This window comes from Staurois parvus, unplaced genomic scaffold, assembly GCF_062004578.1.
Source record: "Staurois parvus isolate SC_StPar_1 unplaced genomic scaffold, SC_StPar_1.0 ptg000818l, whole genome shotgun sequence".
NCBI lineage: Eukaryota > Metazoa > Chordata > Amphibia > Anura > Ranidae > Staurois > Staurois parvus.
In genome coordinates, this window is record NW_028318614.1 from 1207753 (window position 1) to 1329648 (window position 121896).

General features: G+C 41.9%; 2 protein-coding genes across 3 annotated transcripts in view; both read left to right on the plus strand.

The window, feature by feature from the left end:
* The window catches only part of LGR4 (leucine rich repeat containing G protein-coupled receptor 4), a 153522-nt gene extending 149733 nt beyond the window's left edge, over window positions 1–3789 (plus strand). The window contains exon 18 of the mRNA XM_089654959.1: window positions 1963–3789. Within this exon, the coding sequence (XP_089511085.1) occupies window positions 1963–3239 (1277 nt within the window). The 3' untranslated portion in view covers window positions 3240–3789. The remainder of the gene's footprint in view (window positions 1–1962) is intronic.
* A 37305-nt stretch (window positions 3790–41094) lies between these two features.
* CCDC34 (coiled-coil domain containing 34) lies at window positions 41095–102155 on the plus strand. 2 transcript variants are annotated; one of them, XM_089654961.1, is made up of 7 exons: window positions 41095–41266; window positions 47446–47675; window positions 48285–48423; window positions 52320–52427; window positions 78823–78981; window positions 80867–81008; window positions 98178–102155. In XM_089654961.1, exons 2-7 carry the CDS (start codon window positions 47464–47466, stop codon window positions 98393–98395), a joined length of 978 nt encoding a protein of 325 aa, XP_089511087.1. In that variant the 5' UTR covers window positions 41095–41266; window positions 47446–47463; the 3' UTR covers window positions 98396–102155. The 2 variants fall into 2 exon arrangements, with proteins under 2 accessions (XP_089511087.1, XP_089511086.1); XM_089654960.1 differs by having other exon boundaries at window positions 41095–41255.
* Window positions 102156–121896: the final 19741 nt, after the last annotated feature.

Genomic DNA, 121896 nt, shown 5'->3' on the forward strand with positions numbered 1-121896 from the left:
TTCAGGGCAAAAAAAAAGCAAATAATTACCCTATTTTTTTGTAAAATATAAAAGATGAGGTTGCACTGAGTAAATAGATACCCAACTTGTCAAGCCTTACATTTGCGTGCACTTGTGAAATGGCGACAAACTTCAGTACCCTATATTTTCTTTTAAAGCCCCTACAGGTCATCAGTATAGTGTTACGGAGGAGGTCTGGTGCTAAAGTAGTTGCTCTCATTCTGGCATGCGTGGCGATATGCAACATGTGCATCGCAATCGACTTTTCCATGCGTGTGCTTTTAAGTTTGTATTTGGGTGTAAGGGGCCTTGATTTTTTTTTTTTTTTTTTTGGGGGGGGGGGGGGGCGATGTTATGTGCTTGGGTGTAACTTTCATTTTTTTTACAATAAAAAAAAATATATATTTTTACTTAATTTTTTTTTTTCATCACATAGTGTCCCCTATGTGCAGGGGCAGACTGACCATTCAAGCACTCGGACACTGCCCGAGTGCCCGGGGTCAGTAGGGGGCCCCATGAAATGCCCCTGGTACCTTTTTTTTATAGGCTTTTTTGGGTGTGCTTTGAATGTGGGCAAGGACACAGGGGCCCCATGATCCCCTATTGCCCCGAGGGCCCCATGAGTTGTCAGTCCGCCCCTGCCTATGTGATGATTGTTTGATGATGACAGGTTCCCTTTATTGAGACATCCAAGGTGTAAAAGATCCTGGATGTCTCCCCTGTGCTCCCCTGAATGTAATGTAGTGTACGTCGCACTGCATTACATTCTTTCCTGGCCTCAATTGCTGGGAATCTCTCAACTGGGACCCGGAAGTGACATCATAACATCACTTCCAGGTCAGGACAAGAAGGGGAGAGGGAGTGGATGTATCCGCTCTCCTCCCTCTCCTATAGCCGGCGGCGGTGAGCCAGTCCCAGGCCCGCAGATGGGCAAACGGAGCCTGTGAGACAGTGGACGGGGGGAGGGAGATTCACACGGGGGGGCAGAGAGGTTGGCACTGTGTGGAAGGACTTGGGCGGCAGCGCTGCCCCCCTAATGCTTCCACCTGGCAGGTGAGCCCTGCTGCTTGCCCGCAACAGGGCTGAAGGTAAAAAAAACTACCTGCCTGAACTACATGTCCTGGGCATCGGGTGATAGGAATTCAACATCCCTGCTTTGGGAATCTAGCTTTGACTCATCACCACCACCTGTGCCTCACTGTTGATCCATCAGTGTAATTGCAGCTCGACCAGGGGCGGACTGACCTTTCGAGCACTCAGGCATTGCCTGAGGTCAGTAGGGTTTTTTTGGGAGTGCTTTGAATGTGGGCAAGGACATGGGCCCCATGATCCCCTATTGCTCGGGGGCCCCATGAGTTGTCCGCCCCTGAGCTCGACTGAGTGAGATATAGGAAGGGTTGTACCAGATCTTGACTCTGGGAAATGAAGTCAAAATTTGCATAATTGAGCATGCAGGAGTCCAGCCTTCTGATCAGAAAGCTCTAGAACATATTTGCAAATTAGCCATAGACATTCAGACATGGCTTAGGCTGGCAATGACCAATGGCCCCTCTGTAAGTACATGATTTGATTTGGTCGTTACCTGACAGTCCTTTTTAATTTTCAGCTTATGTACTTTTCTAGTTTTATAGAGGATAAGTGCAATTTTAAATCTTTGTCCCTCGACTCCATTGTCCAGGTTATTCAAGTAAATTTGCACATATAAACTTTTCAGCTGTTGCTTTTCTCCTGCTGTTCTTGGACAGCTTAGATTTAGTGATGCTGAAATTACAGAATGGAACAGTCTTTCCAGTGATGAGGTACACAGGTTTCAAGCAGTCAGTGCAAGCACTGAGAGATGTAAACTTTCACTGAATCAGATAAAAACCTGTTTATTCACATCTAGGCTTTGCCTGCTATGTGGATATAACTTTATGCTTATTACTAGTTTATTATATTAAAACTTTTTTTTTTTTTTTTCAGGTGCTTTCAAACCTTGTGAGTACCTGCTTGGCAGCTGGATGATACGGCTCACAGTGTGGTTTATCTTCCTTTTAGCCCTGATCTTCAACATTATTGTCATTGTGACCATGTTTGTTTCCTGCTCTTCACTGACATCCTCAAAACTCTTCATTGGTCTCATCTCTGTCTCAAATCTCTTCATGGGCATTTATACTGGCATTTTGACAGTACTGGACACGGTCTCTTGGGGACATTTTGCAGAGTTTGGCATCTGGTGGGAAACTGGCAGTGGATGCAAAGTGGCTGGGTTCCTAGCAATTTTCTCTTCAGAGAGTGCCATTTTTTTCTTGACCTTGGCAGCCATCGAACGGAGTTTGTCTGCAAAGGATATAATTAAGAAGGAAAAGAGCCAGCATTTAAGGAAATTTCAGATTGCATCAATTCTTGCTCTGTTTCTTGCCATAGCAGCTGGATGCTTGCCATTATTTCATGTCGGAGAGTTTTCTTCCTCTCCTCTCTGCTTGCCTTTCCCGACAGGAGAAACACCCTCCTTGGGCTTTACGGTTACCTTGGTTCTTCTCAACTCCCTGGCTTTTTTGGTCATGGTTATCACCTACACTAAACTGTACTGCACATTGGACAAGGAAGACCTCTCAGAAAGTGCTGAATCCAGTATGATCAAACATGTGGCCTGGCTGATCTTCACCAACTGCATCTTCTTTTGTCCCGTTGCTTTCTTCTCCTTTGCACCACTGATTACAGCGATTTCCATCACTCCAGAAATCATGAAATCTGTGACTTTGATATTTTTTCCTTTGCCAGCTTGCCTCAATCCAGTACTGTATGTGTTTTTCAACCCCAAGTTCAAAGAAGACTGGAAGCTTTTGAAGTGGCACTTGACAAAGCGAAGTGGCTCTGTTGCAGTTGCAACCAATGCGCAGAGGGGATGCGTGACTCAAGATTTTTATTATGACTTTGGAATGTATTCTCACCTACAAGGTAACTTTGCAGTTTGTGATTACTGTGAGACTGTTCTATTAAAGAATCCACTTCCTTGCAAACACTTGATAAAGTCTCACAGTTGTCCAACGTTAGCAGTTGTGCCTTGCCATCGATCAGAAAACTACTGGTCAGACTTTGGTACTCAGTCAGCCCATTCAGATTGTGCAGACGAGGAAGATTCTTTTGTGTCGGACAGTTCTGATCAGGTCCAGGCCTGTGGTCGTGCCTGCTTTTATCAGAGCCGTGGATTTCCCTTAGTTCGTTATGCATATAATATACCGAGAATGAAAGACTGAGACTAAACTGCTAAACTTATTTCTGAAGGACTGTAGCAGTGGCCATAGAGCACAAATCATTAAGGACCCAACAGCAAAGGGAGCACTTTTGCAAGCACGTCGCTTAGAAGAAGGGAAGTGGACAAGGGCTTCAGGACTCGGACAAAACCCATTGTTGTCTTTGAAGCAACATGTGCTGAGTCGAAAAACTCTAATGTACACAGTAATGCCTCTGAGGAAGTCAAAAGACTTTTCAAAAAATAATGTGTAAACCAAAATTTTACCTGAAATGTTTGTGTTCTAATCTATGTAATGTTGTATTTGTTTTCTTTTTTATATTGTGTTATGTCTGTTTTTGACTTTTTTTAAATGTTGTATAGTTCTCACATACTACCATGTAGGTATTTGAGGGAATGCCATTTGAAGAAGGTCTTGTGCTCTTAAGTGTTCCGCAATGTTCTTATCCCCAAATTGAATCCTTATGTGGTTTGCAGTTCTTGGATCTCACGTGGTTTGCAGATCTTGTATTTCATGTGCACAGTTGTCCATAATATATTTTTTTAATGGAAAAGTGTACTTGGTACATACTTACAACATGTATCTGTAACCAAAACTTTTATTTTTTTTAATTTGGACAGAGTGGGGAAGGATTAGAACCCAAGATTTCCCCTCATTTTGTTGTTCTGAAGACCCTTTTAACAGTCAGGAAGTGAGGGAAAACTTGCAACGGTGTTCAAGCATTCCCCTAATTATTGGAAAAATATGTACTTCTGTTGGAAAGTTTCCTTCACTTTCTGTCTTGGGTTGTCCCTCTGGATAGTGAGTAAGAAGAAATCTCTCTAAAAGAGCTCCACATAATAGAAAAGCCTAACAGGGGTTTTAATTTTTCCCCACTGTAGCTAAACCTAAAAAAAACTTTAAAAAAAAAAAAAAACTATTGATACACTGTAGACCCCTTTCGCATCAGTTTTTCAGTCGGAACTGATTGGATGGTCCATGCATCCATGGACCTACTGGTGTCTATGGACAGATTCCCTGCTGAGCAAATCAAATTCTGCCCTTTGTGAAAGTGGCCCTAACTAGCTTCCAGGTTGTCTAGGAGGCAGGACAAGCTGTCTGTTGTTATGATGCAGATCTTGGACACAAAAGTGCCCTGAAATTCTGGTGCAAGTCTAGACTTTCTAAAAGTGGTAACTTGCACAGGCCTTAGCACATTGCCCCCCTACCCCTCATTTGATAGCACACCTAACGTACCCAGAAGTACATTGTTGTGAGGTTTTTTTTTTTTTGTTTTTTGTAATGCCAAGGAGAAAATGGGAGAGGAATGTGGTCATGGCAACAGTAGGCACCTTGGAATTGATGATGCACAACTGGGCAGTTATTTAAGTGAATCCATTCTAAGAAATGAATTAGTTCAAAGCTATTAATCAACTGATTTTTATTTTCATTTATTTCAGATAAAGTTTGGAAAGGTTTTAACTTCTGTGGGCTTCCATTGCTGTCTTAGTCCCTTCTGGGGGAAATTACTATAATTCCAGTGACAGACATTAACTAGACCGAGAGAAAATTTCTTCAAAGGGGACACAGACTACAGTTAAAATCTGGGTGTGCTGAAAAAGTACCAAAAATCAAACACAGAGTCTAGATTCAAATTTATTCAGACTCATAAAAATCAACATGTTTTCAGAATACCAATGTTCCCATACAAATTGTCAAAATTATGGACACTTTGAATATTTTAAAAATTTGATTGACATGAATTTAGGTGTACAAAGGAAACTAAGTGCTGATGAGTATTGTCATCTGCATTCACCATAAAGTTCAGTCAGTAGTATGGTGGATGCTTTTCACACAGTGCCTTGGAGTCACTAAATACAGGAGTGCTCAGATAGGTCGGAATGGTGCGTAACCATTAGAAGTACTAGTCTACAGTGACTCATGTACCTAGTGTGCATAATAATTCCAGATAACTTGTTGGGTCTCATTTGGTGTGCAATACTGTGATCCTAAGTAGGGCATTCTTGGCCTTGCTGTGAAAGACAAGTGTGACAGTTAATGGTTTACCAGATTGCTGCTGAATTTGGTACTCTACAGAAGGAGCTAGTTTATATCAAACTACTCATTCATGTGCCCTTTTCCAAGTCTCAGCTGTAATACAGTATGACTGTTGTAGCAAAGTTCATGGTTTTCTTTGGGGGGGGTTTGGTGAAAACTATTTTTTCTAATGAACACCAAGTATGGGCCAATAGGACAAAGATTCCAGGTTTGATCATTTTTAAATGTATACAATAAATCAATATACGGTATCCCCTTCAGATAATATATTACAAAATTCCACAATGCATGTAAATCTTTCACCCCAAAAAGTGTAATGAGCTAATAAGCTGATATGCTTATAACCAAACCAAAACAGTGAAAAATACCCAATATAAAATATCCAAGTCCTGATATCTGAAAATGTCCTTCAAAGTAAATAAAGTCACTCACAAATAAAAAAAAAAATCATACATAAGTTCAAAGAAAGCGTCCATATTGGAGGCTGTTTTTCAACATGGACGCTTTCTTTGAACTTCTGTATGATTTTTATTTTTGAGTGACTTTATTTACTTTGAAGGACATTTTCAGATATCAGGACTTGGATATTTCGGATTGGGTATTTTTCACTGTTTTGGTTTGGTTATAAGCATATCTACTTATTAGCTCATTACACTTTTTGGGGTGAAAGATTTACATGCATTGTGGAATTTTGTAATATTTTATCTGAAGGGGATACCGTATATTGATTTATTGTATACATTTAAAAATTATCAAACCTGGAATCTTTGTCCTATTGGCCCATACTGTTGGTTTACTTGCTAAAGGATTTGTCTTTCTGTCCATCCAATTCTTAGATTTGAAGAGCACTACCACATCACAGGTAAGGTAGGAGACCTGTTTTTTTTCCCACCTACCATTAAGTAACCCTTATAAGTCCTCTCCCCATCCACCCCCAGCCTAGGACAGAAGAAGCTGCAGACTGATGAGCTTAACTTTCTGCCACTCTGCTGTCTGCTCATATCTGCATGCTCCTTGAACTTCAGCACACCTGATTGGCTCCTTGTGGTGCTTCAGCTTCACCCCATACACCCCCAGTATGAGCTCTGCTGTACAGGAACTACAAGAGGCTAATTCCAAGTCAAATTTGGGTATTTGCTTTGCTTGCATTTAGAAACTTACATTTTAGGCTGTATAATTGATGCAGAACCTCATGAATGTGTGTTAAATATTTGCCTGGAGTTGAGCTTTAAATAAGGTACATTTGTTCAGGCTAGATGACAGAAAATATTGGCAGTGGTGGCGTAGTCGGTTATTGCTTTTCTGGTTACAGTTTTCCAATCGGGCTAATTTAATTGGGTTCTTGATGTATCTAATAGCAGCAAATAATGTGATTGGTTTTATATTCTAAATTTCAGTACATAAGCTACAACAATCTCCAGGTTAAGAGGTACATTTTTGCATTTTTAAGAAAATGTCCACTGTATGTATATTTCTAAAGTCCAAGTTGGCTTTATCATGCTTTTTTGTATCTATTGGTACTATACATAGAATAGACTGCCATGCACCATGGCTTTTTGTGGAAGACTAAGCAAAAAGATTGTGCATTTCACCACAGTTCTAGGACTCCTCTCAGCAGCCTCTGCAACTCCCTTCTTTTCTTTAGTTTTTGGTGCTAGAATTATCCACAAATGGCTTTATTAAGGTTTCTTTCACACGGACTTTCCAATCTGGTCCACCTGTCAATTTTTCAGACAGACCTGATCGGACGCTCCCTGCTGGTGTATGAGCAGGCAGATGCAAGAGGACTCGTGTCCATTTACAAAATACTTATAAAGATGTTGGGAACTTTTTAGACTAGCAGGTGTAGTCAGATGAAGGAAAGTTTTAAACAAGCTCAATAGTTCTGGTGAGGCGGCTCCCACACAGTAAGGCTTCTCTCGATGGGCACCCAACAGTAGCTCAAACCATAGAAAGAAGTAAAGGCGCGCCAAACCAAAATTGGATAAAAGTCCAAGGTAATTTGAATTGTTATACAAAAATATTCAAACATTTAGGTGGCAATATCAGTTCCCCTTCATCAGGGCTCAAAACAAGATAAAATCTGGATGGACTCTGATGGAGTCCATTGCTGCTCAGCAACTGCTGTCCTTTTGTTCCTCCATGAGGAAAGTTCATTACAGGTTCTTACATAGATCTGTGAAGTCATCCTGTGTTGAGCCTTGATGAAGTGAGAGTGGTGTTGCCCCTGAAACATCTTGGTTGGTTTTTTATGACTTTTTTTGTCAACAATTTTACCCAATTTTGGTCAGGCACTTTCTATATTTCTGTGGTTTGTCTTCATTAACGTCCTCCAAGCTCAGAGTCTGCCCAGGTCTGGAAAAAAATTCTTGAGTTTTAACGTGACAGATCTGTGGTAGCCTAATGTAAATGGACATTTACTAAGTCAATTTACAAACAGCAGCCCATAGATCCCACAAGGGTCCACCACAGTCAGCTGTCAAAATTTAGATAAAAAACTGAACATTACGCCCCAAAACCTGACATCCATCCTGTTCAGCTTCAGATCAGTATTGGAAGCTGCTCATTGATCCCTGCTGAACAGAGCAGAGCAGCATCATGTGAAAGGACCCGAACTCATAAAGGAAATCCAGAAATGGTTGTACTTGAGTGACTTACACAATTATATATTTGTGTAATTTCCTCTTCTTTTGCTGTATGCACAACACTGAGTGAAAATGCCCAGGTAAACCATAAAAATGAAGGTTCCTTGTATGGGCTGCTTTAGTTATCCAATATAATGAAGAATACCGATCTGCAAACAGTACACTATTGCAGCTAATCAGAACAGTTAGGAGATTTCTGATTGGTTGATGTGGGGGTTAATTCACTTGGTAAACCAGTATTGTACCTTGTGCTACCTTGCTAAAGGCCTGTGCTTTGATTCTGGCTTTCTTGAAATGGGCATCTCTCATTTGTGACAGATCGTCACAATACTACTGCAGTCACCATACTACTGAATCTGTTATGACTTACCTGGGTAACATTCAGTTTCTGCACATGGTGGAACCAACTTTCCCTTTCTCCCTAGAAGAGGGGGTTGATTTTTAGAGATCGCAATATCTGCATCCAATCAGATGCAGTCACTGTTCAGGCAGTCTGACAGCTGCAGAAGCAGCAGCAGTCAGAATACAATAGCTGGCGGGGAGATTCCTCCATTCATGTTTTAGTGTGGATGAAGAAATCTATTGGGTTTCTCTTGCTCCACTCGCATGTATGGCTAGCTTTTTAGTATCGTTCTTTGTCTGGTGACTCCCTATACAGCTTCCATTGAGCATCAATTGACAAAGTTTGCAAACTTTTATAAAAATTCCCAGTAATCAGTATTGAGAATAACTAACTTACTGTGACAGTTTAATAGTCCATATTTTGATGGTATTCATTATCTTGTCACACAATTTATTTAATTTTTTCATTTATTTTAAAAGTTTGTTTTAAAGAAACCCTAAAGATCAGTTAATGACTTGTGTATTTGATATTAAAAATCTGCAAACAAAACATCAGTACCTTATTTTGATCACAGATTTGATTATTTAATTTAATAACAGAATGGAATAAACTGATAGGTCTACCCTGTAACTAATAATTATGAGCACTTAACGTCAGGAATCAATTTTCAGTCTTGGCTTTTAACTTTTTTTTTTTAAGCTTTAAATCAGCCTATTTAACTTAACTTGCAGACAAAAACATAATTCATTAGACAATGGTCCTTTTTATCTTTCTTTCCTTTTGAATTATGGGTAGTTATTTGTATTGTATTGTCATCTGTCTTTGGAATTGTTAAATGTTGTTGATCATTGTTTTCACAAAAAAGCACAATTTGTTGAATCTGATTCCTTGCCACCATGACTTTGTTGTTCTCTAGAGACATTCCAGTCTTGACAGTGAAGCTAGATTGAAGTTTTACAAATTAAGCTGTATATAGTGAGCATATTTTTGTACCTTTGTACTGTAAATTATTTGATAGAGCACAAGGATGGGATGTATAGCTTCAGTTTTATTTTGTCAATTAAAGCTACCTCCTAAAACTGTATTGGCTGCCAGTAGCAGAATAAATTGGTTTATATACTTTTTTTTTCTTGCATTGTACATAAGCTCTTTTGTACATAGATGCTGTAATAAAGAAAAGTTGTATATTAATCGAGGTAAGGGGTTTATGTTCTGTAAGTTGTGTTTTTTTTTTTTTTTTCTTATTTTTGTTTTTTTTTTTGGTTTTCATGCAAAGATTTTAACAAGTAAAGAATTTTTTTCCATTGTGAGTTTTTCTTTAGCACGGGGTAAGTCACCTAAGGAGAGTCTTAAATCTTTTTTCAACTGCCGTCTCTTATAACTCATTTTAACAAAGGAGTTTGGCATTTGAATAATACAGTGTAAATCTAGGTACACACTATAAGAAAATCTGAAAAAAAACATTCCATACGAGGAATGATCAGCTGATATCTAATTGTATAGTGATTTTGACAGCTGATTCAGGCAAAAAAAAAACAGAGGTGCAAGCTAGAATTTTTTTTTATCATACGTGAGCATAATGGTCCCTTTTTGCTTAGTGTAAAGTAATCGTATGGAAATAATCAAATAGAAAAAAAAAATTGTGCATGGTCAGAAGTAAAGAATGAGCTGGAAGAAGGTGGCAACGAATATAGAAATCATTCACAAGATAGAATAATTGCCTTTGTCTGAGTATTTTCATACAAGTTAATACCATGGTCGGGTAGATCATGATTTTCACTTTTGTTGAAAATTGGACGATTTTTCATTACATTTTATTTTAATGTGAACCCCACTTAAGAAGTGCTGTGCTAATGGATGTCACCTGTTTTTAAGTGGCCCTAACATCAAATACATATAACATCCTGCTACAAAAGAAAAAAAAATGGGTAATGTTCAAGGATCACACAGCAGCCATTTGAGACCAAATGCCTAGGAACTTGGTTATATCATTTCCGATGTAGAATTGGTTTATTCTCATGATCAACAGATTGCATGACTAAATGCCTAGGTGTATTTGGCTTCTCAAATGGCAGCTATGGGGTTCTAAAGTGGTAATGCTGCCAAAAAGTAAGTATTGTGATCTACTGATACCTTTACTACCTTTTAAGTGAGGTGTAGCATGGTGGGCAGATTGGAAGGGGTATATATTTGATCTTAATTTAACTGCATTGGAATTGAGTACCTGGGTACTTGACTCTCCAAAGGTCAAACTTGAGCTGGTTTTCTTTATTGTACATCATGGGACGCAGAGTAGGCTATAAACATGACTATCTGGGTTTTGTGCCACCTATAGGTGAATGGACACTGGAAGTCCCTCAGGTTTTTTGCCAGTGTCTTGATGGTGATGGTCACTGAAGTTCAGCTCTCTGTAAGAGTACTAATGGTCTCAAAAAGGTTCTTATAAGGAATCAAGGGATTGCATAATCCGATCCATTCGGATGGTTGGTTGCTAAAATGGATGGTACCCGACCCTGTTGAGAAAATGGAAAATGCAAGGATTGCCTTTAATGCGGCCTTACATGCTGGATCCTCCATAAGGGAACCCTGCGCAGTTATCTAACCAAGGCATTTCAGGCAGGGTGCTATACCAGTCCAAGGCAGGGACCCCAAGAAAAGAAAGGGGGACTGAGTCCTTGAGGGTCTTTTATGACAAGAGCCTGCCGTGATGGGTGAAGATTGGAGCTTTTCTGTGCACAAAATCCCGTGGTGAGGTTGGTGAGTTTGTTCCCTCTTCTTTTTTTCTTGAATTCAGTCCTCTGTAGGTTAAGTTTAATTTCCATCAAATGGTGGGGCATCCTTATGTTCATAACGCATTACTCAGTCCATATCAGTATAGATATCAAGCATGATATTTTTCCCCATTGAGATCTGATATGTTTTCAAAGTGTTCCTTTAATTTTTCTGAGGTGTGTGTGTATATATGTGTATGTGTGTGTATATAATATATATACATATACACAGTTGTGTTCAAAATAATAGCAGTCAGACATCACTAACCTGATCAATCACTGTTTTTGGTAGAAATGATATTTCTACATGGCAAATAATTTACTAGCAGGTGTAGTAGAGTAATAGAAATCCAACAGACCCAACATTCATGACATGTATGCTGCTGATTCTGTGTAATTGAATCACTAATTGAAAGGGGCATATTCAAAATAATAGCAGTGTGGAGTTCTATTAGTGAGGTCATTCATCCTTTGAAAAACAGGTGGCAAATATTGGAAGGAAGGCAGCAAAGGTTGTACATGCTGGTTACAGTGCATTTCTCTCTGAAATTCTGAGGAAAATGGGTCATTCCAGACATTGTTCAGAAGAACAGCGTACCTTGATTAAAAAGTTGATTGGAGAGGGGAAAACCATATAAAGAAGTGCAGAAAATGATAGGCTGCTCAGTTAAAATGATCGCAAATGCTTTAAAATGGCAACCAAAACCTGAAAGACGTGGAAGAAAGCGAAAAACTACCTATCGAATGGATCGAAAAATAGCCAAAATGGCAAGGACTCAGCCAACAATCGGCTCCAGGAAGATCAAAGAAGGTCTAAAGTTCCCTGTGAGTACTGTTACAATTAGAAGACGCCTATGTGAAGCCAAGCTATCTGCAAGAAGCCCCCGCAAAGTCCCACTGTTGAAAAAAAAGACGTGCTGAAGAGGTTACAATTTGTCAAAGAGCACATTGACTGGCCTAAAGAGAAATGGCGCAACATTTTGTGGACTGATGAAAGTAAGAATGTTCTTTTTGGGTCTAGTGGCCGGAGACAGTTTGTCAGACGACCACAAACACTGAATTCAAGCCACAGTACACTGTGAAGACAGTGAAGCATGGTTGGCAAGCATCATGATATGGGGATGTTTCTCATACTACGGTGTTGGGCCTATTTATCGCATACCAGGGATCATGGATCAGTTTGAATACATCAGAATACTTGGAGGTCATGCTGCCTTATGCTGAAGAGGAAATGCCCTTGAAATGGGTGTTCCAACATGACAACGACCCCAAACACACCAGTAAGCGTGCAACATCTTGGTTCCAAACCAACAAGATTGACGTTATGGAGTGGCCAGCCCAATCCCCAAATCTTAATCCAATAGAAAACTTGTGGGGTGACATCAAAAATGCAGTTTCTGAGGCAAGACCAAGAAATAGAGAAGAACTGTGGAATGTAGTCCAATCATCCTGGGCTGGAATACCTGTTCACAGGTGCCAGAAGTTGGTTGACTCCATGCAACACAGATGTACAGCAGTTCTCAGAAACAGTGCTTATACAACTAAATATTCATTAAGTGATTCAAAGGAAAGCAAAATCTTCAAACATTTTTCAGTTTATATTGTGAATGTTTGAGTTTGTAAAGAAGAATACAAACACTGCTATTTTTTTGAACAGTCTAATCCCTTTTCTTCATTTTTTTTTTTTTGAGGAACACAAATTTGATATATTTTTGTTCATGGTTTGATTTGGAATAGAATGTGTAGTGTTCCCAATGCATTTGTGTGTATGGAAATAAAAGTTATTAGAAGGCTTTTGAGCTTTTTTCACTTTTTTTCCAACACACTGCCATTATTTTGAACACAACTGTGTGTGTATGTATGTGGGTATGTAAAATATATATATATATATATATATATATTTTATACAGGATTTCTATAGCGCCAACAGTTTGTGCAGCGCTTTACAATATAAGGGAGACAGTACAATTACAATACATTTCAGTACAGAAGGAATAGGAGGGCCCTGCTTGTGGAGCTTACAATCTAAAGGAAGGGGGATATATATTACAGTCACTAATTCCTGTTCTCAAGGAGATTACAGTCTAAGGTATCTAACTCATACATATACTAGGGCCAATTTATGAAGGTGAAAATTAACCTACTAACATGTCTTTGGTGTGTGGAAGGAAACTGGAATATCTGGAGGAAAACCATACAGGCAGAAGACAAACATGCAAACTCCAGGCAGGTAGTGCCATGGTTTGGATTTGAATTGTTGACCTTACTGCTGCCAGATGGAAGTGCCAACTAATGAACCACTGTGCTGCCTTTATTAAATAAGCAGTTTAAATGCTATACCTTTTTTAAACATTTTAGATTTTCTCATGCTCAACCTTACTTAATATGGAACTAATGGAAAAAAATATTTACCTTCGTTCCAACAGTCCAACGCCTGTGAAGTCCTTCACCAGCGCTGGCATTTTTTTTTCCCTGGCCTCTTCCTGGTGCCAGTGTTTGGCCTCCTTGATTGGCTGGAGCGGGATGGCAGTAATCTCAGCACACAAGCAGGCTGCCAGAGTGTAACCTGGGCTGTGCATGCTCAGCTTATTTTATATTCTGTATGGGATTGTGAGTAGGTAGCGAAGTGTATTTTATTGAAAAAGAGACATTGCATGTCTCTTTTGCAATAAGAACCCTTTGGGTGTGCCTAATCATAGCCTAACTGCATGAAGTGCACTGCTAGTTTTCAAGAGGTTTCTAAGGGTACTGTGGAGTTCTTAAGTTTAGGATAGTATGTGCTCAATGAAGAATGCCCAGTATGCAGACTGCTAGTGTTCTGGGCATTCATCCCTGAGCACATACTGCCCTAAAAATGAATACCACTAGGTGCATTATTCAGCCACAGCAGTTGTCAGCTCTCCTATAATGGGACAGGCTTTTAGCAGTGAGGCTGAATGGTGCACATGTGACTTCTGCCCACACTTAAATGCCAGAGCTTCATGCATTGAAATTAAAGTAGTTCTAAAGGCAAAAGATTTTTTTTTTACAATACCCAAAAAGTGCTGTGCAAACAAAATATATTAATAAACATTTGTGATTCATAAATATCTCATAATGCCATCAACAATATACAACAAATGATGAGTTGGTGGTATCTAAATGTGCAAATTAATATATTAATACAATGCTCACAGCCCACTGTGCTGTTGAATATAAATCTTCCTGTGCTCCAAATCAGTGTAATGTCCACTCATCAAACACAAACGTGCTTCCAATGTCCACTTGCTGTTACACCTCTGTTGCCCCTTACCTCCACTCATTGACCAACTGTTAGATTTGGTAAAAAAAAAAAAAGCCTTCCCACTAATACGAGTAATGTTTTTCACAGCCTCCTGTCAGCAGTTTTATGTCTTACATACATGCCAGTGAGATGTGGGAAAGAATAAGAAACCTCTCATTGTGCAGCAACCTCGGATACTCACTTTATTTGCAAAAGTAAATCTTCTCACAAGATGTGCACAGGAGTAAACGCTTATTTAAAACCATCCACATTGCCCCCTTAAGGCGAATCATCCATCCACATAACAGCGAATAAAATGGCCGACCCGTTATTTCCGGCATAATGACGTCATGCAACCACGCCTCTGTCAAGTTTCGTCATGAACAGTGTGACATTCTAGGATGTGTGCCTTGAGGCATTGTCATGTTGGAAGGTAAACCTTCTTCCCATTGACAACTTTCTGGCATAGGGCATCAGATTTTCCTCAAGAATTTGATGATGTCTTGCCCCATCCATTTTTCCTTCTATCCTGACAAGTGCTCCAGTCCCTGCTGCAGAGAACCCCCCCCCCCCCATAGCAGGATATTACCACTTCCAAGTTTTACTGTAGCAATGGTGTTTTTTCGATGGTGAGCTGTATTGGATTTTCACCAGACATATTGTTTTGTGCTGAGGCCAAATCATTCAATTTTAGTATCATCTGACCATAACACATTTTTCATGTGTCTTCAGAGTCTTCTAACTGCATTTTGGCAAAGTTCAGTTGTGACTGCATGTGGCCTTTCTTGAGTAGATTTTTTCTTGCAGCCCTCCCATGCAAGACATATTTGTGGAGAATTTGTGCTACTGTTGTCACATGTACACAATGACCACTCTTTGTCATCAATTCCTGCAACTGCCTCAGAGTTGCTGTAGACCTCTTGGTAGCCTCTCTGACCAATTTATTCCTGGCTTTTTCATCTAGTTTAGAGCGATTGTCCTGATCCAGGGAGGGCCTATGTTGTACCAAATACACCCCCACTTCTTAATAATAGACTTGACGGTGCTTCTAGCCATTGATAAAGTCTATGGATTTTTTTTTGTATCCATCTCCTGACTTGTGTCTGTCCACAACTTTATCCCGGAGATCTTTTGACAGTGCCTTGTCAGCCATAGTTGATTGCTTGCTTCAGTTGCATTGACAGAGTAATCAAAATGACCACAGCTGATCACAGATGAAAATCAAATGGCTTTGTGTGCCATTGAGAAGGTGATTAGTTACACCTGATTGAGTTTTCAAGTCATTTTTAGAAAGGGGGGTGATCCTTTTTTCCAACTCAGTAATTCTGTTTTTGAGTTTTAAAAAAAAAATTTTTCTGACATGTTTGTATTATATCTTTCATGTGTATGTTATAAGTTGCAGTTGAGTAAATACAGCTGGATAAAATGGTGTCTTCATTTCAGGGTGCAAAGCAACAAAATGTCATTTTAAAGGGGGTTATCCTTTTCTATACACAAGTCAGTAGCATAAATAAACCCTCCCTATTTTCAGCTTTTGCCATTCATAAATTAATTGTGCTACATGGGAAACCCCCTGTTTGAGAACAGGCGCATTAAATGTTTATAATTTAATTAGGGGTTGTCTAACTATTTTATGTAGAAGATAATTCATTCTTTTATAGAAGATGTTAAATCTGCTCTGATTTACCACCAGCTGTATTTTCTGAAGAACACATGCCAGAGTACACCACCCTCTGGATACTGCCAAAAAAAATGTTGCAACATGCTCTGAGATGCTTTGCTACTGGAGTTGCAATATTCCTAAAGTTACATTTGTCTCTTTGAATGTTCTGTGAACATCAAGGCCAGCTGATGCATGAAAAGGCTGCAGAGCACCCAAGGCATACGACCCTTATCATACAGGGGCTGCAAAGGCCAAGCAAACCAAGTTAGACCTTTTAACCAACCAATTGCTAAAGCTCTAAAAGTATTTCTTTCAATATTTGACAGATGCTGAAATATATTATTATCTTATTGTAGACTTGGTTTGTCTTATAGTCTTCAGACCAGCTCAGCTGGCACCTCTCAATTTGAAGGAATAGTGGCTTGAGTGCACACAATTTCCACATCAAAAAAAACTATGCAGTCTTAAATGAAGCAATCCTGCAATTCTTCAGTCAATATCCCTAGGTCAGGATTACGGGCCAATGTCAATTTAAAACATTTGGAATGGTGATACAAAAACCTAAAGTGAACTTGTGTCAAACCCAAAATGCTTAATCCACAAAACATACACATCAGATTAAAGCAGTTTTTGAAGTCCAAAACTGACCTTTCCGTCTCTCCAACCCCTTCGAATCCCACCCTTTATTCTTACCTAGGCCAAAATAACATGCCCAGAACCTCCTGGGGTATGCATGTCACATATTCCAGGAGGTATCAACTCCAATTCATGAAAAACGTAGGGGCCAAGCCTGGCCTGGCAGCACATCATTGGGAGCCAGCTACCCAAATCCAAAAGATACTGTCTTCTCCTTCCAATGACATCACGGACAAAGATGGCAGCACTAAGCCCTGAGCGTTGGTGTCGAACAAGCTTAATGCAGCAGGAAAATCCTTGATCCACTGGGTGCATAGGTATCTGAACTGAGGATAAGCCAACATCAGGTAAGTAGGCATCAAGTTCCTTTTCAAAGATACTTATTTTAAAAAATGTGGCAGTTCTTGTCTACCTCCATAAAGATTTGATGCCATATGGCATATCACTATGCCAGGTTGCTCTGCTTGCTTTTGTATTTTATTACAACCCGAAGCAGTGTTTTTTAACCCACATATACATAGGTTGTGAACAAGACTAGGTTCATCCTTCCATAGGGCGTGCAGTGACAACATGGCGCCACTTGAATCAATTTATGAATTAGAAAGTAGTACTGGAGGGAGAGCCAAGAGCTGGAGAGTTGTCGGGACGGGTCACAGGAGGAGTCAGATCATCACACTGGACTGGAGAGGTGAATAGGATGAAACCAGAGACACCAAGCCAGGGAAAAGTGTCTGACTGAGCCTACCCTGCACAGTGCACCTGCGAGGTCCCCCCTTATATCAGTAACTCCCCCTTACTTTTTGTGTATTCACTCTGCAGAAGGTGGTCTGTGGTCACCAGAGTCCTCCACCCACATCAGAGTTCCCAGCGTTCCCCCTTAATTCAGTTTCCTCAGAGTTCCCACTTTACATCAGAGTCTTACAGTGCAAGGGGGGAACTCTACGGACCCTTATGTAAAGGGGAACTCTGATGTAAGTGGGAACTTCGATTTAAAGGGGAACGATGTAACCAGAGACCACCTTACATCAGAGTTCCCACTTAACATCAGAGTCTTACAGTGCAAGGGGGAGCTCTACAGACCCTTATGTAAAGGGGAACTCTGATGTAAAGGGCAATGCTTCAGACCCTGATGTAAGTGGGAACTCCTATTTAAAGGGGAATGCTGTGACCAGAGACCACCTTACATCAGAGTCTGCAGCATTTCCCCTTACATCATGATCCACAGTGTTCCCCTTTACATCAGGGTCAGCACTGTAAGGGGGAATCATACAGACTCTGATATAAGAGGGAACTCTGTGGACTCTTGTGTTAGGAGTGGGGGGTAGTAATAGGCTTTATGTTCAAGTCGAACGTAAGTTCGACACGAACATCGGCTGTTCGTGTGTTCGGCGAACACACAAATGGTAATAGCTTAAATATACTGTAGATATTTACACTAAAAATTTTGTCTAATTTTTGAAGTGTCAGTCAAAAAATTGGGTTATATCAGTAAAATATGTTTTATACCAGTAAAAAAAAATGGTTCTGTCAGTAAATTTTGTGTCATGTCAGTAAATTTCACTTTGGGAGGTTGGAAACTGTGGACTCATTACATCTTCTGAGGAAGCCATAAATAAGATCCATACCATGTTTTATGACTATCAAATCACAATTTTATTCTGTGTTGGACTCTAAAATATGGTCATCTGGCAATATATAATAGAACATACAGGTATAATCCTGTAGTCAGAAATAGTTAGAAAACCTGCATTAAATCACTGGTCTCCCCTCTGCATTTTTAAAATCACTTGATTTGTGTGCGATTTCTAAAGACCTTATTGCAACTTGTGAAGATTTTCAATGATTTCTTGTGATTTGCTTTGTGATTCCCATTATATTCTATGTATGTGAAATTGCAATAAACTGCAGAAAAAGTAATGCAAGAACTACTTTAGAAATCGTACTGCAACAAATCGCACATGTTAAGACACAGATATTCACATTCATTAGATGTGATTTCAGGTGCGCTTTCAATTCGCAAATCGCACCTCAAATTGCACTGGTATGACTGGCACTTATGGAATGTCAGGTGAAATATACTGAAATAATAAATATATTGAAATAATAGTAATCAAAGCAAGCGTCTTTTTAAAGCAGAGTTGACACATAAGTTGTTGCAGCAAACATCTATATGCAGCCAATGCTGAAACATTACCTGTTATGTATGCAGCATAGGTAGTATTTTTTATCAAGTGACTCATGGATTAAAATATACCTGCCACCCATGCTGCTTAGATGACACATGGATTGTTGTAACATATGTAAAACATCATGAATATTGCAGCGTCTCTGCTGCAATATTCCATGTGCCACCTACACACAGTGGGTGGCAGATGGATTTTTGCAACATAGGTTTTGTCTTATGGTAAAGAGTGTGTTTTCAGCCATTTGTTGGTTGTGTCATAGTTACATAGTTAGTCTGGCTGAAAAAAGAAAAAAGTTCATCCAGTTCAACCATTAAAAAAAAAGTTATAATCCTATACCCACAGTTGATCCAGAGGAAGGCAAAAAAAAACAGCAAAGCATGATCCAATTTGCTCCTGCAGGGAAAAAAATTCCCTACAGATCCCCCGAGAGGCAATCGGATATTCCCTGGATCAACTTTACCTAAAAATGTTAGTATCCAGTTATATTCTGTGTATCTAGGAAAGAATCCAGGCCTTTTTTTTTTTTTTTTTAAAGCAATCCACTGAGCTGGCCAGAACTAACTGATGAGGGAGTCTATTCCACATTATCCCAGCTCTCACTGTGAAGAAACCTTTCCGTGTTTGCAGATTAAATTAGTGCCCCCTTGTCCTCTGTGATGACCTCAGGGTGAATAGCTCTACACCGAGTTCACTATATGAACCACTGATGTATTTATACATGTTGTTCATATTCCCCCTTAATCTCCTCTTCTCGAGAGAATAAATTCAGTTCCTCTAATCTTTCCTTATAGCTGATCTCCTCCATGTCTCTTATGAGTTTGGTTGCCCTTCTCGGTACTTTCTCCAGTTCCCCAATGTTCTTTTTGTGAATTGGTGCCCAAAACTGAACTGCATATTCCAGATGAGGTATTAACTGTCATTACTACACTGATTATGATCCTGTGGACATATTTATGGTTGTCAGTACATTAAATCTATTGTTTTGCTTGTAACTGTGTTAAGTTGGTTATAATATTGCAGATGCTGGAAAATTAGGATGTTGTCCTGGAGGAGAGACAATTAGAATTTATCCACCCTAGTAGCCATTAGCACATATAGAAAGCCCCAATGGAGGAGGAGGGAGGGAACTGTTTTGTAGCTTCTCTACCTTCCAAGTCCCACTCCCGGCCTCTGACTTGTCTTGCCACAACCCCTTTACCCATCACCGCATTTGACTTTGCCCAGGCAGGAGAAGCAACATTTGCCCAGTACAGATGTCAGGAATGCACTTTTATTTTTGCCTCCATATCATTGAGCCAGAACTATTTGTAGGACCATACTGCAAACAAACTACCTAATCCACTGCAGTCCTGTCAATAGTAAGCCCCATATTTGTCTGCAGTTCACTGATGCTAGGCTATTGCCTTTATTTCAGTGTGGCATGCTGAGCATGCCAGTATTACCTCCCACCCCTGACCCTGCTGCAACCTTGGGCTCACCAACACTGAAACGTTGGCAGGTATGTGTCTAATATGATATAATATGCTGTTGTAGCTTGAAATAATGTGTTAGAGGATTATAATAAAATGTACTGTACTATAGGGACATTGTATATTGTGTAGGTCTGTCACCATCAAACAATGCCCCCCAAAACAACAATATATTTGTGTCTACTCACAGTAATCCACAACCAGTGGAGGGTTACATTCACTGCTGTGAGATGGGCCCCATCTTCATTCTTCAGGTGGGCCCCATTGTCCCAGTCCAGATCTGTATGTTATTCTTTATTTTCAGGACAACCTGTGACCCACAGGGAACATCAGCATCATACATTGTTTTGTTCCCCATCACTTGTGTGTTATCAGCCATGGTGACCCTGGCTTTGTTCCATCATGTCAATAGGTAATTTTTTTATACACATCTTAACAATGGCTCCAGAGCAGGTGCCTGTGCTAGTAATTAAACTCTGTTGACTATGAACACCAAAGAAAATGAAAACCTCTACTAACTACACTGTGCTAGAGAAATAAAACCTCTACTTTGTTTAGGCTTGTGTAACATCTGTTAGGCCCCTTTGAGACGGGGCAGATCTCTCCACTGAACCACACTGAGCAGGAGGCAGGGGCGGACTGACAACTCATGGGGCCCCTGGGCAATAGGGGATCATGGGGACCTTGTGTCCTTGCCCAAACTCAAAAAAGCCTATGAATAAGGTACCAGGGGCATCTCATGGGGCCCCCTACTGACCCCGGGCCCTCAGGCAGTGACTGAGTTTCCAAATGGTCAGTCCGACCCTGGCAGGAGGATGACAGGTCCATATCCGCTACGCAGAGCGGACCCAGACATGCTGTTTTCTATGGGGTGGCCACATGAAAACGGACAGGAGGTCAGTTTCCATCCAACTGTCATCGGATCTGCCGGACGGATGGGGAATGGATCCCATCTGTGACACGTGAAAGGTCCCAGAAGACTACAGGAACATTTACAAAGCACAGCGCTTCTCGCGCATGCGCAGTGAGCACCCGGCTGTGAAGCCGCAAGCTGTTACAGCCGGATGTCCACACTGAAGATTTCAGTGTGGGGAGCACAGGGTGGCCAGTGATGTGGGGGGGACACTGCAGGATCCATGGACAGGTAAGTGTCTTTTGTAGCTGCTGACTTTTATTTATTTTTTTTTTTCACTAGAACTCTGCTTTACGATTAGCATTTTATGAAAAATGTTCTGATCCCCTTACGAATTTGCTGTCTTTGCAGCACTCTTCTTCTCATAAGCAGCAGAATGGCGAATGTCCCATTAATTTTTATACTTGCAATATGAAATAATTATATCCACCTCAAATAAGATCTTACAGTACATATATATGCAAAAGTAGGTATCCAATGCAAATTCTTTCTGCCTGACAGAATCTTCTTAATTCCAGAGAGATACTGCCACATCCTTGTGTGCCAAAGCTCACTACATTCTTTCTTTCCAGTTATCAGTCATCTCCCTGCATTTGGAACTTGGCTACCGTGTTGCTGTCGATGATGTCTCTGATCACAGATGTTTTGAAAACTATTATTCTAACCATACAGATCAGAGACATACATAGAATTTCCGAATAACCTAACCAAAGGGAGCATTCAGTGACCATCACAGTAGAAAGAGAAGAAAAGGTAACAAAGTAGCACAATGGATTGCAACGTTGACCGAATGATAGTCTTGGTCAATTTGCAACAGTTTGTGCTGTCGTTCCCATTGCCGTGCTGGAGGGCAACAGGAAGAAAAAAGGGTATTCCCTTGGAAAGCACTTTTGCATCAACCCATTCAAAATATTACCCATCGGGAGTGTACCTTTTATCATTCACATTTTTATTGCTACAAAACAGACAACGCTTCAACGTTGCTATGGGGGCACTGGTGCATGCTTATTCCCGCCCCCCCCCCCCCCACTGGCTGTGATTGACAGCAGTAGGAGTCAATGGCTCCTACTGCTCTGTCTGAGCCAATGAGGAAATACAGACCCAGGACAGCTAAGGGTCCCATGCACATTGCTGGATTGAGAGAAGGCTCAGGTAAGCATAGGAAGGAAAGCAGCACACAGAAGGTTTTTTACCTTCAGCATTTACAACCATATATACGGGTATTTCTATAGCACCATCAATTTAAACAGCGCTTTACATATAGTTACATAGTTAGTCTGGCTGAAAAAAGACAAAACTCCATTCTGTTCAACCATTAAAAAAAAAAAAAAAAAGTTATCCTATACCCACAGTTGATCCAGAGGAAGGCAAAAAAAAACCCAGCAAAGCATCATCCAATTTGCTCCTGCTGGGAAAAAAAAATTCCTTCCTGATCCCCCGAGAGGCAATCGCATATTCCCTGGATCAACTATACCAGGGGTCTGCAACCTTTAAGACATAAAGAGCCACTTGGACCCGTTTCCGAGAGGGAAAAAAAGACTGGGAGCCGCAAAACCATTGCAACATTTAAAACAAATCCGACACTGCATATATTGCAAAAAGCGCTCTGGTCATGAAGGGGGTTTAAGGGCCCAGTAAGCAAAGGGTTAATCAGGGCCACAGTGTATCGTCATAATCACAATCATAGCCTTAGGTCAGTGGTGGGCAACCTTTTTTTTCGACTGAGCCAAATCTCGCCAAAACCACGATTGAAATTTATTTTGAGAGAAACATTTTTAAAACTGAAAATACATCCCCCATATAGTAATTCATCCCCCATAGTAATTCATCCCCCCTATAGTAATTCATCCCCCATATAGTAATTCATCCCCCCTATAGTAATTCATCCCCCCTATAGTAATTCATCCCCCATAGTAATTCATTCCCCATATTGTGTGAATTCACTTACCTTTGCTCCGCGCGTTCCTCTCGCTGGGTTCCCACGCCGTTCTGGTCTTCAGGGCGGACTGTGAGAGGAGAGGAGTTCGTCACGCTGCCCCGCCTACATCCGGGCTGCCCCGCCTACATCCTGACAGCCAATGTTTGCCAGCGGGCGCCCGGCACACAGAAGATCTGCATTAAAAGAGCCGCGGCTTGCCGACCCTATTGCCTGTCACCTGGTGGGCAGTGTGCTCCGGAGCCGCAGGAAAGGTGAAAAAGAGCCGCATGCGGCTCCGGAGCCGCGGGTTGCCGACACCCGAACTATACCTATAAATGTTAGTATCCAGTTATATTGTGTGTATCCAAGAAAAAAATCCAGGCCGTTTTTAAAGCAATCCACTGAGCTGGCCAGAACCAGCTTTTGAGGGAGTCTATTCCACATATTCACAGCTCTCTCCTTTCCGTGTTTGGAGATTAAATTTCTTTTCCTCCAGACATAATGAGTGCCCCCTTGTCCTCTGTGATGACCTCAGGGTGAATAACTACACCGAGTTCACTATATGAACCACTGATGTATTTATACATGTTGATCATATCCCCCCTTAATCTCCTCTTCTCAAGAGAGAATAAATTCAGTTCCTCTAATCTTTCCTCATAGCTGAGCTCCTCCATGCCTCGTATCAGTTTGGTTGCCCTTCTCTGTGCTTTCTCGAGTTCCACAATGTTCATTTTGTGAATTGGTACCCAAAACTGAACTGCATATTCCAGATGAGGTCTTACTAATGATTTGTAGCCGGGTAATATGATATCTCTCTCTCTGGAGTCTATACCTCTTTTAATACAAGAGAAGATTTTGCTCGCTTTATATATATATATTGTACATTTGCATCAGTCCATGTCATCAAGGAGCTTACAATCTTAAGGTCTCTAACTCATATTCATTCAGATACTAGGGCCTATTTAGGCAGGATCCAATTACTCTACCAGCATGTCTTTGGAGTATGGGAGGAAACCCACAGATGGAGAACATGCAAACTCAACACAAGTTTTGTCATGGTTGGGATGTGAACCAGTGACCCTAGTGCTTCTAGACGGAAGCACTAACTGCTTAGCTACTGTGCTGCACAATGATTTTTGCAAAGCTTACACTGATCCTTGACAATACCCATGACAAATTTCTACGCACCTGGCAGCCTTGGTTAGATCATTTTGCACCTTCCCAGTCAATTCCGTACTATCTAGAGCTGTGATCAGAACGTCGATAACCTCACTACAGTTCACAAGAGCCTCTCGGCTTCCCCTTCTACTTCCCATTCCTGGCTTCCCTCTTCATTCCCTTCCCTCTTTTTCACCATCTATTTCTTTCTCTTCTGCTTTTCTTTTCCTTTATTTTTTTTACTCTCTCTCCAGCCATACCCACAATGAGTTGCCCCTCCCCGTCTCCCCCCAGATAGGTACCCTGGTTGTTAGAGAAATGTGCGAATGAGCCTATGTATATCCTACGGTATAGTGCTACAAAGGGTATTGCAGTTAATTGCCGATACTTTTAGATGCTTGGCATGAGATAATGGCAGACAGCTGAGCCCACTTACACTATTGTTGCAGTCCACATTCACTTCAACAGCCCATATAGCCCAACTCCAGGCCTTGAACTTTGTGACCCATCCTCAAGAACCCTACTTTCAACCCAGCAGCTTGGCAGCCTAGTGACCGAATACACAGCAGAGTATTCTGCAAGACGGAGGTGGAAATGCTGCTCTGGTGACTCACCTTTTTATGTCCTGGATCATAAGATGATGGAAGCCAAAAAGACTAGAAGTCCATTGCAGAATACAGTGAGGGTGACAGATGAACTGAAAATACAATGTTGGTGAAAGTTGTATTCCAAACAAAGTGTGACCTACAGTTGAAATCCATCAAGTTGGTCTTCAGTGTCCATTGTGGGACCAAAAGTGCAGTTAGACCAAACATATTACTATGTGAGGTCACACTGCTGGAGGTGAGCAGACATCTGGTGGTGGTATCTTGCACTCTTGTGTTTGAAGCTCTTGGTGATTGCAGAAGGAAGGAAGCACCATAAAGAAGAATTTTTTTACTTTTTTATTTCAAATATTTATTTAATTTTTTTAAACAAATTTGGATTCAGGTTATGTTTGCTTGTAGCACTTCACTGGTTCACTATATATACAGAAGATGTTATCTTTATCAGATATCTTCAGGTTAGCCATCTAAGTCCTGTTTCTCTTTAGGTCTTCTCCTGGAGGGGATGGTTCTGGATGATGCAGAGAGATATGCTAAATTCGTGCGTCTGCCCCCTCTCTTCCAGGCCATCTACAAAATGAAGTTGGGGCTGTGTGCTTTGTAAATGGCCTGGAGGAGAGGGCTGGAGACATGAATGCAGTGCTGGGGTCTATGAGACCTACATTGTTTACATCTAAGCGTCCCAGAAGTACAGCAGGAGCCAAAGTAATCCCGGCATGTAAACAAGATTTGCTGGATGTAGAAGAAAGTCTGCATGATGAGGGATTGCTTTTGAGGCCATGGAATGTTTAACTGCTGGTAAGGTTGTTGTGCCCGAGGGCTTTAACTCCAGGTTTCCCCCTGTATTTATTCCCCTTAAAGCCCAACTCCAGGAATTAGAAAAAAAAATCTACAATCCAGTGGGGTGTTTTGTAATCCAGTGGAGTCCCCTGCACTGCAAGGGTTAAAGATGAACTCCAGGTATGATCTTAATTGCATTGTTACCTTGGATCAGCTTGGGCCAATAGAAGTATACTTATTTCATACCAGATAGCTTGCTGTGACAGCTATCAGTTACTGTAGTAGTCACTGCCAGTGGCGTTGGTGTATGGTTGGTGTCACACGTTGCGATAACACTTGGTGACACCCCCTCCGACAATCCCCGCAGGATGGATCGGATCTGCGGATTGAGCATAATGGATCGGAGTCCGATCCATTATCCTCCCCAATCTGCAGATCCGATCCATCCTGCGGGGATCGTTGGCTTGCAACCTATATGGGGTTAACTGATCTATCCATGAGCTCCACAAAAAGGTAAATTTTAAAGCAAGCCCCCTCTCTCTCCCCTCTCTCTCTCTCCCCTCTCTCTCTCTCTTTGCCCTCTCTCCCCCCCCGCCACTCTCTCTCTCCCCTACCTACTACATGAAGCTGCAGTGCCGTCACCAGGGTCCGGGGATTACACACTAACCTGCTGCATACTCTGCCCAACTTCAGCACCCGTGGCAGGGATGTGCACCTGCCCTTCTGCTGAAACTCTGAGGAGGAGAGGTGTCTGAAGTGCCTGCCTCACTGTCTGTCCCCTCAATGCTTGCTTATTTCATAAGCGGCACATACAGGGCAGGACTGAGCCTCTCATGGGGCCCTGTAGTGACCCCTGGCCCGAATGGTCAGTCCACCCCTGGTGGAGCGGGTCCGGTGTCACCCCCTGGAAAAGGTGTCACCCGGTGCGGCGCGCATCCCCCACACCTGCCTAGGGACACCCCTGGTCACTGCTATTACAGTGGGAGCCTCAATCTTACAGGTCCTGTGCCAAGCGGTGTCCCCGCTGCACACTGAACACAGGAGGGCTATTTGTTCAACATTGCCACCATACACGGAATTCCTTGTAATTTTAAGACATTCTCTGATTGGACGAGATAGACTGGAGATCATGACGTTATCACCCTGCCTTATCCAAAAAAAAGGGTTGTAATTGGCAGCAGTGTCAACCAATCAACCACTAGTGGTCTGTAGGCAGTGGACACAAAGGACCGGGATTGTAAAGATCACTGTCAACTTATCCAATGGTCCATCATATGCATACCTACATTGGTCCAAACTAGAGCAATGTAAGTATGCAGTAAAGATCGTACCTGGAGTTCAGCTTTAAAGTCTCATTATATCTAAGGGGTATAGGAACAGGCAGGATGACTTACCTATTCCCTGATCCAGCCAGATCTTGCCATTTTCTCCTCAAAGCTTTGGTCTCTGGACCAGGGGCGGACTGACCATTTGAAAACTCGGCACTGCCCGAGGGCCCGGGGTCAGTAGGAGGTCCCATGAGATGCCCCTGGTACCTTTTTCATAGGCTTTTTTGAGTTTGGGCAAGGACACAGGGGCCCCATGATCCCCTAATGCCCGGGGGCCCATGAGTTGTCAGTCCGTCCCTGCTCTGGACGGTCCCTCGGTGTCATCACATACAATGCAGGATTATTAACCCTGTATTGTACAAGATGGGGGCGAACGTGTGACCATGGCAGGAGCGCCTTAGAGAGGAGGCTTTAGGGGATTGGTCACACCACTGAAGAGACCACCTGCTGGAGCGTAGAATAAGGTATTTCTCCCTTTTGTCATTCTGCCACCCCTAGACATAGTAAGCATTTAACCCTTTTAGTGATTGGCACTGCCAGAGAAGATTTTTTCAAATTCTTGGAGTTTAGCTTATCCACTTGCCCTCCAGAGGATTTACCCCTTTTCCTGACCAGGCCATTTTTTGTGATACGGCGCTGCATTACTTTAACTGACAATTGCGTGGTCATGCAACACTGCACCCAAATAAAATTTTACGTACTTTTTTTCCCCACAAACAGAGATTTCTTTCTGTGGTATTTGATTGCCTGTGCATTTTTTATTTTTCGCGCTATAAAAAAAAAGATCGACAATTTTGAGAAAAAAAATATATTTTTTACTTTTTGCTATTAAACATATCCAGTAAAAAATTTAAAAAATCAAACTTCGTCATAAATTTAGGCCAAAAGAGCACAGGGGTCACTGCTGGCAAGGCAGAAGACAGGGGGCACTGCTGGCAGGGCAAAAGACAGGGGTCACTGCTGGCAGGGCAGAAGACAGGGGTCACTGCTGGCAGGGCAGAGGACAGGGGCACTACTGGCAGGGCAGACAGGGGTCACTGTTGACAGGGCAGAGGACAACGGTTACTGCTGGCAGGGCAGAAGACAGGGGTCACTGCTGGCAGGGCAGAAGACAGGGGCTACTGCTGGCAAGGCAGAAGACAGGGGCACTGCACACAGCCTGGATATAGCAGAGGTCTTGCTCCCCACACAATGCGTAACTGAGATCAGTATAATGTCAGTCAAGGACAATATAGTGTCAGGCTAGGGCAGTATAATGTCAAACTAGAGCTGGAAAGTATCAGATTAGGATGGTATTGTGTCAATTTAGGGCAATATAGTGGCAGGTTAGTGCAGCACAGTGGCAGGTTAGGGCAGTACAGTGGCAGGTTAGGGCAGTATAGTGGCCGTTTAGGGTACAGTAGTATAGTGGCAGGTTAGGGTAGTATAGTGGCAGGTTAGGGCAGCACAGTGGCAGGTTAGGTTGGCTAGGGGGGGGGGGGACCCACATGGAAGAAAACTATATTTGAAATATATTTTAAAAATATTCTTCCAAAATATATTGACATATATTTGAAATACTCCAATTTTGGCCATATTCAATATATTTCAATATATATATACTCTGTATGTTGAAATGTGTTTTTATTACAAAATATATGAAAAATATTTTTAAAAATACATCTTCAGATATACTGTATGTCTTTAAAAATACATATCTACATTTTTGGAATGCATTTACAAATATATGTAAAAGCATATGTTAAAATGACTTTTTTATATGTTAAAAAAATCTGAAGAATATATTTAAATAAATATATATTTTTAAAAATATTTTTTTTAAATATATTCTTCAGATTTTTTTTTTAACATATAAAAAAGATATCTTAACATATGTTTAATAAAAAATAAAGTAGATGTTGTACTCAAAAACAACAATAAAGTCAAGGCACATCATAAAAGAACAGCTGGGTCAACACCGCGCTGAAGTAACAGTCCGCAATAGGGAGTGTAGACATCCAATACTGACGCGTTTTGAGGAAGCTCTAGGGAAGAGGCAAGTCCTCGAAACGCGTTAGCCTATTGATGTCTACACTCCCTATTGTGGACTGTTACTCAGCGCGGTGTTGACCCAGCTGTTCTTTTATGATGTGCCTTGACTTTATTGTTGTTTGCGAGTACAACATATACTTTATTTCTTATTAAACATTTTTTATGGTAATGCACTAGGCCTGTGCGCCCTCTCTTTGTTCTTTCCTCATTCAGTATATTTGGATTTCCCCAGTCTATTGAGGGCAGCAAGGTGTGCATGTTCCAGGACATTCTTGATGTGGTTGTAGCCTGCATCGAGTCCATCCCCATGCGCAGGAGCATTTGTGTTTGCTGGTTCATCTTAACATATATTTTTACATCTATTTGTAAATGCATTCCAGAAATGTAGATTTGTATTATTAAAGACATACAGTATATTAGAAAATGTATTTTTAAAAATATTTTTCATATTTTTTTTAATAAAAACACATTTCAGCATACAGTGCATATATATATTTTGAAATATATTGAATATGGCCAAAATTGTAGTATAGTGGCAAAATTGTAGTGGCAAAATTGTAGTATTTCAAATATATGTCAATATATTTGGGAAGAATATTTTTAAAAGAATTTCAAATATATTTTCCTTCCATATGGTGGAGGGGGGGGGGGGGAACAACTAAAATCTGGGGGGGGGGGGGGGGCGGCGGCGCATAGCCCACCCCAGCACCCCTCTAAATCGGGCCATGGTCTGAAGTATTGATACTGAATGCTAACAGTACTGCACCAAGATCTTGTTGAAAATGAATGGTCCAGGCACAGCTGGATACGTTGTACCTAAAATTAAGTTCTAGATCTCTCATTTGTACTTTAATTTCTGGATCTAATACAAACACCTCCCGCACTACCGGTGAGACACCGCAGGAATTGCATTACACACCCAAAGAGATTTGAAGCATTCGAACATCGGCGCCAGTGTGATTTAGTATACATTGTTTGCTTTATTAATAAATAAATATAACAATGTTTGACAGATGAACTAATTGTCTTAAGACAGTTTAGTAAAGCCAGTCTTGTGAGAACACTACTTAAAAGATTATCAGTTTTAATGAGAAGCATAACAGGGGCTTAGGTATGATTCCATTGACTTATCCCAGGAAAACCTTTAAAAGTTAAGTCTAATTTCCCCTTGGCTGTTGGGGAAATCGTAATATGCCGCGCATCACCTGGGTTTTATAGCCTTCCGCGGTGATAAAAAAAATGAAATTCTTGCTATATGCTGAAAGGAAATCTGTCATCCCACCACTGCATAATATCTACAGCCTCAGGCACTGGATGTATTTGCTGTTACATATTTGGTTTAAAATATATCTAAAGCCAAAACTTTTTTCAGTTTTAGATTCAGTATGGAATGGTTAAAACCCTTGTCATGGTTTTTTTTTTCCTGTCCCATTGGGTAGATTTCTCTTCACTTCCTGTAATGGCGACAGGGCAGGAAATAAGAGAAAAATCACTATGGTTGTCGGGAGAATGTGCCCCCATTTACAAATTCCCCCTCTATTCCTGTTCATTTAGTATCTTCCAATTGCATTGCTGTCGGTGACAACGGTCATCACAACAAAATGAGAGAAGTTCTCCTATTAGGTTGCCAACTATTCTGTTTCAAATGTCACTTTATACATTGACTCCTTAGACCCAGTCTGTCTGGACAGTATGGTCACCTGCTGACTTGGCACAATCCACAGCCAGCTTAACTCTTCAAAAAGACACACAATTTGAATCCAACACAATTTTACTTCATCTAACTGCAATACAGAGGATGTTTTGTCATCTTTTGAAGTGTATAGCCAAGTACACGCAATGAGAAAATTGGACGAAAAATACCGCTTTCTGAGTGATCGTCCAATAATCTGATTGTTAGTACAGAGCTTACAAAAGCCGACAATGACAGTTCACCCACAATTATGTGAAGTAACAGGCAACAAAATGTTTCTGGTACAATAACAGAACGAACAATTTCTTTTTTTATGTGAGTATATCCTGCGCAGAGGACTGATCAATTAGACTGGCTGCTGCTAGCAAAATCACAAATGTGTACCAGTGAACAAATGTGTGAGTGCAAACATAAAAATTGATGCGCTGCCTCTCCCAAAAATTACTTTAAATAATAAAATAAAATAAATGAATGAACTCCCTACTACACAAAGGGTCCCCACAAATGTGCTATAATGCCCCGTGGGCTGGCAATGATTTCCCTCCTCCCCATGAAACTGTGTATACAGTGAAATTGTATAAAACAATATATATATTATTATTATTATTATTATACAGTATGTATATAGCGCCAAAAGGTTTGCTCAGCGCTGTACATTATAATGGGGGACAGTACATGAGACAATACAGTAACAAAACAATACACGAGGGGTTCGAGGGCCCTGCTCTTTCGAGCTTACAATCTAGGATTATATATATATATATATATATATATATATATATTAAAGTCCCAATAATTGTGAAAACATAAAGGTTCCAAAGAAACCCCCATCCGCATCCGGTGTGATACTCCTACTACTCGACCTTTCCTTGGCTTTTGACACGGTTGACCACCCCCTCCTCCTCAAAAAACTACACTCTTTCGGCCTTAGCAACTCTGCTCTCTCCTGGTTCTCCTCCTACCTATTGCAGCGCTCCTTCAGTGTTACCTATAACGCTGCCACCTCCTCTTCACTCCCTCTCTCTGTTGGGGTCCCTCAAGGTTCTGTCCTTGGACCTCTTCTCCATCTACACCTCCTCTTTTGGTCACTTGATAAACTCCCACGGCTTCAACTACCATCTCTATGCTGATGACACACAAATCTATCTGTCTACCCCTCACCTCACCCCTTCAGTCTCCACCCGCATCGCTAGCCTACTAAGCGACATATCGGCTTGGATGTCACTTCACTTCCTCAAACTCAACCTCTCCAAAACTGAGCTCCTAGTATCCTCCCGCCACCCCCACTGACTTCACCATAAATATCGCTAACACCATCCTTAGTCCATCCCCTCACACCAGGGTACTAGGTGTAATCCTAGACTCCTATCTGTCCTTCCAGCCCCAGATCCAATCGCTGACAAAATCATGTAGACTTCACCTTCGCAACATCTCCAAGATACACCCGTTCCTAACACCGGAAACCACTAAGCAACTTATTCACTCCCTTGTCATATCTCGCCTCGACTATTGTAACTCCCTCCTCATTGGCCTACCTCATCGTAAACTATCCCCCCTCCAGTCTATCATGAACGCTGCTGCCAGACTCATCCACCTCACTAACCGTTCCGTATCCGCCACCCTCTCTGCCAATCCCTCCACTGGCTTCCGATTGCCCAACGGATAAAATTCAAAACTCTGACAATGACATATAAAGCCATCCACAACACTGCCCCAACTTACATCACCGATCTTATCTCTAAATATCACCCAAACCGTACACTCCACTCCTCGCAAGACCTCCTACTCTCTAGCTCCCTTATCTCCTCCTCCCATGCTCGTCTCCAAGACTTTTCCAGGGCGTCACCCATCCTCTGGAACTCCCTACCCCAATCTATCAGATTATCACCTACTCTACTTGCCTTTCGGCGATCACTGAAAACCTTTCTCTTCAGGGAAGCCAATCCCACCCTCTGCTAGTTCTGGAATCCTCTAATCTTCCAACCACTCCATCCCCCACAGTGGCTACCTACTGTACCATTCACCCCACCCTCCTAGATTGTAAACTCCAAGGAGCAGGGCCCTCAAATCCCTCTTGTATCGAACTGTATTGTCTCCCACTATAATGTAAAGCGCTGAGCAAACCGTTGGCGCTATATAAGTCCTGTATAATAATAATAATAAGTGATACAGTAGTAAATCTTCTTCTCCATAACAATTCTCTGTGCTAGTGCTCCCCCTCCAGAGCCAAAACTCACCACAGATAACTGAGCACCTGGAATGGTATGTCAAATATCTCATGAGATGTTGCAGTGCTCTCCTGCAGGAAAGTTGGCTGTCTGTGTGGTCTTGACCCCTCTATATGCTGATGACAGGCTCCATAGTGGAAACACCTCTAGATCAATCATTTGTGACAAAACTCCTCCAGAACCTCCACAGTACTCCTCCACCACCATAAATACATCAAAGGGAAACTTCCATAGCGTAACACCATATTAATTAGGTAAAAACACTTAAATTTTAATCTCATTAATTATTTAAAGTAGTTTTTGGGAGAGGCAGTGCAGCAATTTTTATGATTTCTTTTTTTAATCAGTACAGTATGTATCCGTAAAAAAATTGAGTGACCAAGACCGTGCATGCTTGAAAACGAAAGAATACATTACAATACAATACAATACATCGCTTCTGAAGTTGTATTCTCTCTTATGAGAATTTTCGTACCTTTAGTAAACTATAAATTTTCAATATGAGACTAGCATGCAAAAAAAAAAAAAAGGCAGATCATTTGTCCGATGTTTTCATGATGTATATGAGGTTTGAGAATACAGCGGCCTTCCTGAGCCCTCTATCTGTAAATAACTAACACTGACTGAGGGAACATGGAAGAAATTGGAAGGGTCTAACTAGGACTACACTAACTAGAACTAAGCAGGAGGGAAGGACAGAGGAAAATACCATAATCACATTGGTAAACAAATTGCTGTAGCCCAAAACCCCCACTAGATGTCAGTATGCTACATGAAAAAATGATAACCTCATGCAGTTCAATACAAGACATATACAGCACTTTGCCCTCTGAGGAACAGAATACGTTCGTAACATTGAATTGAGACTTTTTCTTTAACCACCTCCCGCCCGCCACGCAAGGTGGTTCTCTCGTTCTGGGAGGACGTTATATGACGTCCTCCTATTCTCACTGCGCATGTGCGGCTCAGGGAGCGTGCAGCGCGGCGATCGGCAGTGAGCTGTGTCCCTCGGACACAGTGGATCACTGATCACGGAAAGAGCTTGGCTCGGTCATGTGATCAGCTGTGTCCAATCACAGCTGATTACATGTAAACAGGGAAATGTCGGTTATCAGCATTTCTCTCCTCTCGAGCTGTCACACTGACAGCTCGAGAGGAGAGGAGAGCCGGTAATCCGCATTCCGCGGAAGGGACATGTACACTGATCATCAGGGCACTGATGATCAGTGTGCCCTGATGATCACTGTAGCCCCAGCAGTGCCACCTGTCAGTTTCCATCAGTGCCTTATGTCAGTGCTCATCAGTGCCTCGTGCCAGTGCCACATATCAGTGCCTACCAGTGCACATCAATGCCACATATCAGTGCCCATCTGAGCTGCCTTTCAGTGTCACCCATCAGTGCCACCTATCAGTGCCTGTCAGTGCCTCCTATCAGTGCCAGTCAATGCTGCCTAACAGTGCCATATATCAGTGCCATGTATCAGTGCTGCCTTTCAGTGCCCATCAGTGATGCCTGTTAATGCCCATCAGTGTAACCTACCAGTGACTCATCATCAGCGCCCAATAGTGCCACCTATCAGTGTCCGTCAGTGCAGCCTCATTAGCGCACATCAGAGGAAAAAAATCACTTGAGAAGTAAAATATATAAACAGTGCAGCGCTATAATTGCCCTATCCACATCCTAAAATAGAAAATGGCACAAGTGCTGTGAGTCTTCCCAGTAATATAAGTCCGTCTTGCAATGTGAGACACACACACACAAAAAATCATGCAGGTGCTCCCAGCTTCAAACGTGAATCCACAATGACCATGGGTGTACTAGCTTGTGTGGATCCTCACTAGGTATATCCTGAGGAAGTCACGTGCTATTAACCGTGACGTAACGCGTAGATACGCCAGTGGGAGGAGCCTAACGGACCGCGCGGTGACGTCATTCCCGGCGTCGGCGCCATCTTGGTCCACCTTTTTTCCTAGTGAGGATCCACACAAGCTAGTACACCCATGGTGTGGTGTAAATGCCTATGTCTAACCACGCAAATGTGAGTAATATTATCAGTGTGGCATCATTAAAGGTGTTGCAGTTTTACACTATGTGGATCTCTTTCTTTGTCTTATGTGGGGTGTTTATGGAGTAAGAGCGTATTAATTATCTGGAGGCACCTAGTGGAAATCAGTACCCACCAGAGGAGGAAGTACCACCACCATTGCTGAAGAGACCCCCAAGGTGTTGTGGGAGGATCACCTAGGAGGCAATTGTCTGGCTCATTGGTCCTGTGGGGCCTGGGCAGGAAGGTGAGGGGGCACCCCTGTCATTGTGGATTCACGTTTGAAGCTGGGAGCACCTGCATGATTTTTTTTGTGTGTGTGTGTCTCACATTGCAAGACGGACTTATATTACTGGGAAGACTCACAGCACTTGTGCCATTTTCTATTTTAGGCTGTGGATAGGGCAATTATAGCGCTGCACTGTTTATATATTTTACTTCTCAATTGTGTTTGGTGCCAGGGTTGTGTCACCTTAGTGCTGGCAGCTTAATATCATTTGTGTATTGATAATAGCGCAGGAGTTATATTTATTTACAAAAAAATCACTTATTTACAAAATTTTATAACAAAAACTAAGAAAAAACTTTTTTTTTCAAAATTTTCTGTGTTTTTTGGTTTGTTTAAGAAAAAATAAAAAAACCAGAGTTGATTAAATACCACCAAAAAAAGCTCTATCTGTCACCAAAAAATTATAAAAATTTCAGATGGGTACAGTGTTGCATGACCGCGCAATTGTCATTCAAAGTGTGACAGCACTGAAAGCTGGAAATTGGCCTGGGCAGGAAGGGGGTATAAGTGCCCTGTAGGCTAGTGGTTAATATGCATTTGTTGTATAGACTTGTTTTACATAAAATACTCATCCATTCTATGTGAAGTCTATGAAGGGACCATTGGGACTTAACCATGTCCCGTCCGGCCCATGTACATAAACGGTTGGATGGGAGCAGTGCAGGAGCGGGTCGCCGTTCATAAATGGCGCCCGCATTTACAGCCTGTGCGTGCTCCCTGGGACACAGCGGAACACCAATCGCCGTATGGGACCTCTGTGTGAGGTCCCAATCAGTGATCACATGAATAGTAGTAAGCAAGATGTCACTTTCTGACATCATTGCTTACCACTAGTGAAATCTGTGAATGCTCACAGAGATCACATGGTTCATGGCTATTCACAACAGCCTTGTACCATGTGACAAGCTGTGACCAATCACGGCTCTCACAGTATTACTCAATGGCTGCAAGAATGCAGTGTAAAAAACAGTGTAAAAAAAAAAAAATCTTCATCACTCCCCACAAGTAGTACAGTGTCACCATGGTGACACTACTGCTAGGGTGACAGTATGTTAAAAAAACATAAATAATAATATAAAAAATAAAATAAAAATGTAAATTTTTTTTTAAATTATAATTTTTGGTTAAAAGTATGTTAAAAAAAACAAAAACATAAATAATGTATACAGTGCGTTACATATTGTTGCATTCACATCAGTCCCCGCCGTTAGGGCCACTTCACACTACAAAAATGCACTCCAGATGCACTCCAGATACGTTATTGCTTACAGTTCACACCACACTCCCACACTCCGTTCTGGTGCAGTTTTGATGCAGTTTGCTATGCTCCAGTATGGTTCTGTGCAGAAAAATGCAGCATGTTCTACTTTTTTTTTCTGCACTAGAAACTGACTGGAACTCTCTGCACTGGTGTGAACTAGGGCCATTGGAATACAGATGCAAGAAAAAGTATGTGAACCTCTTGGGATTACGTGGAGTCCTGAGGGCTAGTTCACACTAGATGCAGCCCAGTGCATTTTTGTTTCTGCATCAAAAATGCATGCACAGTGTTTTCCATGTACAGTTGGAAGAAAAAGTATGTGAACCCCTTGGGATTATGTGGAGTTTTGCATGAATTGGGCATAAAATGTGCTCTGAACGTCATCTAAGTCACAACAATAGAAGAACCACAGTCTGCTGAACATAATACTACACAAACATGAAGCTCCGCAGAGGATGGGTGATGCAACAGGACAATGACCCAAAGCATACAAGTAATTCAACAAAACAATGGCTGCAACAGCACAGAATACGCCTTCTGGAGTGGCCCAGTCAGAGTCCTGACCTCAACCCAATTGAAATGCTGTGGCATGACCTTAAGAGAGCGATTCACACCAGACATCCCAAGAATATTGCTACACTGAAACAGTTTTGTGAAGAGGAGTGGTCCAAAATTACTCCAGATCGTTGTGCAGGTCTGATCTGCAACTACAGGAAACATTTGGTTGAGGTTATTGCTGCCAAAGGAGGGTCAACCAGTTATTAAGTCCAAAGGTTCACATACTTTTTCCTCCCTGCACTGTGAATGTTTACATGTTATGTGCAATTAAACCATGGCAACATCTAATGTTTGTGTAGTATTATGTTCAGCAGACTGTGTTCTTCTATTGTGGTGACTTAGATGACGTTCAGAGCACATTTGATGCCCAATTCATGCAAAACTCCACGTAATCCCAAGGGGTTCACATACTTTTTCTTGCAACTGTACATGGAAAACACTGTGCATGCATTTTTGATGCAGAAACAAAAATGCACTGGGCTGAATCTAGTGTGAACTAGCCCACACTATAGAAACGTAGTCCAGATGCGTTCCGGATATGTTTCCACATGCAAGTTTTTGATGCATTTGTGGCACATTCCGGTGCGTTTTTAATGCATTCCAGTTCATTTTCCCCCTCTTTTTCTTCAATTTAAATAGGGACATGTGCATTCCAGTGCGTTTTTGATGTGTTTTACCGTGTACCAGTACAGTTCTGTGCAGAAAAAATGCAGGCTGTTCTACTTTTTTTTTCCTGCACCCCAGATCAGGGGCAAACTGACAACTCATGGAGCCCCCGTACAATAGGGGATCATGGGCGCCCTGTGTCCTTCCCAAACTCAAAAAAGCCTATGAAAAAGGTACCAGGGGCATCTCATGGGGCCCCCTACTGACCCCGGGCCCTCGGGCAGTGCCGAGTTTCCAAATGGTCAGTCCGCCCCTGGCACAGATGCATTCTGGATGCGTTTTTGCTTACAGTTCATACCACACGCAGTTCCGGTGCAGTTTTGTTGCAGTTTGCTATGCGCCAGTATTGTTCTGTGCAGAAAAAATGCAGCATGTTCTACTTTTTTTGCTGCAGCGGAAACTGACTGGAACTGACTGCACTGGTGTGAACTAGGGCCATTGGAATACATGGAAAACACTGCGCATGCATTTTTGATGAAAAATTCACTGGACTGCACCTAGTGTGAACTAGCCCTCAGGGCCAGTTCACACTGTAGAAATGCAGTCCAGATGCACTCTGGATGCGTTTCCACATGATGCATTTTTGGCGCGTTCTGGTGCGTTTTTAATGCGTTTATGACGTGTTCTGGTCATTCCAGTTCATTTTTTCATATATTATAATTATTGCATTTTGAGCTTATACTGATATACTGTACACCTAAACAAAATATTGCAAATAGTTGTTAAAATGGATAAAATCTATTGATTTTGGGGTATAATTTCAGTTAATATATATATTAGACATGTGTGATTCCTTTCACTACGAATTGAAATTCAGACCAAATTTTCGTTATTCAAAGATTTGGATGAATCCGAATTTCGGAATCAAAATGGTAAAAAATTTCAACGAATCCAAAATAAATTATAACAAAACAAATGACTCAAATTTCAAAATGAATTCAATCTCGAAATGGAAACTTATTGTATTAAATGCAGTAAGGTATAAAAGTGAAATAAGATGATTCTGACTTTATAGAATATAAAATAATAGACTAGAATGTCAAAGAATAGAATTGAGCAGAGTGGAATATAAAAGAATAGAATATAATATAAAAGAATAGAATAGAAATGGATAGAATATAAAGGAATAGAGCAGATCAGAATAAAATGAAATAGAAAATAAGAATATAAAAGAATAGAGTAGCGTAGAAAACAATAGAATGAATATAGCCGTCCTCTGAAATCCAAATTTTGAATCGATTTGAAAATAATGAATATATGAAAGGAATCCAAATATACAAAATAAATTCTAGAAACAAACAAATTACTCTAACATAACGAACGTGATGAAACAAAAGTATTAACTTATCTGAAACAAAATGGAAAAAATGTATTTTTTTATTTAAAAAATGTAGTTATTTCATATAGCGTTTATTTTATGATACATCCTAATTTTTTTTTTTTAATTATCAAAATGTAAGTTACTGAAACATGTTTGAAGGAAATCATAATAATCAAGAAGGTTGCTTGGCTGCAGCCACTGTGCATGATGACATCACATGTCACGTCAGTCTCCACCTATGAGTGTGACTGATTCACTGGTTGCTAGAATGCTGGCAGGTGACCACCTGTGCCATAACAACCAACAAAACTTTGTGGCCAGCTGCCAGCATCCAAGCAACCAGTAAACCAGCAGCCAAAGGCGCTGTGCCACCACTAGGAAGGCAAGGGGAGGGAAAAAGTTATAGCTTTAGATATACTTGTAGGGCCGGTTGACACCATAGGTGTGACTGGTTGCTAGGATGCTGGCAGGTGACCGCCTGCACCATAACAACCAACAAAATTTTGTGGCCAGCATCCAAGCAACTTGTAAACCAGCAGCCAAAGATGCTGTGCCACCACTAGGAAGTCAGGGAGAGGAAAAAATAGTTATAGCTTTAGATATACTTGTAGGGCCGGTTGACACCATAGGTGTGACTGGTTGCTAGGATGCTGGCAGGTGACCGCCTGTGCCATAACAACCAACAAAACTTTGTGGCCAGCATCCAAGCAACTTGTAAACCAGCAGCCAAAGATGCTGTGCCACCACTAGGAAGTCAGGGAGAGGAAAAAATAGTTATAGCTTTAAATATACTTGCAGGGCCGGTTCACACCATGGGTAAGACTGGTTCACTGGTTGCTAGAATGCTGGCAAGTGACCGCCTGCGCCATAACAACCAACAAAACTTTGTGGCCAGCATCCAAGCAACCTGTAAACCAGCAGCCAAAGACGCTGTGCCACCACTAGGAAGTCAGGGAGAGGAAAAAATAGTTATAGCTTTAGATATGACTTGCAGGGCCGCTTCACAACATGCCCGGAGCTAAATCACACAGGAGCATGCTGTGCATTCCTATGGGATTCATATGCAGCTCTGTGCGGTGCGATTTCAAGCCCGTTCATTTTGAATGGGCTAAAATTGCACACCAACAGTAGTGCGCACCAGTGGTGTCCCGAGGCAGGTGCAGGGGTGTGGTCCGCACCGGGTGACATCAGACCCGCTCCACAAAAAGGTAAGTTATAAAGCAAGCCGACAAGAGTGTAATATAAAAAATAGAAGCCGAAGATCGCTGCAGGTTCGAATGGATCTGCGGATTGAGCATAATGGATCGGAGTCCGATCCATTATGCTCCATCCACAGATCCGATCCATTCTGCGGGGATCGTCAGAGGGGGTGTCACCAAGTGTTACCGCACCGGGTGACACCAACCCTAGGGACGCCTCTGGTGCACACTACTTTTAAAAGCTTACTGTAATCGGATCGCATGGTACAAAAGTACCATGCGATCCGGTGTGGGCAAGCACATTGCATTGGTGACCTGCATTTGGAGTGTGGTTACATTTTTATTGACACCCTCTGCAGATCTTTTTGTGTTTTGAGCGTTGAATCGCACAGGAGTGCACAGCGTGTTCCTCTGCGATTCAGATGTGGCCATGGTGTGAACTGGTCCTTAAGCAGTTTGATCTGCAATGATTATGACACCATTTGACGGCTAGGCAGGTTGGTGGAGAGCAACTGTGCCACTTATTCATCGCAGGCCTTGAAAGTGACTTGTAGGGGAACCGTTACATCGGAGAGTTTAGTTCTTGACTTGAATTATACAAATGAAGGAAAAGAACACATTTCCAGGGACCGATGTGAAAGAACCGTCCCTTGTAAACCAGCGACAGCAGCGTGCTCTATAGCCGTTACGTGGAGCAGAGTACAGGCGGGGATCGGGGAGGGCGGATCCCACCCAGTCTCCGCCCAGCCTCATACACGTCTCTGTAGAGCCGTTGACAGCTGCGGCCACAACTTCCTAGGAAGCTGCAGAATCGAAGCGTCACGCGTTGCCAGGGAGACGAATCAGGACCGTTCCTGGTCTCTGTTGGCAACGCCGGGCGGGGCTACAACAACCCCAGGAAACGTGTTCTGTGATTGGTTTGGCTTCGCACTGGGCGACGGGATTGCTCTCCGGCGCCGCCATCTTGAACGCTGGCTGCTGTCGGTTTTGTGAGGTGAAAGCTTCGTTGTCTCGGTAAATCCCGGGTAGGCAGACACGTGTGTGATCCAGGCTGGGCGGGGATTGTGTTGTTTGCATGTTTATTATTCTCTGGTAGATGTAGTGCGGTTTTCTGTACCATGTGAGGCCTGGCAAGACTCTGCAGGTAGACATTATTCACTCTGTGTGAAGATACAATGTTCCAATGATAAAGTCTGTGGAGTGTGTCACTGTTCTATCATTGGGCAGAGGAGGCTTGTCTCTTCTGTGCTTATATGCTAATGTCCTTGTCACTTCCAGACACACACTGGGTCAGTTTGTATGGATGGGAACCCCTGTCAGTTTGTGTTGATGGGAACCCCTGTCAGTTTGTGTTGATGGGAACCCCTGTGTGTATGTATTGATGGGAACCCCTGTGTGTATGTATTGATGGGAACCCCTGTGTGTATGTATTGATGGGAACCCCTGTGTGTATGTATTGATGGGAACCCCTGTGTGTATGTATTGATGGGAACCCCCGTGTGTATGTATTGATGGGAACCCCCGTCTGTATGTGTTGATGGGAACCCCCGTCTGTATGTGTTGATGGGAACCCCCGTCTGTATGTGTTAATGGGAACCCCCGTCTGTATGTATTGATAGGAGCCCCCGTCTGTTTGTATTGATGGGAACCCCCGTCTGTTTGTATTGATGGGAACCCCCGTCTGTTTGTATTGATGGGAACCCCCGTCTGTATGTATTGATGGGAACCCCCGTCTGTATGTATTGATGGGAACCCCCGTCTGTATGTATTGATGGGAACCCCCGTCTGTTTGTATTGATGGGAACCCCCGTCTGTTTGTATTGATGGGAACCCCCGTCTGTTTGTATTGATGGGAACCCCCGTCTGTATGTATTGATGGGAACCCCCGTCTGTATGTATTGATGGGAACCCCCGTCTGTATGTATTGCTGCCTGTGCCCCCCATTAGTCTAGGTTCACACCTAAGGCCTCATGTACACTGCACTCCTAAACTGACGTTTTAATGAATTTTATTGCACACAAACACTATATAATGCCTATGTTTTTGTTAAAATATAAAAGATGATATTATGCCGAGTAAATTGATGCCCAACATGTGACGCCTTAAAATTGTGTATGCCAGTGGAACCGCACCAAACTATGGTACCGAAAAATAAGTAGGCTACGCTTTAAAAACCTTTTACAGGTTACACTGGAGTTTCTGGAGCTAAAATGATTGCTCTTGCTCGGACATTCGCGATGATACCTCACAAGTGTGGTGCAGTTACTGTTTGCATATACATGCGGGACTTATTTGTAGCAATGGGGGGGAGGGGGTGTTGTACATTTTAAAAAATTACTCTGTCAAAAAAATTAAAGGAACACTTTTTTTAATCGTAGTATAGCATCAAGTCAGTTAAACTCCTGGGATGTTGATCTGATCAGTTAAGTAGCAGAGGGGGTTGTTAATCAGTTTCAGCTGCTTTGGTGTTAATGAAATTAACAACAGGTGCACTAGATGGGCAACAATGAGACAACCCCCAAAACAGGAATGGTTTTACAGGTGGAGGCCACTGACATATTTTTCCCTACTCATCTTCTCTGACTGTTTTTCACTAGTTTTGCATTTGGCTAGGGTCAGTGTCTCTACTGGTAGCATGAGGCGATACCTGGACCCTACAGAGGTTGCACAGGCAGTCCAACTCCTCCAGGATGGCACATCAATACATGCCATTGCCAGAAGGTTTGCTGTGTCTCCCAGCACAGTTCTAAGAGCATGGAGGAGATTCCAGGAGACCGGCAGTTACTCTAGGAGAGCTGGACAGAGCTGTAGAAGGTTCTTAATCCATCAGCAGGACCGGTATCTGCTCCTTTGTGCAAGGAGGAACAGGATGAGTACTGCCAGAGCCCTACAAAATTACCTCTAGAAGGCCACTGGTGTGAATGTCTCTGACCAATCAGAAACAGACTTCATGAGGGTGCCTGAGAGCCCGATGTCCTCTAGTGGGCCCTCTGCTCACTGCCCGGCACCATAGCGCTCGATTGGCATTTGCAATTGAACACCAGAATTGCCCTGTGCTTTTCACAGATGAGAGCAGTTTCACCCTGAGCACATGTGACAGATGTGAAAGGATCTGGAGAAGCCATGGAGAACCTTATGCTGCCTGTAACATCATTCAGCATGACTGTTTTGGTGGTGGTCTGGGGAGGCATATCCATGGAGGGACACACAGACCTCTACAGGCTAGACAATAGCACCCTGACTGCCATTAGGTATCAGGATGAAATCCTTGGACCCATTGTCAGACCCTACACTGATGCAGTGGGTCCTGGGTTCCTCCTGGTGCAGGACAATGCCCGGCTCGTGTGGTGAGAGTATGCAGGCAGTTCCTGGAGGATGAAGGAATTGATATCATTGAATGGCCCCCACGCTCGCCTGACCTAAATCCAATAGAACACCTCTGGAATATCATGTTTTGGTCCATTCAACACTGCCAGGTTGGAGGAGCATTATGAGCATGGCCCGATGTTGTCAGGCATGCATACACGCACGTGGGGGCCATACAAACTACTGAGTACCATTTTGAGTTGCTGCAATGAAATTTCAGTAAAATGGACTAGCCTGCTGTATCATGTTTTCACTTTGATTTTCAGGGTGACTTTGAATTTAGTCCTCTGTAGGTTGATCATTTTTATTTTCATCAAACGATGGAGAATTCTTAAAGTTTCTAACACATTACCCAGTCCATATCAGTATAGATATCCAGCGTGATATTTTTCCCCATTGAGATCTGATGTGTTTTCAAAATGTTACTTTCATTTTTTTGAGCAGTGTATTTATTTTATTTTTAAAAAAAAAGTTTCATTCCTAATCTGAATTTTTTATCTGATCAACTCTATTGCTTTCACAAAGGATGAACAACATCTCTTGTAAAAGCATGGGCCATGACAGGTCCTCTTTATGATCTGATGGGCTGCTTACCTGGCCACTAACAGCCAGATAAATAAAGAGTCGAAACCAGAAGTGACAAAATCTTTGTCGCTTCTGCTTTCTTGGGTCACAGAGAGTATTCTGACATCAGAGAGTCCATCTGCAAGCATACAATGTATTGGATGGGACTGGGAGGATTCCTCCATCCACATTGTTTGCATGGATGGAGGAATATGTTGTTTGTTTTGTTTTGCGTAGCCCACTGGCTGAAAAAAAAAAAAAATACAAGCCAACTTTATAGTGTATGGTTAACTTGTAATCTGATTCAACAACTGCCTTAAGACCTACTATCAACTATGCAGACAAAGGGACCATCTGATTGGATACAAAATGAATGGATTATTTACTTGAGTCCTAATATAACATAGTTTTGGTAAACCCAATTAGGCTGTATACTGTGTGGCCAGCTTTGGATTTACCACATGTGCTAGGTGGGCATACCTAAACAGTCCGTTCAGTTTTTGTATTCAAGACAGGCCCTTGCATTAGGTAGTTGATGGTAGCTCTAAAGGAGATGGTGCAATCAGATTGTCTACAGTATGGTCAGCAATGATGAGCTCAGCTGGGTCTGGACTTGGACTCCTGGCCGAAGATGTCTGAGCTCATCCTTATGCAGGCCATAGATGGGTCGAAAATTGGCAGATTTTTCGGCCGAAAAAAGAAAATCAGCCGATTTTTGCACCGTTAATGGGTTAATTGGTCGGCTGGTTTTCTGGATTTTGGCACTTTTTTTTAATCAGAAAAGTTTAAAAAAATCGGCCGATTTTCACGGCAATGATGGGCAAATTGGCCGATCTTTTTACCGATAAAAAATCTGCGCATGAGCCATGACCTGGAAGAAAAAGAGGAATTCCAGTCCACTATTATATTTGTAGCAGATATAAGAATCGCCACAGAAAATGCAAAATAAATCAAATAATAAGCAGCACCTCTAACCAAAAAAGGTAAAATGGTGTACAAATAAAAAGTGCGCTAATTATTCACAAAACATGCAAGGATAAATAATAAAAATAAATGAATTCATAAATATAAACATAAGTCCAGCCACCATAACAGTGATAGTCCAATATCAACTTAATGTCAATCTTGAAAACAAACACCCATGTGTAAATCCGACACCAGATGAAATGAATACACTCACCAGAGCTATATGCTGATTAAATTATAAACCAGCATGATAGAATTTTGCTCTGGGAGCGATGATCTGCAGGATATCCCAGTAGAGGAACAGCAACCAATAGTGATCCAATCGGCACATATGGAACAGCTAGGCAGCACATATGGAACAGCTAAGCAGCAAATGGTCTTCCAATAACATGGGCAAAGCTCGAGGAATAAGAAGAGATATGATGGTGCAGTAAGTTTAAAACCAGTAAAATTTTATTAATAAAGTATTGCACTCACAAAGAAGGTGTCTAGCCGACACCAGCAATGACAGCCTCTAAAATGCCATATCCACAAGGGAAAAACCAAGGGACAAACCTCCTGCACTGCGATCAACACAGCCGACAGCTGGGAGGAACGTTCCAACGTCACGTCCACTAGGCCAGGCCCAACGCGTTTCGTCACTTGACGTCTTCAATATTTGACATGAAAAAGTATTGTGGTTGTAACAATGTATCTATTTGTATCCGAATAAAAACATCTGTATCCGAAATGGATACAAATAGATACAATGTTGCAACCGCTATACCTTTTCATGTCAAATATAATAGCGGAGCTCTCTGCAGGGACAGGAGTAATTAAATGCTGGCTATAGACGGGCCGAAAATCAGCCAATTTTTTTTACCCTTGGTGGTAACGTCTGCCTATTGAACGACCAATTTTTCATTTTTTTTTTTTTTTAAACGGCCGGTTTTTGACCCATCTATGGCCTGCATTAATGGTCAGTAGAGATCAGCTTGGTTGTCCTCCGAACTTCAAAGTCACACTTGTTTTGCTCAACTGTGGGCTGAATATTTCCCCACCCCACAGCTCATGTAAACAAATGGGTGGGATGCTGGTGATGTCAGTGTCCTTATATGGACACATGCCAATATTTTGTTAACCCCTTCACACCTAAGGCTAAAACAAATCTTAACGCCTAAGCACAATTTTGCAACTTTGACATGTGTTAGCAAAAGCATACATATCATCAAAACTACTTTGTACATCCAGGTAGAATATACCTTGTTTTTGTTTTCAGGACAAATTGGGCTTTCATTTGGTGGTAAATGGTAATAGATATCTCCTGATTTTTTTATTTTATTTTTTTTATTATTATTACCAAAGTAAAACTGTCCCAAAATAGTAAAAAAAAAACTTTTTTTTTAAATTTAGCTGTATATTTCATGCTACTACCATAACCTACCACCAAAAAACAACCCAAAATAATTTTTCCTGCTCCTGACGATCGAAACTATACTATGTGTGTATGTTAGTTGTTGTTTGTACCCATAGTACAGCCCAGAAACCAGAGTGTGCAAGTTGCTTTTCTTTTTTGTTCTGCCACTAACTGACACTAATTTAAAAATTAACACCAGATCCAAACTAAAGCAGAAGAGTTCTGCATCCAAAAAAGAATAATATTTGCCAGTGATAAGGATGGATAAGCTTTCATTAAACAGTTTTTTGCTTCAGGGTTTACCTACACTTCAAAGTGATATTAAAGGCTACACTGTGCAATGATATTGCATAGAAATGTCGCTTTCCTCTTCTAGCAGTCCCCCACCGGCGCTGTCAGCTTCTCTCTCCTCCGGATGCCTCCTATAGTAAGCCGGGTGCTAATAGTATAATATATACTCCATTCTGAGCTGGGCTGGATAGACACACACAGAACCAGCAAGCCATGCTCCCGCTCCCTCCTCACAGGCGTTTTATTGGCAGCAGCAGGAACCTATGGCTCCGTTGTCCTCAGTTTCTACCATGAAAGCAGGAAGTGAGGGGAGCGGAGCTGGAGAGAACGCTTGAGCAATGACATGGAGCCAGGTAAGTGTCAAGGGATGGGGGGGGAGAAGGTAGGACAGGTAGTGGGGCATTTTTTGCCTCAAAGCAGATAATGCATTAAGGTAAAAAAAAATATTTAGACTATAGCATCACTAAGTAGGTGTAGCTCTCTGTAGAAGTAATGTGGCAGATTGATAGAATTTCATTCTGCCCACTATTGGGAGTTTAACATGCCTACTCTAGACAGTGCCTCCTTCTTTCGGTGTGTGCATATGTATTTCATAATCTGTCTTCTGCCATTTTCTTTCAGGAAGCTGAGCATTCAGACATGTCTTCAAGTAGCAGTGGTTCCCGATCTGCAGAGAGACGTCGTTCTCATTCCACCCCTCAAAAGCACCCCAAAACAGAATCCTTCACTGGGCGCTCAAAGAGCTGTGATGTTGGCAATACAGAAGATTCCCCATATTCTTTATCTCCCATCTACCATGATACCTTTGAAAGCGAGAACAAAGACTGTGAATCTGAAACAAAGTGCTCTAGGTAATGCTTCCAATTTAAAGGAGAACCTTGGACACATGCAAATATTTACATACTTATAATCAGAAAAAAAATCTGCAAAAAAATCTTTTAATTAACTTAGCATTCACTGAACTCTGTAGCTGTAGACAGTGTAGAGTAATTAATCCTCAAAATTCACAGCAAAAATACTATCAAGCCACCCTCTCACCAATGCGTCATCCCACACTGCACACTGGGGATCCATCTGCCGGCCCTTATGTCACTACAGGAAGTGTTAAATGTGACGTTTCTATATTATGTGCCTAGTCTTTGAGGAACTGGTAGTAGGGCCGGTTAAAAAAAAAACTTTTCCTTTTTTTTTTTTTTTTCGGAGGTTACACCTTTTTGACATATTTTAACTCAACAACAGAATCGCATTTAGTTCCATTTCAGCAAATCCATACACTCTTGGAAGATGGGAGAAGTAAGCTGCTGAAGGAGCAACTTACACAACCATAGTGCTTCTACTGTTAAATTTGAGGATGAATTGCTCCACAGTGTCTGCAGCTACTGAAGTCAGTGAAGGATTGTTTTAAAGCTTTTTTGATTGTTCATAGCCTACTTTGTTTTTGTTTTGTTTTTTATATACAGTGATCTGAACATGAATAAAGGAAAGAGCACCTCAGTAATTGAACAGTCTCTAGCAAATATGCACCTCTCTCCTTGGGAGACGTGGTTGCTAAACAAAGAAAAACAATGTCGTATTGAGCTGCAGAAAAAAGTGTCTGAGGTAAGTTTTTTTAAAGTTTGTTATGGCAAAAAATAAAATGTTATACGTGCGTTGTGTTACACATATAGTTCCTATTACATGTAGCCTGTAAAGTTTATTTATTTTTATTGCCCATGTCTTTGCTAAATACTGGTGATCCTTCCATTTCCACTTGGTTGCTGTTTCAGGACTCATTCACACCAGTGTGCAGAGACATCAGTTTTTCTGAATGCATTCTGCAAGGGCACAACAAAATCAATTGCTCTCTTTTTCTGTTCACACCACAACACTAGTATCATGTGTAGTTTTTTTCTGCACAGGAATATGCAATGTGTATAAAACGTATTGAAGTGTGCTTAAAACTGATGTAGACTGATCTTTCTGCAAGTGAAATCTGCACATATCTATCAGTTTTTATGCATGTATGGTGTGAATAAGCCCTTAAAGTGGTGGGTAAACCCTTACTTATACCCAGTGAAGATACCAACCTCAGGTGATACACAGAGATGAATCAAATCCTCCAACATGAGTTGTACCTGTTTATCTGCAGCCATGTTTCCCCTATATCCATTCAAAGTGCATAATTTACACGGGATTTCTCAGCTCTGAAAAGCAGAGGTGGGGAGCTGAAGTTACATCAGTGAAGAAAGCTCTGAGAGCTGATTGGGGAGAAGGGACACACCCCCCTTCACACAGCAAACCGGAACAGAGCTGAGGCTGTCAACCATCTTGTTGTCAGGAAGACTTATCAGAAGTGATTCATGCTGATGGCAGAGGAACGAGGCAGCGGACAGAAATGACACTTAGTGCTCCGGATTAAGAAGGAACACACTATAGAGGGATATGCTTTTATTCATATTTCAAGTCTGAGGTTTACAACCACTTGAAACGGATCACACTGCACACAGAAGAAGATCCTCCCTAGAGTAGGAATATCGATTTCTCTTCTTCTGACTTGTGAGCTACAGGATGCCATGCCTTAAGTCTTGTAGTCAGAATTCGCTGCCTTTGTTCAGCCCTTCACACTTTGAAAGGTGCTCTGTCTGTGGAGCAGCTTAGGGAGCTCCTGGTATGATGTCGGTGAAAGCTGCTGAGCCCCTTCTTCAGGCTTTGCCCCTAGCCATGCGAGCTAGAAACCTTGTAATTTCAAAAGCTCTGGGAGTAGTCATTGGACCAGTTGGTGGTGAACTGGTTGTCCCCAGAAATTCCAAGCAGATTTTTGCTGTTGTCTCGTCGCTCTCTGTCAACTATATGGTTGGTGGGTGTGGGTGTTTTTTTTAAATAGGAAAGGGTTTCTGGGACATAAAAGGGGCTCATTCTTTTAAACAAGCGAGAGTATTTTGAATGAGGCAGGACGGAGAGTGGATCACTCCTAGTCGGCTAAGTGTTGTTACTGCATGGCAATAAAATAGAGTAAGGGACGTGGAGCAGTGGGACTAAGAAATGCCATAAAACTTTTTAAAATATTTAATGTGCTATCAAAGGTTTTTTTTTTTTTTGCTCCAAAAAAAGAGGTCATATTTACCTGTTCTGTGCAACAGTATTGCACAGGGTGGTCCTGTACCTCCTTTTTTGGCAGTCCCCTACCGGCGCTGTCCACCCCTCCCTTTTCTGGGTGCCCCTCAGCTGGCGCAGCACTAGGGTGACCCCTGTGCAGGCATGCTTCCGAGCCAGGCTGTCCATAGACACCCACAGTGTCGGTAAGCCACGCCCCTGCTCCCTCCTCACAGGAGTTGGACTGACATCAGTAGGAGCTTATAAATCTCACTGCCCTCAATGTTTCCTGTGAGCTCAGAAAAGAAGAGGAGTTGTGCTGGAGCGGTGAGATGAGTCATGTAAGTATTTAGGGATGGGGAGGAGAACAGGTAGGGGGGGGGGTTTGTTAATGCAGAGAATGCATGAAGGTAAAAAAATATTTAGGCTTTAAAATTATTTAAAGGGTGGAGCTGTGGAGGAAAGGTAGTGATGGGAGCATCCAGATTAGTTTTAGTACAGTGCCTTGAAAAATTATTCATACCCCTTGGAATTTTCCACATTTTGTCATGTTACAACCAAAAACATAAATGTATTTTATTGGGATTTTACGTGATAGACCAACACAAAGAGGCACATAATTGTGAAGCGGAAGGAAAATGATAAATGGTTTTCAACATTTTTTACAAATAAATATCTAAAAATTGTGGCGTGCATTTGTATTCAGCCCCCCTGAGTCAATACTGAGTCAAGACTTACAGCTGCAAGTCTTTTTGGGGATGTCTCTACCAGCTTTGGACATTTAGAGAGTGAAATTTTTGCCCATTCTTCTTGTTAAATTAGCTCAAGCTCTGTGAGATTGGATGGAGAGTGTCTGTGAACAGCAGTTGTAAAGTCTTGCCACAGATTCTCAATTGGATTTAGGTCTGGACTTTGATTGGGCCTTTCTAACACATGAATATGCTTTGATCTCAACCATTCCATGGTAGCTCTGGCTGTATGTTTAGGGTCGTTGTCCTGCTGGAAGGTGAACCTCTGCCCCAGTCTCAAGTTCTTTTGAAGACTCCCAACAGGTTTTCTTCTAAGATTGCCCTGTATTTGGCTCCATCCAGCTTCCCTGTCTCTGCTGAAGAAAAGCATCCCCACAACATGATGCTGCCACCACCAAGTTTCACAGTGGGAATGGTGTGTTCAGGGTGATGTGTAGTGTTCGTTTTCCACCACACATAGCGTTTTGCTTTTAGGCCAAGAAGTTACATTTTGGTCTCATCTGACCAGATCACCTTCTTTCACATGTTTGTTGTGTCCCCTTCATGGCTTCTTATAAATTGCAAACAGGACTTCTTATGGCTTTCTTTCAACAATGGCTTTCTTCTTGCGACTATTCCATAAAGGCCAGATTTGTGGAGTGCATGACTAATAGTTGTCCTGAGGACAGATTGTCCCACCTGAGCTGTGGATCTCTGCAGCTCCTCCAGAGTTACCATGGGCCTCTTGGCTGCTTCTCTGATTAATGCTCTTCTTGCCCTGCCTGTCAGTTTAGGTGGACGGCCATGTCTTGGTAGGTTTGCAGTTTGCAGTCTTTCCATTGTCGGATGATGGATTGGACAGTGTTCCGTGAGATGTTCAAAGCTTGGGATATTTTTGGGCTATAACCCTGCTTTAAAATTCTCCACGGCTTTATCCCTGACCTATCTGATGTGTTCCTTGGCCTTCATGATGCTGTTCATTCACTAATGTTCTCTATGGAATCTCTGAGGGTTTCGCAGAACAGCTGTATTTATACTGAGATTAAATTACACACAGGTGGACTCTATTTACTAATTAGGTGACTTCTGAAGGCAATTGGCTCCGCTAGATTTTAGTTGAGAGTATCAGAGTAAAGGGGGCTTAATACAAATGCACGCCACACTTTTCAGATATTTGTAAAAAATTTTGAAAACCATTTATCATTTTCCTTCCACTTCACATTTATGTGCCACTTTGTGTTGGTCTATCACATAAAATCCCCAAAAAATACATTTATGTTTTTGATTTTAACATGAAAAAATGTGGAAAATTTCAAGGGGTATGAATACGTTTTCAAAGCACTGTAGATTGGTGCAACCCACTACTAAGATGGGTAGTTTACACCAGGATGTATACTGAATCTGGAAATGAGAGGAATGGGGATGAGAGGTCAGGCTCATTTTATTAAATAGGACCAGTATATTAGAAAAAAAGATGAATTGCACTGCAGATCCTTGAAACTCACACAGATGGGATATCACCTGATTATATTGTTGGCACAGTGTTTCCTTAAGATTGCATTTGTTCTTCATTTGTTTGTTATTTTTCCAATTTCTTCCCCTTTTTTGTATATTCAGCGTCTGCACTAAATACTTTACCATATAACAAACGTCTCAGTTTTAGGCCTCATTAATTATGTCTGCCTTTTTTCCCAGGAGATGAAACAAGAAGAGGAAAAGAGAAAAGCTCATGAGAAAAAAGAACTGCAAAAACGACTGGCAGAAGAACAGCACAAGGAATGGGTGCGGAGAAAACAAGAGCAGGTAAAATTCTAGATCTTAGCCTTGCAATTTGCTGTCTGTTCTGTTAATGTGTAAGTGCCCAAGATTACCAGGCCTGGCATCATGACTACTTAGATATGTGGGGTTTTTTTTGTTTTTATGTTTATGCCCCTAATCCACCATGGCAACCTCTGCTGCTTTCCTGGTGACCCCAGTTGCTTGAAACTTGATTTAAAGTGGAACTTCACTCTGTCAATCAACGACTAATTTTATTCATTACACTGCTATCATTAGTAAATAGGAAAGTATATCATATTAACTTGTCTTAAACTTTTTGTTTTTTACGTTTACATTTCTTCAGTGACTTCCTGGTTTTCATACCTAGGCAAATTATGTCATACACCCCAGCAGTCTTCAGGAGGGGAGGGAGGGGTCTCAGCTCAGCCTATGCCTGAGCTACGGGCTGATGGATTCCAGGAAGTAAATGATACATGAATCATCTTCCCTTATTCAAGCTGGCCATAGCCAGAAATGCCAGAGGGTGTTTTTCCAAATGATTTCTCAGCAAAATAAAGCATGGAGACATGGATGGATAGGGGAATTTGCTTTGAATATTAAAAATGAATTAAATGGCATTTTTAGTTAGTGGTGCTAAAAATCCCCCCACAAAGCCTTTGTATTCTGACAGCCAGCATCTGTCCAATCGTTTTGGGGATCCCCATGCCTAAGCTCCGTGGGCGGAGTGAAATGTGTTGGAGGTGTGGCCTGGTTGAAGCCCAGGCTGAGGCTGTCATACACCTTCTTATGGGATTTTGCAGAGATGGGCGACTTCCAGGACTTATCCCTTTTCCATTAGATGTCTACAGCTGGGGTGAGCTCTGTCCTTGTCTGCACTCCAAGCGGTTGCTGCCAAAGGGGACCCAGTGGAACCTTGAGCGGCACTTGTCAATTTAATTTGAGTCGCAGTTATTTTGCTTTCATTTTGTTAGAGACACAGACACTTCCCATTCAGAGCAAAGTGACAGTTTTTACCAGTAATGGGACAATCCGTGCTCAGGGCAAAGATGGCAAATGGCGCTTGAAGGTGAGAGGACTGATTGGCATCTATGTCAAAGGGATGAAAGAAGGGGGGAGCTGGGCTCTGTGGGATGCATGCAACTAAAAGGCTCTGTGGGAGGAAGGGGGGGGGGGGGGGGCTGAAAGATTGCTAAAGGCTTGTTGAGGGAGCAATATGTCACCTCCCCACTTTAACCATAAAATGTTGACTCATTGCAAAAGTAACTTACCAGGAGTTGATAGTAGTGGACAGAGCTTTGTGAAGGAGCAGAGAGTTTATTAAGATGCAGTCAGTACAAGAGGTAAGGCAAAGTGTTCAGCTCAAGGAGCTGGGGAATCCAGGCATTGTGCAGTGGGAGAATGACAGTCACTCCTGTCAGTAAGGCAAGAAGAGCGGCTGAAGCTCCCAGAACCCCCCCCTCTACATATTAACATTACGCCCAGGGCAGGTGCCCCTTCTAATACCCACCATCCAATTAGGTGTACTTGCCAGTCCATGTTCTTTTACTGCATCACTGTTCTGTTGGATCCTTTGCTCTTAGGCCTTGGTCGATCTAATTATAATTTGCCAGTGACAGGATTGTTAGAAAATACAAGAGGACACATGCTTGCTTTGTATATGGCACTTCATTGCCAGCTTTGGCAGCAAGGCTTCACTCCCTCTCTGTCAAAAATGTAAAACCTGAGTTCTCAGTGAAAAAGGGCCACTTTGCTCCCCCAGCTGGCGAAGCAGTGACAGTTTTTGCCAGCAGCAGGATCGCCAGTGTGACATGGCCTAAATGATATGGAGCAACATGTGATTTCCCCATGAATAGCCAATTACCAGCTGTAAAACTGAGGCTTAACCAGAATGGACCTTTTCTACAGGGTGTTGGCTAAATAGAGGATTAGTAAATTATACCTTGCTACAGGGTTATCAGGAGACAATGTCTCTTTACCTTTCACAAGAAATATAAAAATAGACTTTGGTTGCTGTTGGAAACGTAGGACTTTTTTAAATAAATAAATGAGATAGTAGAAGACTGGATCTCATTCCAGTTTGATATAGATGTTGGATTGTGTTATAACATGTGAGATACCGTATTTTTCGCTCCATAAGACGCACTTTTTTCCCCCCAAAAAAGGGGGGAAAATGTCAGTGCGTTTTATGGAGCGAATATGGAGCGGCCAGTCCGGAATTTCCACCGCCGCCGTGTCAGAATACCCGGGCCGGCCGCTCAGCTCTGCAGCGGGACCTTATGGAGATGACTGCTGACCTGTGGGGAGGTGGGGAGCGGGTACCTGAATTTGACAGGTACCCGCTCTTACTTCCGCAGAGTTGTTCTTTGATCTTACCTGTTCCTCTATCCAGCCGCGCGCTGTCTTCCCGGCTTCTGTAGTGTGGGCGCTGGGCTTGACAGCCGGGTGCCAAGTGTGCATGCGCAAGAAGCGGTGCTTTTTGTGAATGGTAAGGCGGTACCTGGGACACATGACAGATCCCAGAAGCCGCCGGACCAATCACAAAGCGCAAGTGCTTCTCGCTCATGCGCACTGGGCCCCAGCTTTCATGCCGAGCGCCTACACTACAGAAGCCGGGAAGACCGCGTGCGGCTGGATAGAGGAACAGGTAAGATCAAAGAACAACTCCGCGGAAGTAAGAGCGGGTACCTGTCAAATTCAGGTACCCGCTCCCGCCCCCCCCTCTCCCCAAAGATCAGCAGTCATCTCCTGTGCTGTCCGCAGTCTCTGGTCATCCCTGTGCTGTCTGCAGTCTATGGTCATCTCCTGTACTATGTCTGCAGTCCATTAGTTCAGAATTTTTTTTCTCCTGTTTTCTGCCTCTAAAACCTAGGTGCGTCTTATGGAGCGAAAAATACGGTATATATACAGTATATATACACTATATTGCTAAAACTATTGGGACACCCCTTCAAATCATTGGATTCAGGTGCTCCAATCACCTCCATGGTCACAGTTGTGTAAAATCAAGCACCTGGGCATGCAGACTGCTTCTACAAACATTTGTGAAAGAATGGGTCACTTTCAGGAGCTCAGTGAATTCCAGGGTGGTACAGTGATAGGTTGCCACCTGTGCAATAAGTCCATCCGTGAAATTTCCTTGCTACTAAATATTCCACGGTCAACTGTTAGTGGTATTATAACAAAGTGGAAGCAACTGGGAACAACAGCAACTCAGCCACCAAGTGGTAGGCCACATAAAACGAGAGCGGGGTCAGCACATGCTGAAGCGCACAGTGCGCAGAAGTCACCAACTGTCTGCAGAGTCAATAGCTAAAGACCTCCAAACTTCATGTGGCCTTCAGGTTAGCACAACAACAGTGCATAGAGAGCTTCATGGAATGGGTGTCCATGGCCGAGCAGCTGCATCCAAGCCTTACATCACCAAGTGCAATGCAAAGCGTCGGATGCAGTAGTGTAAAGCACACTGCCACTGGACTCTAGAGCACTGGAGACGTGTTCTCTGGAGTGGGAACAGTACTTGCCTGACTGCATTGTGCCAAGTGTAAAGTTTGGTGGAGGAGGGATTATGGTGTGGGGTTGTTCTTCAGGGGTTGGGCTTGGCCCCTTAGTTCCAGTGAAGGGAACTCTTAAGGCGTCAGCATACCAAGACATTATGGACAATTTCATGCTCCCAACTTTGTGGGAAGTGTGTGTATGGTTATTTTTCATTTTTACATATTTAGGTTTAAGGTATTAGAACTTCACCCTCTCAGTTGAGGCATCAACAGCAAGGCTCCTACTTTCCATTCATCATACATCTGCATCAGAGGCTGGCATCAGCTCTGAGGAAAGGGATTCGTCTCAGAAACGCGTCAACAATTTGACCGCACTGACAGTGAGAACACCTTGCCTGCCGTTGTGGCCATTGTCATTTTTCTATGCTTTTTAGATACATGCTTCGTCTGTATGTTTTTATTATTCTTTCACTCCTACAATAAACCTTGGATAATGCACTAGGTGTGTGCGCCACCTGTTTTCTCTCTACCCTCTCCGTCAACACTGACTATTTTTATTCCTTATGCTGCTATCTTTGGTAAATGGATAGAAAAGTATATCCTATTTACTTGTTTTATTTTTATTTTTTTTACATTTCTTCAGTTACTTTCTGGCTTCCATACCTAGGCAAATGAAATCATGCATCCCAGCAATCTTTAAGAGACAAAGGAGGGGTTTTCTGAGCTAAGTACACCCTCCTGCCTGCATGACTGAGCTAGAACAATTCCAGGAAGTAAATGCTACATTAATCTTCTACCCTTACTCAAGATGGCCAAGGTAGAAATGCTAGGAGGTGTTTTTTAACATGATTTCCCAGCAAAATAAAATATGGAGGCATGGATGGATGAGGGAGTTTGCTTTGAATATTTACCACTTCAATACTTGGGCACTTTCACCCCCTTCCTGCCCAGGCCAATTTTCAGCTTTTAATGATGTTGCACTTTGAATGACAATTGCTCAGTCATGCAACACTATACCCAAACTAAATGGTTATCAGTTTTTTGACACAAATAGAACTTTCTGTTGGTGGTATTTAATCATCACTGGGTTTTTTATTTTTTGCTAAACAAACAAGAAAAGACAGAACATTTTGAAAAAAAAACTTTTTTCTTCATTTCTGTTATATAATTTTGCAGATAAGTAATTTTTCTTTTTCATGATATACACTGATGAGGCTGCACTAATGAAGTGGCACTGATGGGTACTGATGAAGTGGCACTGATGAGGCTGCACTGATGGGCACTGAAGTGGTACTGATGAAGTGGCACTGATGAGGCTGCACTGATGGGCACGGATGAAGTGGCACTGATAGGTGTAAGCCGTGTACCGGGGTGGGCTCCCCAGGATACAGTGAAGTCACGAACGAGGAAAGCAACCCCAACACCAGCTTTTGTCACAACAGAATTTTACTTAGATGTGGCAAATAAACAAAACCACAAATGCTGGAATAAACAATAAATTTACATACACCCAGCCCAAAGGCTGAGACCCTTGTGCTGCACGGCGCCTTCTGATGAATGAAGGTAGAAAGTGAAGTAATTTACCTACTGGCGGGCACAACTAAGCTGCCACACCTTACCTGTTATGACCCTAAAAGAACAAGAATCCGTGTATGGTATGGGCTAGCCTGCGGTGCAGCACAACAGCTTACAATCTTACACAAATCTACAGTATTCCCCCTCCCATAACTGGTCCTGTAGCATGTGCCTGAGTATTCCTTCTGAGCAAAACGCCAGTCTAGCTTGAGTTTGTAGGATTTTATCAGCTCTCCAATGTGAAATGTCACTTTAAGTTGTGGAGTCCTTCCAATGATCAGTAACAACACTTGTGGCCTGACACAGAGACCCTAACTAACTATAGGCCTGGTCTCAGTCTCTGGAGGCGCCAGCACTGAAATGAGGTGCGTGCACGATCTTCCCGACCCGAGTCTGCCTTGCATCCACTGGTGACTCAGAACAGATGTCTCTCCAACAAGCATGCGATCTCATCAGCCTTCCTGGCAGTGATCTTCCTTTCTCTGAACAGGATCAGCGTCTTTAACACCATCAGCTTCACTCAACTGAATTTCTGATTATGAAGGGCTGTCCTTACATCTGGATGGCATCGGATTCTTAGATCACACAGCCCCCCTTCTCTCTCTCAAGCATGGCTGCCCTGCTCTCCTTTTCCTGTTCACTCTCCAAGTGTAAAAACCCCACCCCTTCATGAATATAGAAATCTCTATGCAGTCTGAGGCTGTGTTAGAAAAAACAGTGACATCTTGTGGCTAAACTGCAGAATGTCAGTCAGAACGTTTTCAATTTCCTTCAATCAGTGTTCAATGAAAGCTGTTTTCCCCATCTCACACGGGTACTTATGAAGTGGCACTGATGAGGCTGCTCTGATGGGCACTGATATGCTGCACTGATTATTACACTGATTATTTAGTGTAAATGCCCCAATCACAGGAGAGCTGGGTATCTGCTTTCCTTTCGCTGAGGAAAGGAAATGCTGATAATCGACATTTGTTTACCTTGCGATCAGCTGTGTCCAATCACAGCTGATCACATGTAAAGAGCCAATGTTATTGGCTCTTTATCCTGATCGGTGATGCGCTGTGTCTGAGGGAACCAGTTAAAAATGAATTACAGAGCATTTTTGGTTTGAGGTGCTCAGGTACAGTGAAAATAACAAACATGTTATGCTTACCTGCTCTGTGCAGTGGTTTTGCACAGAGCAGCCCCAATCCTCCTCCTCTGGGATGCCCTGCTGACTCTCCTAGCCCCTCCCTTCTATCGAGTTCTCCCAGAGCAAGCAGCTTGCTATGGGGCACTCAAACAGGCTCACTCCCGAGCCGCTGTTCTGCATGTCCCCCGCCCCTCTTTAGCTCACTGGCTGTGATTGACAGCAGTGGGAGCCAGTGGCTCCCGCTGCTGTCTCAGCCAATGAGGGGGGAGAGTCCCCAGAAAGCCTAGGCTCTCGTGCACATCTCTGGACTGCGATGGGGCTCAGGTAGGTATTGAGGGAGGCTGCTACACACAGAAGGTTTTTTTACCTTCATGCATTCTATGCATGAATATGGATACTGATAGCAGAAAGCACAATAGGGATCTAAGCCAAGGGGTTTGGAAAAAGAGCTTTACAGATAGCTGGCCATTACAGGCAGTCCCCAAGTTGTGGACATTCGAGTTACGTATGACTCGTACTTACGAATAGAGAAAGAAACAAGAAGTGAGAGGAAAATCTACCCCTAGGAAGAGAAATTCACTCCTGAAAGAGTCATGATGGGAAAAAGATATGTCTACTGATGGTTTATCACCAATCCTTGTTTCCATGACAAGCCAAAATTTTCAAAATCCAATTGTCACAGGCACAGAAAGTGAGGGGAAATGGTCTGAACAGGGACACAGACAGCAGAGCAAACATTGCAGGGGTATTAACCCTTACCTATGCTATCCAAAAAAAGTAAAAATTTTTTTTTTTTGGCTGGAGCTACCCTTAAAAAAATTTACCTGTTCCAAAGTACATAAAAATTCAACTTAAGAACAAACCTACAGACCCTATTGTGTTTGTACCCTGGGGATGTCCTGTAAGTGACTCTAGCTGGAGGTCTCTGAAATTCCTTTACTGGATCAAGTGCCTAGGCACATGGTCACATGACCAGCCAGTGCAAGAACCTGAAATAGAATTTCCTGGAGTACATATAGTAATACAGGGCTTTTTAGACTTTTTTTTTTGTGGTGTGCTTTTTTTTTTTTTTTGGCGGGGGGCAGGATGATCAGGATTGTTTGTGTGCAGTTGGTTATTATAGGTCTGCTTTGAAAATAATACTTGCTGTCCATCTAAGACAATCTACAGCAGCAGAACCTTAGATAGTTTAACTGCCGGATTTTTTAAATAATTATATGAATAGCATTTATCTCCCACGTTGTGAACTGTGATTTACGTGTTCAAACATAACCCTGGTATGTAAAGGTGTGACCACTTTTGTAAGTCAGGCCCAACCTGTCATGTGTTTGTGAAAACAATAGTATTGATGTGTGTGCCAGATGTAGGCTCAGAATAGTAATTGAGTTATGCATTAACTCCAGCCATTGTTACATTTTACCATGTACATGATGAACGGTAAATCACTGGAATGATTTATAAAAATGCTTGCATCGTAAACCGTTTGGGTTGTGCCGTATTTTCTGATCATTCTTGGAAGTATTTGGAAAGAGATGTTATCGCTAAAATAAGGAGAAAACATATCTGATTTATTGAGGTGATAAATCTTCCTGTGATAGCCACTTGGGTTTATCCAAAATGAAAACAAATGTAGTTTTAGTTATATTTTACTATTTTATATTTACCTCTTAGGCCTTTTGCACACTTGAAAAACTAACAAACAAACCAGCGCTCAAATCTTCATGCAGACTAGAAGGAATTCAGAATGCCAAACGGGGAGGTGCAGCCCTTCAAAGATCGGGAAATCTGGATATTGATGAACAAAAGCAAAGAAAGGCGCACTCTCATCGTGCATTACCTTGGTACACCACGTGTTTATTCTGTAAACAAATACCGTATTTGCCGGCGTATAAGACGACTTTTTACCCCTTAAAAATCTTCTCAAAAGTCGGGGGTCGTCTTATACGCCGGTATAACATGACATGACACTTTTTAGGGGGGCGGCGCGGTGCCGCCGCCGCCCCCCCCCCCCTTCCCCTAACGGAAGGGACACTAAGTACAGGGGTGGGCAGGGGCTATTTCTTACCTGGTTCCGGTCCCACGACGATCCGGTCCAGGAAGCGCGGCTGCGCCTTCAGTTCGGCCACTGGAGTTCGCGCGGCTGCTCGGCTCCGCCTCCTCACCAGCGATTGGCCGCCAGAACTGTAGCTCAGGAAAGGCACACAGGCGGCCAATCACCGGCGAGAGGGTGGAGCCGAGCGGCCGCGCGAAAATCGAGTGCAGGACCAGCAGGTAAGTGGTCAGTGTAGAGGTGCTGCTGCAACCACATATGCTGGCTGCAGCAGCACCATACGAGAACAGAGTCAGCAAGTGTCAGTGGGAGGAATAGTGCCCCATCATTGGTGCATTGGTGTCACTGATACCAATGATGGGGCACTATTCCTCCCACTGATACCAATGATGGGGCACTATTCCTCCCGCTGATACCTATGATGGTTCACTATTCCCCCCACTGACACCAACGATGGGGCACTATTCCCCCCCCCCCCCCACTGACACCAACGATGGGGCACTATTCCCCCCCCCCCCACTGACACCAACGATGGGGCACTATTCCCCCCCCCCCACTGACACCAATGATGGGGCACTATTCCACCCCCCCCCACTGACACCAACGATGGGGCACTATTCCACCCCCCACTGACACCAACGATGGGGCACTATTCCACCCCCCACTGACACCAACGATGGGGCACTATTCCACCCCCCACTGACACCAACGATGGGGCACTATTCCACCCCCCACTGACACCAATGATGGGACACCATTCCTCCCACTGACACCAATGTTGGGACACTATTCCTCCTACTGACACCAATGATGGGGCACCATTCCCCCCACTGATACTAATGATGGGACACTATTCCCCCCACTGATACCAATGGTGGGGCACTATTCCCCCCACTGATACCGATGATGGGGCACTATTCCTCCCACTGGTGTGCACTGGAAGAGGGGTAGTCTTATACGGCGAGTATAGCCCAAACACTACATTTTAGCAGGAAAAGTAGGGGGGTCGTCTTATACGCCGGCAAATACGGTAGATGTATACTCACCATTGCAGACCACCTATTCTGCTTTTATTCTCCTTTGGTTTGTGAGTATATATCTATTTGACTTCACAATAAACACGTGGTATACCACGGTAATGCATGATGAGAGTGCGCCCTTCTTTGCTTTTGTTCATCATTATGCAAACTTGAGCTCAAAAACACCACCTGTTTTACAGGCGTTTTGACATTTTTTATTTTCCTTCCTCCAAACACCCCTTCACGTTGATCTATGTGTCCATACAGACATAGGTGTTTACAGGAGTTTAGAGGGAGGGGCATTTTAGGTTCAGAAAATAATCGCTTGTGCATTCGAGAGAAACTTTTGTCAGAGAAAGCACCTAAACGCAGGTAAATGTGTGTAAACGCGCCTAAGCGCTAGATGCGTTTAATGCTTGAGCATGTTTTCATTTCAGTGGCCAGACAAAATTATTATCCTGGTCAATGAAATAAACACCCAAGCACTTAACGCGTCTAAACGTGTTTGCAAAAATGCGGCTTAAGCGCATTTTTGAAGCTGCTTTTCTCCTGCCAGGAGAAAAGTGTTTACAAAAGCCCCAATGTGAATGAAACCTTAAGGGCAGCATATGGTAAGCACAATGAGGGTTATTTACTAACACTGGAGAGTGCAAAATCTGGTGCACCTCCACATAGAAACCAATCAGCTTTCAGGTTTTCTTGTCAAAGATTAATTGAACAAGCTGAAGTTAGAAGCATGATTGGCTACCATGCACTGCTACATCAGATTTTGCACTCTCCAGTTTTGGTAAATCTACCACAATGTAACAGAGCCAACCTATCACCAGTCTGACCTACAGTTTTGCTGTAACTAGCATGTGTTGTGAATAGGCCCAAATAGCATATTATTAGATTATCAGTTATAAGGGACACATTCCCATTACTCACTGTTAGCACAGAACCCTCAGCATTGTCTATCTGCAGGAGCAGTCCCTCTTACTAGAAAGTCCAACTTGTTCTTTAAATGGAGTGTCATGGAGATTCTGTGCCAATTTTTAGCGCTATCACACTTTGAATGACAATTGTGCGGTCATGCAACACTGTACCCATATGAATTTTTTAGCATTTTTTGAGACAGATAAAACTTTATTTTGGTGGTATTTATTCACCACTGGGATTTTTATTTTTTTGCTATATAAATTAAAAAGTCCAAACATTTTGAAAAAGTGTTTTTCTTATAACATTTTGCCAATAAATAATCTTTCTTCATAAATCTTAGCCAAAATTTATTCAGCTATCCTTTTAGTAAAAAAAAATAACCTAATTTAGTTTATAACCAAAAATTATAATTTTTCAAACATTTTTTTTTTATTTTTATTTTTTTTATATTATTATTATTTATGTTTTTTTGTTGTGTTTTTCTTTTAACATGCTGTCACCCTAGCAGTACAGTGTCACCATAGTGACACTGTACTACTTGTGGGGGTGATGAAGATTTTTTTATTTTGTTACACCCATAAAGGCTGTAAAAGCAATCATTTCTCCTTCTCTCTGGCTGCATTCTTGCAGCCATTGAGAAATACTGTGTGAGCTCTGATTTGGTCACAGCTTGTCACATGGTACAAGGCTGTTGTGAATAGCCTTGTACCATGTGACCTCTGTGATCATTCACAGATTTCACTAGTAGTAAGCAATGATGTCTGAAGTGACATCTTGCTTATTACTATTCAGGTGATCACTGATTGGCCAATCAGTGATCACATGATCGGGACCTCACACAGAGGGTCCCGTACAGCGATCGGTGTTCCTCTGTGTCCTCTGGACACAGCAGGCACCGGATCGTGGTGCCATGCGCTCCCAGGCAGCGCGCACAGGCTGTGAATGCGGGTGGACGTTTATAAACAGCCACCCGCTCCTGCACTGCTCCCGTCGTCTGGCTGTTTATGTACGTGGGCCACACTAGGAGTGGTTAAAGTGTTCACCTTTTCAGAAAAAAAAAAATGAAAAGGTGACCTAACACATTACACTAGCTGTGCTGGGATTTAAATGCTTTTGATTGGTCAGCGCCAATACATGCTGAATCCAAAATATGGCATATTGCAACTTACCAGTTCTTGGACGTGGTAGCTGCATTAGTTTTCTTTTGTAAAGCTAAGTAATTTTTCTGTAAGTACAGAAAAGTACATGTTCAACATGCCAGAATTTGTAGTGTCTTTGTAACTTGGTATGTACTGAACCGATTAGTCGTTTTTCCCAACTGTCTTCTGTGAACTACAGAATAATGCCTCCCGAGATGATAAAGGGGGGTGGCATAGTGGCTTAGTGGTTAGCACTTATGCTTTGCAGCAGTGGGTTCCTTATTGCGTTTACATGTTCTCTCTATGCTTGTCTGGATTCCTTTCGGGTACTCTGATTTATTCAAACACTCCAAAGACTTGTGTTGGTATGTTTATTCATTTATTACAGGTACTTCTATAGTGCTGTCAATTTAATCAGTGCTTTCCATATACTGTGTCTTATAAATTGACACCAGTCCCTGCTCTCAAGAAGCTTACAATCTTAGGCCCCTAACTTACATTCATACCTGCACATACTAGGGCCAATTTCGACAGGAGTCAATTAACCTACCATTGTGTCTTTGGAATGTGGGAGGAAACAGGAGTATCCAAAGGAAACAAGCACAGGGAGAACATGCAGATGGCGTGCAGGTAGTGCTCTAGCCCTAGTGTTAGTGTACAGATTGGCTTCTGGTGATTTGCCCCTTGCTGGTGGGTATTGCTTTCCTTGCACATGTTGCATGGATGGGTCTTTAGGCTAGCCTAGAGCAATTTTTATACTGCCTGAAAGGGCCACTTTGTGGTCATTTTTTATTTATTTTATGCATCTATTTATTGCATGAACACTTGCACTGCCCATGTAGGTTTGTTTTGTTACTCACAGAGGCAGAAGGTGCTGGTTTTTCAGGGCTTGTCCTGATGATCTGTAGCTTGCGGTCTTTTTTCCTCTCTCCATCAGGGTTTTTCTCTTTGGGAGAGGCCTCACCAAGTAACTGAAGGACTGACTTCGGCAGTTTCCTAAGGAACGGAGTCCACCTTGGTTTAAGCCTAGGTGGACTATAGAATACCAGCGCTCCTGGCCCCTCCTCTCGGCTTTCCATGAGGGCACCCTTGTGGGCTCGTTCGTGAGCTGCCCTGTCTGTGTCCATTGACACAGAGCAGGCTTCTCAGCTCTGCCCCCCGCTCCCATGTCACAGCATTTGACTGATAGCCAGTGGTTCCCACTGCTATCAAAATACCCAATGAGGAGGGAGACACCGCTAGAGCCACTGCTCTCGTGTACATCATGAGCTTGGGCTCAGGTAGCAAAAAGTGGGGGGGGGGGCGCGAGCTGCAGCTCACAAAGTTTTTCACCTTAATATATAGAATGCGTTAAGGTGAAAAAGCTTTAGAGTCCCTTTCATTTCAATGGGTGCCGTCTTAAAGTGGTTGTGAAGGTTCACTTTTATTTTTGTTTTTTTACCAACATGCATTCTATGCATGAAGGTAAAAAACCTGTGTGCAGCAGCCCCCCAGATACTTACCTGAGCCCTACCTCAATCCAGCGAGAGCCTTGGCTCTCTGGGGACTCTCCCTCCATATTGTCTGAGACAGCAGCGGGAGCCATTGGCTCCCACTCCTGTCAATCACAGCCAATGAGGCAATGAGGAGAGAGGGTGGGGAGACAGAGCCACTCTTCTGTGTGTGAATGGACATGCAGAGCAGCAGCTCGGAAGAAAGCCTGCTTGTGTGCCCCCATAGCAAGCTTCTTGCTCTGGGGGAACTTGGTTGGAGGGAGGGGCCAGAAGCGCCAGCGGGAGACCTGAGAAGAAGAGGATTGGGGCTGCTGTGTGCAAAACCACTGCACAGAGTAGGTAAGTATGTATGCACACACGTTTTGTTTTTGTTTTTTGTTTTTTAATTGCCTTTTAATATAACTTTAAGTCACAGTAACAAAAAACATTGTTCCTGCACTACTTTTCTGCATCTTCCTTGTGACATGACTGCTGTAGACTACAATGTTAAAATCACAAAACTCGCAAGGAAGTTGTTTCTTTGTGACTTTGGCTGCAACTTCAGAGGGGTTTGCAGGTTCAATAATGTGTGCCACACAGTGTATTGTTATGGTTTGCCAAAGTCGCAAGTAACATCAATGCAAAGTCAGATTGGAAGTCAGATGACTTTGTGGTCGCAGCAGTGTGATCCGAGCCTCAGACAAGACTCAACAGATATATACAGGTAATGAAGATAAGACGAGGATGTGTGTAGTCGAAATCAGGAGAGCAGCCTAGGGTGTCCACACTGCTCCTCCACAGATACAATGCAGTAGGTGTGCATCATCGCCCTAGGACAGGTAAGTGTGTTACTGGCCGGATCACCAGGTGAATAAAAAAAAGGAAAATAAAAGCCGGGAAAAAAATGTATGCAGCCACCACAGGCCTGATAAACTAAAATATAGTACAACTTTGTTTGAGTTTAAATACGCTTTAATTTTAATAAATGCATTTACTCAAGCCTTTTATGTTTCTAGTGATAAGCTAGTAGCAAAATATGAAAATCAAAAAAATCCAATACCCTAATTATGATGTAATTGTGCATTGTATATATACTCTGCAATTGCACAGCAAATTATGAGCTGCAAGCAAAAACTTGCTTGTGGTTGAAGTATTGTCAGAAGAAATTAAAAAGGCCATTGTAAGCTCGAAAGAGTAGGGCCCTCTTACCCCTTGTGTGCTGTTTGATGTTACTGTACTGTTTCATGTATTGTCCCCCCTCTATTGTACAGCGCTGAGCAAACCCTTTGGCGCTATATAAACTCGATAAATAAATAAATAAATAAATAAATGTTCAATCCACATAATGTACACAATCCGACTCCTACAAGTATACATAGATCATATGCGAACAATGAGCAATCAGATCCAACAAACAGCACAAGCAAATACTAACCCGTCTATGTTTTACAAATGACCTGTCGGAATGGAATTTCTGTCTGTTTTTTCCATGATTCAGCCATGCAGCTATTGAATCCAGCTTGTAAATATCTATCGCTTGGCTAGATTTATGTGCTGTCACTTTCTCATGAAAGTGTTGTAATTTCTGTTGACTGTTGCATACAGTTGATTTGCTGTAAATGATGGTTTGGCCAGTCTGTGTTAAGCACGTTTAAGACATTTCTGTAGACACATTATCCTTCAATAACAGACACACAAATGATATCATAGAGCTTTAATGCTGTCTCTGTACAAGGTTTATGGGTCCATGCGGAGGAAAAGGTAAATGCAGAGTAAGTTTTCTGCATACGATTTTGTATGCAAGAAATGTACAGTATATTCTACAATACAGGGATTAAAGCAGAGGGGAAAATGTATATGTATGTATGTATATACAGTTGTGTTCAAAATAATAGCAGTGTGTTGAAAAAAAGTGAATAAAGCTCAAAATCCTTCTAAAAGCTTTTATTTCCATACACACAAATGCATTGGGAACACTACACATTGTATTCCAAATCAAAACATGAAGAAAAATATATCAAATTTGTGTTGTTCCTCTAAAAAAAAATTGAAGAAAAGCGAATATTAGACTGTTCAAAAAAATAGCAGTGTTTGTATTCTTCTTTACAAACTCAAACATTCACTATATACACTGAAAAATGTTTGAAGATGTTGCTTTCCTTTGAATCACTTAATTAATATTTAGTTGTCATGTGAGATGGGGAAACAGCTCTCATTGTTTGAACACTGTGTGTAAGTAAATTAATGTTTTGACTGTGTCAGGGACCGCGGCTCCATGGTCCGCGATCGCGGCTCCGTCCCTCGCGCATGCGCAGTGGCGGCAGATCGTGCCGGGACACAGGCACTAGGTCCCGGCGAGCCGCGGCTGACAGGACACCGCGCATGCGCAGTAGGAGCCGCGGGCGCGCCTCAGGCGTCCAATGACAGCCGGGGGCGCGTCCTAGCCGGCCAATGACAGTGCAGGGCGCACTATTTAAAGATGCCCTGCACTGTCACAGATTGCCGCAAGGTCTTCCTGTGATCCTGAGTTCCTGCACCTATCTTGTGACCCTGATTGACCCTGACTATTCTGCCTGCTCCTGCGTTTGACCCGGATTGTCCTGACTACTCTGCCTGCTCCTGCGTTTGACCCGGATTGTCCTGACTATTCTGCCTGCTCCTGCGTTTGACCCGGATTGCCCTGACCATTCTACGGATTGACTTCCCTGCTGACCCTGCGTGTGACCCGACTACTCTCGCCTACCGATTCTGTACCCCGCTTACCCTCACGGACCCACGATCCGTTACTACCCTGCTGGGGCCGCCATCCTCTTCATATCTGGCTCTCCCGGTACCTGTCCCCAAAGGTCTCCTCAGCCACTGGCGGGCCTGCTCGGAGGTCGTGACCTGGCCCGGGACTGTTTCAAGTCCATCCCCACCATCAGGGGCTCTGGTGAAAGCACAGCCCGGGCTTAGACCCCACGCTCTGAGTAGGTCTGTCAGTTGGCAGCCTGAGGCACCACCTGGCGGATCATAACAGACTGACATTCTGCGGTTTAGCCACAAGATGTCACTGTTTTTCTAACACAGCCTCAGACTGCATAGATATTTGTATATTCATGAAGAGGTGGAATTTTCACACAGAGTTGGAGAGAACAGGAAGGAGAGAGAGAAGCCATGTTTTGGAGCATGGTGAATAAGGGGCCATGTGAGCTGAGAATCTGATGACATCCAGGTGCGAAAGCGTCCCTCAGTAACCAAAGATTGCTGCCAGGAATGCGGATGAGATTTCTGCCAGGAAGCTGATGAGATTGCTGCCAGGAAGGCTGATGAGAGCAGAGGAACTAAGCAACATATACGGCAAGACCGCATGCTTGTCTGAGAGACATTTGTTCTGTTCAGAATCACCAGCGGATACAAAGCAGACCCGGGTCGGTAAGATCGTGCACGCACCTCATTGCAGTGTTGGCGCCTTGAGACTGAGTACAGGCCTATAGTTAGTTAGGGTCGCTGTTTGTGTCAGGCCACAAGTGTTGTTACTGATTATTGGAAGGACTCCACAACTTAAAGTGACATTTCACATTGGAGTGCTGATAAAATCCTACAAACTCAAGCCAGACTGGCGTTTTGCTCAGAAGGAATAATCAGGCACGTGCTACAGGACCAGTTGTGGGAGGGGGAATACTGTAGATTTGTGTAAGATTGTAAGCTGTTGTGCTGCACCGCAGGCTAGCCCATACCATACACCCATACACTGATTCCTGCTCTTTTAGGGTAATAACAGGTAAGGTGTGGCAGCTTATTTGTGCCCGCCAGTAGGTAAATTACTTCACTTTCTACCTTCATCCATCAGAAGGCGCCGTGCTGTGCAGCGCAAGGGTCTCAGCCTTTGGGCTGGGTGTATGTAAATTTATTGTATGTTTCCAGCATTTGTGGTTGTGTTTATTTGCCACATCTAAGTAAAATTCTGTTGTGGCAAAAGCTGATGTTGGGGTTGCTTTCCTCGTTCGTGATCTCACTGTATCCTGAGGAGCCCATCCCGGTACACGGCTTACAGTATAACCACTATTTCTGAGAACTGCTGTACATCTGTGTTGCATGGAGTCAACCAACTTCTGGCACCTGTGAACAGGTATTCCAGCCCAGGATGATTGGACTACATTCCACAGTTCTTCTCTATTTCTTGGTTTTGCCTCAGAAACTGCATTTTTGATGTCACCCCACAAGTTGTCTATTGGATTAAGATCCGGGGATTGGGCTGGCCACTCCATAACGTCAATCTTGTTAGTCTGGAACCAAGATGTTGCACGTTTACTAGTGTGTTTGGGGTCGTTGTCTTGTTGGAACACCCATTTCAAGGGCATTTCCTCTTCAGCATAAGGCAGCATAACCTCTTCAAGTATTCTGATGTATTCATATTGATCCATAATCCTTGGTATGCAATAAATAGGCCCAACACCGTAGTATGAGAAACATCCCCATATCATGATGCTTGCACCACCATGCTTCACTGTCTTCACAGTGTACTGTGGCTTGAATTCAGTGTTTGGGGGTCGTCCGACAAACTGTCTCCGGCCACTAGACCCAAAAAGAACAATCTTACTTTCATCAGTCCACAAAATGTTGCGCCATTTCTCTTTAGGCCAGTCAATGTGCTCTTTGGCAAATTGTAACCTCTTCAGCACGTCTTTTTTTCAACAGTGGGACATTACGGGGGCTTCTTGCAGATAGCTTGGCTTCACATAGGCGTCTTCTAATTGTAACAGTACTCACAGGGAACTTTACACCTTCTTTGATCTTCCTGGAGCTGATTGTTGTCTGAGTCCTTGCCATTTTGGCTATTCTTCTATCCATTTGAATGGTAGTTTCTTTGCTTTCTTCTACTTTTCAGATTTTGGTTGCCATTTTGAAGCATTTGCGATCATTTTAGCTGAGCAGCCTATCATTTTCTGCACTTCTTTATATGTTTTCCCCTCTCCAATCAACTTTTTAATCAAGGTACGCTGTTCTTCTGAACAATGTCTGGAACAACCCATTTTCCTCAGAATTTCAGAGAGAAATGCACTGTAACCAGCATGTACAACATTTGCTGCCTTCCTGCCTTAAATAAGGGCAATAATTGCCACCTGTTTTTCAAAGAATGAATGACCTCACTAATAGAACTCCACACTGCTATTATTTTGAACATGCCCCTTTCAATTAGTGATTCAATTACACAGAATCAGCAGCATGCATGTCATGACTTTTGGGTCTGTTGAATTTCTATTACTCTACTACACCTGCTAGTAAATTATTTGCCATATAGAAATATAATTTCTACCAAAAACAGTGATTGATCAGGTTAGTGATGTCTGACTGCTATTATTTTAAACGTGTGTGTGTGTGTGTGTGTGTGTGTATCAGAGTATAGCATCAAGTCAGTTAAACTCCTGGGATATTGATCAGTTAGGTAGCAGAGGGGGTTGTTAATCAGTTTCAGCTGCTTTGGTGTTAATGAAATTAACAACAGGTACACTAGATGGGCAACAGTGAGACGAACCCCAAAACAAATGGTTTTACAGGTGGAGGCCACTGACATTTTTTTCCCTACTCATCTTTTCTGACTGTTTTTCACTAGTTTTGCATTTGGCTAGGGTCAATGTCACTACTGGTAGCATGAGGTGATACCTGGACCCTACAGAGGTTACACAGGCAGTCCAACTCCTCAAGGATGGCACATCAATACATGCCATTGCCAGAAGGTTTGCTGTGTCTCCCAGCACTGTCTCAAGAGCATGGAGGAGATTCCAGGAGACAGGCAGTTACTCTGTGAGAGCTGGACAGGGCCATAGAAGATCCTTAACCCATCAGCAGGACTGGTATCTGCTCCTTTGTGGAAGGAGGAACAGGATGAGCACTACCAGAGCCGTACAAAATGACCTCCAGCAAGACACTGGTGTGAATGTCTCTGACCAAACAATCAGAAACAGACTTCATGAGGGTGGCCTGAGGGGCCGATTTCCTCTAGTGGGCCCTGTGCTCACTGCCCAGCACCATAGAGCTCGATCGGCATTTGCCTTTGAACACCAGAATTGGCAGGTCTGCCACTGGTGCCCTGTGCTTTTCACAGATGAGAGCAGGTTCACCCTGAGCACATGTAACCTATGTCAAATAGTCTGCGGAAGCCGTGGAGAACGTTATGCTACCTGTAACATCAAGACAGCGCTCTTCCCAAAAATATCTCTTCTAATACAATACGCGTAGAGTGGGGCCCTGGTAGTGACGTCACCATACACGGAGGAGCGGTCTGCGTATACATAGACCTGTTTGTTTCATCTTCCATTGATGTTTTAAGTGTGAGATGCTAGTGTCGGCTGTGACACTTATCAATGTGAGTGGTTTTATATGAATTTGGATGAATAAAGATTTTGTATGGTTTTACGCTATGAGGATTCCTTCTTCTTTCTCCTCCATGTCTTACTCTGAATGTATGATGAATTAATTGTCATTGAGAGGTTTTCCATCAGCTGAAGTCCGTTGCTATAGAGTATTGTTCCCAGGGCACAAGCGATTTATAGCTGGTATATTTTTTGCCAGCATGGAGCTCTGGTGAGTGGATTCAATCTATTTGGTGGTAGATTTGTACTTGGGTTAAAATCATACAAGATAAAGAATTTTGAAGATTGGAGCACCTCACCATTGTTTTACTGATTATTTCACCTATTGTCTCACCAATTTATTGACTTTTTTTTCTTGTGGACACCATCTCAAAATATTTTTGCACTTTTGTTTATGGTTTGATGTCAGTCATTTTAAGATATGAATATGTTATGTTTTCCACACATTTCAGTTTTGGACACTTTCGCACACTTTTTTATTACAAGTTTTTTATATTTGTTTTTTAGCACTTTTGCATCATTAGAGATATTTTTTGGGTAGCGTGCTATATAGTGTCTTGGTTGTTTGCCATGGTTGGGTTTAATACATTTCTCTCCATTGGTTTTATGTTTGGTTCACAAATTGTTTCACAAATTTACTGATTTTTTTTTTTTTTAACATTTTCCCACACCTTTTTGTTATTAATATGTTTTTGATATTTTTGTTGATGTTAATAAGTCCAAGATATATTGATTATTATATGTTATGTTTTTGAATAGTTTTCCACACATTGTAGTTTTGGACACTTTCCCACACTTTTTTATTGTAAGTTTTTATAATTGTTTTTCAGCACTTTTGTAATATAAATTTTTGGGAAGAGCGCTGTCTTGATTTTCTTTGCTTTGGTTGTTTTCCCTGTTTGGGTTGATAGCGGCTCTCCTTTAACATATTCCTTATTTTATACATTTTTTTTTTTTTAGTTCCAGAGGCGCTGTTCCTATCTGTTTTTCATTTTACCTGTAACATCGTTCAGCATGACCATTTTGGTGGTGAGTCAGTGATTGTCTGGGGAGGCATATCCATGGAGGGACACTCAGACCTCTACATGCTAGACAATGGCACCCTGACTGTCATTAGGTATCGGATGAAATCCTTGGACCCATTGTCAGACCCTACACCGGTGCAGTGGGTCCTGGGTTCCTCCTGGTGCACAACAATGCCCAGCCTCATGTGGCTAGAGTATGCAGGCAGTTCCTGGAGGGTGAAGGAATTGATACCATTGAATGGCCCCCATGCTCGCCTGACAAATAAATGTAACCACTTTAGTCCAGTGCCATTTTAAAACATTGCTGGAACAGTGCTGCAAACATGTGCTTTTTAAACAGATGTTCATGTTTGTGTGTATACACTTGTTAAGCCTACTGTCGTCTTTCGCGTGGAAGTGATACGATTGGCTGTAAAGCTGCTCAATCACTTCCACAACCTCCACAATGTGCTGCAAAACCCTTGCCCTGTATACTAGGCTCCGCTGTCCCACCTGTGGGCCTGATATAGTCATGGCGGGTGTCACTGGCAAAGGCAGCTGCAACTTTACCAATAGATGTGAATCAACCTGTCCCCCCTTCTCCAGCCTGCCACCCTCCTTCATGAATGGGCAGGAAATGAAATGACATCGCTTTCTAGTCCAGCGCTGTCCTTCTCTGGGATTGGTAAACAAAAGTAAACAAGGGCGCACTCTCATCATGCATTACCGTGGTACACCACGTGTTTATTGTGTAAACAAATAGATTTATACTCACAAACCAAAGGAAAATAAAAAGCTAAATATGTTGTCCACAATGGCAGTCAATACAATGCTGTACCCTAATTAGGGATAAGCTGACGCGTTTCGGGAGACGAAACCCCTTCTTCAGAGCTAAAATGTATGCCTGCTGGTCCCATGCTTATATACCAAAGAATGCCAAAGTGGCAGGCACACACTTTAGCTCTGAAGAAGGGGGTTCGTCTCCCGAAACACGTCAGTTTATCCCTATATAGGGTATAGCATTGTATTGACTGCCATTGCAGACTACATATTCTGCTTTTTATTTTCCTTTGGTTTGTGAGTATACATCTATTTGTTTACACAATAAACATGTGGTGTACCACGGTAATGCACGATGAGAGTGCGCCCTTGTTTGCTTTTGTTTATCAGTATCCAGATTTCCCGATCTTTGAAGGGCTGCACCTCCTCAGTTGGCATTCTGAATTCCTTCTAGTCTGCATGAAGGTTTGAGCGCTGCTTTCGTTTGTCTCTGGGATTGGTGCCTGTGGTAGCAGCTGATGGAACACAATCTATGTTCCATCAGCTGCACTGGAGGTCATGGGAGACATCCAGGATCTAATAGCCCTCGGATGTCTCATAAAGAGAACCTGTCACTTATGTGCTTTCACACTAACCCCCTATATGATGGCAATAAAGTCAATAAAAAAGTGTTTTAAAGCAGAACTCCAGGCAAAAATGTTATTTCACCATGCAGTGGGACTAAGCCCCCACTGCATGGGTCAACTGCTTGTTTTTTCTAGGGGTGAGCACAAGGTTCATACTTTGCTGACCCACCGATCCTTCAGAAAACCGCTGTCCTGCAGGGTCCAACAGTGGACTGTTCCTGTCCATGGAGCGTGCTCATTTACTAGACCACTGGGGGAGCAGGAGACAAAAAGGCCAGTCTTGTATGGGGAGATTTGGTGGGCAAGGTAAGTATATCTCTGCTGTCCTCTTTCTCCCCCCCCCCCCCCCCCCCAGAACAAAATGAGCAGATAACCTGCGGAGTGCAGGTGCAGCCTCATTACACGGGCAAAAAAAATTTTGCCTGAAGTTCTGCTTTAAACATTTAAATTAACACGTTAAAAAAATAAAACAAACACACCGCATGCTTTGGGGCACCTACATATGAAAATGTCGATTGCCCTACACATTTTATGTATCACCACACATGCCAGAGTGAGAGCAATAATTCTAGCACCAAAGCTCCTGGGTAAATCTAACTCCAAATTGACATCCCTCAGCACAATGCCACACGTTACTGAAATGTTAATCTGCATACCACTTTGGAACAAGGAGCCTGCAGCATCACGGGCTCCTAGTTCCAAGACTGCATTGTCTCTGAAAGCACGGAGTTCATACTAAGTATGAGGAGCAATTTGGAGGAGGAAGAGCGAAACCTCCCCTTTTCTGCTTTAAATCATTTTAGGTGGGCAAATTTTGTTCTAGGGCCATTGCCAATTTAGCTGAGGTATACTGACGCTGCTGAATTTGGTCTGGGCTTCTTGGTTTGCCTTCTGGTGACAAAATGGTTAAACATCAAAACATAACTCTAGGTCAGCTTTTCTCAAACTTTGTATCCCAGAGGAACCCTAAATAACGTTTCATGTTCTGGGGAACCCCTGATAAAACCAAATCATCGTGGATCGGCGGGAAAAATGCCGCTTACGTTGGTGGTTTGTGGGAAGAATACTTGCTGGTATCATGCGGCTGGCTTTGCGAAGTGGAGCTGGTCCTGGAACTATGCAGGCACCATCAGATGGGAGGTCAATCAGTCAAGGCCCAAGTAAACCTAAGCAGCCCCTGGAGGAGCCCTAGGTTTCCATATAACTCTGGTTGAGAATAGCTGCTGTAGGTAGAAGCCAGTTAACTTACAAATTTGCTTTTAGAGGTAACAAACTCCAGCCAGATTGGGACCTGGTGGGAAGTGGTTCCAGGAAGTGTTTCAAGAGAACATGTCTAATTGCTGCACTGTGATGTTGGGCTTCTTACCAGGAAGCCTGGGTGTTCCTTTTATGTTGTATAGTATCATGGGAGCCATAGCTCACTGCCATTTGAAATCTTCACCTTTTTTGTCCTTGTGCAGTAATCCTAGGACTGAAAACTTCAGTATGCAGGATCCTTTACTAGAGCTGACTGTATGAGTAATGGTTGGGCATTGTTTTAAAAACCTGTTATTAAAGGATTATGACAGTTTTAATATGGAAATCCATCTTGGGAGCTCTGTTGCCTATAATTTTTTTTTTTTATAAAGTATGTGAAAGATTGTTTTATATGTCTTTTAGATTGCATATAAAATGTGCCAGGTGTTCCCACATAGCTTGATTTGAGGTATGAAGCAGGGAGACTACAGTGTGACAATAAAAGGGCTGCAATTATCTTGCCCTGGCAAGCAGCCAGTCTCCTATTGCAGCTATTAGTAAATGTGGCTCCAAGAAACTGGTGGGGCCATTTGCGAAGGGTATAATTAGCAAATCAGAAGCTTCAGTCTATGTCATGCATAGTTCTGGCTCGGCTGAAAATAAAACAGAACAAATAAAATAGGAAGCAAGGGATTACATAGAGACATGCAATAGCTGCTACGGATTCAGGATAAAGAAGTCAAATTGAACTAGGCTGAATGAATTGCCTTTTTTTTTTTTTTCCTTTTTATGTAATTTTGTATTTATTTTTCTTCACTTTTTCCGTCCGGGGGCAGAGGGGGAAGCGTAAAATAGCGTGCAGGGCATCCAAAGACAATTATTTAAATATGCCCTTTGGAACATGGATTGCACAGAGGAAAACCTAATTTCCTTTTTGCTGTTTTGAAAGAAATTCTTTTTTTCCTGTTTGAATTTTTCCTTTTGAAAAACATTTAGCATTGAGTTAACAAGGTTCATGCATGACCATTAAAGTAAATGTCTTTTTACCTTAGTGCATTAAGAGGTAAAAAAAAAACACTCCCACTACCTATCTTAGACTCACCGTCCCTAAACACTTGGCTCCATATTAATGTTTCAGCGCCATCTCCTTCTCCAGCACCATTCCTTCACTTCCTGCTTTCACAGGAGAAACTGAGGGCAGTTAAGCCATAGGCTCCTGCTGCCATCAGTCAACCTCTTGTGAGGGTGGGGAGACTTCAATCTTTTTATGTATTTTTTTTTTTCTACTTTCATGTATATTTGTATTTTTTTTAACTTGTGATTTTATTGATATCACATAGGGGACCAAAAGTCCCCTATGTGATGGCATATAAGTGACAGGTCCCCTTTGTAGGGGGAGGGGGGGGCAGTGTGTGCAAGGAGGGGCAGGAGAGGAACAGTGTATACACTGAGGTAGCAGTGTATACAGAGAGGCTCCCTCACTGGCTGCCACTATATGTCAGTACTGGTTTTTAAATGCAATTGCCGGCTTTTTTTTTTTTCTTCACCATAGCTCAGAGAATGAGCTGTCACTTTCCCTGGAGCTAAAGGAAACTTTTTCTTTTAGCTGGGGAAAGAAACTTTGTTTCTTTTAGCTTGGGGAAAGTGACCGCTGATTCTCTGAGGTATAGTGAAGAAAAGAAAAACCCCGGCAATTGCATTTAAAAACCAGCACTGACATACTGTATAGTGACAGCCAGTCACTGTATACACTGCTCCTCTCCTGCCTTTCTCCAGTTTAGAAATCCTTCTGTAACCAATGCCATCAGTATGTTTTGCAACAATAAGGTTGCGAAGGTCTTGAGAGAGCTTTTACCCCTCATGAGATGTTTCTTGTGTGACTCCTTGGTAAAGACACACCTTTTTATAGGCCATCAGTGGAGACTGAACCAGCTGATATTAATTTGAACTGACAAGGGGCTGGATTCCTTTCTAATTACGGATAGATTTCAGCTGGTATCATGGCCTTCCATGTCTTTTTGCACCTCCCTTTCTTCATGTGTTCAATACTCTTTCCCTGTGCCATTCCATTTTATTACACATAACTTAATTTCTGAACTTCTTTGTTTTGGTTTATTTGTATGTATGGATTGCATGGGTTGTTACCGATATGTGGTGAAAATTTCATGCCAATAGCATGTTTAGAAATGCACTATATTGCCAAAAGTATTGGAACACCCCTTCAAATCATTGGGATTCAGGTGTTCCAATCATCTCTATGGCCACAGGTGTATAAAATGAAGCCCCTAGGCATACAGACTGCTTCTACAAACATTTGTGAAAGAATAGGTCACTCTCAGGAGCTCAGTGAAGTGGTAGGCCCACGTAAAATGACAGAGCGGGGTCAGCGCATGCTGAATCGCACAGGTGCAGAAGTTGCCAACTGTCTGCAGAGTCAATAGTTAAAGGCCTCCAAACTTCATGTGGCCTTCAGATTAGCCCAACAACAGTGTGAAGAGAGCTTCATGGAATGGGTTTCCATGGCCGAGCAGCTGCATCCAAGCCTTACATCACCAAGTGCAATGCAAAGCTTCGGATGCAGTGGTGTAAAGCACGCCGCCACTGGACTCTAGAGCAGTGGAGACGTGTTCTATGGAGTGACGAATCACGCTTCTCTGTCTGTCAATCCGATGGATGTGTCTGTGTTTGGCATTTGCCAGGAGAACGGTACTTGCCTGACTGCATTGTGACAACTGTAAAGTTTCGCATAGGGGAATTATGGTGTGGGGTTGTTTTTCAGGGGTTGGGCTTGGCCACTTAGTTCCAGTGAAGGGAACTCTTAAGGCATCAGCATACCAAGACATTTTGGACAATTTCATGCTCCCAACTTTGTGGGAATAGTTTGGGGATGGCTCCTTCCTGTTCCAACATGACTGCACACTAGTGCACAAAGCAAGGTTTATAAAGTGTCCATTGAGTCCCAACCTCAACCCAATAGAACACCTTTGGGATGAATTAGAGCTGAGACTGTAAGCCAGGCCTTCTCGTCCGACATCAGTGCCTGACCTCACAAATGTGCTTCTGGAAGAATGGTCAAACATTCCCATAGACACCCTCCTAAACTTTGTGGACAGCCTTCCCAGAAGAGTTGAAGCTGTTAGAGCTGCAAAGGGTGGGCCAACTCAATATTGAACCCTACAGACTAAGACTGGGATGCCATTATAATTCATGTGCATGTAAAGGCAGGCGTCCCAATACTTTTGGCAATATAGTGTATATTTACTGAGAAAAATGGTGACGTGTTCAATACTTATTTTACCGCTGTATATGCTATAAGTTTGCTTTAGTTTACACTAGCTTCACCACAATCTCTGCGTTCTGTGTGCATTTCCATGTGTCTGCTTTCATCCAATTGTGATGCATATGTAATGTGTTCCAGTGAATTATTTTCCTTTTTTTCACTTGAAGAGTTTCTATGTAATAAAGAACATCTTGAAATTTTATTTGTCTATGCAGTCCCCTAAAAAATGTGAATTTTGTCCTCCTAAAAAAAAATGGCTGTGCTTGTCTTGACAAGGTCAGATTGGTCAAGCTGAGGACTTTGAAGCACCAATTATTTTTATTGCATATTCTGTGTAGGAAAGAAAGGAGAAGGAGGAAAAATTTCTGAAGGAAAAGCAGGAGAAAGAAGTGCAAGAGCAACGGAAAAGTTCTGTAACAGAGAGAAGTAAAGAGAAGTATCAAAAATGGTTGCATAAAAAGAAAGAAGAGGAACAGGAAAGAAAGCGAAAAGAAAAAGTATGTATTCAAACCCATTAAAGGCTAATTTCATCCTCCTCTCTCCGTGTGTGTGTGTGTGTGTGTGTGTGTGTGTGTGTATATTATATGTGTGTGTGTGTGTGTGTATATATATATATATATATATATATATGTGTGTGTGTGTGTGTGTGTATATATATATATATATATATATATATATATGTATGTATATATATATATGTGTGTGTGTGTATATTATATGTGTGTGTGTGTGTGTGTGTGTGTGTGTGTGTGTATATATGTGTATATATATATATGTGTGTGTGTGTATATATGTGTATATATATATATATATATATATATATATATATATATATATGTGTGTGTGTGTGTATGTGTGTATATATATATATATATATATATATATATATATATTATATTATATATGTGTGCATGTATGTATATATGTGTGTGTGTGTGTGTGTGTGTATGTATATAGTGTGTATAATAAAAAAAAAAAAAATATATATATATATACTATTTTTTACATTTATCTCAGTCTGTGAAAGCCTGTTTTCACAGACCTCAATACCTCAAGCTGAATACTTCTCATATCATGTCATTAGATATATTTAATTTCAAGTTTAATTTCAATATTTTAAAATAACGTGCAGTGATCCTGTCATGAAGGTCCTTGCTCAGGCCCTTCCTATTATAGAGTGACAATTCCCTGTCCCTGTCTCCTAGTTGTGATCCTGCATTTTCACCCAGCCACATGCCCTTCTATATAATTGCAAATGTCTATTTCAACACACATTATCTAAGCATAGTCCACCGTTTGTCACTATCATTAAATCTGTTCTGAGAAATGCCATGCAGCCATAACTGGTGTGCATGCGTGTAGACAAGAAGTGTCTGCAAAGAGGCTGCAGGAGATCAGCAGCATTGAGATGCAGCAATACCTTACAAGATAATGCCTGCTGATCCAGCCGTAGATCAGTACAATATATATATTCTGAAGGGGTTAAAGAACCCAAGGTACTTAAAAAATTTTTTCTTTGCCTACATACCCCGAAAGCTTGTCCTCAAAATTGTATGTTAGTGCAAATAAAAAAAGTATCACGGACAGTACTCAATTGTTTCTTTGCCTAAATAAAACCCATTTAGATGGTACTTCTTGGTAAACTTTTAACCGCTATTCTTTTTGAAATTGCTGTCATTTATTTTTCATGCTCTACGTTTTCTTACTTTTTCCATGCACCTGAATTTTTTTTTTCTATTTTAAGCTATATTTAGTATTTTTCTAAATAGATTCGCTAACAGTGGTTAGAGCTGAAAATAGTTTCTTGCTAAGCAGGTAGAGCTGTTCCATGAATGAAAGCCCTTGAGCACTAATTAAAATGTAATTTTCTTCTGTGGTGACTGAACGAACCCTTCCGGAAGACCCATACTATTTACACTTTAACCATTTTGTGGGCAAAGCACATTCTTGAAGCCCTGAATTACAATCCCTCCTGGAAAAGTAGAGGATATTAATAAGTTCCATAAATACATTTATGGAACATTTGTAAGATCACAAATAACAAACCTTGCTGAGGTAAAGAGCCCAGGGGAGACTGTAGAGCAGCCTATATTTTTTTAATGAACTGTGCCGTGATCGGACACAGGCCTGTCCTTGCAGTTTGCAGAGCACACTGCTTCCCACATTAAGAGGCCATTACAGATATTACATGGCACGTTCAATGGGCATTTTGCATTGCAGATGAAAGAGATGTAGAACCTCTCTGCATACCTTCTTTTTTTTTCTGAAGGAGGCGTCTAGCGTTCTGGTACCTGCTTCACAGCCTTTATGAAAAGGTGAATGAGGGCAGAGGTAATGAGGAGGTAATTGGGGTCTTATGTCTTTTTTTTTTTTTTTTTGCAGGAAGAAGCTGAGATACGTCTAACTGAACAGAGAGCTAAGAAAGAGAAGGCAGAGCAGATATTCAATGAATGGCTGGAACAGGCTAAAAACAAGCCACGGCCAACTTTAAACAGCTATGGCTATGTCAATGGGAAATTAACAGGTATGTTACTTGGGGAAATTGAAACCCAACTCTTGCCCCCTTCCAGCGCAGCTGAGCTGCAAGGGTTAAATACTTATTTTAGTGGTTGTAAACAGTGAGGTAACTGGCCTCAGGGGATACACAGAAACAAATCCTCTTGCATAAGTTGCACCTATTTATCTGGAGTCTCTATGTCTGTTCAAAGTGCAGAATTTATAAAGCTTGTGTGAGCTTTCACAAAACTGGGCAGGTAGCTGTAGTTACACACTTCAAAGTTCAGTGAGGATAGATTAAATGTATAAGGAGTGGGAAATAGAAAAAAAATTATTGTCCATTCCCTTTTGAATACGGTTTTACTGGTACCACACTCATAATGGAAAATATATTGAATAGAACTCTTACCAAGAAAAACTAGTGGGGCTTTAAAGGTACCAAACCACATAAATAAACATAAATTGTACAAAAATGTAATAACAGTTCATAAAATTGAACACCTTTTATTAGGTTAAAAAAGAACCACCAACAGGTGGAGCATGATCATCAAACATATATATGAAAAGTCAGAAATTACAATAGATGAGACCTGGCAACAGTAATTGTTACTGATGTCCTAGATGCAAAAAAGGTGTCACGGCATCAGCTATATAGAACCGACAGCTATAGCCTCAAGACATCAAGGTTGGGCTGTGGAGAATGATAGACATAATGGTACATGGCTAACAACTTGGAAACATGAAGTGGTACTTGGTTGGTATAGAATACCTAAACAGATAGTATCATAGATGTTAGTAAAGAAATGGTTTCCACTTTGGATCATGAATAGGCACTTAATTTCAAAATTTCAATACGTTTGGAAAACAAAACACAAATTCCTACAGGAAGCAAAGACAGAACTGAAGACATATAAATCAATATATAATCATACAAAATTATACAAAAACCAAAAATGAATAAAAGGTTTAACAGCAAATTACCAGTTGATGATACCAGCACATTCCCATATAGCTCCTGGGAATGACCAACGGTGTCATTGGCAGCTTATCTGAAAGACCGTAATTGCTCATTGCTAAAGGAACCCTTAGAAACTTCTGGAGGAACCCTTGGGTTCTGTGGAACCCTGCTATAGAGGGATATGGTTTGTTCATATTTCACGTCTGAGGTTTACAACCACTTTAAGGAGTAGAGTAAGAGGATGCATTACTCACCTGATTGCCCCTCTGGCCAGAGTTGTCCCCTTATCCACGAAGCTTCAATCTGTGGGCAGCCTCTTGGCATTAGCACATACAATGTAGGGCTATGAGCCATGTACTGTATGTAGTGGGGATAAACGTGATGGCGGCCAGGAGCAACTTAGAGAGGAGGTTGCAGACCAAGTTGCACCGCTGGGGGAAGCCTACTGGAGTGGAAATCAGGGGTTATAGGAAGAGACTGCATTACGTGTCTGGCTCCCTGCTCTAGAGCTCTACTCTTGCTTTGATCTGTGGGTGGTCCTTTGCCATATCACATAAAACTTTGGGCTTTTAACCCTGTATTGTACGTGGTGGGGCTAAGGATGTAGCGGCTGCTGAGAGGAGGTTGTGGGGGACCAGTTGCACTGCTGGAAGAAGCCTGCTGGAGTGTGGAAATCACTGGTTACAGAAAGAGGCTGCATTACTAACCTGACTCCATTTTCTCGCGCTGTCATCTTTTTCCTGAAGCTCTTGTCTGTGGGTGGGGTGGTCCCTCAGCATTATCACATACAATGTAGGGCAGGATTAGGCAACCCTAAAGAGGTGGAGATCTACCTGAACAACATGGAAGAAGTCAAGGATCACCGGGCACAGTGCCGCCTCCTCACCCCTGTCGTACAACCACATCACAATCACGTGTATTGCATGGCAACATATCGCCATTTCACCACCTGTCAAACACACTCAAATCACTTATCAGAGGAGCAGCAGTGCCTACTGCACTTGTGAATGAGCCCTTAGTTGTTTTTGGCAGCGGCACCCTTAGGGCTCGTTCACGCGTAAAGTTGAGGGGTGGTAAAACCTTGCAGTTGAGTAGCAGTTTTACCCCCCCCCCCCCCTCAAAGTCCCAAGGGGGTAATTCTTTCTTGAATTATATTATATACTGCAGGTGTAGCACTTCCGGAGCTTTGGTACGCTTTCTGAAAGCGTCTAAAGGAGTCTATGGCTAGGCGCAGCCAACCTGCAGGATTCAAGAAAGAATTATCCCCTTGAGACTTTAATGCAGCTGGCAAAACATCACACAAATATTTATAAAAAAAAATCATATATGCTTTATTGTACAAAAATACATTAAAAGATTCATTGCATATTAATCAATTGATAACTCTGATAAGCTGTTCTAATGATATAATCCCTTTAATGGGTCGAAGTAACACAACATTCCCCGAAAGTTCCATCACGTTTCAATCATTCAAATTTAAGATCTTCCTCGGGGCATGAAACAAAGGGGATCTCTAAATAAACACATTGAAAATTAATACAAAATCATTATAGTACCTTCAATACCAATTAAGTGATCTCCGTTTTCATGCTTACAGCACATCAATTGAACATTTAATACATGCCAGAGCAGTCCTAAAAACAATGGCGTTCAACACAGAATTGTATCTTGCGGCAGATAATGGTGTGGGCAGTCTGGTGGTACATCGGTGGCCCTATGGACATCTCAAATTATTGGCAGCAAGGAGAGCGCAGCCCACCCTCATATATATCATACCATCATGAAAAAACAAAATATTAGAAAAAAGGGGGCACGTTTAGAGTGACAAACCATTCTAAATCTATCTGCAAGCAGTATACTGACCATGCATGGGGTGAAACAGGGAAACCCAGATTGGCAGGAGAAGAGATGGTATAATCTCCAGTCAGTTATAAATGCCCTCAATCACTTCATCTATAATACAAGCCCATACAAAGCCTTATAAGTTTAATATATGGCCAGAGAAAGATAAATCTATATATAGGTACTAACCAGTACACTGTATTAATGGATACATAGTTAGTCTGGCTGAAAAAACACAAAAGTCCATCCAGTTCAACCATTAAAAAAAAGAAAAAAAAAATAAGTTAGAATCCTATACCCACAGTTGATCCAGAGGAAGGCAAAAAAACCCCAGCAAAGCATCATCCAATTTGCTCCTGCTGGGAAAAAAATTCCTTCCCGATCCCCCGAGAGGCAATCGGATATTCCCTGGATCAGCTTTACCTATAAATGTTAGTATCCAGTTAAATTCTGTGTATCTAGGAAAGAATCCAGGCCTTTTTAAAGCAATCCACTGAGCTGGCCAGAACTAACTCTTGAGGGAGTCTATTCCACATTTTCACAGCTCTCACTGTGAAGAAATCTTTCCGTGTTTGGAGATTACATTTCTTTTCCTCCAGATGTAAAGAGTGCCCCCTTGTCCTCTGTGATGACCTCAGGGTGAATAGCTCTACACCGAGATCACTATATGGACCACTGATGTATTTATACATGTTGATCATATCCCCCCTTAGTACATACCACTATTTCAGGAGGTGGGAAAAGCACAAATCAAAACCCCTGGGCAGAAGTAAAAAACTCCACTTAACATGGTAAGATTACATGCAAAAAAATAAGAGAAAATAGGTCACTAAGTCTTCCCTGTGCTAAACATTAAACAGCCATAATGTGCAACAACCTGCAAGAAAGCTACAGGTACACTGCACTGCACGGTGTGCGTAAATGGCAGTGCATCAGTGTGAAAGCAGTCCTTTACCATTATGCCCATTGTGTTGCGATGTGTGAACTTCTTTCCTGGTGCTGGCACCACCCAGGAGACCGGTAGCTGGGATAAGTAGTGGAGTGCAGTTGGTATTACTCCGCATGGGACAAGAACCAGCACTACAGAGGAGGCATCAGCTTATGCGGCTCTTGCACCCTGCTACAGCTCCAACTTTACAGGTAGTCCCTCTGCATTGCACTCTAATGCTCTGGGATGGCGGTTCAGCCAGATCAGACCGCGATTTACCAGTCACCTGGCCAGTTGGTAGGGCTGTCAACCTTGTATTGTAAGTAGTAAGGCCAAGCATTTGAGAACGGCCGAGAGCAGCTTAGAGAGGAGGTTGCACACCAGTCGTAACACTGGAGGAAGCCTGCTGGAGCAGGAATTCGGGGGTTACAGGATGAGGCTGCCTTCCTTGCCTTATTCCTTGCTCTGGCGCTGTCTTCTTCTCCCCAAAACTCTTGTCTGTAGGTTATACCTCAGCATGATCACATATAAGGATTGTTATCCCTGTATTGTACGTGATGACGAGCAGCTTGGAGAGGAGGATGCGGGGGACTGGTCACACAAGGATACCTGTCACGATGGGGAGTCAGGTAAGTAATATAGATTTTTCCAGGGACTCAACACAAACATCCAATGCAAGGGTGTCTTTATTGGTGTGCCCAGAGTTGGGTTACAATGGCTTAGTGGTTAGCACTTCTGCCTTGTGACACTGGGTCCTTGGTTCAAATCCTGGCGAGTACACTCTGTGCATTGAGTTTGCACGTTCTCCGTTGGCTTGCATGGGTTTCCTGAGTGATCTGGTTTCCTCCCACACTCCAAGGACGTGCTGGTAGGTTAGTTGGCTCCTATCTAAATTGGCCCTAGTATGTGTATGCATGCAAGACAGTGATCTTGGATTGTAATTTTCCTGAGTACAAAATGTAAATAATGTACATTATGTAAAGTGCTGTGTAAATTGCTGGCACTATATAATGTCTGTAATAAATAGAAGAAAATTGGTGCTCCTGAAGCAGGAAATATTTTGCACTTATAGCAACATCTGCAGGCAAAATCTGGTATTGCAGTTTGTCCACTAAGATGTAAGGGTGCTTTGTTGGCATGCAAGACAAGTCTCCAGAAGGGTTCCTCTGACGTTAAAATATTAAAAAAGAAAAAAAAAAGAAAAGACCACTCCACAGTTGTGTAGTTTTCATTAAGCATAATTTCTGGGCAAAATGTGAGAACAATTATATGTGCATGCCAGTAAACACTGCAACTGTGCTAAAGCAATACAATCTGCTTACTTTATCTTAATCTGAGTTCAACTCCACTACATCCACAAATCCAAAATGGTCCCTTAAACATCAGTAGAGAGGGCATTAGGAGTGTACTTCTGGAGTCTGTAGTTCCATTCTCTGATTCCTGCATCGCATCACATTTACATTTTTATTATACAGAAAAAAAATGAAATATCACATGTACTTAAGTATTCAGACCCTTTACTCAGTACTTTGTTGAAGCACCTTTGGCAGCAATTACATCCTCGAGTCTGTTTGGGTGTGATGTGACAAGCTTTACACACCTGGATTTGGGGATTTTCTGCCATTTCTTCTTTGCAAATCCTCTCAAGCTCAGCCAAATTGAATGGGGACCATCAGTGGACAACCATTTTTAGGTCTCTCCAGAGATGTTCAAAAGATTTCAAGTCAGGGCTCTGGCTGGGCCAATTTGAGACTTTCAGAGTTGTCCCTAAGGCTGGCCATAGACGAGCCGTTTATTGGCCGAATTGTCGGCTGATAAACAAAAAAATCGGTCATTGCTGCCACCAATGCTTACAAAAAATGCCCGTTTTTTGTGGATTTTCCAGCATGACCAATAAAAAGAAACGAGAAGATCCGCGAAAAACGGCTGACGGCATTGCCCCACTAACGGTGTGACTATCGGCCGATTTTTCGTTCGGGCGAAAATTCGGTCAATAATCGACCCGTCTATGGCCTGCATAAGCCATTCCTGTGTTGTCTTGGCTGTGTTCTTAGGATCGTTGTCATGTTGAAAGGTGAACCTTTGAGCCAGCCTGAGGTCCTAGGACTGTGGAACATGTTATCTCTGTATAACTGAGGATATCTCTGTACTTTGCTCCATTCAGCTTTTCAACCCTTACCAGTCTCCCAGTCCTTGCTGCTGAAAAACACCCCCACAGCATGTTGCTGCCACCACCATGCTTCACTGTTGGGATGGTATTGGGCTATTGATGAGCAGTGCCTGGTTTCCTCAAGACATAATGTTTAGAATTGAGACCAAATAGTTCAATCTTGGTTTCACCAGACCAGAGAATCTTGTTCCTCACAGTCAGAGTCCTTCAGGTGCTTTTTTTTTTACAAACTCCAAGCGGGTTTTCATATGTTTTGCACTTAGGAGAGGCTTCCATCTAGCCACTCTGCCATAAAGCCCACATCGTGCAGGACTGCAGTGATGGGTATCCTTCTGGAATTTTGTCTCATCTCCACACACAATCTCTGGAGCTCAGTCAGTGTGACCATCGGGTTCTTTGTCACGTCTCTTACTAGGGCCTTTCTCCTCCTGATTGCTTAGTTTGGCCAGATGAGCAGCTCTTGGAAGAGTCCTGGTTGTGCCAAACTTCTTCCATTTGAGAACTATGGAGGTCTCTGTGCTCTTGGCAACCTACAGTGCATCAGAACTTTTTTGTAGCCTTTCCCACATCTGTGTCTTACAATAATCCTGTCTCTGAGCTCTGCAGAATTCTTTTGACTTTATGGCTTTTGCTCTGATACAGGATGCATTGTCAGCTGTGAGACATTTTATAGAGAGGTGTGTTCCTGTCCAGATCATGTCCAATCAATTTAATTTACCACAGTTGGTCTCCAATCAAGGTGTAGAAACATCTCGGCAACAATCAAGAGACATGGGAGGCACCTGAGCTAAACTTTAAGTGTTGCAAAGGGTCCTAATACCTATGCCAATGTGATATGTCCGTTTTTCATAGATTTGCAAACATTTCTAAAATTCTGTTTTCCCTTTGTCATTATGGGGTACTGAGTGCAGATTAATGAGGGAAAAAAATGAATTGAAAAAACTGTAGTATCATGCTGCAACAAAACTAAATTGAAAAAAGTGAAGGGGGCCTGAATACGTTTATGAATGCATGTAATTCTCTTGTGACAGGTGTATATGAAGTAGCTGAATGCAAGTTGTACATATGGCTCTACATTAGGCTAGATCTGCACTATATTTCAGTGGTTCTGCATGCACAATTAGCATTTTGGTATTACTAAAAGGCAAAACTTTATTTCTTTCATTTTGTTTAGAGTTTTTCTTTTGCTATCTGTGACGCATTGTGGAGATATCCCATCTCTATCCTGTTCTAATATCGTCAAAAGTGGAAGTAAAAGAAAAACCCAAATTTTAGGGTTGACAACAGTAAACAGGATAAATAGAGAGGGGGACACAGACAACAACTTAAACTGATAGGTGTCCTAATTCATCTCCCCTCTATCCAAAACAAACAAAAGGAAATGAGCCTTTTAGTGATATTTTAAGGAATTTGTGCACTTTCTCCATCAAGTATGCATTTGCCAGCACTAAAGAGTTCTGTTTGGAGGCGGGAGACCAGCTCTGCACTTGGCTCAAAAGTTAAGTCTACCTTTTATTCCATGTTACACCCATATTTAGGATTTAACATGGTGGCAAGCTTCCCATCCCCAAACCACACCCTTACAGGATCGCGATGATCTTTTCCCCAGCAGGTCCTTTTTACTTTTTAAATTTTGTGCAACTGTGTGGGCAGAGCCACAGAGATCTGTGAATGAAAAACCTACAAGTCCCATCTTCCGCCATGGCAGAGGGACATGTAGTTATTAATGGGACACAAGTATGTTAATTAAAGCACGCATAGTCCATTGACCGTTGCAGGAGACTGTACATTGCAGCGGTGATCCACTGATCGCAACTGCAATGCTTTACACGCTTATATGCAAAATATAATATGTTCACAGAGTTTTTTTTTCTGCAAATGTGGGTCCTTTTATTATTTTTTTTTCAAAAGGTGGACTTAGCCTGAGCATGTAATTACAGCTTGGGAGGACAGCAGGCCTTGATGCTTGAAACATTTCTTTAGTAAAGTTATCCCAGTTTATTGGCATTTTTTTGAGAGGCCATAAAGGCAGTTAATAAAGGGCTGATTTGCTTTGCTCCTACCATTGTATCCCCTTCCTTGGATCTTCCCAGGGTGATCGGTAAGTGCTATCTGGTTTAAGAAGGCATTGTTGTGTTCCATAACATTTTAGTGAAGTGCTTTTTGTTTCCTTTTTGGCAAACTAATACTACTTGACTGGTTATAAATCTACATCAGATAAATGTTAAAGTTGAATGCAAATTTTCCATTAGATTTCATCGCAGAAGTGTCTGAGCCTTTTTAAGATTTCTTTTATAAGCATGAAAACAAATGTACATTTTTTTCCCCATTTCAAATTTTACAACCTATACAATAGTAGTGCTTTATGCATGGTAAATACATTTACTGCTTTTCTGGAGTGGAGACAGGCCAGGCATGCTTTTCATACCTTTGTTGGAAGCTCATAAAGTGCTGACAGTTTTCATTGCTGTCTGAAAACACCCCCCTCCCCTGTACATAACATATGCCAGAGCTTGCTCTTAGGGCTGCTCTGAACTGTTTGGTGCTGTGTCCTCATGGCCAATACATCCTGACATTGTGAGCTTCACACATTCCTGCTGTCAGCCAGTGTCTAGGCATCTGTGTTCAGGAACTGTGATAGTCAATCATAGGTCACTCACTCACAGGTCCTATATTCCTGGAGAGACAATCTGGGGTACTTGCTATGGCATGTGTATTTGTCACACTCATCCACGTGATTGACAGATAGATAACCTTCATGGTTCACTTTAATGAGTACAGACAGAGGGTAAATAAATCATTTCATTCCAAAGACCATGTTTAAATGAAGGACATTGATACAGAAAATTCAAATCTATACAATTTAAGTTCAATGTTTGCTTAATCATGTGTATATTCATATAGTTAAAAAAAATGTACAGCATAAAGATCACAACCTGTGATATTGTCAGCATAGAGAGTGTGTTCTGTTTATGGTATTTGCTTAAAGTCACTTGCTGACCCGCCACAGTATATAAACTGCAACGGGGCAGCAGCTAAAGGCACCGCGATGTACTGGTACATCGCTGCCTGTTTCAGGCGCACTCCCATGCCCCCGCCCCCGCCCCCCTACTCTTCTGTGACTTGACACTCGCGGGAGTTCATCAACAGATCCCAGCCATGAATCATGATTTGAGGTTTTTAAGTGGCACGCACACTTCAAGAGTGGAAGAACATCACTGGAAGACGACGAGAGATCAGGAAGACCTTCAATGAGCTCAACCCCAAAAATGCCCTCTTCTCAAAGATGACGATCCAGCTCAAAGGTCCTCATTTTGATAACATTGTGGATATCCTGCGATTTTCCCAGTTTCACACAGAATTTCATATTTGCTCTTTGTTGTAACTTGCTATCCTGATGAAATAGCAGACGTGGTAATGCACATGGTCAGAATAGCACCAGTTGCACAGCTCCCGATGTACACAGGACAATGTCTTTTGGCATACTGACTTGTGAAGTTCGGTGCTCCCTGTGATTGTGTCTGCAGCCTTGTGCTGCCATCTGTTGGCGTATTACAAAACTAAACCTTTTGATACCACTTCGTATATCACATCCACATCAAACCTCCTACCATCAATATCATGCAGTATAGTAAAGCCTGATTTGTTTCTGAGGTCAAATGGTCCTTTCCCCAGAGCCTACCAGTCGTGGATTATACATAAAAATATCTGTATTAAAAGATATACAGTACATATTAATGTGTTTGACCTATACTGCAATATTTGTTTGATGGTGGTATGTGGTGCGTACTGTTGGATCCCATAGAGATAGTCTGGGAAATCATCTATCTGTGGCAATCTTGAAACCCCCCTGCAGTTTACTTAAAGTAGTTGTTAAGGCTCACTTTTCTTTTTCTTTAAAATATAAAAATGTTTTACTTACCTGCTCTGGTATTGCAACTGTGCGCTGAGGGGGCACTTATGCGGGCACGCTCCTGAGCTGGTCTGTGTGCGTCCTTCGACACGCACAGAGCAGTTCAGCCCACTCCCTTCTCACTGGATTTGACTGACAGCAGTGAGAGCCAACGGCTCCTGCTGCTCTGTGAGTCCTGTGAGGAAAGTAAGAGAGAAGCACTGCTACAGATGGGCATAGCACTGGATCGAAATAGGACTCTGGCAAGTATGTGGTGGAGGGGAGCAGGTAGCGGGACACTTTTTACCTTAATATAGGGTGTGCATTAAGGACCACTTTAATTGCATTTGCTTAGATCTGATACTAAATGAAAAACGAGAGACAATATTTGTAAAAGAAAAGGTTATACTAAAAACTTAATAGTATACTCCAAGGATAATAGAAAATGTAATCTTGAGATGCATGCAGGGATTTCAGTTTTTAACCCAAACGCTGCTATAGCACAGCAGTCCATCCCACTTCCTTTTTCTGGAATCTGGTGATCCTGGAACATACCTGGTGGTCATACTGGAACACTCTCCATGCTGCTCATCATACAGTGAGGCTGATGTAAGATAAATTGCGGGTTCCAAAACATTACTCACAAGAAGCAATCAGATTCAAACCTGCCTTCGAGGTTTAGATGTGATTGATGAGGTAGAAAACGGAGAGAGGATGTAACACAGCACGTTTCAGGAAATATGCTCTCACTGACCCTGTGAGGTTGGTAGTGCATGCTGTGAATACAGTGAATTTATAAAAAGGCAGTTTCAGGCCCCTTTCACATGAACATTCCGATCGGGTCCACCTGTCTTTTTTTTTTTTTTTCCCCCCAGACGGACCTGATTAGAACCTCCATTCTCCTCTATGGAGCAGCAGGTGTTAATGGACATCTGCGAAAAATAGACGGATGGGGATCATTCCCCTTCCGTCCAGTGGATTGGATCAGATGACAGTTGGGTGTAAATGGACAGGCAGTCCGTTTACATGCGACCACCCATAGATGAGAGTAGGCTGTGTCCATGTCCGCTCTGCATAAGCTGAGTGTACATGGACCTGTCATTCACCTGCTCAGCAAGGATCAGTATGAAAGGACCCTTGCAGTGGGTATGGAAAAGAATCACCCCCCTTTAATTAAAATAATCACATTTTGTTGCTTTGCGGCCTGAGAAGAAGATAGACATTATAAGTTGCACGGAGTAAAATGGATAAAACAAAAAAAGCTGTCCCAAGTGAAAGATAGGTATTACACCAACATGTCAGAAAAAAAATTTAATTCAAAAACAGAATCACCAAGTTGCAAAAAGGATCACCCCCTCCTAAAGATGACTTGTAAACTCAGTCAGGTGTAGCTAATCACCTTCTCAATGGCACACAAAGCCATTTGACTTTCAGCTGTGGTCATTTTGATTAGCTCAGCATGAAAAGAGCTTTCCTGGAGCATTTCATTCCCAGGTAGTGCAACTGAAGCAAAAAAATCAACTATGGGTGGCAAGGTACTGTCAAAAGATCTCAGGATACAGTTGTGGACAGGCACAAGTCAGGAGATAGATACAAACAAATGTAAAACGATTTATCAATGCCTAGAAGCACAGTAAAGTCTATTAAGAAGTGGAAGATATTTGGTAAAACACAAACCCTCCATGGATAAAACTGGTCAGAGAGGCTACCAGGAGGCCTGCAGCAACTCTGAAGCAGTTGTAGGAATTTGACAGAGTGGCCATTTGTGTGCATGTGACGTCACAAATTCTCCACAAATGAGGGTTGCAAGAAAAAAGTCAGTCCTCAAGAAAGGCCACATGCTCAGTCACGACTGAGCTTTACCAAAAATGCACCTTGAAGATTCTGAGGCCACATGGAAAAAGATGTTCTAGACAGATTTGACTAAAATTGAATGATCTGGCCTCAACACTAAACGATATGTCTGGTGGAAATCCAATACAGCTGACCATCCAAATAACACCATTCCTACAGTAAAGCTTGAAGGTGGTAATATCCTTTTATGGGGGCGTTTCTCTGCAGCAGGGACTTGGTCACTTGTCAGGATAGAAGGAAAAATGGATGGGGCAAAATACAGTTACATTCTTAAGGAAAATCTGCTGCCCTCTGCCACAAAGTTGTGGGAAGGTTTTCCTTCCAACATGACAATGACCCAAAGGACACAGCACAAATTACCACACAGTGGCTGGAGGAGAAAAAGGTGAATGTCTTTGCATGGCTTAGTCATAGCCCACACTTGAACCCCATTGAAAATCAGTGGAATGGCTTGAAGACTTCAGCCCACAAATGGTCACCATCAAATTTAAATGAACTTGAGCAGTTCTGCAAAGAAGAGTGGGCATATATCTCAAAGTTAGTATAGATATATCCCAACAGACTAAAGGCTATAATTAAAGCAAAAGTTGGGTCAACAAAATACTGACACAAGAGGGTGATCCTTTTCCAACTTTGTGATTCTGTTTTTTATTTCTGACATGTTGGTGATATATTTTTCACTTTGATGTTATAAGTTGCACTGCGTAAATACAGCTGGATAAAAATAAACTGTCTGTCTTCATTTCAGGCTGCAAAGCAACAAAATGTGATTATTTTAAAGGGGATTGATTCTTTTCTATACCCACTGTAGGTAAATAGGGGCAAGTATTTTAGCAGATCTGCTGTGTGCTGGAATGCTTTAACAACTCACTGATTGGTTTCATTAGTTGCCTGGAATTGTAATTTATAGGAGATATATATATATATATATATATATATATATATATATCTTCTTCTTTTTTTTTTTTTTTTTTTTAAGCTGAAACTGTCATAGCAACCTTAGTATACAGTAAATTGAAAGAAAGTGAGACAAATAGGATAAACATGGATTTTTTTTTTTTTTTTTTTATATTAAAGGCTAATGGCAGTCAAAACATTTTAGTTTATGGCCAGAGTGACTTATGTCTGACTGTGACCCCATCAGGGTGTCTTTCCCTCACTGCTCCCTGTGGTACCCGTCAAAAAAATAGGAGGAGAGGGGGTCACTGGGACAGAAAGACACAAGAGGCTTTAATCTTTCCTTGCTCTACTATAAATGTGTTTTTTTGTTTTTTTTGTAAGTATTCCCATTGGAGGAACTTCCTGACAGGAAGAGAGGGGAGCTTTTCTCTAATGGAGATATAAAAGCAATGCAAACCTGAAAATGTCTCTAACCCTTCCTTGCAAAATAAATAGTTTTGCCTGGAGTCAATTTAAAAGAAAGTAGTGACATTGTTCTCTGTACGCTTTACAGAGTGTGTTAAGGGACCTAAAATGAAAAAGAAAAAAAAGTGTGTGTACACACACACTATATTACCAAACGTATTGGGACGCCTGCCTTTACACGCACATGAACTTTAATGGCATCCTGGCCTTAGACAATAGGATTCAATATTGAGTTGGCCCACCCTTTGCAGCTATAACAGCTTCAACTCTTCTGGGAAGGATGTCTACAAGGTTTAGCAATGTGTCTATGGGAATGTTTGAAGCACATTTGTGAGGTCAGGCACTGATGTTGTACAAGAACGCCTTGCTTGCAGTCTCCACTCTAATTCATCCCAAAGGTGTTCTATCAGGTTAAGGTCAGGACTCTGTGCAGGCCAGTCAAGTTCCTCCACCTCAAAATCTCTCATCCATGTCTTTATGAACCTTGCTTTGACACTGGTGCGCAGTCATGTTGGAACAGGAGGGGCCATCCCCAAACTGTTTCCATGAAGTATGGGGGTGACTATCGCATGTTATAGAGAGTTGGGGAAGATGCCAGTAGAAAGGGAGAGTTTGAAGATATGAGTTAGAGCGAAGGATAGAGCCACAGGGTGACCATAGTATGTGCAAGGGAACTGGACAGGTGGTTAGGTGGGCCTTCGAGAAGTTTACTAACTTCCTCTAATTGCAAGTAGGTTAAAGGAGTTTGTGATAAAAAGGTCTTATACATAGGGGAGTTTGTTACAGACAGAGCAGGCATTCCACAGAGCACAGGAAAAGGGGAGGCTGGTTCTAGGAAGAAGAGGAATTGTAACCAGATTGTGTCCGCTGATAGAGAATAGGGGTGCTGGGTGTGTTGGTCAAAGGAAAAAGATGGGGAAATGTCTCCAGGTGTTAGGAGAAGCAGAAGGGTGAGAGAGGTAATATGAGTATGATTTATATTGAGGGACAGGTCCCAGTGTCCTGGAGGTTTTATTAGTATGTGGGTTCAGAATTAGCAGGAGTTGATGAGTGCAGTAATAAGGTGAAGACAGGAGTGAAGTTGATCTATATAAGCTGTGGGGTGGAGAAGAGGGGTGAAGGAGAGAGTTTGAAGAGGATACAACTGTGAGAAGGGGGAGTAGGGAGTGCATGTTACAAAGTGGTGAGATGAAGATGCAGACTGGGTAAGAGATGAAAAAGCTGGGTAGGGAAACAGGGCACCTGTAGTCTGTTTAGTATTTGGAGTTTTCTGCTGTGGCTTCTTGCTTTGTGCTTTCGCTGAAGTGCAGAGCCCAAGTGCAATGCCCAATGCTTTATCCAAGATTAATACTTTATCCATGATGATAGTTGCCAATGCTATCCCTGGCTGTGCCTCCCCTGAGGAAGGTTTAAATTTATACTAAGTTGGGTGGGGGTATTGTCAATTAATCAATTAGGAATGCATAGGAGAGACACATGGCTAGCAAACTTCTCACACCAAAAGTGGACTACAAGAGAGCAGGAGGGAAGAGTTGTAAGATTAGGATCAGCTCATAAATTTGGGTATGACAATAAGCAAAATAAACACAGTAATATGGACAGAGCTAAAGATTTTGGAAGTAGCAAAAATTACCAATAAGAACATTGATAGTATCGAATCAGCTTCAGTTAGAGGTGGATTTTGAAAGCAGGATAGATTACCATATAGCACAGCAGTGCCAATTAGCAGTGATTCATGGCATGGGAGATAGTACTGATGGATATTGCTCGCAGACATTTACCTGTGATGGGATAGAGAAGAGTTATTCAGATAATGCAGAGCCGAAGTGCAACGCAAAATACTTAATCCAAGATTACCGTAATACTATATCCATGATGATAGTTGCCAATGCTGCCCCTATATCATCACACTTTTAGATGATGAGCGTCTTCATTGTTGGGGGTGTCTTTTAACAGGCTGGCATAATATAGTCTGTTCCTAGCAGTATCGATACCCCCAGGAACACAGATTTAGCTGGTTTACCAAAGTGTTGGGTCATTGGACCTCAAATGGAATTCTTGTTCTCTCTTATACGTGCTTTTAGCAGGGACCAGAATCAAGCACTGTGGCCCAACTATGTCAAATAGCATGTTCCTGTAATCCCTTTAAATGTCTATACAAAAGCAAAAGCAGATGTGGTAACAATCAAGAGTATAAACTGCTTCAGTACAGTACATTAAGATTTTGGAGCTTTACTATAGCAGGAGCAGAAAAGATAAGTTTTGAATACAGGGTAGCAAATTGGTGATCACTGAGAGTGATCTCACCCAGGGGCGGACTGACAACTCATGGGGCCCCCGGGCAATAGGAGATCGTGGGGCCGTGTCCTTGCCCAAACTCAAAAAAGCCTATGAAAAAGGTACGTGGGGCCCCCTACTGACCCCGGGCCCTTGGGCAGTGCCCAAGTTTCCAAATGGTCAGTCTGCCCCTGATCTCACCATTCTCTCAGCTTTTAAGAAAAAAAAATAAAAAAATGTTTTAAGGTTTACAAACATATTATACTTGCCTGCTCTGTGGAATGGTTTAGCATAGAGCAGATAAGTATAACACGTTTGTTATTTATAAAAGCCCTAATCCTCTCCTTCTCGGGTCCCTCCAGTGCTCCTGGCTCCTCCCCCTGTCGATTGTCCACCATAGCAAGCTGATTGCTATGGGGCCACAAGCACAGGCTCGCTCCCAAGCCGGCTTTGTTTGTCCATTGACTGGCTTGGCACTGCCCTGCTCCTCCCTCACTGGTTGTGATTGACAGCAGCGGGATCCAATGGCTCCCTCTGCTGTCTGATCGAATAATGAGGGAGAGAGCTGCTGCTCTTGTGCAAATCATTGTATTGAAATCAGGCTTAGGTAAGTATAAGGTGGGAACTGTAAGCATTAAAAGGGATTTTTTTTTTTTTTGTTTTTTTACCTTAATTTAGATAATGCATTTAAAATTGAATTCCAAGCGAATATAAAGAAACATTAATGCAATTGTGTTTATTAAAAAGGTTTGCAGTGTGTGGAAATCCTTATAAAAGCATAGTCCATCTTTTGTGAAAATTTTATAAATGCTTTACACAATAATTAAGAAAAAATGTGTGATTCACTTTTCCATTAGAGCCCACAGAGTATTGCAATGGATGCAATGCACAGGCTCCTGAAGACTTCTTCCTCCCAGCCCCAGATCTGTACAAAGATATGAAACTAACTTTATGAGGATGGAAAATGTTAAGTCAACTATAAGTGCTGTGAGGTCACCGCACTTGTGTTCCACTGAGATCTGTGACTCCCTCTTTCGTGGTGGAAGATAGGACTTGTCTTTCTATTCATAGATCTGGTCAATAAAATATATATGTTCAATTTGAAAAAAAAAACTTGATCCTGCCAGAAATTCAGTGCTTTACTGTGAACACCTTCTCTGTTATCTCAAGGAGAGGAATCCGCTCTTCATTTCTTATCATGACCATTTGGAAACTCGGGCACTGCCCGAGGGCCTGGGATCAGTAGGGGGCCCCATGAGATGCCCCTGGTACCTTTTTCATAGGCTTTTTTGAGTTTGGGCAAGGACTCAGGGGCCCCATGATCCCCTATTGCCCGGGGGCCCAATGAGTTGTCAGTCCGCCCCTGGAAAGGATTCAGTAGTTTAGCAAAAGACAACTGGGCAGAACTGACATTATTTAGTCCACAAAATGCTGTGTGTTGTCAGCCCACAAGAAGATATGTGAAGCTGAGTGCATATCCGTTTTTTTTTATACTGCATCCTTTGCAGGTCAATATTTACTTATTTCTTTGGCTTTAAATATGTGTGCTTTCTGCAGAGCAGGCAGAACACCTATGCCCAAATGTCAAAGGGGTTAAGAGTTTTCTTGTGTTTCTCCGTAACAGATATGTTTTAGTTTTGAATGTTTTAGCCTTTAGCTGTGTCCATGTGGGGCTTAGCACTTAATAAAATGGTAAGAATGGCAGAAATAAACTTTTTTACAAAACGCATATGTTGAAATAAACTGCTATGTGGGTTAATATAACTATCCATTGATAAGGTCATAATAAAACAGATGTGCTGTCTGCTTGACCCTCCCTCCCTTTTCCCCATTCACCCACTTGCATGTTTTCGTGTAAACCACATGTCCTGCCATTTCCTTTCCTCAAATTGTGCATTCTTATTTGTTTAGGATATTACGATGGAAGTTCTTGCCCTGCTCCAAGTTTTGTTAATCCAGTACCTTGGAAACCTATCCATGTACCTCCACCATCAAAGGAAACTGTCAAAAATCCAAATGGAAAGAAGAAGAAGAGAGCAGTTTCAGGCTTCTCGTATCGGCCTACTACAGTTTTGCCCTATAAGCCCAAGGACAATCTTCATGTTGGTGTAGGAATGATCAAGAGATAACTTTCATCAGATATACAGCAAACATGTTCAGGTGAGGAGCAAAGACCCAGAAGGAAGGTTCAAATTTCAGCCAATTCCTGCTGAATCCGCTGAAATTTGAGCTGCGGGTGGTTCTGTTGCTGCTACCTGGCTCGACAAGAGACCAAACATAGTGGAAAATTACTAGCCAAACAGTGCCTACGTATTATCAGATGCAGGCACTATTTGTCAGCACTACTATCTTCAGGCAGCTGGGGGTGCTTTAAAAGAAGCCTTTACTAATCTCTAGCTGCAGCAATGTGGAGCAATTCATCCTCAAAGTTCATAGCAGAAGCACTAAAAGCGGAGCCCCGGTCTCCAGTAAAAAAAATAAGTCGGCAGCTACAAAAACTGTAGCTGCTAACTTTTAAAAAAAAAAGCCATTTACCTAGCCTTCGATCCAGCGGCTTCACAGCTGGGTGCCCACTGCGTATGCGTGAGTAGGGCTGTGCATTGTGAATGGTCCCACAGTCTTCTGGGAACGGTCACGTGTTCAGGTACCCGCTTCTCGTCAAGGAAGCGGGGGACAGGTCATTAAAGCAGAACTTCCCCTTTTGGGTGGAACTCCACTTTAAGTGTCTTTTCTCCATCTTTCAGATTTCTAATCTCTAATGTAAACTCATAGTAGGAGCTCTGGGAAAAGGAGCATGAGGTAACGAGATAGTGGTTGTGTTGTGTACTTTGAGGATGAATTGCTCCACATTGAGGGCTTGTTATAAAGTACACTTGCTGCATGTTATGAATCTGTAAATGCTGAATAACCATGGTTTCACTGTAAGGAGAAACTATTGTGGTTTTCATCTCAATTATATTTCATTTTTTAAAGTTTATACATTTGTAAAATGTTTTGTATTGTGTTTTATTTATGTAAAATCTTTGCTTTATAAATACACATTTCGGCATAGAGTGTACACAATACAAGATTTCTAGAGCATTATGTGTTTTCCAAAAAGAGAACACAGCAAAAGTTGATTTCTTTTTAGAATGTTTTTGGTGTTGATTTACTAAAACTGGATCAGCTCTACATAGAAATCAACTTCCAAGTTTTTGGGGGTTTTTTGTCAACGCTTAATTGAACAAGCTGAAGTTAGAAGCTGATTGGCTACCATGCACAGTTGAATCAGATTTTGCACGCTCCAGTTTTAGCAAATCAACCCCCATGTGTTTAATTGAAACTTTGGATGGAGCATGTAGATAGCAGAAGGATGGAGCTAAGTCAACTCATTCACTTGTATCTATAAATTTTAGCTTTAGCTACTGAGGTTTGTAAAAACATGCTTTTTCAGCAAAGTAAATAAAAGAACTTTGACAATGTGAATGAGATGCTAAAGCTTAAAGTATGTTTAAAGACTGTTTTTTTTTTTTTTTAGTTTTCAATAGAGTGGATAGGGATTAGAGTGCTTGTCCGTTTTTTATCGCTGTCTGGGCCCGCGTTAGGGAGATTCACCCATTCTATTTGTTCTGTTTACCATTTCATTGAAAGTGAAAGTAAAAAAAAATCCCAAATTTCAGGTTGTCCCCACAGAAGTAAAAGAAAATCTTCCAATGCGGACATTGATTCTAGTGACCTGGGGGCCTTCATGGGATTCCCTTTAATTTGTAGAGATTTCCTCTTACTTCCTGTTTGGCTATAGGACAGGAAGTGAAGGGATATCACCCCAGTGGGACACAGATAAAAAAAATCTAACTGATTATAACCCTCCCTTGCCCTATCCAAAATGAAAAAAAAGTTTTGCCTATAGTTCTACTCTAACCTGCTATTTTATATTTCATTTTTTTTAAATCCTGGCTGTAACAAACAAAAATACATACATAACTATTATAGATTCCCTTTAAATGAAGCCTTTAGACAGAGAAACATATTAATACACTTCTTTTCGTAAATGTTAGCATTTTGGCTATCTTTGGCTTTAGTGATCTCATTACTGAGTCACTGACCCTGAGCAAGTATGCAGAAAATGCAGTCGGTTTCTAAGTCCAGCATGATAGCCAGGAAACTGGCATTTTCAGGAGGCAATATGCATATTTCTAACCATACTAATTTCTCTAATGAATTAATAGAGAAGCAGTGAGCCCAAAAGGTAGCCAGTAACAGCCAGGAAGTATGTTGCTAAAATCCCACTGTTGGAGTCACCAAATTATATATACCGCCATTGGTGAATGCAGACTACTGTAATCTCCACCTTTCATTGGAATTATCACCTTTTTGGTCGGCTGTCTTTTTGAAAACAACCACATACTTGTCACTAATCAGCTTGGATCTTTGCTGCGCTCTCTACTTGGCATCACACATCCTCTTCTTAAATATTTCCATACTATTAGGTCCTGCGAATATGCATTATGATCTCCATTTATTCCAATGAAAGGTTCGTATTCTAGTTCTGCCAAAAGGAAATGTAGCATATACATAATATTAAGTGCTTCTCTACTTTGACAGATAACACAATGGGATTGATTTAGCCTTAGTTCACATCTGTGCTGGTGATGCCACTGAAGATCTACACGAAAATCCGTGCAGCCGCACCACTCGCACAGAGAAATGCAGACCCGTGGGCGGGTGCCATTAATTCTAATGGCACGCCGCCCGCACTGGAAACCGCAACCGTACTGGGAACTGAGGTTCCCATGCAGGCTGCGTTTTCAAAAGAAGTGCAGGGACTTCTTCCCTGTGTGTCTTGGGGCACGGGAGTCCATTCAAATGAATAGGCGCAAAACGCGGCCTGCGTGGCCGCATATATGTGAACCAGGGGTTACTAACGCTCCAGAGTGTAAAATCTGGTGCAGCTCTACAAAGAAACCAATCAGATTCCAGGTTTTATTGTCAAAACTTAATTGGACAAGCTGACGTTAGAAGCTGACTGGCTACCATGCACCAGATTTTTTCACTCTCCTGTTTGAAAAAATCAACCCCCGTGTCAAAAGATTGACTTCAGTGCTGGAAGCATGTAAGGATCCTCTACTCATGCACAAGCCCTTGTCAGGAACACAGTCTTCTGCATTTAAATGCTAGTTCTTGTACATTTGGGACTTGTGTACATGGGTGTTACTGTCAAAAGCTGCTCAAATGAATGCTTTGAAACGCAAAAGCTAGTGTTTGACCTGCTTTGCTCGCAATTCAAGCGCATATCACATAGGATACAAATGAAACGTAATGCAAAGCAGATCATTGCAGGCCCAAAACTGTCATTCTGATGACCTACACTTTATGTACAATTCTTAAGTGGACAGGCAGGTGTGTGTTTTTTAATCACTTGATCCTACAAACAGCATCTTAGACCTGGTTACTCACTGACCCTGTATACACAAATCCAATGCAAATAGCAGGTAGTACAGTGTGATATTTATCCTGTTTTTAAAGTTACACATGTAGATTACAAGGTAGAAGATTTAAATTATATTTGAAACTTTTTGTTCCTTCTTGGTTGCTTAAACAAAATGTTGAGAAATGCAAAATCCATTTTGCTAACTGAAAAACAAAACTGCTGTCTGTAGCAACAGGGATTGTGCTGATATTTTCTAGCCAGTACAAAGAAAACTTACATTGGAAATGTTTAGTTGTTGTAACAGGACCCCTTTGTGCCCCAGTTTTGTTTTTATGTCTGCACTTTGCAGGAGAATTTTTAGACAATTTTGTAAAAAATAAAAGTGTAATTTTAAATTGAACTGAAATGTTTTGGCATTGTTTTAAATGTAATGTGCCTTTTTTTTATATTTTTTTAACAAATTAAAACAGATTAACAAACCCTTGAGTTTTTAGATCTATGCAATTTATGCTTTGACATGGCGTGTCTTTATAAAAATAATTAAGAGTGTTTATCATTGTTTAACCGCTTCCTGACCTCCCTATAGCAGAAATACTGCTACAGGGCAGCACGGGTGCGCAAAATGATGTGTGTATATATACACTATTTTGCATTTCCGGGTAGGGGGCGCGCCCACCCTACCCATGCCGCCATTCGTGGCTGTCAATCACCGAGTCCCGGCCGGTGATAGCCAAGCATCTCCGACGGGGAGGAGAACTGTTTGTAAACAAAATAGTTCTCCTTGTCAGCTCGTGCACACTGCTTACAGTAAAGCACAGGGACACAGCACATAGTAAAACAGCACACAGTTAACCCTTTGCCCCTCATGTTAACCCCTTCCTGGCCAGTTCCAATAGTACAGTGTCAGTGCTTTTTTTTTTTTTTTTTTTTTAGCACTGATCACTGTATTGGTGTCACTGGGGATGTCAGTGGCACCAAGTCAGTTCCCCATGAGTGTCAGAATGCCCTCTGCAGTCCCGCTATAAGTCACTGATCGCTGCCATTACTAGTAGAAATAAAAAAAACTTCCCAGTATATATACTGCAATTTGTAAACGTTATAACTTTCACGTAAACCAATTAAGTTACGCGTATTGGGATTTTTTATTAGCAAAGACATGTAGCAGAATACATTTTTGTCTAAATTTATGACAATTTGATTTTTTACATTTTTTTATTGGACATGTTTAATAGCAAAAAGTCAAAAATATTGTGGTTTTTTTCTCAAATTTGTTGGTCTTTTTTTTTTGATAGCGTAAAAAATAAAAAACACACAGGCGATCAAATGCCACTGAAAGAAAGCTCAATTTGTGAGGGAAAAGGACGTAAATTTCTTTCGGGTGCAGCGTTGCATGACCACGCAATTGTCAGTTAAAGTAACGCAGTGCCGTATCGAAAAAATGGCCTGGTCAGGAAGGGGGGTAAATCCTCTGGAGGGCAAATGGTTAAAGAATTCAACTTCCCAGGCTGGGTTTGGCTAACACAGGCTCTTTCAACTGGGATGCCTTGGCAAAATGACTAAAAATTACCCAAAATTTTAATAAAAGTCAGCTGGTGGATCAAGCCTGCTTTTTAGCAACAGGTTTTCATTGTGCACCATGACAACCTTTTGCCGCTGACGTCCTAACAACCAATGACATCACTGGTTGATCAGGATAACATTGGGCACCTGCACAGCATCCTAGTTTGCATCTCCCTTGCCCCTCCCCATCAGCACTGGGGTGACATTAGCTGATTGAAGGAGGGAAACATTGAAATACTAGTAGGCACCAGTGTGCACAGATGTATTTGTTTTGGAAGAATAAATCACGTTTGGCGCCCCACATGTGGATGTTGTTGTGTTATGTAGAACTATTAGTTTAGTTTAACATTTTAGAATGGGGGGCCTCGTGATTGCAGAATTTTTAAGGGTGCCTTGGCTGATAAAAAGATTGAGAAACACTGGGCTAACATGATACATGTTGATCAACCTGCCACACAAAAAGAAACCTCAATTGTGAAAGCTGTGGTAAAAAAAAGAGGGGCAGAGGTCAAACAAGTAGACATGCATACAACTGGCTGTTGGCTACCTTCTACTGATTCTTTTCCTTCTACTGATTTACCATGCCTTGTTCCATATGAATCTCTTTGTGGGGACAGCCATTTTTCTAGAGGAGCAGGTCTGTGCTTCCTTGTATCAGAGCCCCCCCCCCCCCACACACATATTTTCAAGAAGCAGGAAAAGTCCAGAAAGCTCAGATCTATGGGTCTCCCCAAACTGTACTCTCCACTCATCGCATGACTTCCTGCTCTCTAGCTCCCTTGTCTCCTCCTCCTCCCATGCTTGTCTCCAGGACTTCTCCATAGCTTCCCCCATCCTCTGGAACTCTCTACCCCAATTTATCAGACTATCGCCTACTCTGCTCACTTTTAGGCAATCTCTGAAAACCTATCTCTTCAGGGAAGCCTATCCTGCCCTCAGCTAATAATGGAATCTTCTATTCTTCCTACCAGTCCATCCCCCACAGTTATTACCTTTTGTACTACTAGCCCCTCCCTCTTAGATTGTAAGCTCCGAGGAGCAGGGCCCTCCTATCCCTCTTGTATTGAACTGTATTGTTGCTGTATTGTCTCCTGTTATATTGTAAAGCGCTGAGCAAACTGTTGGCGCTATATAAATTCTCTTTAATAATAATAATAATAATAATAATAATAATAATAATAATGGAATGGATGAAAAAGAAGCCTGGAGAGTTACAGCTTCCACTCCAGTAAGAAGAACAGTGAGCAGCACAGTGGTGACATCATATTTCAATCCAAATCAGGTGATATTACAAATCAAAGGCAGCAGTGCCTTAGGACCCTGGCTTTCTGACCAAGTTTGCTTGGCCATTTTTTAGGTGGACATGATTGGAGACTCCATGTGGATCTATGGGCAGGCTGATGTAAACTGCCTTGTGTCCTTTCACACCCGCCTACCTTAGAGTCTGTTAAGATCTGGAAAAAAAAAAAGAGACTGCAGCCTTTTTCTATTTTTCCAGCCCTAAACATGATGGATTGAAGGTAGCCTGATGTAATTGGACACAAGCCTGTTTGCAAACGACTGATGATGACATCCATCTCGGTCAGGTTCAATTCAATAAGGGATCTTGCTCATGAATCCCCCACTAAACGGAGGAAAGCGACTCTGTGAGAAAGGAGGCTTGGATAATCCCACACTGCAGATTAAGGCTTTGTTCACATGGGGCGTTCTAATCTGTGTCCTGTGCAGAGCCGAGTTTCCGGGCACAAGCATGCAGCGGAGTGCTTCCCCATGTAAGTAAACACGGCTCTGCACAGGACACAGATTAAAATGCCTATGTGAACGAGGCCTTACAGCTTTGAGGCTTAATAGCTATTTTTCAGGGGGAATTCAACAAAATATAAATATTCCAGGATACTGCTTTAGCCAAAAATAACATTTCCTAATGCTTCCTGTAAAATAAATCTTCCCTTTTTTGGATTTCAGGGTCATTTTAAAAGTACACTTCAGTTAAAGTGACTCGTGCTATTTCATCCAACAGTACCCAAGCATAAAGTCTATTGTAAATTTATTGTAAATTTTATTGATTTCATATCAAAGCTCTCTAGCAATCTCTAGCTAGCAGCTGTGAAATGTTTTGTAAAAATCGACTTTGCCGCCTTTCCCCTCCTTCATTCATCCTTTCACCATTGGCTGGAAATGTTTTATTTAATAATATACTGAAATAAATAATAACAGCTAATTGTAAATAATGATGTAATTGTATCCAGGCAGACTGAAGTCTACTATGTAGGGATTCCTAGAAAGCTGTGACATTAGAGAGGGAGCAAAAGGTGGATTACAACAGCCTCCACGCATGGGTATTGCTAGATGGCATTTTACGAGAAGTTACAAGGGTCACGTTAATATTGATATTTAAAAGAAAATTTGTGGGAATGGAGTTTTCTGTATTATAGAATTGTTTGTTAAAGGTTAAGTTCACCTTTGTTCACTTTTTTTTTCTAAATTCCAGCTCCTTTATGTACCAATATAGCATTACTGTACTTCTTTTGCAGAAAGCTTTCCATTTTTTCTACCCACCTTTATGTCCATGTCCAAATGGCTGTACAAAAAAAGCTAATCCATTACTTCTGCCTTATTTCCTGCAGAGACTTTTGGTCATGGCTCAGGAAGGCATTGACCATCTGACCTCATTAGCACACACACTGCATCATCTACAATCTCTGTACAATTTACTGTAGATTTTCTAGAACTATGTAATAGGAGGACCCACCGATCTACCCAATCATTCTGTATCCAATCAGGCAGGCCCTTGCACTACAGAACCCACGACACATTTCTCCTGTTTTCAATACTACAGCTCTATCCACATAGGTTGTTATCTATTCATGCAGCACATTATGCCAAATGAATGATCTATACAAGCTGAAAGTTAAGGTAGAAAAATAAAAATTGATGTATGTGTATTTAGTAAGAATAGTGATCACTGATTGCTTGCTTTTCATTTAATATTCGTGCACCTGGAAGTGGGTAGGAGGTAGGAAGGTAGATGATGCACAGTGTTTGCTAATGAGGTCAACTGGTCAGTTCCTTCCTTTGTCATGACCAGAAGTCTCTGCAGGAAATAAGGCAGAAGTTATGGATAAGCTTTTTTGTACAGCCACCTGGACACCAACATAAAGATGGGTAGAAAAAACGGAAGGCTTTCGAATTTCTGCACAAGAACATTACATTAACAGTACATTAATGTTATATTGGTACATAGGGGAGCTGGAATTTATAAAATAAAAGTGGTGAACTTATCCTTTAAAGGTGCAATCTCTGATGCCTAAAAAGACATGAAGCTTTAAAATCTTTCTTTACTTCCACTTTTTTTCTTATTCAATTTTTTATTCAATCGCAACTTTTCTCTACGTCTCTTCTGAAGTTTTTTCTCTTCTATTACAGCTTTAAAAATCGGTTGTCCTCAGCCTGACTTTTGGAGCACTGCATACGAATCCTGCTGTGCTGAATATTGTGGAAGTAGCCTGCAAGTGAACTTCAGACACTGGGGTGCATTCCAGACACTGTTCTAGAAAAAGTTAGCTGTGGAACACTTTCCAAGTCCAGAGCCACTGGCATTGCCCTGCTTCTGAAGATTCAGAGGGTAGGCCGAGCACCAAGAGTTACCTCATTTACATAGGTAGCTGGATGCCTTTACTTCTTGTTCCCACTGGTTTTGCCATGGAAAGGGTTAATGCTGGGGTATTAAGTGTTGATGTCATATTCTGGGTGGAGTGTCATGCCATCAGCCGCAGACTCTGTCTGATTAGGAGTTACTCAATTGATCTTGCCCTTGTTTCTACCAGTGCTGTCTCCAGCTTTTTATTTATTTAAAACTTCTAAGGCTGGAACCCATTTTTGCATTTTTTTTCTCTATAGATATTGAAAATATCCTGATAAGCTATCTGCTACCCCCAAGCACTTATTACCCTCCTATTTGTTTGGAGAGGATTTTGCTCAAAAGTTGTCCTTTCCCACTGTGGATCTAGCCAGTTACCATGTTAACAAGATGTTTACTATATCTGTGGAGAATGTACCCACCTTCAAGAACCTGATAACTGATTGGAAACCATTTCTAGTACGCTGTTCTTTTTGGTAGGCCCTACCCTTCACCCCATCCTAGCTGTGTCTTTGCTTTGAGTTTTCAAACTACTGCTATCCTCTTGATCCCTTGCTTATTAAAAGTGTGGTGCAGATGGCTGTAGCATTAATTTGCAGTTGTGATGGTTTGCTGGAAGCTTCTCTTCTTACATGTGTCTCAGGTTAGGACATATGTTTAGAGAACTCTGGCTAAAATGCTGGGCCACAGAACCTTTATGCAAGAAGCATTTACTTTGCAGGGTCTCAAGGGATGATTGCTTTTGGACCTGCTTTTAATAATATTATCATGGGTATCATTGGTGCCAAGATCACCTATCTTCCTGAGCAGAAGAAACCCAAGGAACAGACTCTCTGCTGAGAAATGCCCCCTTTGTTTCTGCACTTGTTTCTCCACTTTCTTTTTTTTTTTTATATAATTTAAATATTTATTAGTTTTCATTTTAAATACATTTCATCATCACAATATATATATATATATATATATATATATATAAAAATATACTTTATAATATCCAACATTTCTACGTTATTTACTCAATGCAACATTTCCCTCCCAACCTCCGCCCCCCACCCTAATCCCATCTTCTTATCCTTCCTTTTCTCTGCGTCTTCTTATATCAGCAAGTGAAATTTTTCTGTTTTCTTTTATTCTTTCCTATACTTCATATATAATCTAGCTTTTTCCCAGTTCTCCCATTTCCCATAATAAGCCTCCATCCTATCTTCTTGGATATGACACAACCTTTCCATCTTTTTGATCTGCTCAACTCTTTCAATCCAGTCCTCTTCCTTCGGTACCTCTATACACCGCCAGAACTTGGGTATCAGAGCTTTTGCAGCATTTATATAGTACCATATCCCTGATTTTTTATATTTATTTACTGTTATGTCCATGTTATGCAAAATACATACTTCTGGATCTAGACCTATGTCTATTTCTGTTAACTTTCCTATCAAGTGGATTATTGTCTTCCAGAATATCTGGATTTTTGGGCATCCCCACCATATATGGTATATTGTGCCTATTTCTCCACATCCCCTCCAACACAGTGGTGAACTCTCTCCACACATCTTATTTTCTACGTTTGGTGTAATGTGCCATCTTGTCAAACACTTATAGTTCATCTCTACTTCTCTCATAGAAACGTTCTCGTGGGTTAATCTATATATTCTCCTCTGCTTTTCCTCATCTATCTCAACTCCCATATCCATTTCCCATTTTGTTATATATGTTGGCTTTGTGTTTGTGTCTAATTCAGTGAGTATTTTATAAACTTTAGCAATCCCATGTTTCCCATCACCTTGTGTTCCCAATACCTTTTCAAACAAGTTCCAATTGTCTCTTGTCCTTAAAGGTTTTGGCAAATTTCCAACAAAACACCTCAATTGAAAATACAGCCATTCATCTAATTTAGTGAAGATCTCTCCCTCTTTTTTTTTCAGTTCCCCAAATGATCCTATTTTATCCCCCACCAAAATATCTCTTAATTGAACCTTATCCTTTTTAAACCACCTACCTCCTATTTCTTCTCTTCTTTTTTAGTGGCATCAGTGTTGAATTGAAAATCCATTTCATATTTTTGTGTAAATTATCCCAAATTTTTAAAACATTCAAAGTGTATGTATTTACATTATCGTTTAAACCCCTGTACTGTGTTGGCACCCATATCACCCTACCCAGGTCTATTCCTCTGAGTTCATTCTCTATCCTCACCCAGCTTTTTTTATAATTATATATCCAATCTATGGTTCTTGCCAATATTACAGCTTTGTAATATTTTTTAAAGTCTGGGAGACCTAAACCACCTCTTTCTTTCCTCCTACTCAACAACTCGTATGACAATCTTGGTTTTTTATTCCTCCATATGTATTTTGTTATCAGTTTCTTAATTACTTTAAAAAAGATCTCTGGGAGTTTAATTGGGATCATTTGAAATCTATATATAATTTTTGGTACTATTACCATTTTTACCAGATTAATACGACCTATCCATGTCGGGGTTCCTCCCTCTAATATTTTTAGCTCCTCTCTAATCTCGTTAATCAATGAAATATAGTTTAATTTATAGTAAAGAAAATATATGCGAGCGCACCCACAAATAAAGTATAGCAGCTGTACACCAGGTAACCATAAAAACCTCTTAAAACAATATAAATCAGAAGATGCAGCGCTGGAAAAGAGATACTATAAATAAATAAATTATAAAATAAACAGTTCATGTGGTGATATCAAAGTGACTTCAGGTGCTCTCATCTACTCATATCCTCCTGGTGGTAAGGTGCTGTGCGATAAAGTGCAGAAGAAATGCACACTCACCAGAACGCACAGTTTAATGAGCGTTTATGAATATATATTTCCCATGAGGTCATCTGCTGGTCAAGGTGAAGTCTGGAATCCAATAGCCTCCCTCCAGTGCTCCTGGATGTTATTACTAGAACATCAAGGTGATCCCTCGGGTGGTGGCCTGTGGACTGCTCTTTAATGGTTATGAACGCTCCTTCCCCAGTAGTCAGATGAATAGCTGCGAATTAATACTCCCCAGGGGAGTCAAAACAGAGACATCTCCATAGTGTAGTAGATATGTACTTTATTGGAGCAAAAACGAGGATTGTGTAAGGTAAAAAATCAATTTGTATACAAGTGATTACATGGACTAACCGTCCAATGTTAAAGATGTCCGCCGGAGCTCCACGATGCTCCGGCGGCGTGACGTCACGGCGTTCCTGGCTCCTCCTACGCGTTTCGTGCACACGCACGTCGTCTGGGGGGATTTGCCCAGACGTGTTATCCTGGGATTTCCTACGTAGAACAGCAGGTCGTCTGCAAAAGCAGCAACTTTATGTTCTGTGTCCCCTATCTGGATTCCCTTTACGTCTCTATTCAGCCTTATTGTTGACAACAATGGTTCTAATGATATAACATACAACAGTGGGGACAATGGGCATCCCTGTCTTGTTCCGTTTGACATCTCAATGGGTTCTGACCTCTCCCCATTTATCCCAATAACCACAGAAAGGTATCTGTACAACTTCCCTATCCACTCTCTCATCCTAGGCCCAATTCCCACGGCTTCTAGAGTATCCATCATAAATCTCCAGTTCACTCTGTCAAACGCTTTTTCAGCATCTATGGAGAGTAGCACTACCGGTTCTTTTCCCTTTTTACTTTTTTGGATTAACATCAGTGATCGTAACCCATTGTCTTTACCCTCCCTCCCTGGGACAAAGCCCACCTGGTCCTCATGTATCCATTCAGGCATTAGCTCTTTCAATCTATTTGCTAAGACTTTTGCGTACAACTTAGTGTCGGTGTTCAACAATGAAATAGGTCTATAGCTCAAACATTGTGAGGCATCCTTTCCCTCTTTTTGAATGAGCACAACTTGGGCTTGTAGTGATTCTCTTCTTACTTCCATCTCTCCACCTAGTGCATTCATGTCATTTCTAAGTTTTGGTATTAAAATTTCACTATATTTTTTTATAATATTTCACTGTATATCCATCTGGTCCTGGACTTTTTCCCCGACGCTGTACCCTTCAATGCTAGTTTTATTTCGTCCTGTGAGATATCTGCATCTAGGGAGTTTAATTGATCCTCACTTAATTTTAATAACCCAGCCATCTCCAGATATTTCTTTCTTTTTTGATTCTTCTCACTTTCTATATTTTCTGATCTTTCCAGGGGGTTTATATTATACAAATTCCTATAATATTCTATAAAAACTTTGGTGATTTCTCTATTTGAGTGCTTCAGGTTCCCTTTAACATCTTTTATTTTTTCTATATAATTTCTATTTTTCTTTTTCCTCAGGGCTCTCATCAGATACTTTCCAGGTCTTTCGCCCCATCTATATCTCTCACTCAAAACTCTATTATATACTTTTCTCCTCTCCTCTTCTATCACCTCTTCCAATTCTTCTTTCTTTTTTTTTAACTTCAACTCTATTTCTTTTGTTATTCTATTCTTATGTATTTGTTCTTATTTACTTATTTCTTCTAAGAGCCCACTCATTTTCTCTCTTCTTTCTTTTTTCTTTCTTGCCCCAATCGCTATCAATAATCCTCCTATATATGCCTTATGAGATTCCCACACTGTAGCTGTTGATACATCACCTGTCTCATTCTCCTTAAAATACCGTTCGATCTCTTCCCCTATTTTCTGAGCTATTTCTTTTTCTACTAAGAGTGTCTCATTCAATTTCCAACCCAGCCCTCCTATTATCCTCCTCCCCCATTCCATTTTCATAGTAACTGGGGCGTGATCCGATAGAGAGATTCTCTATTTCTACCTGAACCAGGTGATCAATTAACTGATGTTCTATTAATATATGATCTAATCTTGAGTACCTCTTATGCATGTTTGAAAAAAAGGTATAGTCCCTATCTTGCATATGTTTAATTCTCCAGGCATCTACCAACTGACTTATATATAATTCTTTTTTCAATAATTTCAGGGCCCTACTTCCCTCTCTCTGTACATGGGAGGTAGCATCCTTTTGTGGTTCCATACAGAAGTTGAAATCCCCTGCCAGAATCAGACGTCCTTTTTTAAAGTCCATCAGCTTCCTCAACACTTTTTTCAGATACGTCTCCGGGCTTTTATTAGGACAATAGATATTGGCCAGTGTACACTCGATCTCCTGTAACTTGCCCTTTAAAAACAAGAATCTCCCCTCTGGGTCTGTTTTTCTATCTTCCAACTCAAACCTAATATTCTTTGCCAAACCTATTGCTACACCTTTTGCTCTTTTAACCGGGGAGTCGTCATAATACCATATTGGGTGATTTCTAGACCTCAGCCTAACGTTTGATTTTATCTCAAAATGTGTCTCCTGTAAAAATATCACTGAGGCTGCCCTATGGTGTAGTTCTTTAATCTAAATCTTTTCCCAGGGCAGTTCAACCCATTTACATTATATGTTATAAACTGAATCTCTTCCATCTTCCTTAAATCTTCTCTTTTCTCCTCCATCTATATTTTTCTTTTTTCTTCCTTTCTCCCCCTATTTTCTTTTTTCCTTTTCTCTTCCCCTCCTCCCTTCTCACTTGCTTTTATATCTTTTATTTTGCAGGAAAAAAAAACCCCCTCACCTACTACCCGCCCTCCCAACCTTCCAACCCCCCCTCCCCCCTCCCTTCCCCCCTCTTTTTAGGCCTATCATTTGCCTACTAATCATTTATGGAAAGTAAATTCCACTTTTGATTTAATCCTTGGGCTGAAAACTCCGATCATGGACGACTTTCCCCTTGTCTAACCTCCTCATGACTCCCCAAGACCTACTCAGATTCATCTCAAACGCAGTAAGACAAGGGCGGTGAGTAAGGGCAGAAAGAGATAGAGGAGAGAGAGAAAAAAAAAAAGTAAAACAACCCCTTATTTCTCCTCCTCCACCCCTCTCCCCCTCCACCCCTCTCCCCCTCAATCCCTTCCCCCCGCCTCCTCCCCCCCAAAAATTGCCATTCCTCTTTTCTCTTCATTCTAATTTCCCATTGTTCTTCTTCCCAGGCAGGAATCTCCATTCTTTGTATTTTTAGATTATCACAAAAATTTTTCAAGTCTTCTGGAAACCTGAGGTATGCTGTAACCCCATTTTTCCATCCTATTAAGCATTCGGGAATCCCCCATCTATATTGCACATTATGTTCTTTCAACCTTTCCAATAGGGGTCTCAAAGTTCTCCTTCTCCACAGTGTCTCTGGGGCCAAATCCGCATATATCTGTATGTCTCCTCCTTCATACTTGATAACTGGTTTTCCCTTGATCTTCTTCCAGATTTTTTCTTTATCCCGAAGCTCATAAAATTTAACTAGTATGTCTCTCGGCCTTTCTTTTCCCAGGTGTCTCTGGATTTTTCCTTTTCTAAAGATTCCTTCTATTTTAGTATTTCCATTTCAGTACTGTCTGTTATAGTATTTAATATTTTACAAACCACCTCTTGCAGATTTTCTCCCTTTGAGATCTCTGGGACCCCTCGTATCATGACGTTTCTCTTCCTGTCTCTATTTTCTTGTATCTCAGCCTTATATAACAGTTTTTCTTGGGCTTTTCCTATGTTAATTATTTCTTTTTCTAGTTCAGAGATAGCCTGGGTCTGATTTTTAACTTTCTCCTCCATTTCTTCCACTCTCACCAGCAGGTGTCCCAGGTCACTTCGAATATTTACCATTTCTTGTTTTATTGTTTTCTCCAGTTCTTTAAACATTTCTGCCATTTCTTTTTTATTAGGTATTTGTAGGTCTTTTTCCATCTCTATATTACTTATTGATTGCTGGTTACTGGTATCAAGGCCTAATGATACTCTGGGGCTACTTTCCATACTAAGATCTGCTTCTCCTCTTTCAATCCTATTCTGGGGTCTTTCCGGGGTTACGTTTCCTTGGGAGGTAAATTTTTTGATTGTGCCAGTCTGGGACCCTTTAAGCCCACTGCCTTTTACATTTTTATTTTTCATTTTCTCTATAACTTTTATCCTTCTTATCCTCCTTTATGAATTCGTGGGTATGGAGGGGGAGAAAAAAAAAATTCTCTAACATACAAGTCTCTGCCCTATCCCCTTGCTGATCTTTTTGGGCTTTTCTTTCCACAAACCTCTTCCACCTTTTTTACGGTCTCCGGGGGTCCCCCCTTTCTCTTACACCCAAGTCCCTTTAGGGGTCAATGTAAATCTTCACATTAGTATTAATCAGATTTCAGCATTAGCCACTCACCCTCCTCGTATGTTTCTTCTTGTGACCCAGCTGAATGCTCTCTCCTTCAGTTTATTTAGGGTCTTGTTCACGGAGGGGGGAACTCCCCAGGGTCTGTTCGATTCTCCTATTGTCCAGGTTTCAGTGGTTTTCCTCCTGCTTTGCCTTAAGCCCGAGAGATTTCAGGGGGATAGGGGGAGAAGAATGAACCGGCAACCGGCAAACAGGTCGGCGCTGCTCTCCCACCGCAGAACGCCGGCCGGCCGGCTTCCCGATCTCCCAGTAGTGCTTTGCGGCCGGTCACGTGATCGCGCCGGCTTCCCAGCATCCAGGTGCCCTCTCGCCACCCGTCTCCAGCCGCTCTCCGCTCTCCTCCCGCAGGCCTCCACCTCTCGTCCACGGAAAGCCGTCAGGCCAGGGTAAGTCTCACTCCACGCGATTTTTACATGGCTGAGGAGATACACCTGGAGGCTTGGGGAGGTCAGACAGAGGAGCTCCGTCCAAGAGCTCCTACATTGAGTTCTCCTCTGCCACCATGCTCAGGCCCCGCCCTCTGTTTCTCCACTTTCTTGATCTCCACATAAAGACCCCTCAAATTTGGCTCACTGTTCACCAACAAGATTTGGCGCTCTAAGTACACCAGATCTTCAGACAAGCCTTTCTCAACATGAAGATGTATCCCCATTTTTCACAGTGGGCGAACGTTTAACCTTTCTTTATGGATGCTTACTCAGCTTGCAGCTCTGATGCTTGGGTGCAGAAGTTGGTATGCCAGGGCTACAAAAGGCTGTTTTGCTTACTGTCCCTCCCCATTTGGTTTCTCAATTCCAACTGTCCTGTATCATTGCACAAATTAGCCATTTCAGGTCTTCTGGATCAAGGCCCCTATTCAAAAGGTGGAAACTCTACTATTGTCTCTGCTGTGCTTTTGTAACATTCCTATTGTGGGATACTTGGACAACAACTTATTAAGGGAACAGTCGCCACTCACTCTGTCAGAGAAAATCTTTAACTGTTCAGCCATTACAGCAATTTGGACAGATCCTGAACACTCAGAAAATATCACTGGAACTGACTCATCATTTGGAGTATTTGGGTCTAGTCCTTGACAAAGCTTAGGCCAGAGTGTTCTTTCCACAGGAGAAACTTTGGACTCTCCAGTCTCAGATTCAAACACTTTAGTCCAGGATTGTCCTAGGTCTGATGGTAGCCTCTTTCGAGGCAGTTCGATTTGCTCAATTTCATTTCAGACCACTACATTTTAAAATTCAACCCTGTCTCTGGAAAGAGTGATATCTTCTTTCTCTGAGGACCAGGTTGTCCCTGGTGTGATGGCTCACAAATCCATCGCTGGAGTTAGGGAATTGAATCCTTCCTGTCTTTTGGAGGATCTTCACAGCAGATGTCCGGCTGTTGGAATGAGAAGGAGTCTTGGACACCCTCTCGGTGCAGCAGACTTAGCCGTCTTGGACTACTAGAGGGTTATTTGATCCAGATTCAGTCATATAACTCCACAGTAGTGGCATACATCAATCATAAAAAAGAAACCAGAAGATTTGTCCCAACAATAGAGTAATTTGAATCCTGTCCTGGGCAGAACTTCACTTTACAGCCTTGTCCACTGTGTACAGTATACTTGTAGAGAATTGACAGGTAGCTTTTCTCAGCTTGCAGCACCTGGACCCAGGGTATTGGACCCTACACCCAGAAGTTTTCAAGGACCTGGGTCACTTAAGTGGCATTTGAGTCTGCTAAGGCTGCTGATGTCTCAGGGCTTTTGGATGATTTACACATAAGGGAGGCTTTTTACAGGTAAATAACATGCCTCAGAATTTGTTAAATACACCTACAATTTAATGGAAAGGTTTTTGTTGAAATTATTGGTCTAGCATCAGGGTCTCTTTAATGTTCTGATACACGTACAGTTGTGTATATTTTGGAGCAGACGACGAGGAAATGATTTGTATGCCTCGGGCAACAGTCTGAAATTTGTATATGTAAGAGGGACAAGTCAAATATTTAAATACCCATGTAATGTGTTTATAACTAGCAACAACTTCCTGTTCTGAGTGAAAAAATAATGCTTAATATCACTCTAGATTATAAAGTAGACAAAGCAGGACACTGACTTAAGAACACGTTTTTAAATGCCATTTGTTAATGAACGTGTGAAAGGTTCCAGGAGCTGAATGGGAAATAAAGCTGTAACAGTTCCTTCAAGCCCTGATAAGTTTCTTTGTGCTTGCTAATCCCATTTAATGAATGTGCTATAATTTAAGGAAATGTCTATTTTAAAAGCATGGTATCAAGTAACCAAAGTAAAAGTGCTGAGGTAAGGTGGTTGATTGTGAAAAGCTTTTGTCTGTGGAGGAATGCTTTTAATTTGTCATTGTGACTGATAGAACTTAAATACTGATTGTACAAATATTCACTGATATTGTCACAGTGCACAAAGTGTCCTGTTTGGTCAGTGGCAGACTGACAGAATTTGTCCTTGGGCAATGTTTGCTGTAAATGTTGTCTCTTCAACCCTTGGTATAGGCTTGCTGTCCTTGAAATAATGTTTTTTTTCTCCTTTAGAGGTACTGTGTAATCTTTTTAATGCTTGAATAGCTAGATAAAATGATTCTTGTAATGTGTGTTAAACTTTCCTTGTATGTATTTTGTATCAGCATATATGGATATGATAGCAGCCATATTTGCACATTGTGTTCTCTGGCTTTTTCAGCTTTGCAGTACTATATATTCCATGGTTGTGCTTTGCTGATTATTCTGACAATGTAAGTCTAGGTGCATGCCCACCCATTGAAAATATTTTGTATTTGCTACCATCCCTTATCAGTTTTTAAAGCAGAAATCTTAGTGTGACAGATCAAACCAAGACAGGGGCTTTTGAAGGAGATTGCCAGCTAGCCTATTGCCTACTGACAATGCCCTAGCATCTGGGGGGCTCTATTCTTTGGGAGGTATGTGCCTGGGGGGAACCTTTTGAGTAGTTTGCTTCGGATTCAAGTCCATGTCTCCCCAAAACACACAGACTCTGAGAACTGGAGGACCAGGATACAGGTTTGTGTCCAAACTAGCATTGACTACCTCAATCCCCCTCTCCTTCCTAGGCTCAGAGACTCTAAGAAGATGTTGATATAATCAGCTGAAAATAACCTGATGCTGAGGACTCTTGCCCCCATCTGTTTATTAAGATGTTATGTGTTTACTGTCTTTCTACCATTGTGTACATACTAGGTGTGCATTCCCATTGTTGATTGAGTCACCTATTGTTTTTCTGTCTGCTAGTCCTCCTGGAGTTGTGATTAGTATTATGCCCACTTTACCTTGTTACCAAACCATTGTGGGATGTTTATCCTCACGTATAATATTAGTTTTTATTATTGCCCCTATTCCTGAAGTGTATAAAAAACGGTATTTCTGTACAAGAAAGTGGTGCCGTCTAGTTCTTGGGTGCAATGCCCAGCTATAATACCTTGATCCTGTGTCCCAGCAGCAAGGAAACAGTTCTCTGACAAAATCACCCAGTCGGGGTTACAAGCGATGCGTCACACTTAGTAAAATAAAAACTAAATGGGATTTGCTGCTGTACACACCTTTAATTTGAATCAACCCCACGCAATGCTGCATTTCTGCCACTAGACGTTACCACTCTTCCTTTGAACTCAGGCTGTCATGGGCCCAACTCCTGGTCTTCATCATACATCCTACAGTTGCAAGAAAAAGTATGTGAACCCCTTGGGATTACGTGGAGTTTTGCATGAATTGGGCATAAAATGTGCTCTGAACGCCATCTAAGTCACAACAACAGAAGAACACAGTCTGCTGAACATAATACTACACAAACATTAGATGTTGCCATGGTTTAATTGCACATAACATGTAAACATTCACAGTGCAGGGAGGAAAAAGTATGTGAGGCCCTAGCTTAATGACTTCTCCCAGAGCTAATTGGAGCCAGGAGTGAGCCAACCTTGACTCCAATCAGTGTGATGATATTGGATGTGTTGCTGACAGCTGTCCTGCCCTTAAAAAACACACACCTGTTTTGGGTTTACTGGTTTCAAGAAGCACTGTCTGATGTGAACCATGCCTCGCAGAAAAGAGCTCTCAGAAGACCTACGATCAAGAATTGTTGACTGGCATGAAGCTGGAAAGGGTTACAAAAGTATCTCCAAAAGCCTTGATGTTCATGTGTCCATGGTAAGACAGACTGTCTACAAATGGAGAAAGTTTAGCACTGTTGCTACTCTCCCTAGGCGTGGTCGTCCTGTAAAAATGACTGCAAGAGCACAGCGCAGAATGCTGCATGAGGTAAAGAAGAATCCCAGAGTGTCAGCTAAAGACCTACAGAAATCTCTGGCACATGCTAACATTTTTGTTGACACATCTACAATAAGGAAAACATTAAACAAGAATGGAGTACATGGGAGGACACCACGGAGGAAGCCATTGCTGTCCAAAAAGAATATTGCAGCACGTTTGAAGTTTGCAAAAGAGCACCTGGATGTTCCACAGCACTACTGGCAAAATATACTGTGGACAGATGAAACCAAGATTGAGTTGTTTGGGAAGAACACACAACACTATGTGTGGAGAAAAAAAGGCACAGCACACCAACATCAAAACCTCATCCCCACTGTAAAACATGGCAGAGGGAGCATCATGGTTTGGAGCTGCTTTGCTGCCTCAGGGCCTGGACGGATTGTTGTCATTGATGGGAAAATGAATTCCAGAGTTTATCAAGACATTTTGCAGGAAAACGTACGACCATCTGTCCGCCAACTGAAGCTCCGCAGAGGATGGGTGATGCAACAGGACAATGACCCAAAGGATACAAGTAATTCAACAAAACAATGGCTGCAACACACAGAATACGCCTTCTGGAGTGGCCCAGTCAGAGTCCTGACCTCAACCCGATTGAAATGCTGTGGCATGACCTTAAGAGAGCGATTCACACCAGACATCCCAAGAATATTGCTACACTGAAACAGTTTTGTGAAGCGGAGTGGTCCAAAATTACTCCAGATCGTTGTGCAGGTCTGATCTGCAACTACAGGAAACGTTTGGTTGAGGTTATTGCTGCCAAAGAAGGGTCAACCAGTTATTAAGTCCAAAGGTTCACATACTTTTTCCTCCCTGCACTGTGAATGTTTACATGTTATGTGCAATTAAACCATGGCAACATCTAATCTTTGTGTAGTATTATGTTCAGCAGACTGTGTTCTTCTATTGAGACTTAGATGACGTTCAGAGCACATTTTATGCCCAATTCATGCAAAACTCCACGTAATCCCAAGGGGTTCACATACTTTTTCTTGCAACTGTATGCCCAGAATACCACTGCACTGGACAGCAAACACACATCATCTCTGAGCTCCATTCATTCCATTAGATTGCTTCTCAGCACATACCTGTACATGCCCCACTCTGAGCACAGATATCTCTTTGTATGCCGTCTTGGTCTTTATGATTGCTAGTTTCCCAATCTGCGTAGGTACGGTAATTCTTCTTGAATATTTACAGCCATAGTAACAGATTCTGTGTCGCAGTCAAGAATTACCTGAATCTGTCGCGCACATCAGAACTCTTATCTAAACTGATGCAAGGCTTTTGATAAGGGCTCATGTACACGGGCGTTTGGAAAACCCTTCTAAACAATGGAAACTGACTGCAGGAAAATGTAGGTTAAAATATGTCAGTTTAGCTGCGTTTGCATACCCGTTTATGTGCATTTATGTTAGGTTATCTTTTTAAAAGATAACCTCAGGAGACCTTCCAAAATGCCCAGAATGCACTGAAAAATAGTAAAAAATTAACTATTTCAGACATTCTGAGAGGAATAGAGAAAACAGAAGCAGGGAGAGCAGTATTTGTTGAGATTACCTGTCTTTTCTGGGTAGAAAAGTAGGAACCTAGCGAGCGCATACAAAAGCAGCTATTTGTACCAAAAAGGAACCACAAACCTTTCCAACAAGCAATAAAAAATACAGTGCACCGCTAAAAACAGTGAGTATATCAGTATATCAATAAGGTTGAGCACTCTTATAAGCTCATAGAAAGTCTGGTGATGAAATCAAAATGCAATAAATCTATATATAAACATATAAAACATATATGATGATCGGTGACATCAAAGTCCCCCTAAAAATATATATATGCAGGGTGACAGTAAAAGTCCAAATATGTGACAGTAGATGTGACCGCTCTGCTATCCCAGTGTGAGATAATATCCGGTGAAAAAAAAATGGTAATATTGCACACTCACCGGAAGCGCAATCTTAATGCACATAGATCAAACGTATCGACCGGAGGTTTCCTAAAGGGTACAGCCTGGTACGAGTAATAGAGATGTCAATCAGAGGGTCCCTTTAATGGGTTGTCTGTATTAGGGTCTGGTCATAGGCTTCCCTCCTCTGGTCCGAGTAGATCACCTCAATAGCCATGTTGATGATCCACGATAACATGGTGCCCGCGGCACTCGCGCATGCGCAGTGATGTGGATCTCCGACAAGATGGCGCCTGCTAATTTGCGTGCGCATCTTCCTTCTATAAATGGATTTACAAGACGTCCGGCTGCTATGGCAACACCCCTACTGTAGACGTATGGTTATATGAAACGCATCTAGGAGGAGCCTTTGCACGCCGTAATGTCACGCCGCCGGATCACGGAGGTCTGGTGGCCACCATTATCACCCAGCTTGTCAGTATATTCAGCAGCTTCCATGCTGCTTATTGTACAAGCTCACAGTTACTCTATGCCTAAGTTTTTTAATGTATGTTCTTCACTACTTATATTTTAATGCTCATTTAATAAACACTTTAACATACTACACTATGGGCATCTATATTTCTTGCTCTGCACCGAGCATTTAAGCCCCATCCCAGGACCCCAGGTGATCTACTCGGACCAGAGGAGGGAAGCCTATGACCAGACCCTAATACAGACAACCCATTAAAGGGACCCTCTGATTGACATCTCTATTACTTGTACCAGGCTGTACCCTTTAGAAGACCTCCGGTCGATACGTTTGATCTATGCGCATTAAGATTGCGCTTCCGGTGAGTGTGCAATCTTACCATTTTTCACCGGATATTATCTCATGTCACACTGGGATAACAGAGCGGTCACATCTACTGTCACATATTTGGACTCTTACTGTCACCCTGCATATATATATTTTTAGAGGGAATTTGATGTCACCTATCATGTATGTTTTATATGTTTATATATAGATTTATTGCATTTTGATTTCATCACCAGACTTTCTATGAGCTTATAGGAATGCTCAACCTTATTGATATACTGATATACTCACTGTTTTTAGCGCTGCACTATATTTTTTATTGTCTTTTCTGGTTTTATTCACTATGGATCCCATCATGAACATAATGTGTCACGTTCTACCATTTTTCCCTTCACGCAAAACTTGGAACTAACTGCGCTTGTGTACGGGGTCCATTTGAATACGTGGAAAACATTTTGCATGCATTTCTGATGATGAAAAAAGGCTCTGGACAGCATCTTGACATGGAACAGTTAAAAAAACGCTTCTAAACGCAAATGCGATTAACTGTGTTTACAAGCGTTTGGCGTTTGAAACGCTGGTAAAATCTACTCCTGAACGCAAGTTTGGTGCGCTCAAAAAAACGACTGTAAACTCAACTGCTTGTAAACGCCATAGTGTACATGGACACATAGGAAAACATTAGGGAGAGTTCAGGGGTTGCTGAAAAAACCGCTGAACAGCTCCTGAACATCAGTTTAGGAGCTGCAGTGTACATGAGCTCTTAGAAGGTGCAGGCAGAGTTAAAGAGACCATATCACCAGAAAGCATTGGAAAT

Bases quoted from the DNA above. Each gene is read 5' to 3' on its own strand.
- CCDC34 (XM_089654961.1), top strand. From the start codon at position 47,464: ATGTCTTCAAGTAGCAGTGGTTCCCGATCTGCAGAGAGACGTCGTTCT. The intron at 78,982-80,866 runs GTATGTATTCAA...TTTTTTTTGCAG, and splicing joins AAAGAAAGCGAAAAGAAAAA to GAAGAAGCTGAGATACGTCT. The intron at 81,009-98,177 runs GTATGTTACTTG...TTATTTGTTTAG, and splicing joins TGTCAATGGGAAATTAACAG to GATATTACGATGGAAGTTCT.